This window comes from Galleria mellonella, unplaced genomic scaffold (genome assembly GCF_026898425.1).
Source record: "Galleria mellonella isolate WM207_F2 unplaced genomic scaffold, CSIRO_AGI_GalMel_v1 utg33, whole genome shotgun sequence".
NCBI classification, from domain to species: domain Eukaryota; kingdom Metazoa; phylum Arthropoda; class Insecta; order Lepidoptera; family Pyralidae; genus Galleria; species Galleria mellonella.
In genome coordinates this window covers 138,789-267,958 of record NW_026442079.1, presented here as the reverse complement: position 1 = coordinate 267,958, position 129,170 = coordinate 138,789, and the positions used below count along the sequence as shown (strand labels likewise).

The 129,170-nt window shown below is 30.8% G+C and overlaps 1 protein-coding gene across 2 annotated transcripts; it reads left to right on the top strand.

The window, feature by feature from the left end:
* Positions 1–12,780: 12,780 nt before the first annotated feature.
* LOC113521716 (UNC93-like protein) lies at positions 12,781–124,975 on the top strand. 2 transcript variants are annotated; one of them, XM_026907354.3, is made up of 8 exons: positions 12,781–13,019; positions 76,295–76,379; positions 106,664–107,354; positions 107,799–108,021; positions 110,831–110,996; positions 111,994–112,261; positions 119,806–120,002; positions 121,230–124,975. In XM_026907354.3, exons 3-8 carry the CDS (start codon positions 106,685–106,687, stop codon positions 121,350–121,352), a joined length of 1,647 nt encoding a protein of 548 aa, XP_026763155.1. In that variant the 5' UTR covers positions 12,781–13,019; positions 76,295–76,379; positions 106,664–106,684; the 3' UTR covers positions 121,353–124,975. The 2 variants fall into 2 exon arrangements, with proteins under 2 accessions (XP_026763155.1, XP_026763164.1); XM_026907363.3 differs by lacking the exon at positions 76,295–76,379.
* The last annotated feature ends 4,195 nt before the right edge of the window (positions 124,976–129,170 follow it).

Below are 129,170 nucleotides of genomic sequence, written 5' to 3'. Positions count from 1 at the left end.
GGCGTACCATATTGACGGCCCCATTACTAACTATATCTGTTTTCTTCGATACTTATTTAATCATAAGCTTCATAAAAATCAAAAGGTATATTTCTTTTTTCAACTCAAGTGACAATAATCTCATTAGAATAAAATTAAGTCGGTTAGTTATCACGGCGAATTTACTATGAATTAACCACTATGGTTTGAAATTAAATGACGCTTAGTTATGATTTTAGTTTCGTATATGGGCAAGATTATATAACTAACCAAAATGGAAACTAGCTACAAAACATTTAGTGACCTATAAAAATGATTATCTGTTTCACTAGGTGATCAAATTCCAAAAGACAATATTACCAGAAGAACAAAAATAAAAGTAGTTCGAGAGATAGTCTGGTATGCTGAAGTGACAATAGATGGGTCACATTTTTCCAATGGAAGTCTTTGTGCAAAAGGCGTCTGCATTCTGCTGGAGTACTTCATTATATCAGATAAATAAAATTATGAGTATAAAAGCGATCAATAACAATATCACAAATATAGATTAAGTATATTTATGATTACAAAGGGCTATTATATATATATATATATATAGATATATATTATTTGTAAGTAAAAATTCCGTCTGTTGACTTGCTGTATTATATATGTATATTTTGTTCTTTTTCAATTGTTTATAAATATTCTTTTTTATAAAAAACTACAATTGTCAATATATAAAAAGGTTAATTTTGAACATATTCCACCTAGGAAAAGGTGTAAGAGAATTTAACAAATCATAAAAATACTTAAAATAAATTATTATCTTCTACTAGAAATAAAAGTAAACAATAATATTGATATCGATTGCGTTGAACACGCATCATGTTAGGCTTAGGTCAATCCATCACGGAATTACCTAATTCCCATATCCTTGTAAATTCTGGTTTTTATCATACAGCGGTCAAGTTTCCGAAGCTGAATAAGTCGATATTTGATACGTCTTCTTAATATGAGAATGAGGCATCGTATTATTGGCATGAGTATAATCCTTGACAAAGCAATCATTATGCTTGATATAATTTCTCGTAATCGTATTGTAATTTAAAATTTTTAGACAGCGATTGACAGTTAGCATTTTATTTTCATATCGTTTCTCGAGTGTCATCCAAGCGACTTCATAATTATCCTCCTTAATTGGTAACGATGAAATTAAGCTCGCAGCTTCTCCCTTTAGATAAGGTTTCAAATAATATTTTTTTTCTATTTTTGACAAAATACTATTCTTGTCAGTCACGGAGAGGGACAAATGTTTGAAATTATTCCGCTCTCTTATGTCATTACTATAACTCAGGATGATGAGTTGTGGTATGGGTACTTGTTTTACTGGATTTATTGAAGGGATGTTGGGGTTCATGTTTGAAATATTATCTGTCGTGATATTTGAGAATTCTAAATACAAGGCTAATGTTTCGTAATATGTTCTTTTAAAATTATCTATTTCTGTTGAATCTGATTCCTCACCTTGTAAAGTTTCTATGTCTACTTGAACTTCCATATAATCATCTAATAGTTTTTCAAAATGTTTATATATTTCATACAGCTTTTGTTGGTTGTTTATATCGCTGATGAATGTATAATGGCGCGTGAGAATGCCTTTTAGTGCTGTGCGTTTATTAAGTAATTTCTTTAAATCGGCCATATTTTTTTAATAATTGGTTATTATCGTATTGTAAGTATATATAATGTAGGTTACTGACGATTGTGTGATCTATTGATCAGGGTTCGTTTTATTCTTCTGTTGATATATTTTTTTAATATTATTTATCCAGCTATCGAAGGACGATTAATTTATATGTTTGTAAAATATGCTGGTCCTTATTATTATAAGTTAAGTGAAAATGTCGTCTGTTGACTTGATATATTGTATATGTATATTTTGTTCTTTTTCAATTGTTTATAAATATTCTTTTTTATAAAAAACTACAATTATCAATATATAAAAAAGGTTAATTTTGAACATTTAAGTTGAGTTTTACAAGCTTATTAATATAGTTCGATACATTGGAAAAAACAGGTAATGTATGTTCTGAATTATTTTAAGTCACATTCCTTTTTATAGTTCAGAAATAATAGAGAATCTGAGAATATGTTTAATATTTTCATATTTTCCAAATGAACTATGTACGTATTCTTTCATCTACTGGAAAAAGGTTTTTCAGTCAAATAGGTACAATGTTAAAGTAACAATTTTGTAGTTAAATTGTATGAGATATATCTGAATTATGTTGTTTCATTTGTTACATACAGGTAGGTACTGTGATGTGTATTAGAAGCGCTTTGTCACTTCGCATTCGTTTGTGGTACTACAAATCGTTCGTGACAATCCAATGCTTGCTGATGTCCAGCGCACACCGTGTGAGCCTGTGTGCATCAATGCGGAACTTTCCCGTATTGTGCTAGTGCCAGCCACACTATAATTCGCTTCTTTTTGACATAGCTGCTATTTAAGCCTGGCAAATTAACCGTAGCTGCTACATTGTCTATATATTTATATATATGCATAACATTCCATGAATGAAGCACGTGCTCGTCACGTTTGCAACATACTAGTTAGACGTCATCTTTATTTACAAGTAAATTGGGTACAGCCTCCCATTTATTATCTGTAATATTTAAATTATAATCCTCATAGTTCTATTGTAGAACTGGAGGTAAAGTCACGTGTACCTAATGTAAATACTTTTGTTTCTTACCGCGTAAACCTTATGTTTGTCTATGGTTAAAAATGAGAATTGTCAGTAATGTCACTGTGACAAAGTACTAAAGTCTTTACATATCGGCGATACTATCTTAACCTATGGTTTACATCGTTTACGTACCGTCCGGTATATTTGAATCCTTGTTTTTAGATTAGAAGATTTCATTGATTGAATGTTATACGATTTCGTATTGTGCTGACCAATATTCCGATTAGAAAATGGAATAGACAAGTTCTATAATGATGTTCAACTATAGTGATATTTTTATTGTCTTTGGGATGGTAATATTTTTACAGGAAAGAGATGTTAATATGATAATTCTGCTGCCATTGGGTTTGGCTGTCACGGATCGACGAAAATGAAATCATATCAGTTTTCCCATTATAATGAATTCACCACCATTGTTTCTAGGATTACAAGATTTGACAGGATATGTAACCTATATTATTCCTATAATTATATTAAGGTTATACAAATTGAGTGAAGTTTCACAAAGACATATGCATCTGAGAATATCCCTGAGAATACCCCCCCCCCCCCTTAGAAAATAAACGTAAATACGCCAATACTCCCTCCCCTTAAAGCAGAGGCGGCATAAGGCGTGGGCGATGTGGGCCACCGCCCACGACCTTGCAGTCTAAGGAACCTCACACCCCGCAGTACTGTTTATTTTTTTTTTTAATAATTTTATACTTATATTTTATAAATCGCTTTGTTGTGTCACTAAAAGGTTTTGCGTAAATAGTGTATCTTGCTCGTTACTACCTCCGAAGAGATTTTAGATTTTTGAATGAATCTTTCGTCTTATTCGTTTAGTAAAACCTGCAAAATGTTCATTGGGCTTAAGCCTATGTAAATCTGCAGTTTACAGTTACATCTGTAAGTTACAAATATACATATAGATAACTAACGAAGCTGCATACAAAGCTTCAAATTTATGAAGTCCATTTCAACACTTAATGAACAAATAGGTCTTTGTTCATGGATTTCCTGGTACAAGCCACAAACTAGTATAATCAAACGCCTTTTTGATCTGTAAATAATACAACCTAATAATGATAGGAAAATCATCACTGTCCTTCAGCGATTTGATTAATGTTAATAACTAACATTGTGCACTTACATGGTCATGCCTACAGTTCGCATATGCGAATAATTCCCACATAAACATAAATTCTGTTACATACTATTGGCAATAAAACGGAAACTTGCGCATTACTGTTTATTTGCTCGAAATTGTTTTTCATAATGTTTACATTACAAAGTGTATAAAAGCTGTACTTTTATACAACCTTTAGTATAAAATAGGTATATTCTTATTTAAAATATAACCAAGTAGTGTTCCATTTTTTATTAATTACCATTATTATTTAGAAATGGATATGATTTTATATAATTTATTTATTTAATTCAACGGATAAAAACAAGAAAAACATATATCTCTCCTTTTAGTATTATTTTCTTATGTTCTTTTTTCATCCTTGTCCTTTAATTTCTCTTGTTGTATATATATATATATATATATATATATATATATATATATATATATATATATATATATATGTTTGTATTTATTATTTTTAATTGGTGCAATAAAATGTAAATATATAAATAAATAAGAAAAGACTTCAAAATTACATTCCTAGGAAATTATAAATATAAATTAATTCAAGCTTTCAATGACCAATCACTTTTTGTTATGTCACAAATTTTTGTTGGATATGCCCGCAGGTTTATTCGAGTTACCCGGATTAAATGTAGTCTGTAATGTTTTCCATCTTCAACAGTGATTAAATAGTAGTAATAGATCGATTAAAGAGCCGTGAGGTAGCAAACAAACAAACACAATTTTGCGTTTACTATATTAGTAAAGATTACATTTATTAATTGTGTGATGTAAAACGGAGAATCGCTTGATTTCTATAGTTCCGGATGTTAAAGTAATCACAGTATTTATGAATATATGTTATGACCAATTCCTACTAATAAAATTTATAAATAATTGCACTTTATACGAACTGTAAACATTTAAGAGATTTACATTAACTCAATTTCAATTAACCGCAAATTGATAAACATGAAAATTTTCCCAGTTTTTGGATGGAATCATTTAAATTAGTCATATAAATTCGTTTAATCTATACAGGCATATTTTTATAAAGAATCATAATAGTTTGGTAATATAACCTACGCTATCGGTATCCGCTGGCGGAATACCAGTGAGGGATGACAGGTCAGGCTGAAAACAGATCAGTTAATCCATCATGACCAATTCATTAACAATTAATCGCGATGATTAAGATGGTTTACGAGTACAATGGGAACTGCATGGAAGTCGACATGTTAGAGTAGTAATGGGTAGGTAGGTAGTAGTAATGGTAAATGGGCATAGTTCGTAATGGGGCCGTTAGTTCCCGTTGTTAATAGAGTCTTTACCCGCCACCCCCTACCATTATCAATTTAGGCATTAAAGCCATCCGATGTTAGTTTAGTATTCTCTTTTCTGCATAATTTGCAGTCAGTAAAGTATGTTTTATCTTTCTTTGATTTTATGGCACTTATGTTTGACCTCCATTTTTATGCTTATTATTATTGTAAACGAAAGGACTGGGAGCTGAATATTTATAGTACACGGATGTTACGAAGAAAATATTTGGGTCATTGGAAAATTCAGCGAAGGTTTTCCTGTCCTTGAGACAAAATCTTTTTTGCTGTATGCCTTTAAGACGCATTTAATTTGACATCACAAGGAGTAAATAATCTTTTAAGGAGGAAATAATCCTTTCTATGTTTTGTTTTTTCTTTTAAGTAACAAACTGGTTAAAAGCAGTCACGGAGTTATTTTATTTATAAAGGCAATCTATTTTAAACTCTACTTATATTTTATCTTTTTATTTACTGAACATTTTATTTACGTATGAATTATTATGAGGATTTTTTTTTAAATATTTGCAGATATTTTTAAAGTTATGTCTCATATACTGTAAGGAATTATAGCTTCACGATATTACTGCGTTGAATCAGAATATAAAAAATGAAAAAAGCAATTTGTATTCATGGTAACATCGGTTTGAGTTGCAGAATTAGAAAAGAAAATTCTTCATGAAGAGCGTAATAAACTTCGACTAATGGCAAAATGCACTGATGGCAAAATGCGTCGAAATGGCACATAAAACAAGTTGTCAGTCGAACATAATTTCGGTATCGGTCTTAGTTTCGGCCAATTTTCTGCCGAAACTAAACCTGCCGAAACTGGTTGAAACTGAAAATTCTGTCGGACACTAGTGATTAGCGTCTGGTCTTAACTGGGCACATTATCTATCATGACGCACGGTCCTTCGAGTTGTTGCCAGGATTGTAGCTAATGAACGCGTAACACATGAGCTATCATACATTTGCATAAGTTATATCTGGGATTTACCATTAAAATAGACGATTGGTAATAGCACAGTACAAGTAATAGTGTACTTGGAATATAATGAACATTTTCTGCACTTATGAGCTTACTCTTCCCCCGATACTTCAGATGGAACTGAAATATGACCGTTCAAAAAATTAACATACGGCACTTGATACATTGTAAAAACGTGATTAAGCAACAAACAAATAAACATTCTTACAAATATTCACATTTACATAAAATACGAGTATTAGTAGAATATAAATATATATAGTAGGATATAAACTTATTGTATTTGTAAAAGAGATATAAAGCGAAATGGTTATAGATTTTATTAGCAAGGATTGCCATATCTCTGAAATAGACGACCTTAGGGTCGTTGTAAGCGCATAGGTCGTCAACATTAAGTAATGTAAAGGTTTAATTACATTGTCAATGTTATAATTACCAGCGACAAGGCATCTTGGCAAACTGCATCAGTTCGGCGTTCGAAATCCCATCGGATCCAGGTGTTTTCCTTTTGGGAAGACGCTTCACGGCCCTTTGCAGCTCAGCGGGCGAAATAAACTCGTTGCCCGCCAATGGCGGAGACACACCCAAATTCAGCCCAGGAATTCTTCTACACGCCGCGTCGCTCGCTCGTATTGCTCGGTCACACTGGATTCTAAGGGGTCGGGGAGAGGCTTCATAGCAACGTCTGCCTGTTACATCGAACAACGGGCTGACATTCGTTTCAACAGCTGCCGGTTGAGTCTGTGAAGGCTGGTTAATTAAATTCTCCCAGGTGGTACCACACCAAACTCGCATCCCCTCCGACAGCTATTCCGCCATGCAGTTCAGGTCACGCTTGACTCGCGGACAGCGCGTGCGAGCCTAGAGTCAGCGGAAGTGATGTTTCCGCACGAGCATCATCTGTAAATGGGGTGGCAGCTCCATGCAGCGGTAAGACGCACCGGCCATCGTAGTGGTGATAGTAACAGTGGTAGCCGCTTCCTTCGCAGATCTAATAGCGTTGAAGATTGCGACGGAAGCTCTCTTCACCGATTCCGACGTAGTAAGCTCGCCGTCGCCGGCGAACCCGTTGAGCTCGTACTGAAACGTCGACTAATTTGTCCTCTATCTGGGTCGCGACGCGGGAACCAAAGTGGCCGCTATGTCAAGCGTGACTAGAACCGGGAGGTGCTGAGGTTGGACAGCACCTCCAGATTATTGAGCCAGGAGACATCCTTTACCAACATGATGTCCAAGACAACTGGCGCGTGCTGGGGATTAGATGGCATGTGGATTGGGGAAAATGGGCCTAAAACCTCGTACCCTCCCAACTCAGTATCAATGAATCAGGAAATCTCGCCTGAGAAGGTGCCTGGTGTGCAGATGAAGGTGGTGATAGTATTGACGTATCTGCAGGCGCTTTCCTGTGCTCTCTACCCACGGTCTGCCATTTGCCCGCCGTTGCGCCGTAGTGGAGCCATCGGTGCGATCTGAGCAATCTCTACGCTGGGCCTCTCTCTTTTATAGCGGGCAACGGTGGTCATTGGCCGTGTGAGTCTAAGTAGGCACAAGTTGGCGGCGCATTGCGTGGCCGTTTGTAGGCACTTGCCGCTTGCTCTCCCGAGCGATTAAATGTACCTGATGAGACGGGATTGATTTTTCGGAGTAAATCGTATTCTGGTGTCGAAGGGGCATACGTTTGACACGTGACCAAGTTGCTGCTCCTACAAATGTACCTGCCAATTGGGTAAGCACTCGGCCACGAAATGTGGGTATGACTTACCCGGTGGAGGTTGTGGTGGCTGGGTCGCTCCGTGAACCGACGCGACTCTTCAGTGTTTGGCGGAGGATGGGCGCCGAAGGTCACGTCGCCTTGCCTGTACGTGCGACATGATTCCTTTTGAGTTAGAACAGGTAGGGAGAAGGGAGAAGAGGGGAGCCTGCGGGATGGGGACGGAGTTCCTGATCGGATACTAAATTAGGACATAATGTTCATGTGAAATATCCCAACCGGGTTAGGTCGACCTAACAGGGAACATTGCTAACAATGGAAATGTTAGATGCCATTAAAACAATCCCTTTCCCCCACCTGATGGGGGTCTTTTTTTTAATGGGTAATAATAGAATGGTAACCTCGCCTGCGCTAACGGTATAAGCTGGTGGGGCACCATTGAGGGATGATAGATGACGATGAAAGCAGGTCAGTTAGCCTATCGTGACGAATTCCACTAGAACCAACCATGATGGTCGACCTAATAGGGTGTATTACTAGCATTGGGTGAGTTAGGCCCCATTACTAACAATTACTTTCTCCCCACCTGATGGGGGTCAGCAGGCGTTCCGGCGACGAAGGTGACAACGGAAAAGGTAAAGAACTTCCTAGTAGAGAGATGGGAGGCTTAGCTGGGGAGAGGAGTATCAATAATAGACATAACAGAGTATACTGTGTCGTTCATGGTACCCTGTAATTTCAGTATCATATCGGGCCCTTCAAACTGAAACACGGTTATGCAAATAACTACTTCACGGCAGAAACATAAATAGGACAAAGTTACCCAATCAGACGATTTTTGTACAAAGTCTCCCACTGATATTAAATTACATTGAATGTCAACCCTTTTTATGGTAGACACAACACACGTTAATGATACTCACAGAAACATCGTCATCGGTAACTGGGAACCCGATGTTATAGCGGTGTCCGGTGATAACGCCGAATATGTGCAACATGTGTGGATGCTTCGGTATCCGTAGCAATGCGGATACGGGGTTTGGATGCAGGGAAAAGGGGTGACAAGGTGCACGAAGGTGAGAGCGAAGGTGAGGGAAAAGTCTCAGTATACACCCTTTTGTCATCGTGCGAAACACTATCTTATGAGGACGACGACGACGTGGGTGGCACTGTCCGCTTGCTAGCGCTGCTGGGAAGGCGAGAGGACTGAGGGGAGTTCCTAGGCGCTATAAACATAGGTACCTGTCTCGAGTTCCTATTATGCGGCCATTCCGATAGGGTGTGAGCTTAAGCTCAGGATAGAAGGGGAGACAATTGAGGACTTAGAGGTATCTAATAGATCCTTCTTGACAATATATCGCGCGGAGACGTCACGGGCGTGTCCCCTTTGCGCCATGTCGCGAGCGTTGTGGGTCTCTGATGGAGTCAAGGGGATATTGAGTGGAGAAGTGAGAAGGGTGGACTTTTGAAGGATAAAGTATCACTACGGGAGGATAGAATGGCAAGAGACGAACAATTTGTTAAGAAATGGCCGCCCTTGCCGCTCGACTCGAGGCAGCTGCAGTCCCAGTCGGATAATTCACAGAGACGAAACGCGGGGCACGCGGAGTATGGATCACGATCCAATCAATAATGTAGAGCTCGTAACACAAACATGTTCAGTAAAGAGCTAGATAGCGCTGTAATGCATCTAGTTATAGTCATGTAATCTCGGCATAGAATAGATCACTCTTTCTTTTCTCATGGGTGTCATAAGAGGTGACTAAGGCGATCTAATTGTCGAGGGAAAGATAACAGCGTCTCTTTTAAAACATAAACACAATATAACTGTGGTTTCCAACCCGCCTGCCAAGTATGATAACTACTGGCAAACCCATCCATGGTTCTTCCATATGCTATGATCAACAGCGGACAGTTAACGGCTGATATTCATAAATACGTCCAGTGGTATTTAAAAATGCATTATCGCGTATATAGACTTATTTGTTCATTTGATGCAGAAGTCTCAGCCACCCATGTTTTGTTTTGCGGAATTTTAGTTAGTAGTGCTATAAGTTCCTAATTTAAAAAACAATTTTTTTATTATAGAATAGCAAATAAGCTGACATCCCATTTGATAGAAAATGTTAACTCTCATCCATACACATGAACAGCACGTTGTGATGCCCATACTACTCCTCATGTGTTGCTAATCTTGTAGACTGTGGTGTTATATCTCCAGATCCTGCCATATCCCATTCTTCAAACCGAAAAACTATTCCAGCCAAAAGACATACGGGAGGAACAGTAGTCTACTTCTGTATAATATCTGCCTTTGATGATTGATATATGTTTATGTCTTTTTATATATTTAATACTCACAGGAATTAATTAAATGTTGTGGTTATGTTTTTTACTGTCTCTACAGTTATAGATTTCGTATACTATCTTATTTGATACAATCCCAAGTGTCGACCTCGGATTGTTCCTGTAAATCGATGCGGAATACCGAAATTGCAGGTTGGATGAAATGATGACAGGTTAAGGTAAGTGTGTTATTCACGCATCCCCCGGAAAATTGACGTGAACATGTTTCTGTATTGGATCAGTGTGCAAGCTTAGATTGGTAACGAATGAAAAAAATTTTTTCATTAATATTAATAAAATATAACGTTACTGACTGGTATGGATACAATAATTTAGTATGAGTATACCAAAGAAAGTTTGAAAATGACGCCCGTAACAGGAAAATTACGAAATAACAATTTTTGTTGGTAGAGGCTCAGGAAAAATAAGAAAATAATTTTCACTTAATAGCTAAAAAAATAATTTTCTTTCAAAGCCATGATTACGAGAATCTTTTTAGGAAAGAGATTGCGTATGAATTTAGATGATAACAATCGTTATGGTGGATCTAAAAAGAAATAGATGTATGTATTATGCGAAAGATTATTTAAAAAAAATTACAATTAAGATGGATTGTACAACAATTACAATAACAGTTGAATAGAAAAAAAAAAGAAAACTACACTATAAGTCCCAAATTCTGTAATTATTTAATATTGTGAAAAAGTAGTGGTGATTGATGAGGATGATCTTTAAAAAAATATTACATACTTATTAATAAATTAATTATATATTTTGTATAATTTAAAAAAAAGGATATGTTTATTTTTTAGGGAGTACAATATATATTTATACTACGTAATGGACACATTTATGGGATGCCAATTGGGTAACTGATACAATAAAGTGTCATCTCATTTTTGTAAAAGTTATAGAGTAAAAAGATTATTAATAAAACTGAAGTGAATATTAGTCATCAATATTTTAATTGTTTTAAATATATAACAGCACTGCACACGTATGTTGATACCTAATTATGATTCACTGTAATATTATCTGTTTTGAACACACGACTCTGGGTCTTTTCCTATAAATTTTCATAACATCTCACGTCATTATAGATACTAAAAATTCAATTGATGATTAAATCACAGTTAAATATAGGTCAAGTATCATATTTTGAAATTTAATCTATATTTTTCAATGGTATGCTACAAAATAACGGGCAATGATACAGTTGCTTTTTCTAGATATGCCAATTGGAAGCTATTTCCCATGTTAATATAATTATATTTCAGTCTGAAGGGCTCTAAAAATATAATGTATGGAAACAGAATCGCATAGTCTTCATGAATATTAACGCGTGAGGGATACCAGTCGACGTCTCAGTATATTTTGTGTTGGCCAAGATGCTGTTCATGTCCATAGGCGACGGTTACCACTTTCCGTCAGGTAGATCGTCGAATTGTTTGTCATTATAAGTTGTACAAAAAATCTTATTAGGGTTGAAAGTGGTAAAAGCGCTATCCGCACACATCAGTATTTTATCATAGCAATACAAACAGATCATAATTATAGTGAAAAATTATAATTATAATTTTTATATTTACATGACGCAATTTTCATAAGTATGCTCGTAATTTTCACTACCACTGACGTTCACACTTCAGTGTTGTGTAAATTTCAAGCTGAATATATATATCTAATTGCTCATCTCTCTTTATTATTAGTGTAAGCGTATATAACATTATTAATACAGTGTATAAAAAAGTAATGATGAGCAATTGTTGAATTGTTATTTTTGATTAATTGTTCAACAAATGTCCGTTATAGAAATCTTTTAGTTCTTTAGTTAATTTTCGCCAAGCATTGATACGGAATCATACTGGTGGATGCAGATAGAATGTAATTAATTGGTGTGATATTAATCAACACATGTAGGCTTTGACAAGTGTGGATGGACCTTAAACAATTTTCTTACTGGTCTCTTCACAAACAGAATTCTTAAGCTCAGAGTTGTTTGTTAATTAATAATTAATTAAACATAATTATTTAGAAATGGAATCATTTATTGTTTATTTGGACTCTCTGTTTTTTATTCAAAGCAGAAACTCTTTTTAAAAATACGACTTACATTCTTTTCAACTAACGTATTTAACGTTTATATTTATTATTTTGTGTTTGTTTCACAACATCTTTTTTTATTTATTTTACTTTTTTATTCTTCCTTTTTAAGGATTAATCTCATACTAATTTAGTTAAGATTTTTTTTATGAAACAAAAGGTAAAATTACAGTTGGAGAATGTTTCAGTATATTTCAGAATAAAAATATATAACAGTAATCAAGTTATTAAATAAATATAATTCTAATTCCAGTTGGAATTGGTACTGAAATTTAACCAAACATGAATCTATAAATTAAAAACATTGAAAATCTTATTTTCATGCTTGTATATCTGTTTCCTGAAGTTACATTAATTGTTTCGAATCTTTCAGGAGTTTTCAGGACAGCCGCCGAGATGTGCTGCGCGGGCGCAGGCTGCGTCCGTCGGCGGCGCAGGCGTCGGCGGGGTGCGCTCGCGCTATCATAAAGTGGCCCCCGCGCCTCGCGGCCTTCAGTTCAAGCTGAGTCCCGCGAACGCCAACACGCTTTCGCGACGCCCACTCTTGCTAAGAACCGCCGAGGCACAACACGCGATAGTGTTCACTTGTGAGCGAGTTGCGCGTCCTTTCTCTCACGCAGTGTGATCGTGCTTCGGTACGTGAATGCAAAACCGGACTTCTCTCTTGACAAGAGACACCTACGAGGAATCCGCAGCGGCTTGGACCTCTGAAATATTTCAACAGGTGAGTACACCAGTTTATGTTTTGTAAACAGGCGTTGCGAATGTTGCTGCGTATGCGAGTTTGGGACGGTGGGGCCGCCGATAATCCGATTTCGATTTGACTTTCGAAAAGGTCCACACCTTGAGCGGCGGACGGTGGTCGTGGCGGTGGCGCCGGCGCAGTTTTCTGCAACCGCGTCCGCGCCGCTCATTCGCGGATACTTATGCGTTGGCGTATCTCAGACAGTCGCCGTTCCCCAACCACTTGGATTACCAATTACCTACGCTGCACTGAATGCACGATGTTGCGCTGTTAAGGTTAACAGCTCCGATGGTATTTGTAAATATTCAGATGCGGTGAAGTAATGTATACCGAGTCACGATACGGCAGTACTCGTCTCTTTTGCTAATATTTTATGTACGTTTAAATATTTCGTTCTTATTGATGTCACAGTGAAAACTGGCTCTCAATTCGACGCGTATGTTTGGTTCTTTTGTTACCGCATTATGACCGCGACTGGTGCGAGACATAAAAACCTATTTTAATAACACCTATACTATTCTGCAGAAATGTTAAAATATTCTGCACAATTAACGTGATATTGAACAATTACATATCAAATATGAGAGTTATTAAAACATAGTTTTATAGCCAATGTAATTAATTATCATTATCGGATAGTGTTCATAAAGAAGCGATTAGTATAAAACTATTTTTTTTTTCATACCCATTAAATAAGGTCTATATAATATCTTTCTGCCTTGTTTGAATAGAGTTAACGTTAACCCTATAGACTTTATATAGATGGTATATTTAAATAAATCTATTTTCAAATAGTATAAATATATATACACACAAAATGAGAAACATGCATCAATGTACCCATGTCTGTTGATAAATTAATATTCGTTGTCAAATCTATAGACTAGTTACCCAAAGTTAGTTGTTAGTTAAAAAGTTAAAAGTTAGTTGCACAAATAAATATTTTTCTTGTAAATAATTAACACTTATGCATTATCAGACGTGAAATATTTGAAACTAAAACACGGTTATCATTACTATTAAAGTTAATTTATAATACGGATTTATCATTTTGTGTGAAACTGGTTTTACGCGTTCACGCATTAATTGTTTGCGGTGAATTAAACTATCTCGTTTTCTCTATGTATTTTCGTAATAAAAACAAATTACATAATCAATGATAGTTAGTTGCACATAAGAGCAATATATTTGTCATATTTTATAAAGGTATTTTTAAATTAATATATTACTTAGTATTAAACAATATTTATTCCATTTATGAAGTAATTGTATTCATATAAAAGTATTTATTTATTGATAAAAACAAAAGAAATAAATAATATATTATATAAGTAAATATAAAAAAATATATACTTAATTGTGTTTAAAAACAAGACCGCAGATCCAAATTTGTTTTTGGAGGTATTGTGATAATTTCTCAAAAACATTACAAATAAAGATGTAGAAATGTCGTTTTATTCTTCTTGTAATATGATTTATTTAAATAAAAAGTAACAGATCATAAAAATAAATAAAAATCCGTTTTAAAATATAAAAATGAAGCCCTTTCATATGATAATTCACTTTGACTAACAGGTCGATTTTAAAATTTTGAGTACTCTGTTTGGTCTAAAAAAAAGCTAAAAGCTAGTTAGAAATAAAAATATTGTTTCAATTATACCATTCGATATACGCAAGCTAATGATGCGTAAAACTATTCCAAATATCAAATCGACAACATTAATATTTGCTGAGGTAGATAGATAGATATCATTTACTCTCCCTGTTTAACGTAACGATTGACTTATGTAGAATGCCATCAGGCATTAAGTCCGCCCTGTAGACATATTTTAATGTGTACAAAAGTATAAATAAATAAATATCTAGATACTTTTTACAGTTTACTTCATAAGATTACAATAATAAACTTACTATAAATACAAACGTGATATAGCGCTGTAACAGATGGACGGACGGTCAAGTCGCGCCATAAGAGTTCCTTTATACCTTTTCGCACGGAACCCTAAAAACTATAACTTTTAATTATAAATAATAGGCGTATAATTTTTAGTTGCAAAAATAATAATTATACCGTTTATTATCAACCATTTCAAAATTAATTTAGTACTGGATGAATGTAATAATTACTTATTATACCATTGTAATAATTACTTATATATAAAATTAAATATTAAAAAATAACATACAAGGATACGTATATTATATATACGTACGATTAAGATAGTGTATATTGCACTAAGAGCTATTAATAAATATAGAATAGGTAATATTATTACTAAATCACTGATTCTAGCAGCTTAATCTTTATAAATCTATAACTAGTACAACTACAATTTATTAAAATTTACAATCGAAAAGTCGTTTGTAAAATAAATAGACAATTTTTGGAAAAAGAATTTTTATTATTCATGTATTAAAAATTATTTTTCTTTTAGAAAAACAATCCTCAAATTTAATTCGAAATTGGCAAAGGCATCCGGTTAAATACAAATACAGAAGTATGTTCCAAGTTTCAAGGTCGGTTGAAAATTTTTCTAATCAAGTTATGTTCTTTGGTAAAAATTATTGAGTTTTAATTCTTCTAAAGTAAACACTTTGAAAGTAATAAAAAAAATGTTATACCTGGCATGTAATAAGAACGTTATAATCGTATATATTACAGATAACGTAGTAGTATAAATCCCCAGGTTTGCTCAGTTTAACAATAAGCTAGCTAATTCAGTGATGTGGATTTCGATCAGTCAATGAGTCCCATTTTTTCCTAAGTTTATATCGGTACGTCCAATTTTAAAAACTAGGCAGAGAGATATATCGTGGACCAGAATATTAATTTAACCGCTTTTCACTAGACTTTTCTATTTTTACACACTCCTATTTAAATTTATATTACTTTGAAAGTTTACATTCGTTTGTCAAATAAAGGCTTTAGTGATACTAGATGTAAGTGTAGCTATGGGTACAGCTCTTTAGCAGAAAATGCAGCTAAAATGGTTCAATAAAGCAACTACGAAAAGTCGTAAAAGTATATCAATGTATAAAATTTAATTGCCGGATCTATTGTGAATCAACTTGTTTAAAACTGTAGCACAAAGCAAATTACAGTAAATATAGTGTGTACCTCAAAACGAGAAAGGAAAATAAATTGAATATATAATAAATTTTATTTATCGAGGAAATTAAGAAATTATAATTATAGTATATATTATTATTATATATTTAATGATAGGTGTCACATATATTTAAAAATGTTTGTTACATTTATTTTGAAATAAACTTATTATATATATAATTTGCAACACCCTAACGGGATCCATGTAGAGGACGATTAATTAATATATTTACATAACAGTTTTATAACCTCATGATGTATTAATAAACAAATATGTAACTAAATACTAAATACAAGATACTGATTTTAGCATCATGAAACTACATCTCATATCAGTAGAGATATTTTTTATAAGATTAAAATAAAACGTATCCTTACTAATATTATAAACGTAAAAGTGAGTTTCTTTGTTGCATTTTGATACTTTAATAACTCAACTAATGTCATAAAATTTAGTAGGTATACACGTACTATTTGCGGTGGAGAAGGACACACACTACTTTATATCCCGGCTAATCAATTCATTCCGATCATACAGACAAAGTCACGAATAAAGTCTAGTGCGTTCAAATGTTATTTGATACCTCGTTTGCTTTGTACTTAAAGAGGTTGTCTCCGATTTTCGAAGGTTAGTTAATTAGCGATTAAGAGGTCTCAATTTATAAGAAACATGAAACGTTGCAATTACTTAGACGTATTTTCGTGTCGTACACAATTTCACAATGATGTGATTTATATTTTACTAGAAGCGAAATCTTATTTATTGTGGTAATAGTCTAGGGTACCGATTGACTAAGACTTATATATTTATACGTTGCACTGTTTATTGAACTACCAGCATACTGCGTCTTTGCCCGCGTGAATTAGTACATTTATCTACCTATGTGCTAAGTTAGGACATAACTTATTTATAAGTTATGTTTCTCGCTTATACCTATTAAAAATATTTATTAATTCTTATACTTACTTTAACATGTGTTAAATCGAACGTTTTAATTATAGAAAAGCTAGTTGTAAATATTTTAAAATGAACTTCTTTATATTTGATTCAGTGTTCTTTCGAATTTTTTGATATTTCAAATATACAAATAATCATTGTATCCCATTCGAAAAGGAGTCTTTATAGAAAACATGCAATATTTTATTCCCCCGTGATAATTCGGTTTAAACTGTAAAGTACTTTTGGTGCATATTAAAAATATAAACTAAGCTTTCAATAAACATTATGTTTGTGGTTATTTTAAATTCATAACTAGCAAACATATGATGAGCCAAGTCAAAATCTTTATCCGCAGTTGCGGAATCTTATTAATACCTGTTCGGAATGCCCTCGGTCGAGTTATTTATCTATACATTGATAAATATCATTAAATATTTTTAGTAACGGAGATTAATCGCAAAGTTGCTAGCAATAGTACCCACCCTATTATGTGAACTTCCTCTCCCTGGGGAATTAATGACGTAGAACCGACTGGCCTGACTTCGTATTCATTGGTGTCTTACCAGTGTAAATTAATAGCGCAGATGCAGTTACCATTCCATTTTCATGCCATTAAAAAAAAAACCAGTTGCTTACTAATGGCAAAGAGTGAGCAGAAAGATTCAATAAGCGTAGGAGGAATATTTTCTACTAATCTAACACGAAATACATTCCAAACGAGCCATCTGAGTGGCATTCCTTTTAAAATAATGTGGTCGTTATTAGAAATTAACTAGATAAATAACTACCGCTAACCAGCTTGCGGTTGCCATAAGTATGGAGAAACATGGGAGGCATTGCGTAACATAGCTGGGGAAGTTTGTGCGCGGTGTTCGCGAGATTTTCTATTCGTCGAAGGATGGTAGCGACAATTCGCTACAAATCTTAAATCTTATTCATATTCCGTGAACGTTTTCATTTGTTATGTTCACCATTAATATTCACCACTACACCATGTAAAGTATTCTTGTTTTATTGTCGTACACACCGTTAAGTTTTTACTTAGATGTGATTGATTGAACATACTGGCAGCTAGATATTCCACGATCAGAACTTGTAACTTTTTGATGTCACATATCTCTCTATATATCTCTTTGGGTAGTTACCCAAACGGCGATTTTTTCTTAAGATGACAAAGGCAGTTACTCTTAAACGACATTCAAAATGAAGAGGTTTTTAATTTACCTGTATTTTTTTGTGAGTCAACTATAATATTTGTTTTGATTTTTGTAGACAAATTATGATATACAATTTTGAAATTTCTTGAATAATTTGTCATTGCACTTTTTTATTTTTTTACTATTTATTTTCATATTGATTATGGAACCAATATTCATTCATTTTCACTAAACAAAAACCTTATTGCAAACTAAAACCGACTTGAAGATAACAAAATTCCGAATTCTAAATTCAAATATTTTCAATATAAGTAAAATATTGCATGAAACGCATGATAACGCATGTTCATCCATGCGTTTTATTCGCTTTAAAATAAGTTTAATGAAATTACTTAATAGTCAATATTAATTTTGTTATGAATGAAATCGTTATTTTAGAATATACTAGTTTGGAATTTTAAATCTTTGTTGTAAATAATTTACATTGGGCACATAAAAAAGATGTGATATAGAATTGCGGACTTAACCGAATTAGAAGCTAGAAGAAAACTATAAAGTGTTCAAGGGTAAAAACTGATTGTATTTTTTCCAAATTCAATGTAAAAATAAAACTATAAATGTCAAATTAAATTTTATTTAACAATAAACATATTTTTAGCATTTTATTTTTAATTATCCATATATCAATAAATTTGGAAGTATCACATCATATTATACTCTCTGTTATGTCCATGGTACTGTTCATGTCTATAGTCGACAAGTACAACTTTCTTTTAGGTAGGCCGTCAGTTTGTTTGATATTTTAAGTTTTATTTAAAAAAGGGTAATAATCTAGTTTTTTTTTTATATTTATATCGCTCTACAAACAATATAATGGCATTATAAATGTGTTTGTCTTGATCTATATAACAAGTTTAAATCAGTTTAAATAATAATTTAAAGAACTGTTAGTTTGACGTTCTAAATCTACATTATTTTTTAATTACTTCTCACATTGCATTACAATTGCATACAAACTAACCCCGATACTTATTTACTAATTATATTTTTATCTTTACTGTTTTATTCTAATTTTTAAAGTATTTAACCCAGCACTAAGTTCGACAATTAGTTATGGATACATTAGTATGTACAACGATGTAATGGTTTCTTTTCCTAATTAATCACAAATTAAATTGAATATTTCTTGACGGAAATTTAAACAAAATATTAAAATATATAAAGAATTGATGTATAAAAATTCAAGATACACATTCATAGACTAAAGAACGGTATTGTAAATAGAGCGCAGTTAACTAGACTACACTTTTTTCTAAGTTTTCTAGCCGACCAGTGACAACTGTTGTCAAATGTCGTACCACAAAGATTTTCAAAATGATGCGAAATTATTACGTGTACAAATTTTTTGTATACATTATTATAAATTAATAATTTCAATTAAGAGCACTTTAAGTGCAAGTTTTATACAAGATCATGTATTTTGAAGTTTTTTTATATCATTATAAAAAGAAAATGTGTAAATAATTTGACTGTTCAATATGTAATTACCGCCATATATCGATTGTAGACCAAACGGTGATGCTGTTTGCTTAAAACGACCCACATATGAAGCTCGCAACTCAATGCAAGTTCAAATAACTGGCGCGCACCACATAGGATCTCAGTTTTTATCCAGACAGTAACAGCCATTGCTTTCAGGTTATTTTGGTCTTAAACAGAAACCTATTGCGGGCAAAAACCGGTCCCGAAGTGGAATCTGAGATAACTGGTTTTGTTCAGCGACTCGTCGCATAGGGATTTGGCAATGTAGGCAAATGCACCGAGGCTTAATTTGTGTGACAAATGTAGGTAATTAAAAAATGTTGACCCATATTCATTTATTGAAAGTTTTAACTCGTATTAAAACACAAAAAACTTTAGACATTTATTTAATTATTTTTAAACGGTTTTAATACGGAGTTCCTGAATCGGTCTATACTTTTTATGGCTATGTTAGTCGGTGACATCGACAATTCTGAATTTATTTAATTTTTTTATTTAATAAAGTTCTGCTCGTTGTGAGCTACATAACTTCGTATTCGAATTTAAAAAATTTAAATCTAAAGTGACTATGAAGCGTTGCATTTCTCTTCGGAGTGTTTTTTATCACAGTAAAGGATCTGTTTTTTTTTTGGAGAAAAATTTACTTATATTAATAAAATGTAATTAAAATTTTCTTTAGAAAATATATAAAGTAGAATTTTTTTGTGGCTTTTCGGAAATAATTTATTTAAAGTCTCTAGAATGTGTGTAAGATAAAATTTCATGCACTAAAATTATGTTAAAGTTACTTTCAAGCATGATCATTTATTTTAAATAACTTTATTAATTGATTATTTTTGTAGTAAGTAAGTAAGTAAGTACACTTAGGAATTATTATTGTATAATCATATAAGATATTTGCTTGTTGTTAATTAAAGCAATATGAATATAATAATAAAAAATAATTGGAAACACTTTATTATGAAGATTTAAAAATTATCAATTCATAACAATATTTTTTTATTATTTATAAACAAACGCCCATTTTTATAAATAGTTAATTAAATAAATTAATAAAACTTTAATTAAAGCAAAATCTACTTGTATACCATGCGATTACGCATTTTAAATTCATAATTATTGCTTTAAAAATATTTGTGTTTACGAAACATAGGATATTTCAATGGTGCGTTTCATTACGGTTGAAGTATTTTTTTACAAATAAAATGTTATTGTTAGATATTTATATTAAATCATGTATTTAGACATCTATCAAATACTGTCCTATCAGTGTTTCGTACATGAATATAACATGGCTTAATCGTTTTATTACGTGTACTGTCTAAGCCTTGTTTGGTCCTATGCTAATACCTAACAATACTGTTTATGGCTTGGCTATTATCAAATCGGGTCGCAACCAGACATACCTTGTAGAAGGAGCCGCAAACGTTAACATCGGTGGTGGCATTGTTACAAACTGCAGCAGAATTGGAACACTTGTTGACAAAGTAGTTCGCAAACTAATGATTAATCATCAAACTATGATTTGTCCACTGTTGAACATAAATCTCATCTGTAGGGACGATTCATAGCCACCTGAAAGACCGTTTTGAATCCTCTTAAGACAATTCGTCTTATAGAGAGCTAGTGCTCTATATATATATATATATATATATATATATATATATATATATATATATATATATATATATATATATATTTGAGTTGTCACTGTATAAGTATAGTAGGTCAAGGTCATATTACATTGCATTCGTTTGTACGGGTTCACTACAGAATGGACTAGAAATGGCCAGCAGCATCTCTCTTAAAACATTATCAAAGATTAATTGCAATTTCCAACCCATCTGCCAAGCATGACAACTACTGGCAAATTTCCCCTTATGCGGAAGGCATATATCCAGTAGTGGGCAGTCAAGTTATTCTGATATAATACTAACTTATTACAGGAAAACTACTATAGAGAAAACCTTTTTTTCATATCGATTGTACAAAGATCTCCTACTAATATAATATTTCGTCTTCCTCTATAACTTTTGTTACGTGTTTTTGTGGAGGGAGGCGGGGAGGGAAAAGGGGATCGTCTCACACTGCTTTTGCCTGTATGGATCGCCAATCAAGAGCTTTTCTTCCTCCATCAGTTATTTAATTAAAATTACTTACATTTAAAACTTTCACGTTGTCAAACACCGTTCATCAACATCATTATACTAGCCATTAACTATCTTCTGCTGAACATAAGCCCTCCCCTTGGGAGATTTTGCCAGTAGTTGCCATGCTTGACAGGCGAATTAGCAACTGCAGTTAGGCTTCAGAGATGTTTTAAGAGGTACGCTGCTACCCATTCCTCGCCCTCTCTTAGTTGCCTCTTACGACACCCACGGGAAAGGGAGGGGTGGCCTATTCTATGCCTGGAGTAAAGGCATATAATGGACAGATAATAGCTGAGATGTAGACGTGTTCCTTGTAAGTTAAGGTACTTACTTTAGACTATATCTATAATTGTTATTGTTAAGTAATTTGTGGACATATTCATAGAGCAAGCTGTTAAATCAACAGTTGAATACTCAGGCATCGTTGAATTTCGAGACGCATTATAAATAAAAATAAAATTGGCCAAGTGCGAGTCGGAATTCCAAATTGAAGGTCCCATTCAATGTAAATAGTCTTTGTTTACTATATCATTCACATGAGTAGTTATGAGTGATTTTATTTAAATATAAATTCGAAATACTACTAACTAGATTTTGTTATTTAGTTCTTGGGATTAAATTTTAGCCTATAAATTTCATAGGGTCCCAATTTTTAATTTGAAATTTTAACTTCCTAATTCGGACCATTTTGCGAAAGAAAGTACCTTTTACTATCTAGTAGGTAATTAAAAATATATTTTCAATTTCACATCGATAGCAATACCTTTAGTATTAATCATACAAATAAATAAATGTGTACCACAACGTTTCTGTTTTTGATACAAACCTCTAAAAATAGCGTTTGAATAATGAATACACATCTCATCAAAAACGCACTTTCTTAAGAAGCTATATTATGACTGATAAACGAGGGAATAAGGGTCCAATATGCTAATGAATGCGATGAAAACAGGTCGTACTTATGGCAAGGCAACCACTAAAAATTAATGAATATCGTTATTTAGTAATATTAGGTGCGTTAAATTTATATGCAGTGATTTTTTGATTCCTTTTTATATATACCTTTCTATGTTACGCTTTTTTTTATTGTATTGATTTTAAAAAAAATAGTTAATATAGTGAAGTATTTATAAACATTAAATTTACTTTCAAATTTGTCTCTCATAATGTTCTAATTTAATATGATTAGCATTATTAATACATTCAACAAATGACAAAATTAATAAGGGACCGTCGTAAAAGTTCCTTTTTTCCTAGAACAAAACCTAGAATTATTATTAAAGAAATATTAAACAAAAAATATTTTTTGTTAAGATACAATTTATAATTTTTTTTTAATATCATTAGTATACAGTGAAATGATAATAATAAATATATTATACGAAATATTATTGACAATTATATATATATATATATAATATATATTATAAATTAATTTTATTAAAAATATTTAATAATCTTTGTGTTACGAAATGAGGAAAACAGAGAGCAAACTTTGAATTGAACACATGTCGCCTAACTACATATATACCGGTGAACCTAAGGTTACTATAGAATACAAAGTGATACCCGTTTCTGCATAAGGAAAATGTATTCACTTTCACAGTACCTACGTACTGTAAGTCATAAAATGTTGTTTACTGAAACTATATCGTAAAATACATCCATTTATATTCAGTTTAGAATATAAAATGTGACGTTTGTCCATTTTTTGTTTGCTTTTACTACTTTTATTTTATGTATTCTTCAATATTTAAATTATGTATTTATACTTTATTGGAACTTCTTTTTTGATATGATAATCTATTTGACCAGCAAACGTATATGTTGATATTATTTTTATTTTTCTTGTATTTTGATCTCTTTGAATTGTTTTCGATGTAAAGTTTACTTGGAAATATACAAATACATTATTGCCTCTGTAAATATTTATTTCGTTCTTCCCGTATCTCTACGTACTTGATATATTATTATTTTTATTCCATTGTTACTTTTTTATAGTCAATTGCTGCAGTATGTCCAACTGCTGGCCAAAGACCTCCTTTAGATATTTGTATACTATGTTTTATTTATATTTGATATTTCTTTATTAACCAATGTAACAGTTTTCGTCACACAAACCATTGTCAATATTAACATTATAATTTTTAAATTAATAAAATAAATAATAACAATGATAATAACAACATTTTAATAGGAAATAAGTTTATATTTCTTAAATAAAAATTTGCGACATAACGTAATAAAATGAATATGGGACCAACACATGAGTAAACCTTATGGATTGCAAAAATAATTGGCAAATCGTTTTATAATTGGCGGACATATTGCGTTGTTGTATATGTTACGCACAAAAATATACCGTCGATTTGAAAAATTGCTTTCTGTAGAGAAACATATAAAATTACAATTATGAAGGCGTAATTCTGTATACTCACATATATGCAGGTTTACCATTTATTTCTATTTTTGTTTTCCTTTCTTTATCAATTTCATTTAAGAGGAATGTTATCGTACTCATATTACATCTATACACATGCATCAACAATTAACAGTACACGTATCGATTTGTATTTAATTTGGAAGACTCATTAATATTCATTTTAGCTGAACTACTTCCATAAATTTTAATATATAAATAGTTCATTAAAAACACAGTATTTGATGAATATTTTACAGGATAAGGAATTATCAGAACACTGCTTTTCTTTTTAATAGCATTTCGAGTTCACAGAACAAATCGATAAGAATTCGTGATTTTTTTGTAATAAAACAACAACGAACGGCGACATGTTTTATTAGAATGAGAGTCACAATATTTGAATTTAGAATGCGGAATTTTATGTTAAGTAAGTTGTATTTGCAATATAATATACGTATTAGGGAACTCGTACGGAAATAATGCTTATCGATTGCCAACCCGACAAGGGGGACAAATACCGGCAAAACCTACATTTTGGGTCAGCCTATGTTCAACAATGGTCAGTAGACAACTGATATGATTTCTAAAATCGATTTAGAACTAGTGACGTGATTACGCAACACAAATGTATTAAACGTATAAAAAATATTTATCAAATTTTCATAATGTACCTAATAATGTACACATTTTTTTTTTGTTTTATTTTATTAATGTTTCCTGTTTGTGTCTGTTTGAATGCATATTAATTTACCGTACTTAGTAATAACATTGCAACTACTGTTATCAAATATATCAGTTACGTATTCACGTAAACAAAGTCTGCGTTTTATTATATTTAAAAATGGTTCTAGATGGATTTCTCTTTTATTTGATAATTGAAATTGAAGATTATTTTAATAGTAGTAATTATTTTTATCAATTACGAGCATTTATGAATTTTGCTTACCGAAGTGCGGCAACGTCGCAATTATTTGTCAAATTTCAAAAACAGTTGAATACGAGTATTTATGAATATTTCTGATTTATTATTTACATGGTCGTAGCTAGACCCAAGTTTAAGATAGGGCAAAAGAACTTTTTGGTAGGGCAAAAGTCATAATTAAGTGATATCGAAAAAGCGAATCTATCTAATTTTTTGGGACCTTTCATTTTAGGGCATTGGGCCTGTTAAGGTAGGGCATTGCCCCTCAATGTTTCTCTCCCTAGCTAGGGCTATGATTATTTAAAATGTGTTCTAGCTAACTAAAACGATACATCGTGTATAAATCTACCACTAAAAACATCTTATTCTATGATTAAAGTTTTAAGAGCATTTTGTAAACATTGAAAATTATCAAATTATTTTTTAAAATTGACAGATAACTGTGACATTGTCACACTTCGGTAAATGTACTTTGACGATATTAGATGTAAATAAAAGCTTGATGTTTCGAGGTATCGTTTTTCATGGGAGTGGGCATTAAATGTTATAAGACCCTAAGAAACTATATATTATAAATTTATTACTAGTAACTTAATAAAGTTAAACGTTATATTGAGAAATACTGAATGATTTACTCAAACGCCTAATACTCTCGAAACGTTCAATTATAAGACAAACGTGTTTGACGTTATTTCGATCATGCACGAGCTCTTCAATATTCAACAACCATGTCATTTTGGATATATGTTAATACATTCAAATATACATACATAATGTTAATAGACATTTGAGAAGATAACTAGCTGTTGAGTTTCTTATAGTTTCATCTAATCAGATAACTTCTCAAAATTACAGTAAAATCATAAAAAATTATGACTTAAAAGAGTTTTGGTATAAATCCTATTAAAATCTAATCTAATATTATAAAGAGGAAAGACTTGATTTGTTCATTTGTAATAAATAAACAAAAATTTATGCATAAACGATTTTAAAAATGGTTTTCCTCTAAAAGGCTTTATTTAAAAAAAGATATAGAGATCTGTATCTACTCGTACAAAACGGGGACAAATCTTTGTAAAGTATATATTTTGAATTTGAGTTTAAGTATCTAAGTGTAATTTTAGTTACAGAGCTGTATAGGAAAAATATCAATTAATGTAGTAAGTATAGGATTTATTAGACTCCTATACAGCTATATTATAGAATGGGGCTGGCCTGGCGCCTCGAAGTTCCGGCTGTCCTACGATCCCGCTAACCGTTGCTGTCTTAATCCGTCTGCGAGCTCCTTTAAAGGTTTTAAATTATTTACGTGTTTAACTATGTATTTGCAGCTATACTGTTTTTGATTTAGGAGTTCGGATTACTTTTCCGTGTTCCTATTTTTTAATTTATTTCGCTTCACATAACAGTCGAAGTCGAGATGCTAACATAAAACATTTTTAGTCATTTCCGATAAAATTTCAGTAGAATCTTTTAATTTATCAGTTTTCGTCAATTTTTTCAATCAATTTTGTCAATTCAATTTAATATTAATTCGCATAATTTTACTTGGAATAGAGGTCTGGTGATAACGGTCGAAAATTTTGACATCGCAATAAAAAAGGTTTTGAAGTTTAAATTATCTGTCTATCATTCCTCGGTCTCGCTCGTCCTTTTTTGTGATGTCAATAATTAATCTTTTGTCTTGCCGAATATTTTAATAAATAGCCAGTGGAAAAACAAGTCAGTCAATCCACTGCAGATGATCTTCCAATTAACTATGTATGTAATTCTAAATTAAAATTATATTAAGCAGAAAATAGCAACACTTTATGTTTTAAATTACTCTTTACATTTAGTTTTCATGAATGGTATGGAAAATCTTTCAAGTCTATCGCTTTTTTTTTAATTTTACTAATACTCTCGAATATAAGAGACATTGGACGTTTGGAGTGACGTAGAATGGCATCAATACAGTGGATTATTTACAATGGCAACACGGTTATGCCAAGTTATGTGCTATGGCCGGTAATTGTTCACGTTGACAGACACTCGGTCGTTATTTCCATCATCCATAGTTTCTATGTCAACAAGAGGCTGCCCAAACTTAGTCGAATGATAATAACTAAATTCATGCTTATATTATATAAGTACAAATTAGTATACATTATTGGATATTTATTTATTTTAATATTAGGACAGTCTCGGAACCTGTAGTGATTTTAAGTTCCCTCTTAATTGTCTTAAATAATTTATAAAAGGAAGCGCTTTATATGCTCAAAAAATAACTAAAAGAATCTTCCAAACATGGGGACAGTACATACTGAATTTTTAAACAAGGTTTAAATGTTCAAATTCTATTTGATTTTCCGCTTGATACACCTGATGATACTGGACCCTTGGGATGGAGTTGTATTTACCCTTGTCCCTTTATAAGCGACATACAAGAGAAAGAAATTTTCAATTCTTCTGGTTTATGTTTGTAGCTTTTTGGGTTAATATCTAAACCGATTTTGGTGATTATTTCTGTAATATACTCATTTCCTACCGCAAAAGTTATTCACATATTAATTAAGTCACATATAAGGTTGACGTGATTTTTTTTGCAAACTAAAAGACCTTGCGATGACGCTCCACATCTACATGTAGCGACATACACACGATTCTTCGTGTTAAATTAATATGGGTATATTCTTGTTCCAATGTATGAAGCATCTTGTCGTTCTCGGTTTGTTTTGTTACGTATCAAGTCGCTGTTATTTTTTTTTCGCACCAAATTGTATGTAATTTTTTTTTTGTAATGTTTATAATATAGTTTATAACACGTGCTAATATTTCCTTATAGAATCCTTTGCATATATTAAAATTCAAGTTCACCGCATTCGTCATAATTGGCCACTGATTAAATACAATTCCAATTAAAATATGCCCAATATTAATACATGTGTTACCAATAGCTGTCGTGTTACTGTGACGAACGCAATTTGTAGTAATTTATTTAACACAAAATAAAAAGTGTCAAATTAAAGGATTAAATTTGCAGATTTTAAGTCAAAGCAGATCTTCCCTTTTTGAATTGAAATGGGTTCTTTAATTTCGGATTTATCCTGTATATACGGAAACCGAAACAGACCAAACGAGTTCAAAATAACAGCTTAAATATTTGAGATGCGATGTTGCGAAAAAACGTATCTATAGTTGTTTAATCAAGGCAAACTAGATTGCCATTAAAATTAATATGCAATCTTGCAATCCGATAAATGAAATCAGACGGTTTTTAGACACTCTATGCTACTCGTGCTATCAAAAATTGCTGTTATATTCTATTCCCCCTTTTTCTTACACCTATAAAATAAATAAATTTATTTAATTATTACGTTGCATTATCTATACACTTATCGCATATAGAGAGTATATGGTTACAGACATTTTGATAATACTGCTGCCAAAAAATAACATTTCTAATTCATCACATTATTAAATGTGCATTGGGTCTTTATTTTGCATACTTGTAAACTTATTTTATATTTTTTGTCCTTCTTTAATACTATGTATATGTATGTTAACTTTCATAGCAACTGGTGGAGTCGTTAAGGTGCCAATAGAAGTAAACAAATAATATCACTTTCACAATAATATTATAATACTAATAAGTATTAGCAAAGACTTTTTATAATAGTGTATTTTTTTTATAAAATAATCGAGTTAAATTTTTGACAAAATTAATACATGATCATCCTAAAAGTGAACACTAAATAAATAATTAAATCGAACTAGAAAAATCAGGAAAAACGGTGCATTTGTATAATAAAAATATGCTTCCTGATAATTGAACTCCTTTTTTTAAATCGATTGAAATAGATGTACTCTATACGAATGCAATACTGTAGACTAATAATTTCTTGTAGTTAGCTTATCTAGATATCATTAAAGTCGTGAACCTATTTCTATCAACAAGCAATTGCCTAATTGCAAAAATTCCAACAAGATTTGATTTGGTACTAAAGCAATAATAAATCTACATCGTTACAGGACTAAATTTAGAAAAATTCCATTCATTCGACATGAAAATGCCTAATAAAATATTACTTATCTATTCACCAACACAAATATATCTTAATGACAGTTTTTATTAACATATATTTATAAGCGAGACATACTAGATGTCTCGTTGCTCTGTATTTTCTTTATTACAAATAAATAAGTTATTGCTTGAAATTTATTCTTACTATACAGTTACTATTAGAGTTACTTTAAAATTATTTACGAAAAATATGTCTAAAAACAACTTTTATCATGTTATTGAGAAATCTTTAGTATAGTAATATTATTCATTTTATTGCGTCCATTATTGAGGCCATTCTCAATAAATTCATGTGGCCCAATGTTAGAATTTATTTAAATAATAAGTGCTGTAGCATAATAAAGATGAAACGTATACTAATTGTTTGTTATTGTAGAAAAATTGTAAAGAAAAACAGCTACCGAAGTTATAATGGTACATCCAATATACTTATTGGAAAAACACGAACACTTAGAAAATTCTCGGAAGCCAATTCAGTGGACAAAAGAAAAAGTTTTAGCATTATTTGAAAAGGTGTCGCTTTGTTTTATGAATGCTCAGGTGCAGTTACAAAGCTTTGTCAGATGTTAGTTATGTTTTGTAAGATAAATTACAGTACATTTAGGTACTAATAGACATTAGTCACTGCATAGTTCTTTAGGTGCTTCGAGTGAATATTATACCCGCGATAGTCACGTCTTGCGTTTTGTTAACCTTCCTGATAATATTAAATAATAATAAATACATTTTGTGGCGATAAAAAAGGACTCCAAACGCGAATACCAACAATGATTAGCAAGATGATTCATAATAAGCACATATTTTTTATAATACTTTTAATGATTAACAGTCTGACGGCCCACCTGATGAAAAGTGGTAACTGTCACCGATAACATGAACAGTATTATGGACTTCGTGATTTCCATGGTACCTCTCAAGCGTTGCTATTCCTAAGATCAAAGCTTGATACTGAAAATAATTGGATTCTGAATACGGATAGAATTTAAGATAAAAAAAATCTGGCATATTTAATAAAAACAAAATTAATGTATGACCATAGACCCCTTGGGTTTTATTCTTGGGGATAAACCCTGTCGATGGCGAAAAAATTTTAATAATCTATTGCAAATTAGCCAGTATATCCTGTGACACTCACACAAAAACATTCAATGAATTGAGATACTCTACTTTGTGGAAGTAATTTAAAATGAATTAATAGAACGCGACTATTTATATTACAAACGTATTGCAAATACCCGAATCTTATCAGGACCGACAACTTACATAACATAGTTATTGCCAATAACTTTCTACGCACTTGCAATATAGTATGCAGTAACCAAGTTCTCTACTGCCAGTGTCATAATGTTTATTTTCACGTTTAACTATGTTTGTAGTGTTTAGTGATGAAGTATGAATACAATGTGTTGCCACTCTCTTTTATCCCAAAGAAACAAAGAAAAATGCACCAGTACTAGAGAGCAAAAAAAGTTATTCAGCGTGTTAGTAACAGACTATATTCTCCTTTTATAAAAGAAATATCAGAAGGAGATTTTGTACAAAAAGCCTCTGCATTGATACCTATTTTTATACCACTGCGGCAAACAAGCATAAGACCCACTTGATGGTAAGGGGTTACCTTAGCCTATGAACGCCTGCAATACCAGGGGTATTGCAAGCGTTCACCCTGAAGAAACTCCATCCCACGTGCATAAATTATATATATATATATATATATATATATATATATAGTATACTAGAGAGAAGTTGAATAAAATTGTCTGTGTAGGTAGTTACTAATTGAAATTTCTGCCATCAAGCAGCTCTGTTTGCATTGCTGTGTTTTGGTTTGAATGTTGAAATATGGCTGTGGAATTACTAAGGAGACAACATTCTCGACAATTGTTAGCAGTTGCAATATATGAGGGGTACCATAGGCATCGCAGTATAGAGTTACCATTTTCCATCAAGTAGACTATCGACATGGTTGCCATTCATTCGTATTAAAATATCCATATCCTCAGAAGCAGAACAGAAACTTGAGTAGTGACTTGTTATCGCTCGCGACTTCGTTCGTGTGGGGTTCGCTGTTCCTGTCCTGTAGATTTATGCTTACGTTTACCGTTTATCAACTGGTATAACGACTATTATAACTACCATTACAAATAGAACCAGACTTACAAGTAAATCTTAACGTAAGAGAGCTCAATATAAAACGTAGCATCTAGACTAGATAAATGATGCATTCATATGTTCACCTAGCTAGTAAAATTATAAAAACTCATAGTTTTTATACCTTTAGCATAGGTACACCTTTAGAAATGTATAAATGGCGTGAATTTACTGGGTACGGAGGAATAACACCTGAGTCCTCAGGAATGGCAACGCATGGGGGGGTATCATGGGCGAAACAGCTAAGTTAAGCTGCATAAAAAGAATATATAATTAGCCATCCATCATATTAATGCTGTCATTTTACTGTATATACTTTGTATAATAAACAGATACATATTGTACTGACTTCTATTTACATTCATGTTTCTATGTACAGTGGACACCAACTAGTTACAGTTTTATTACAATATATTGCAATTGATATTCTAACAGCCAACAATGTAGCTCAATGAATTGACATTACAAATATATTTATATACTGTTTCATTACAATATGCATGAATGAATTTATTTTAATATATATCTGACTGTAAGAGTATAGGTAATCTTTATTTTTACCAGGAATAGACTTTATTATTTACTTCTTTTATTCAAACTGGTGTATGTTTTTTTTTTATTATTTTCTTTGTCTCGTCTATTTTAGTTTGTATTCGTATATTTCGATTTTAAGGGGTACATAAAATTACTGTCATGAATATTTTAACATAGGGATTATAACGCGAGAGTCACATCCTCGGTGCTGCAGGAATGTAATCTGTTTGTTTCCTAGCTGATATTAATATTTATATTTTATATAATGTTTTAAACAAAGAAACATTCAGTTTAGTCGTTAATTGAAAAATAAAAAAGATATTATTTTATTCAGTGAAAAGATTCCGATTAGAAAATTCATTGTAATAACATTAATATATTAATTAATATAAAATAGTAGTGAACATTATTGTTTATCAAAAATAATTATTAAAATAGATTTGAAATTTACAAAGATATCGTGAACCGTGCACACAAAAAATATAATGTAAAGGGAGTACCTTCTTCTGTTTGAAGTCGAGTTACAAATTAATTGAGCATTCTGAGACGTTTTAATTATTCCATTAGTTCGTTACACAAATTTAGCTAATAAAAGTAGCTAATTAACCTTTAATTGAGATCAAAGAATTAGTTAATATCAATATAATTAGATTATGTTTAAGCAAGTTTTTTATTAATATATTATAAAAAGCTAAAACTACTAAAGCCTAAGCATAATTACGATAAAATTTATATATTTAATATTAAATTACAGTACTATAACCTTTATATGAAATTATATGCGCATGTAAATAGATCATTACTTAGTAATAATGTAATTTTTAATATTACCTCCTTTGCCTTCCGATCACAGGATTCTTTGAAGAAGTCACTTACTTCCTGATGCTTAATATATTCTGATTGCATATTATATGTACGGAAATGGCAATTAATAATACAATATGATAGGCTAATGGCGCATGAAGCTTCTTCGATAAAGGCTTTTTACATCTAAATTCTAATAATGTTGCAAATTTATGTTACTTCTTCGGTATAACTTGAATACTATACTTTATAAATAAAGTAATAACACGCGGCTGTATTTGATTGATTTAGAATAAAAAATCCTATATGCATATGATATACACCTATCTGTTAAAGATATATATCTATTTATGTACAAAATTTTACTAAAATTTGTTCCGCAAAAAAACATGAATAATAACATTTTCATAACTTTTGAAGACTTGAATTAATCGCGGTCCATATAAAAGTATTAAAATATATAGGCTCGATCCACAGTTTATAATTTATGCATTATTAATTTAAATGATGTGTATTATAACTGTAAATAAAACAGTAATGCATAAGCATTAAAATAAACACATAAAACATTTAAAGTGACTCACTTTAGGAAATCGCAACAGCCCTTTACAAGTTTTGTGGTCACTGAACTTCTATTCATATGTTATACCTATTCACAGTTGACACGGTGTTAAAGTTACATGACCAGTGAGACAGAAAACACTCCAAATGATAGACAGCTCGGCGAATGGTTGTCAACTGTTATAGAATAATAAGAACCACCGGTAACAGAACATAATGCGTTTGTACTAAATAATGATGGGTGAATATACCCCGTAAATAATATACCTATAGCTGAAAGTAAACTGTGTGCGGATCTTTTCGAAATGAACAAAGTAAATATCAAAGGAGCATGGAACCGTTAAGTTGGCATACATAATCTCGCCTGACATCGTTTAGAACGGGGCCTACTCTTAAGATGACGATGATACGTCTAGAGGTGACGGATACACCGGTGGCACACCATATTCAAATGTCACGGATTCCAACCGTTACATTCTTGGTATCTAATGTTGTGACAAATTAATCCAATCAAAAATAAATGTCACTTAGATTATATATAGTGGTAATATAAAGGAGAAAAATATAGTAACGTGCGTACTATGATGCGAGCGACATGTGAGACTGATAGACTGGTCACTTGCGTATACGCTATGGTGATGGAAAAAATCGTGGGAGTTATAAACGAATAAAATTGACATTATTTTAGTACAAATTTTAATTAGGTTTAAGTGAAAGTAGTTAAGGTACATCAAGTAAGAGCTAAGTTCACAATACTTAAACATAATGTAAATAAAAAATATCCCACAATATGTATATTTTACTAGTAAGCAAGTACGTAGGTTAAATGCAATATCATTTATTACAAATGTGTTGTGTAACAATTAGTATAAAAAAATTGCGCATTATATCTAACTAAACCTCAAAACGTCCACGAGTTGAAATTGATATAATAACAAATAAGTAAATATCTATTGTGTTTTCAAATTCAGTCCCTTGTCATTTCAGAACTGTCACATGCACACTAATGTAATTGGATTTTGGTTTCGTCTCAAATGTATTATGTATATTTGACCTTGGCCATTAAGAATAAGGATGACTTCAATTTAAGTAAACTTATAAGCATTTTTGAATAGTTATTTTTTTTATCAATCTACCACCTATTACAAACGTAATTTAGCAGAGAAAAATGGGCAAGAAATTCAACAGTTGCTTTTCTTTTAAATGTTTATATTATAATTATAAATTTGTCTCAATACAGATTGTCGAGTTCTTTATCAGATACTTCATCAGATTATCAGATAATGTAAGAGTTATATAAATTATAAGTTAAAGCAAGTTCATTATTAGAAATATTATATTGAATTATAATTGAATTATATTTAAAAATTGAATAATAGGCGTAACCATTTAGTGCGTGATAGGCCTTCTTCAATAAATATTTCTTAAAAAAATCTTTTAAGTTTGGTGAAAGATAAATTCAATACATTTTTCGGAATCTTATTATAAATTCTAATGCTCATTCCAAAAAAAATCCTATTTACATTATTGTATTTACATATTGTAAGCGATTCTTTTGCAATTTTACAATTTGTCAATTCATGAGCAAAATATACTACGCCTATAAAACGACATGTTGGAGAAGCAATTAACAGACCTAGCAATACAATTCAATTGTTTTAATTGAGCACCTAAACATCAAATAAGGAAAATTTACCTTTTAATGTGATTGACAATGACTAAGAATTTTCCTCATCCATGATTTGATAAATCAAGTTGACATTTTAATTTGCTCCAATCTGTAAATTACCGTTATTTGTATAATAATAAATGATACAAATTAACGTAGAAGCAAACTAGTTCGCATCAGATTTTTATAAATATAGTGGTTATTTTAATATCTTCTTGAACTAAGTGGAATTGTTAGTGTAATTAGAATAATAATAATATAATAAAAATAATAATCATATAAAATCTGGGACTTAAATCGATCTAAAAAAGCGACTTCAGTCGTAATTTAACTATTATTATTTTGAAATAAATAAAACACAGGATGGCCGACGAGATGATTTTTGCCATATAAGATTTAAAATAATTAAATTTATAACGCAGTATCATCTGTATACTAATAAGAATTTGTGCCGAAAAAGAAACGGTACTTTTAATTATTACAAAAATAATATAAGACTAATAAAAGTTAATTATCGATAACAAAAACAATTATCGAAATCGGTTCAGATTAGATATCGGATAACATAAAAATACCGAAAAAATTTAGACGGAAAGAAAATCATTCTATATTTAAATTTGGAATTCGTTTAAAAATGAGATAATCGTAATTGCTTCTTTCTAAACAAAAAAAAAAAAACACATACAACATTTTAATAATAGAATTAATACTTATTGTGTTAACCTCCATAAGTTTTTACTCTTGTTGCTAAGTAGAAAGAAATTGACATTAAATAATTATTTTTATTGTATCAATAAACATTTGTAATTTACATTTACTTTGTTATTTTAATGCCTTGTGTAATAACATATCTTCTGGTCATAAAATAAATGTGAAGGAACGATTATTCCCCTTATAATTACAAGACCATAAAACTGCAGAGTCACATTTCAATATTTTATAACAGGTTCTGATGGTAATCTAACTGCAAAGATCTATGTTTTTAATACAACATTATATTCTCAATATAATGCTATATAGCGCACAAATTAACATTTATTATATGCTGATAGATACTCGTATTAAATACGGAATAACGAAGGGTAAAACAATATACCGTTGGTTAGTACATAGAAAAGAGACGAAGATAGACTAGCAGAGCAATGTACTCAGCCTACGCCTTGAATGTTCACGAACATACTCTTAATTGTTACCCTTAGAGAAATATAAAATATGAAGAAAAATATATTAATAGAAGCGTAAAAAACTCACCTATTCGTCTTATATTATTTACAAATGACTTCCAAAACGCGTTTCTAAATTCCTTTGATTCATTTATGATTACTCTACGCAATTACGCCGCCAATCCGAATATAATTACCTCCACAATTCTTTTTGAAATCGATAGGGTTTACTTCCGTATTGGTTTCATATTAATTTGGTGACGAACGAAATTGCCATTATTGTTTACGAAGGAAAAAATAAATTGCCTACCCCTTTTCCACCCCATTCAATTTCAACCTTTGCGCAACTTTCTATTTATGTACCTAACAAAACAAAAAGTAATTTAAGTTTATTGAAACATATTATAATATATATTATTGTGTTGTTTAACATATACTTGTTTTAATTTTAAACTTTTTGTTTGTTTAAAAAATTTAAATTTAAGTAAATTATGTACATATCTACTGTACAGTACTCTGCTTCTATATCTATCTAGCTCGGAGCTCAAAGACTTTTACTAGCATTAATCGGTGCCGTAAGAGGCGACTAAGGGAACTTGATGCTCGAGGGACAGGCAGCAGCTTTAAATATCATTAAAGCCTAACAGTTGCCGACCCGCCTGACAATCGTGATAATTATTGACATACCCAGGGATTTACCTACTAGAGAATAGGGGCAGGTCTATGTTCAGCAGTGGATAGTTAAGGGCTAATTTAAAGATGGTGAAGATATTATAATAGTTAGAACCCAGTATAATATAAAATATTTTTCTGTTAAATAAATCATGATCATAACCACTTTAGTACCTACTCATACATTCAAATTCTAAATTGCTTAAAGTTTTTTCTTCTGAATTCTGAAGTGTGTGTATATACTAGTAAGGTTACCCGGATTCGATAGTTGATCCGTACACTTGTTCAACGCGACGGTCAAACTGCGCTACTGAATAAATAAGTAGTCACGTGTATTTTCACCTCAAGTGACTCACTGTAGTAAATCGGGTAAATTTGCACAGTAGGTGAATAATATCGAATGTTATTTAAATTGAATTTATTTTTTATTACTACAAATTAATATTTTTTATGTAATTTTTTTTTACTGAAGGAAAATATAATATCATATGTATTAAAACATACTGAAAATATCTTTTTGACTCTTAGTAATTTACGGGACATAGTCATGCGCACGTCAGATGCTGCGTTGACCACAATATCAGTAGTTATTAAAACCTGTGAACTATCCTTATCAAGAATTGCGACCTTGATCACATTAATCTATATAAATAAAAATTTATGGTATCACTTTAGAACGCTTACACCTATTTGGCAATTTTTTTTTTGTTATTTTTGTAATTGTCAGAACAAAGTTTGCATTGAGGAAAATATTTCAAAAAGTTAAAATGAAAAATTTGGGTTAAAATTCTGCCCCTTAAAAGAAGGAAAGATTTGATCTTATTTTCTTCATAACTACACACGTATGAAGCCAGGGCGGGCAGCTAGTTTAATTATAATCGTATACTTAATATAAACATTAATACAAACTCAAGTTATAATTAGTCTAAATAATTAGTAATGTACCATTCACAGGTATTGAATATTTATAAAAAACATTATCAAAACTTATAAAAAAGAAATAATAATCTCAAGTGCCATAATAACACTAAATGTCGAGTACAACTAAATCTTCCTTTATAAGAAATCGAATAATGTCTCTAACTCTACTACTCTACTCAAATCCATGAACATTGAAAAACCTTGTCTTTAAAAATGTACATATTTCAATAAATTTTAACTTTGTTGTCCTATCTATTAGAATTCTACGTGCTCTATAACCGTTTTTATTGTGGATTTTTTAAAAACAACACTCGTAATACGTGTCACGTGTTTGTACACATTACCAGACGCACTGCGCTGTGGGAAATTGCAGTTCAATTAGACACAGCAACTCGATTTATCGGTCCTGTACAATATTAGTTTCGTACCGTTTGTGGGCATTCATAATTTCTTCTCCTGTTTCATAAGACGTCAGTATAATTTTTAATATTAAAAGTATTATTTGGCATTATCAACATACATAAAAGGAAAAACAAATATTGAAAAGTTAATTAAATTTAAATAACATCATAACAACAACAAAAAAACAACACTGAAACAATTTTCGTCTTTGATGTTGTATGACCCAAATTAATCGGGGACAGTCCTTTTGGATATTGTAATCATGTAAGCGGCATCTAAATATAAAAAAAAAAATTATCCTCCTAATTTTTTATCGTAAATTGGCCTATGTTTCTTTTATGGGAAAGTGTTTAGTTTCGCTTGTAAAACTCTCCTTTAATTCATTAGCACTCTTGCTATTAATACCGATTTCACCCTTTATAAGAAACTCGTTTTTATAAGGTAAGCATAAAAACAGTGACATTTATTTATTTAGTACACTAGCTTTTACCAGTGACTTCGTCTGCGTCACCGGGACATGTTTACTGACCAGGACAAGAAGTAGTCAATATCCTTCTTCGTCCCATACAGTGCATGTTTCATAATGATCGGTAAGCTATTAAGGCGTTGTAAGGTTACAAACAAACAAAAAAAGATACTTTCATATTTATAATATTAGTAAGAAACTAATATGGACTATATTATTATTGTATGATCACATACATGTATAAAATACAAATACTTATAAACATAAATACTTGGATGAATTAGTACTTTTTAAGGTGATAATTGTTTATTGTTGTATTCAAATGACGCCAATCAGCCTGTTTCCGTCAACATTTGCGGTCTAAGATTCAAACGAGATTTGACAAAAATTATTATTAAAATTTTTTACAACGATATAGTCAATTATAATAAACGCTTCTTGTTGTCTTGATGTCTATATACATCTGCGGATTTTAGGTGTGCCAAACGTAGTAATAATTTAATGCAACACATCTCAATCAATTAGGCAGCGAAACTTTAACTTGCTTAGAGAATATAGAGACAATATTGTACGTGAATCTAAATAAGCGAAAAGAGTATGTTTTATAGTCAACAGCTGACCGCAATATGTTCCGGCTTATTAGCGCTTTTTCACGCTATGTTTTAAGGATGAAGATCACAACTTCACGGGAAAAGCAATTCCACAAAGTTTTAGTATAGTTCACATAGGCTTCGTAAAATTTCATATTTGTACGTGAATTTATACAGGGATGTACTCGCTGGTCCATTCTCTTGGTGCGACAGCAGAAAGGGGAAGGTAGAATAAGGGAATTATTTTCTTCTGAGCACTCCTAATGGAATGGGTGGTGGAAAACCTTGAGGCAGGTTCTCATGTTAACGTAATTGCAGAGGATCCCGAGATATCCTTACAGAAACTTTATCTCTTCGTTAATGTTTGCAAGGAGAGAAAGTGTGAAGCCTTAAAGGAAATTATAAAATATAAGGTTATCAAAAATTTCTCTGCAATATAATCGCGGCAATCGAGAAGTAGGTACTTCTATAATGTATTTTCGACAGACTTTATGTGGATTCCTTTGGCGTAGACTTAATTGCTAATACAATTATTTATAATTTATTTATTGCTTTATTGACGTAAATAAATACAAATTGAAATGAATATATATTATAAGAAGAGAGATTATTAATAATTACCTATTATAATATAAATTTGGAAATTGTCAACAGATCTATTAGAACTTATGTATCTATTCGGAGACACAACTCACTTTCTAATTAGACTGGCTTGAATTCTCTGTATAAATATATTATGAGTGTTAGAGCTAATATGAAACTATACACTGAAATTTCAACCATAAATCGATTTGTTACGATTTATTTTTAAATGGAGACATCGAGTAATACCATTATTATAGTAAAATATCGTCCACTTAGCAGGTCATTCAAATCGATATGATAACTATTATCGACAAACATTTACCAGTTCATTAGATCATACATACTAATCAACTATATCATCACAGAACTTATTGGATGTATGTTACGTTTTATTATTAAATTGTTCTTGATGCAACTCTAGTACACACACACAGTAAATTTTTTACGATACGTAAAATGACAAACAAGCTGACGGCCTACCTGATGGAAAGTGGCAACCGTCACCTATAGACGTGAGCAGTACCATGGACTTAACAGAGTATACTGTTTCGTCCATGATACCCCCCACGCGTTGCTATTCCTGAGGACTCATCCTGTAAATTTACTGCCATATCCCACCCTTTAAACTGAAACACAGCCATGCAAACACAACTGTTTCACGGCAGAAACACAAATGGGACAGAGGTGCCCAAGCAAACGACTTTTGTACAGTCTCCCTCTGGTAAATTTATATTTTTTTTTCTATTTGTATAATTATCTACATCATAATTATAATAAACGTATTTCCATTACAAACTGTAAGAATTGTAAATATTGTTTTGTTAAAGATTACCATTCAATAATTGCTAAACATTGGTGTATTTTTTTTTTTATAATATAACATTATAATTTCGTAGTGTAATATAACTATGTAATATATATATATTCTCACTAAGAATACTGTGAAAAATAGGTATTTTCTATTATCGACTTTTAAATATAACGGCAAAGCTGTAACATAAAAACAAATTAATATAATTGAACATGGCCGTCATAAAAGAAATTGACAGGATAATACAAAGTCGAGTCGTGTAAATCGGCGCATGACCTAATTCCTCTGTATTGAAAGATTAAATGTCGCCGCTGATCTCTCAATATACAGTTTAATCTATCTACTTGTTTTGTTTTAGTTTTATCAATTTTTGTAAAGTTTCAAGACAAAACTTGAAAAATATAGAAGAAAGAGAAGAGATGCTATTCTTAATCTATAAAAAATATGATAACTTGGTGTTTTGTTAAGTTCCGTTAGTAACTTACATATCTAGTAAAAATATATCTTTTTTCGCAATTAACGACATCAATCATGACATAAATACCAGTGTATGATGTATTTCATAAAAGTATTACATTGAAAATATTTGAAATTAGAATGCGAAGCACAAATTAAATGCAGTTTCTACAATTATACTCCTGAAGGCCTAATTTAAAAACTATATATGACTAATATAATATTATAAATGTAACTAGGCGATATTTTTACATATAATATATGAGTAAATAATTTTTATCTATCTATTTATTATGCGGTGTCTTAATAAGAACAATAGAAATCGAAGCAATAATTTTTAAAATTGTCGTTTCTCTATTTGCGTGTTTTATTATTCTATTTCTTCATCACACAAAATCTATTACAGCATATTGATAGATAGATACTCTTTATTGTTTTCTCCAAAAAATTACAATAGTAAAGTTATTATAGATATAAACAATTACAAAAAATTGATAAGATAATACAAAATCGAATTATACCATATTGTATGTGATTTTCACATTTGTACTTCTGAAAGTGTAAATAAAATATAATATAGGTTTAATTTGATATGACATCTAAAAGTGGTCACCATTATTATCTTATTTCTTAATAAAGTAATTAATTTATTACAATGTTTATATATAAGAGATGTTTAGGAAAAATGAATGTTAGAGGTCTTTATAAGTGCAATAAAAAGTAATTAATGCTAAAACAATATTTTTAGAATGTTTCTTTGGTTGACTATTACAAACTGACTCAGCAAAATTTATTTACAAGATAAAAGCTGTCCTACCACGTAAGTAAGGATAAACCAAACACATTTACAAAATCCCATTAAAATCGGATTAGTGGTCCCGGAAATTAACTTGAACGGGTGACATAATACGAGACTTTTGTATATAGAGATATACATATGAAACTGAATTTGTTTGTTTGATGCCTCTTGGCGAGTAATCGTCACGTTTGGCATACACACAGTAATTAGGATTGGTGAAGGATATGGGCTGCTTTTATCTCGGTCAGTCAATCAGGTCACATGGACGAAATCATAGGTATAAACTAGTATACACTAGTTTTTATAAAGATAGAATATAAAGATAGTTTATAAAGATAGAAGTGAATTTGTTAGTTTCCTGTCTTTTAGTACCTTAACCGCTCAACTATCATGAAATTTACTATACATACACTTGAAATGGAGTAGCATATAGTCTACTTTTTATCCCAACTAGTCGATGTATCTCAGGAACATAAATGAAGATGCATGTATGAATTAAAAACGTGTATTGCCATCGTTTCGCAGCCGATAAGAAACTTTTGTTGATTCCAGTCAAACAGTATTGTTATGCACTTATTATGTGACTTGGCACGTATGAAAAAAAACTTTGTTGATACGAATAATTGAACGTTAACGTGCATAGTGACGGTACGTGCTGGCGATAATATCTTCTAATAGCAATATGTTCACGCGATAGAATATTATGTTATTAAAAATAATTATTGGATGTATCTGTACTTTGAACGTCACAACATGCTGTGGATGATGCTTCACTTAAACTGCAGAAAAAAAAACGAAACAAATTCAACAAAATATTCCATCACGGAAAAATCATCTATTATGATTATTATTATTAATAATAATAATAATACATTAAATTAATAATATTCTGTAATAAAGAATGTAATATCGGTGACAGTTCAGTTGAAAATAACCCTTAACTACGCTTTAAAAGTTTTAGAATCGCGTCTCAATCTAAATTTTTTAGTTTTCAAGTTCATATTTGAATCATTTAAAAATGATTGTCACATAATTATTGCTTCGAAGGGGATGTAAAACTGTTCTCCACACGTTATTACCGACGATTTCTTATGTAGATTTTACGATATTTAGGAAGTTGTAGAAAAGTCACCAGGATTCCGCGAAAGTATTTACTTAAACTGTTAAATAATACCACAGTTACGTACAAATATTGTTTTGAAATAACGCAAAATATAAGATGAGAAGAACTAATTACTGTTATTTAAATATTTAGGTAGATATTAGAATGCTAGTATTTCTAATAAAAGGTTTTGGTTTTATTTGCATTACATTGTCTTTAATGTGTAATTATTTTATATAGGGTTCCATAAAATAAAAGATATTTGATGGGTGGTCTGTTATCTTAATTTTTTAGGAAAAGCTTAATATTTATGTGACCTGGGAATGCCAGTCATATACTAGTAGTAATAGTACACAGAATAGCAAAACAGTCAAAACATCAGTTGCTACAAACAATATATACAAATGTAATTTGTTTCAATACCTGTTGCACAACATTGTACCAGCTAGTTCCTAGTCCCAATGGTACATACGATGTAGTTTGATTTGATACAAACATTAATATTCATAGAGACATCAGAGTGTATATTTATATCCAGTGCAATAATGCAGATCATACACATAAAATAAAGATATACAATAGATAACTGAGTTGTAAAGTAAATATTACAAAAGGTGACCTCATTCTAAACTGTCCCTTTCAGACAATCTTTGTAGCCATTTGACATTGGATTTATCATTTGACAGTTTTAGTTGCAAACCGCGTAACTCAGCCTATTTAACTGAAATTTCAATAGTACTTACCTAATCGCATACTTATTGTAATTGAAATTATTAGAAAATATATATATTTAATATCTAATATATTATGTATTGAGCGTTTTCAGAGGAGTTTCGTTCCATGGACGCTCAGACAATAAAATAAATTCCCTATCATGGTATTCCCAGGAGCTTACAGCGTGATTAAAGAGCGACAATGTTTTTTCATGATTAGAAACATGCGTGCAAGGGCGCTTTTCGCTTGTATTCATAGATTGGGTTTTATCGTCAGATACCCAGAATGTTTTAGGTAGGCCACTATTGTGATATAAATAAAAAACACAAACTTGGCCTATTAATGTCTTGTATACATTGTAACTATAATATAATGGTTACATGAATACTTTGTAATTAATGTAATTCTTACAAACAATATAATATTATAATAGAAACGACAGCGCTACATGCCCGTTCTACCAGTTGGAGCAATGGAAGATCATAAAATAAAGTAATTGATTGAAACAATCTGGATCTTGTTGGTAACACGCAGTTCTATCATTGACAGTACCTAACAATATAGTACATTAGTAATTTTGTTTACAGCTAGAATCATAATCTGAATAATTGTCTATTTCCGACCGCAACCGGTGGAACGACCTGGAATTTTGGAAGCACCATTATGGCTCGGTATCGTATCATGTCATTTAAAGTAATCATTTATAAAACGTAATTTGAGGATCTTGCGTTAACTGCCTTTGACGTGACAATGGATCCATATTCATTGTTAATAATAGCAAAAACGAAAACATACAATTCGATAGCTACACCTAAACAACAATATATTACGTAATTGTAACTAGTTTAACCATTATAATATCTTACCAATTAATTCAAATTAACGATTAATGTATTATTTTTATTATAGTTATGTTGAACAAAGTACACTAAGTTAAAATCCAATGTTCATTAACCTGAATAATTTTCTCTAAAAACAAAAATTTTAATATTTTGTTTATTCTTTTAATTTATCTAGTTAAATCAAGTCTTAACTTTGGGATTGTCCATTTAGTTCTGGACTCGATAGTATCTAATCGGGCAATCCCGAAGTCAATACACAAGTAAAGGCGATATAAATAATTATAATATTATGATTCACAGTACTCATTATCAATATGAGACTTAATTCTATAGATTGTTAAAAAATTGTTGAAATATGTCTATAAATAATAAAGATATCACGTAAGATACGCACAAAAAACATAGACAAATTGTGAATCTCTGCCATTTGAAATCAGCTTAAAAATATATTCATATATCAATATTAATTCAGTTTGTTATCCTTCGCCTTGAATTTACATAATTATTATAATATTTTATTTATTTCTCCTCACAGACAGCCAAACGGTTGTAAATATTTCACAAACACAGGATTTCTGTTATTACAAACCTAAGTTCCTGACCCTGTGTTTGTTATAATATTAATAAATTATATGTATAATATATATATAGATATTTAATAGTAATAAATGCCTCTAAAATAAATATTATGGATACCGTATTTTAAACAAATAAAGTTCTTAACTCAAGCAAACTACGTCACATGTTCAGGGTTGTATTATTGGACCATAAAGTGTCATCAGACGAGTTTGTTCTTGTGTAGAACATTTTCACATGGTCATGAGTAAACGGCATCAATAATAGCTCGATAACATCAATCAAACAGAGCGATGGTCGACCGCACGCTTAGGGTCAAACGGAATCGGAATAAAATTAAATACATTAAATTAAATACAATACAATATCACGAAGGCTCTGTTTTCTGATAACGCTCTTTATGTATTGTAATTAGTTAAATCTTAGTTGACAGTTGATATTTAGAATTCAAGGACATACATATTAATAAGGATAAATTTTTAGTGAATGTAAAAAAAATTCTATTATATATATTTTTATTACATTTTGTAAAGTACGTCTTGAAAATTTAGTCTATTTTTCTAGTTAGCAAACAAAAATAGTTGCCGTCATATAAATTAAATTATTGTAAATAATAAATACTGTATTTATATAGTATGTTAAGTACATTTTTGATACATTTTTAACTATTTCTATAAAGGGTAAATACAAATATATTTTAATTCCAAAAAAGAACAACTACAATTGTGACAAAACATTCCTTTCAGCTTCTCAAAGGTAGACTGTAAAAGATCCCTCTGTGGGATAAGTCTACCATTGTATGTTAAATCTTTTTCATGTGTCCAATGTAAAGTATGTATAATAAAGACTTACAACAACAACAGCAGAGCGATGAACGACTTTATGTTTTGTAGTCACCAGGATAAGGAAATATATTTGAATAAAAATGCGGAATTGTGTATCTACGTACAAAACGTAGAATTTTGATCTGTAAAGAGAAAATACGACTTCTATCGTCATAACATTGTTTTGGGTTAACACGGAATTAAACCTTATCGGTTGCAAAAAGAATTAGTTCCAGTTGCAATATTATAAAACTTATTCATCAATTAGCTGACCGGTAAACATTACTTTACTCCTCCCGCCGCCTACCGGGTTTCTTTCTAATTATCAGGATTACAACTGTCCTGTCTCTCAATGTGGAACCAACATTGCACAATTAAAAATTTTTAAGAGGTTCCAAAAAATAGTGTAGCTGAAAATTGTAGCATGGGATTTTTATATCATACATCTTGTTGAAGAGCGACATTATGGCTTGTGAACGAACTAAGGCCTTTCGGCTTTCTAAATTTGACGGGCATAGGGCCATAACGGGCTGAAGGGCACACGTGTACTAGTGTGTACTCAGGGGGCACTAGCACTGCACAAAATTTAAATGTAGGAGCCGTACGCGCACAGCCTCATTATTGTTGTCGGGTTAAACCAAAGAGCCTTGCAACAAGGTTGTTTCGGAACGATCGTACGACGCGTGCGGAATCCATAATAGCCTTGCGGAATATATACCTCAAAAGTATTGATAGGTATTTGTGTCCAAATTATTTTAAGCTAGCTATGTCCCGTGGCTTTGCCTGTGTGATTTAGTATGTATAATATTCTATATGTAAGTTAGGACATAGCCAACCCGTATACCAAAAATTTCATTCAATCGCGATCGAGTAACAAATGTCTTTAAAAACTTTCACATTTATAATAAACTAGAAGAATAGGAATATTTTGAAGCCAAATTAAAGGAGAAGGAACTTCTTAATTTGAATATACTTGTTGTGCCTAATCATGTTTGGCGATGTCTTCGTCAACACTGAACCGACTTTGAATATTTTAATAGCAATAATTTTAAAATTATTTTATTTTGTTAAATTTTAATTTCATGATGATTACTGAGCAAAATATTAAATATTAGAAGATAAATATTTTTGATTGCCTTATTTGATTTTATTTTCGTAGCACAATTTTTTAATATAATTTTATTTATATTAACTAGTAAAAAAATTTTGCTTATAAAAAATAATTACAATACGACGTAATGAAATTATTATTCTACGGATTGCGTATATTCATTCAAAATCAAATGTAAGTACCTCTGGTGTGATGTCACGATCGTGCATACGTTTTTTATTTGAAGAAACAATTTATTATAATAATTATTCATAATATAGTGTAGCCATAAATCTGAACCTTATCATGAAATTAATAAAATTGCAACTGCACGAGTTTCGAATTGTGAATACGTATACAGTCAAGGTAATATAAACTTATTTTCATATTTTTCGGTATGAACACAACAAGTACTTATATCTTTTTATTTGCTTGCTTGAATATTTCTGCGGCCGTTTTGTAAATGCATCAAACACAAACGAATAGTAAATATAATAAACAATATTATTTCCTTGTTCTCAAATCTGAGAATAAATACAAACAAACGAACGCAAAAGTTTGGGCAAGAACCTTATTGATGCTTTCAGCGAAACAATTTATAAGATTCAAAAGAATTGAATTCATTAGAATATTTATGAAACTAAATGAGGATAAATTATCAATTTAATCTAAGACCTTTAATATTTCATCACTTAGTCATCTTTATAGGATTTTAGTCATTATAATGTTTTCCTTTTATCCCTCAACAAAGGTACTAGACTCATAGAAAGGACTTTCATTTATGATGCTTCTTGTAGCAAATTCCAAATCATTCCAGACGAGATTGGTTGAAGCCTTTTTTTAACAATCTGTCGCTTATGCATGTGGTAATAAGGCAATAGTTCTTTTTTACCACATATATTCAAACTCTTTATAATAAATAGAAAGATTTAGTGGCATAGAGAGTATTAATTTTTTATGCAACTTTTATATATACTGGTATATATATAAATTACAAATAAATATACTGATTGATGGCTCACCTGAAAATGATATAGCTTATAATATTAGCCTATATTGTGGTGAAATTAAAAGATCCCTTATCTTTTACTTGAAAATGAATTAGAGCCACGGAAGCACAACTGCTTGAGGGCAAAAAGGCGAATGATAAAGGTGTACTTATGCATAAGACTTTGTACAAAGGCTCCCTCTAACATAAACATGGTAAACGTACTTCTTATATGAATATTGGAAACATTTACTTTCTTTTGTAAATCTTTTTTCATGAAATCTTTTTTTTTTATACATAGTGAATGTTGCTCTGGTAAAATTATAATTTCTGTATGGAGAGTGTAAAAATAGAAATCTCAGATATACAAATATTTTTTTAAATACTTTTTACATTATTTTAATCTCTAATAAAAGTGTTAATTCTCGCTCTACTAAATCTAGTTTTGCTATTATCTAGAGTGAAGAAAAGAAATTCAAGTACATTCTTTGGAAATTTCTTTTTTTATTTCGAGTACGATGATGCCAGTAATAAACACTAAATAGGCAATAATATAACAAGAAACAAGAACGCACGCAGCTGTTCTTCTTAAGTTCTTATTAATTTTTTCAACCTAAAAAAAGTCTTCAGTCCTCTTCAGTCCAATAAAATCTTTATTGACTTCTAAATGATGACATATTTTTTCTCTCTCTTGAGACTAGGTGCTACGATATATAGATATAGCGATGTAGTATCAGACTGACCGCTAAAAGACTTTTCTTATATGTCTATTTTGTAACCATATATTGTTTTATATTTTATTTTACCATTCCTAATATCAACTTAGTCCGGTCTAACTCAGACTCTATATTTTATATTAATATTACATTCTATACATGCCTACATATCTTCTTGATTTCACCTTCCAATCCAACACTCTATATATCATATTTCGAATCATTGAAGGTGTTATATCCTAAAGAAATGAAATGTTCTTTAATACACAATCGAATGGCATCACAATAATAAATTTTGTTTGTCCTACAACTTATAATCTGTGGAAAACCATGCATAATCATGAGGTCGCATCGAATAACAAGGTTTAATATAAGATTTAAACCAAAATTTTATCATTTCAATATTTCAAGAGAAAATTAAGTATTATTTGAACGCAGACGATTAATTGTTCAATAGAGCAATCGATTTAGCATCGCAATTACAATTTCGTGACGCGGTATAATTATTATTAGAATTGCAGCACTAGCGATATCCGAATGCAATGGGGCCAAAGGCAGAGGTTGTTTAAGGTAGGGTTATGTAATACTTATTCACGTTTAAGAATAGGTAACAGTATGTAATGTGGTTCATTATAATAGCGTTGGAAAATCAGTACCCTCCGACTACACCATCTGGAATTGTTGGCGTGATGCGTATTCGTATGGCATAATCTAGCATTTTTTGCGTGTGAATTAATTTCGTTTCCCTGTTCTTTTCTCGACTAAAAACTGAAAAATCACCTACAGAAGTGTCTCTACTGTGACAATATTTACCAAAAAAAATCATAACTGTTATATAATTTAAGATTTTGTTTCATATAAAAAGCAATTTCAATCGATTCAAATATGTAATATGGGAGAATACTCTTGATTAAAAAATAGTTGTAGTATCAATAAATATAATTATATATCTAAACATTATTGAAAATAAATATATTTTAATTATTAATTTAAATTACAATTACACTGTTGTTAAATTATTGACATAATTTCGTGATCTTTTTTCCTTCTTCTTACTTGCCATATATCCCAGTCAATAAAAAGGGGTCATTCCTCCTAGATATTCTTTGTCACTTCGAATGCTCAAATATTAATCATACATCAGATATTGAATGTGTATATAATTTATATAAAATCACAGATGAATTGAGTGATTTCTGTGGTTAAATTGAACAACTGAGTTGCTACGATATCGTTGCGGTTTTCTTTGTGAGAATCGGGCTGCAGATAGCGATTTAGCGCGTGCGGTGTTACAGCAAAATACTCGCTGTTCGATCGTTTGTGTGCGTGGCCGCACACACGAATATTTTCACTCGGCGCCGGGTTGGCAGCATTGCCAGATTTCGTATGGTTTTCACTGTTTACGTTTTTACGCTCGAAAAAAATAGCTCCTGGAGGAATTAAATACCTAGTTAAAAAAAGCGAGGATTACCATGGACAGTTTTGAGTAATTTTTTATGCTACTGGAAATGACAATTCGGCAACCCACCTTGGATATCACAGAGTGCATACAATGTTTATAGTATACCTCTTGTATTGCTATCCATACCATTCTTATATCACATAAATGTAGGTCTGGTTACATTAAGGCTTTTTCTTCATCCATTTTTGCTTGTTCGCTATAAATAAAAAAAGATGATTTTAAATTTGAGGAGAAATAAAGTATCGCATTTGGCAACCCTGAGTGGCGGGTAGCGGCGCCGGCAACCGGTCGGCCCGCTGCGGATTCACGTGTTACGATGGTCGTCTGCGCCGGCGCCTTCACTTCACACATACAAATCTCCTCGCCACATACATAAAGGCATTAACTTTATAAAATGGGCACAATAAATTAAATGTTACTCCAAATAAACTTTTATTGCAAATAACAACAAGTTCTTTAGATAACAAGCTATTTAATTAATGTTAAGTGACCTACTAAGTTTATAAGAAGTTTCTTCATAGAAATTATTTTTATTTACTTATATAATTAGGCAACATTTTCTTAATTGATGTCTAAATTATAATATGAAGAAAAAATAAAAAAATTTTTACGTACATATTAGGGCTTATTAATATCTTTTTTACATCTAATAAATTAATATTTATCTTTAGGAAATTAATAAATGAATTATCAAATAAGGCAAGGCAAATATATTAAAGCAAATAAATAAATAAAATAAAAATATAAAGTAGATATTATTCATCTATATGTTGTAGTAATATTGTTTCTATGCAAAACAGAGTTTTATTTTAGTTGTTTAAGTAGAGAGATAATGCATATAATCCATCCAAATTAGGTAGAGTTCATCCGTACAACAGCTGTTTTCCTTAAAAGTTTTAATACCACGTATTGAAAACTAGTTAAATGCACATGTCAGACTAATAAGGAAGTTACATACTTCGTCTTTTTTTTATTACATTACGTATATTTATATTGAGATTTAAAAAATATACTGTGAATGTATTAAGAAAAAATTAAGCTGATTTTGATAAATTTTTGTTTCAATCTCTGGTCAATATTTAGGGTACATTTAACTCCAAGAGAATGTAAAGGATTATTGATTAAGAGAGAAAGTTGCAAGCATAGTAGTTGAAATTGCAAATAAAAACGTCCGTTTACCTTTTCTCTAAATCGTATACTGTTATTTTATTATTGTGAAAAGATATTATGTTGATTTGTTTGTCAAATAATAGTGATATCCTGCGACTTTACTTATTTATGTTATTCTAAATGTTAAAAAGACTATCTGCTATACGTCAAATTTCATACAAATCCCTTCAGCCATTAAGTCTAAACATATTTTTTTAAATTATATAGATAGTATCTCCATAGAACTGCTTCAAGAAAAGCGGGCATTACTCGCATATTATTACGCATATCTAATATACTATTTATAAAATAGTATATTAGATATGCGTAAGTATATATAAAACTGATAAAAGAAACGAGTCAGCTTATTTAATGATTAGCTGACAAAAAGTTGTCCCGCTTTTGAGACTTGATGCTCTATTTATATAATCTAAGCTCTAAGGACCCATGTCCTGTATAACTTTAGTAATGACCGTTTTTATTTACTGAAAAATAAGTATCTACTTGTTGCTAAGCAACATTTACTACATTTTTATTGTGTATACATACAATACCGCGGTCTAAATTATTATTTTAGATATATATCTAAGAAGCATCACATTGTAATTTGTATGTATCGTCGCATTAAACTTGTTATTACAATGCACTTTTAAATCTTTATATACCTACTAACTGAACCAGCAGAAAAATATTGCTATATTTTTTCCCTACCACCATCTTCCCGATATATTTTTTCTCATCTGGACAAAACTATTATATGCATCAATTTGGTGTGAACAATACATATTTACATAATTTCATTTATAACAGTTGAGCGAATACAGATGTTAGCGTAAACGGACAGCGTCAGACCGGATTTTTATACGTTAAGATAGATTGTATTAAATACTAATCTTTAAATTTCCAATAAATAATTTTGTCCTTTTTAAAAGTTATTTAAATAAGTTGTGATACAACTATTCTCTGAATAAACAATTCCCTTAATTGTATATGCATTTTAATAATGTGGATAGCTTTATCTCCAAGTCAGGTAAATAGCAACTAACTGCTTATCATTTGTCGTATTAACATTGATTATAAACAAATTGTCCGAATAAATATTATAATACTGATTCGAATACATGTGTTACAGTAACTATTTACATAACGCGATATACAATTTAGGACAACAGCGTGTCACCGTATTATACCGTTTTTGTCAATGTAAATTTCGCTTTAAGGATCACTGTTAGTTTGGTTTGAGATATATATATATATATATATATATATATATGTGTGTGTGTTGCATAAAGATCTTTACGAAGATTTTATGTTTCTAGTTGCAGCAATAAAGGGTATGTATTTTGGGACAGTTTAGTCCTTCTTTCACATAAACCCTATGAGAAAGTCCTTGCATAAAAAAATCTATGCAACAAAATCACATACTTATGGTTTCGGAATATGTGAAAAAAGATTGGCCATTATTCTTAGAGGATTAATGCACTATTCCTTTACAGGATCATTTGTTTTTAGTCTTAAATACAGGGCCAAAAAGTAAACTACACTTCAATGCGTAAGTCAGCGTAACACAACCCTAACATAATACGATAAGAGTTTTTTAGTGATTTTTTATGATGTTATAAGTGGTGACCCTACCTCAGTAGTCGCTGGCAAATCCGTTGCTTTCAGACACTGACACAACACAACAGATACACTCGCTGTGTTACTACATGTACACGCACATTAATATACGAAAGGTGTAGTAAACGAGTTTGCGACTCTGTGAAATAAATGATTAAGAATACTGCATCTTGCATACCCACTTTCCAGTGTTGCTATTTATATCACTGAACAAATAGGGCCTTTAGTATTTCTATTGATTATAACGAAATATTATAATTTAAAATTTGTCTCATGTTCTATAGATAATAATATAGAAATACATAAATTTAAGTACGATAATTTTTTAATAATTATATAGCTGTGATTAACTTTAAGCAAATTACTTTTAAATTTTAATCATATAATAAATATAACAAAGTTTCAATATAAAGGAATAAATATAATTGATGACTCTGTACAGATTTGCTTGTCAATCTCTAATATTTGATTAATGCTTAGCAAAGCTGCCTTTTGTATAAACAAGTACCTAAACGATACTCGTTTAGGTACTTGTTTGAACGACAAAAAATATAAAGGTAGCGACTGACCTAAAATTTTGTCATCCTAATTGAATATTCGCAGACAACCTGCACGTTATGGTGTCTGTTTTAGAAGACACTTTTTGACTCGACTCGCTATGCGTGATTGTGCGTATTGCGTTGAAATAACATAAGTCAGTCGCCAGCTTTAGAAAAAAACTTATATTTTGTTGACACATGATGAACGCCATTGAAGATGTATTATTCATTCATTTCTATCATTCGACCTCCACAGTATATACGTTGCTTCATACTTCGTTTTGGATGTACCATATTTCATACCGAAGAGTACGCTGATATTTTTTTTTACGACACTTAAAATAGCAAAAAGCTAACGGTCTTTATTCATGAATATGAGCTACAAATGAAACTCATTAAAAAAAATATAAGAAAATAAAAAGAGACGGTGCAGCATGACGCATCCTGTCGCATTGCTTACAGCATGTAGCATTCAAGTAAGTATGAGAAGAATCTTTAGAGATTTTTCGACAAATGTTTCTCAAGGCAAAACGTTCATTTTTATTAATAAAATATATCTTTAAAAGATGCTAAGAATATCAGGCTCGGAATTACTGATTTTTGTGTATCTTGTCAGTAGAATAGTAATTCTACTCTAGCCCGTAGAGCACCAGAGTAGATTATTTAATCTAGATAAATGTATAATGGTCGTGGAGGCATGGCATCGACTCGATGGACTGACTCAATCAGATCTACACCAAATTGAATATTCAATCAGCGATCCAATATATAAGCCTGGAAAGTATTAGTTGGGACGAACACTTCTGGTGGTTCACCTTAGCCTTAAGGACTAAGAAGATAAAAATTCAACTACTCTATAAATAAAAAAATTACCTGTCCCTTAAACTGCCTCACACCAGCAGGGACGGATTTAGGTTTTAGCACATATATGTTTAGACCTAAATCCACCCCTGTTACAAATTAGAATTCCATGGACTATAAGAAACCAGACAACGCGCATCTAGAAGCTCAAACCAGTACTAGAAGCATAATCTGGAACCTGTTTTAAAAAGTTAGTTCATTATAGTCGATCTGCTTATATACGTTATGAGAATATTGATTTTTTTTAAGAAGAACATATATGTTTGTATTAAACTCTGATAATAATAATTTTACCATATTATTTCTCTAATATAAATCTCATAAAACATTAATAGGCTGCATTTTTGCTGTTAGGGTGTATAATCTTGTATATTTCTACTTGTTTTTTAATGAAGTGACATTCTGCTGCTATTAGAACTTTGTTAAGACAAAATGATTTTGCAATGACCAGTAACTTTAATATTTGGAAACAAAGAAAATTGAAGGAATACCTTATAACCTACATCTAATATCTTTTCAGTAATCTATTCTCCTGACGTCAATTGCAAATAAAAAAAACATGTTTTACGATTTTTACTGACGTACATTGAAAAAACAATAAAACATAAATATTGAACTTATTAGTTTAAGGCAAAGGTGTCTGTCTACGCATTTTTCTTCTTGTGAAAAAAGAAAAAAATTATTTAAAAAATATAATAGGGTATTGTCAAAATAAATTATTTAAAATAAATAAATAAAAATTGATTATAAAATTCAAATAGTTAAATAATTCAAACATTTAAACAATACATAATAATTTATATAATTATGTAATATACTTAAATAAATATTTTTTATTAATAATGCAAACAATATTCTTTAAAAAATGACTTTTAAAAGTAATCTTTACTATTATTATTTATTGAAATACGAATAAAATCTATTGAGAAATATATTATTTTATTTTCTTTAAAAATGTTATTTAAAAGGCAAATACATTTCGTTATCAGCACTTGTACAGCTATGGTATGTGAAAAATCCAACTATTGGTTATCACTTCTTGAAACGTGAGCATTTTTTAAAAGTTATAAGTCGGATTTTCCCGTTATCGGTACCATTAATACATCATAAACAGACACAAGGAGTAACTGACACGTTCACTCAATTAATAGTAGCTAACTCTTAGTTAATAGTTTCATTTCTATTTAGTATTTTATGTAGGTACTTGTTATACATATTTGCCAAAAACAGAACGCAGATAAATTATTATCACCACAGATTATAATAAAGTATTTAATGGGTAGCGGTTTAATACAGCACCTCATCTGCCGGCGGTTCCGGATTATATGCTCAGAATATTAAATTCGAAGTATCTATGTATAATACGTATATACCTTAAGGTATAAGTTTTCTTAGATAACATTGTACAATATTTTCAGAGTTATTTGGTATAAGTATCTATATATTTATTTAATGTATGAAAATGGAATGGTAACATGGTAAGTGAGAGATGATAGGTGAAGATGAAGCAGGTGAGTTGGCCCATTGTGATGAATTCATCAAAAAATATTAAATTTCCAGGGGAAACCATATGGAGGTCGACCTGTTAGGGTATATTGCTAGTAATAGGTCTGTTGGATCTCATTATTAACAATCCCTGTCCCCCCAAGTATGTATATTTGTGTTAATATCAGTGTTTTCTATGCGTAATGAGCGTATTATTTGCACAAGACCTGATCAGTTTGGTACTAGACAGTGAGACTTAAATAGTTACAATTTAACTGTTTTATGGAATGTTTCAGTCAAAGTATAATTTAGATAATTGAACACGGAAAGGTACAAGTTAAATAAAGGAAACAATTAATGAATCATCAAAAAGCATGCTTACTATATACCTACCATATAATTATACATTGCATTAGTAAATATTGAATACTGCAGTTGCCAACAAAACTTGCATACATTACTCATTTTGCACACATGGCGAAATATCCCGTTAAATATTTTCGTTTAAATCAGTGTTTTCTAAACATTTTCATAACGCAACCCGCTTAGTACGTTAAAATATTTTGCGACCCCCTACCTACCTGCGGTTCAAAACCTTTATGTATTTTGTTATATTACAAATATCAAATCCATATTAATATATTTTATAGGTATCGATTAAATACAATAAATAAAAAATACACAATGAAATACCTAAATCAGATATAGATTACGTTGCGAATTCGTTTTTTTTTACGGCTTCGCGACCTTCTGCGGTAAAGGATTGGGGACCCACTAGGGGTTCGCGACCCACACTTTGAAAAACACTGATTTAGATAATACAATTCTGAAGATTTAAGCAATTATCTCTTGTTAATGATTAAAAGTATTTAAAATTCTAGTAATTTCCCCCCTAACGTAAACCGGTGTTCACATTTATTTATTTCATTAAATTCAATAGTTTTCAAACGTGATAAGGAACCTAAAAAATACATGCATATTTACTAAAATTTTTTTGATACATTCTTTCCTCAGAGGAACAAGCTAAGGTCAGAGACCATGCTACCAAGTCTTAAATGTAAAAAGTTTGTCTAGAATTTTACATATTTACTGACATTATAAATGTCAAAATGAGTTTTTTGTTTGTTATTCTTGCCGTCCTAACGCATAGTGTTTGGAATGAAGAAGGTCACAAACTTTTTTATTTTGTTCGCGAACTATTATTAAGTCCCTCTTTTGTACCATATTTTCTTTTCATCTATATAATTATTTAAATATATACATAAATAAATTACTACATTCCTTCTGAACTCGTGCATTAAAAAAAAATGAATGGTTGCACCTGTTCTTGATTTTTTACATGTTCGCCTTGATTTTGTTTTTAAATTGCAGATGAAATCGCGTTATAGATATGTAACTAAATACAACAGCTGAAACTAATGATTTAGATTATTAAGCGAGTTTCAAAGAAGGAAATTCTCAAGTCATTCGTATTCTTTTATGTCATTGTGGCTCCAATGCGGACCGAGTTTAATATTTTTTGTTTGCAATCAATATCATCTAATCCCACGTGAATAACGATCGAAGGCAATTTCTTTCTTTGCAAAGCAAAATTCATTCATAGACATACAATACAGCGTTCGAAATTCAAAACATTTTTAGTATAATATATCTACGAAACATCTAATCGTTCATCCGTTTATATTCACAAGACGCTGTTTTTTTACAAAAAAAAAATGTACTTATTTATATTTTTTGTTTGTCCAACCTCTGTCCTCGACGACGTCCTTGTCATAATGGCAAATATTCCACTCTTGAGATTCGTTCAAAAAGATTTCACATCTTGCTTTCACCAGCGTTTGATGTTTTATTTGACGTAATAAGTATATATACGGAACTTGTGAGCGTCTTTTACAAAATCACATTGGATCGTTTAAATATTTAGAAATGCCGTTGAAGGCCGAAGATGCTCGAGTGACGACCTTGCGTTCGGATAAAACAATTTTGTTCGTTATTAAAAAAACAAACTTAGTTTATTAGCATAATTATGTTTCGTTTGGGGACAAGCAGAAGTTCATTTTCGAGTAATTAAAAGGAGATGGAAGTAATTAATTCCGTCTTTTTTTGAGTTTGTATATTACACAATAATTGCGTCTTTTATGCGCAAATTCTGATGTTTCTTTTTAATAAAATATTCCAAAAACGCCGGAGCTGATTTCGTATAAATTTTATTAAAATAAAAATCAGCTTTGTAAATAAAAACGATTAAATAATAATCATAGTTTTTTTTGCAATATATTTGACAAAAAATTATTTGTGTATTTATTTATTGTTTTTTATTCTCAATTTCAAGCATGTCATTTTATTAATTAACCAGAATATGTATAGAGGTATTAATTAACTAGAATATGTAGTAGCATTATGCCCTTCTCAATTCTAAATACTACGTGATATCAAATTCTATGATAATAAATTTAATTCATAAAGTAACAAACTTTGATATTTATAACATTTCATTAAAATGGAAATCTTTAAAAATGTTATAAATATTACACCCGTGAGTGCCATGGAGACCATTAAAATGGATCCGGTGGGTTTGATTCTTGGTCGCATTAATTTACGAAACGAACTTTACTAAATTAACTCGAATTGGGATAATCTGGGGTGCGCTCCCTTCTCTGTATTGCTTGATATCTCATAATACAAAGATTCCTAGCTAGAGGACCGGGCAATTGTTGTAATTATGTGATACTTATTAGTATTATAATTTATATTCATCGTATCATCATATCAGGCCTTAATCATCTATTGTTGAACATAAGCCTGCCCCATGGAGGGTTTTGCCAGTAGTTGCTATCCTCGGCAGGCGGATTGGCAACTGTAATTAGGCTCTAGTGATGTTTTAAGAGGCACGCTGATGCCCATCCCTTGCCATCACTTAGTCGCCTCTCACGATACCCACAGGAAAGGAAAGGGTGGCCTATTCTATGCCGAGACCCCATGAACAATAATTTATGTTAGTTATAATTAATATTAATAAAGGTAGTAAAATAGTGATAACAAGAATACGACCTGTTCGATAATAAACGGTTACCGCAAACACCTCACACCTGGAGCGCCACGCGCCCATTACCGACACTGAAAACACGTTATTATCAATTTGTTTGAAAAACAATCCACATGCGGTTAGCAGTTAACATATAAAACGGATTTGTGGTCAACCCAGTATGACACGATGACCTGACCACATGATTTCTATCAGTAACAATAGTCTGTAACTCACAGCGCTTCAGTGTTTATTTAATAAAAACTTAACGTTATACAAAATATGTACAGAGTGGAACAAATTACGAATAAGTATGATTGAAATACAATCAATATTTATGTGCAACTTTTCAATTCGCCTGGCTTTACTGATCCAATTTTAATACATTTAACTTTAGATTGTGTTGCTTCTATATTAAGTTTATGATGTTTTCTTTATGAGGCAAAAAACTAAAGCAAATCAAAACCGAATTATAAAAAAGGAATACCATATTCTATCTGTGTGAATGTGTATGTGTGTGTGTGTATGTTGATGATTGAGTTCATAAATTTTTTTTGCGTAGCATCATGTTTAAAGGTTGGCTGGCATAACATACTTATAGAATTAAGTTCACCTTAAAATGTAGTCATCACATTAGCTGATTAAATTTAAATAAATAAATAATAAGTAATCCATGTTCTATACAACATTTTATTAAGTTTAACTAAATAAATATATTTCTAACAACAAATAAACGACACGTCTTGCAACAAAACCATTCACGTTTACGTTATCACGTCGAGTTGCCTTGTTAGACTGTAGGCAGTCGTAATTTTGCCTTGTTGTCGTGAACATTAATAATCAAGACACTCTTCTGAGGTAATTACGCTTAACGATGCTATCTCAGCCTGTTCAATAGACTCCTTCATGAACTTAATGACTTATAGTACTTTATCTATATTTTTATACTGTTCCTAACACACGTTTTATTATTGCACGCTTGTGACTTTGACAAGTTATTGTTTATCATTAACTATATTATTCAGTAAACTCTAAAACCGTAACAAACCTATTTCCACAATTGTTGTTTTATCACTTTCTGTAATGAATTTTATTTGAAAAATGTCAAGAATAATACTTTTAATAAATAAAATAGGTTAAGATATCGATTTAATCGATAACATAACTGGTTATTATATATATTTAATTATTTATTTATTTTATGCAACTGAGAATAGCATATAAACGGACGGCTTACCTGTTGGAAAATCGTAACCGTAGTCTATAGACATGAACAGTATCAAGAATCATGATGTAGACCAGAGGGATGTTTACCAGAGGGAGACTTTGTACAAAAGTCGATTGCTTGGGTACCTCTGTCCCATTCGTGTTTCAACCGTGAAGCAGTTGTGTTTGCATGGCTGTGTTTCGGTTTGAAGGGTGGGATATGGCGTGAATTTACTGGGTACAGAGGAATAACACCTGAGTCCTCAGGAATGGCAACGCATGGGGGGTATCATGGGCGAAACAGTATACTCTGTTATGTCCATAGTACTGCTCATGTCTATAGGCGACGGTTACCACTTTCCATCAGGTGGGCCGTCAGCTTGTTTGCCATTCTAAGTTTTATAAAAAAAAAAAAAAGATATTTGAACATTTTATAATTGTTATTTGAAAATAATCTTTATATACATAATTTAAAAATTTGCTTCGCAATAAATATTACAAATTGAATAGCGGAATAACATAGGAATGAATCGCATTGATGGTAAAAAGAATTGTTATAATCGGCTCAGATTACAGACGAATTGAGAATCTCCTCCGTTTGGATGTATTATTAAAATATAAAAATAAAATATCCTAATCACCACTTGTTATAGGTACAGATATAACGTAAACACCCGTTGATGTCTTTTTATTGGATCCTTTTAATCAATAATTCATAACAAAATCTTGTTTTATAAATAACGTATTAAACTTTTATAAAACAATTCGATCCTCAGAAAATACTAGAAATTTATATTTGAACTAGCTTTTTGCCCGCTATTTCGTACGCGCCGATTTCAGAAGTAGGAAAACTAATGAAAGAGACCACTACTGTATGGTGTATTAGAATAAAACAAACGAATACACCAGTTTTTAAATAAGACCTTCAGGAATACAATTGTGAGTCTCATTATATATAATAAGAAAAATTAATATGAAGGAGCACTAAAAGCCAAAATAGTAATTTTCTGTTTATCTGTGCGTTTGTTCCGGTATCACGCAAAAACTACTACACTAAATTGAATGCGTTTTACACAGTTATATTTCTTAAGGTCTGACGTAAAATTTGCTGCATGCTTTATATAGAAATAGGTTATTATTCTTATATCAACCCTTGATTGACCACTGCTGAACATAAGCATTCCCCATAAGCAAAGTTTTGCCAGTAGTTGCGAATAAGGCTTTTAGTGATGTTTTAAGAGGGAAGCTACTGCTCATATCGATACCATTAAGATCCCTTAATCTTCTCTTACGACACATACGGGAAGGGACGGAGCGGCTTATTCAATACCGTAACCATACGGTCAGAAGTATTTACCAATTTCTAAAATACTGCGTGGATTACGAAGTCTCAGGCAAAACCCAGTATATAATATATTTTTCTATAATGAACATTTTTGAGATTACCGTTGTGGTCGTGTAGTCCCGATATGGAATAGGCAACCCCTTCCTACCTCATAGATGTCGTAAGAGCCGACTAAGGGATAGGCAGCAGCTTCCCTGTTAAAACATTTCTAAAGTCAGACTGCAGTTGCCAATCCGCCTGCCAAACATGGCAACTAATGGCAGAACCCCCCAAGGGAGAGGCTTATGTTCAACAGTGGATGTTTAAAGGCAGATATGATGATGTTGATGAGGTTACCGTCAAATCAACTCGTGCTCGTTATCACTTTGAGTTACGTTGCGTCATGTTGCAATTATTTTTATTATCGTTTTTACCGTTGTGTTTTTTACAGGTGTGTGAGGTTGTTAGTATATATATATTTTTTTACTTGGCATATTTGGTAAACAATCATGGTATGTCTTATCGAGATTAGTCGTTTAAAACTGTGAGAGACAAAAACATTACAATACAATAATAATACGTAATCAAAGCGACTTCTTTATTTTATGAACTGCTATTTCCACAAAAGATTATACCTACCTGGATTTTTTTCCAATGCACGAAGATGGAATAGATTACCGGCCTATACAATGGCGAAGTGCTCGCGGAGGACGGATTGATGAGGATAAACTTAGGTCACGTGATTCATTGTGACGAATTCATTAAAAATTAACCGCGATAGTTATTAGGGGGATTCCAAAGGCAAAGTCAGACTATTTGTTTTTCAATTAAAATAAAATATACATAATATAGACTTGTTTTATCTTTGCTTAATAAACTACTTAAAAGAGAACAGAAGGAATTTTCGAAAATAAAATGTAACCTATATCACTTATAAAATGCTATATTATAATCGTTGATAATGTAGCATTTTGTAAGTGATTTTTTTTAAACCGATTAAGTAGTTTTCCATTTTATCCATTACAAACAAATCTTTATTACATATAATATTAGTTTAAAAGTAAAGATATGGGTGGTTTCTTTGTTTACCACGTCAAGAAAGCTCACTTAAAATCGCATGTCAATTGTTTTTTTTTTTGCACCGACATATTCTACAGTCGAGCCCAAACACGGGTTTGTTTAAAGCCTCACTATTCGTCGAAATAAATGTTATTTGGGTTATTGACCTCAAAAATTTCAATACGTCGTAACATGTTTTTAGTGATTGACATTCGCTGTAAGGTTTCGAGGCGATTGATTACTTTGTTGTTACATGTTATTGTGGTAAAATAATTTAAAAAATACAGCTGCCCGAGTAGATGTTTATAAACATAACTTTACATGCATGTGAAATTCGTTTTTGTTAAAAATCGCAAAAATTATTTATGGCGGTTGACTGGTAGAGAACGTCTTTAGGTATTATATTCACCTTGTATACCTGTGTTATGTATATGAATTTAATAAAAAAAAAACTAGCGATTCGGCCCGTTTTCACATGGGTAGATAGAATTTTATATTTTATTTCTCGCTGATAATATAGCCTTTTATAGATGAAAAAATACTTAAAATCGGTTGAGTAGTTGTTAAATTTATCCATTACAAACAAACGATCAAAGGTTTTCTCTTTACAACAACATCATCATCATATTTATTTATTTATTAGAAACCAACGGCGTTACAGTTAAGATTTACATACTAGTATTTAAAATATTAAGGCTAATAACAGGTTTCTTATTATTATAAATGTACAAAATTGGTTTGCGCAAAAAAAGGAAAAGTATAATGCAGACATGCAATCACAAGATATATTTATAAGCATATATTCATCATCATTATAATCATATATTGATAATAAATATTATTAGTAAAGATTTTTCAAAATCCCACGGAAACATTTATTAAATTAAATTAACAGAATCAAAATATAAAGAAACAAATATAATGTTATAACTACATCAATGTATGTAGGTAGTAATATGTAATTTTTAAACGAATCTAACACTGAGAATTATATCAGATAAGTGTTTAATGAAAATATCACCCCGATTATGGCTAACTCAGTGACACACACTTAGAAGGCGAGCCCCATAAAATTCTCCACCATCAGTTGAATTAATGGTGATCAATAGATCTAGTAAAAATTTAATAAAATTATGATTATTAAATATACAGTCAAGTATATTAAGTTAACTTATAGCTTCTTACTTATTAAAAACTTATGTTTATTAATGTAATAAAATCAAATGAGTTTATGTTTTATACTCGTAAACTGACACTTAAATACTGCTCAAATAATTATTTGGAATTAAAGGCATAATTTATTTGTTTATAGTTTATTATAATCCAAATATCAACTAGGAAACATAAAAATAGAAAACCTACTTAACTATGTTTAGACATATAAAACATTCCAATTCACACAGATTTTTTACTGTTTTAATAATAATTATGTGGCATTTTATAAAGGTGTTAATTCATATCAACCGTTAACTGAACATAAACCTCCTTCTATGAGAGGGTTTTGCCTGTAGATGCTACGCTTGACAGACGGGTTGACAACCGCAGTTAGGCTTTGGTGATGATTTAAAAGGGACGTTGCTGCCCACCTCTCGACTTTCAAGCTCTCTTAGTCCCCTCTTACAACACCCATGTGAAAGAAAGAGGTAGCCCATTCTATACTGGGATCACACGGCGTCAAAGAGGTGTTTACATTTTCTTAATTAGCTTTTATCCTGCGCCTTCGTTCGTGTAACCAGTGGGCCTCCCATGAAATGTTTTCAGAAATTTTGAAACAGACCAAAATAAAAATTTTATGTTAAAAGTACACAATGCAAACCGTTTAAAAATGTGCAAAATGTTACAAATATCGTTCCTTTGTACCTTTATGGTAGAATTTATGATAAACGATATGTTAAGCTCCATCTGCTGGACCGATTTTTAGTGTGAACAATAACACAAAAACACTAAATTGCGTCCGAAAATTCGGAATTTCATTTCATGCTGGACCACCTGGATATGTTCACAGACCTGGATAAAAAATAACCTATGGCCTTCTATTTTCCATGAAGTATATATTTACCGATACAATTACAATTAAAACTAATTACATAAAGATTAGTTAGATTAGTCGTGAAAATACCAAAAAAATAACAAGCGGACAATTAAATAAATATATTTTCATATTTGTAATATTAGTGAAGATTATAACGATATATCATGAGTACAGTTATAAACTGTACACGTACTAAAACTTAACAAGGAAAGGAAGAAGTTGGTAACAACTGTTTCTCAAATTATTTCAATCAAAATCTTAGCTCTTGCGCACATGATCGATGATCGTCAGAATGGCAATTAATTCTCATTTTACAGTGAAAGTCCAAAAGCCGGAATTCTTTACTTTTTTTTTATTGAAACATCAGCAATATTTATTTCTTTTGAACAACGGCAAATCGGGTTTTAACTCGAAATCTTGAACCTGTTCTTTTAAAAGTTTATAAATTTTTTGCACTACAGCGTTATTACTCAAATGAGACTACTTTTAAGAGTTTTAACCATTGCTATTTCAGAAAATTTTATCTTAACGGGATGTGTGACTCAAAAATTAAGGACCGTAATTAAACAAATAAAAATATAAACAAAAAACAAAAATGTGAAATACAATATTATATATATATATATATATATATATATATATATATATATATATATATATATATATATATATATATATATAATTTTATTAATTAAAAAAAGTCCTTATATACTGCTCTGTCTCTTAAAGCTTATTATTGAATTAAAAACAAATCAACAAAATACATCGAAATAAATAATATTATCAATTATCAAGAAATACCTTTAATTGCATTTTTGGGAAGCGTATGGTAGTTAGTATATGGGGAAGGTTCGTATTTGAAACGCACATAAGCTACGACAACCATATAATTATAATGATGTTCTCTATTTTTTTTTAGTATAAAAAGAATCTACGTATACAATACTACGCATATTCATACATATTACTGAATACACGTACCTTATTTTACTGCACTAGCACAAAAAGATCATTCAAAACAAGTCCAACTCGAACCGTCACGTTTTTTTTTTCATATTCCAAGAATTCTTCATACAACTCTGGCGGATCTGTTAAACGACCGAATCAATTAATGAATCCCAACAATTTATAATTATGGCGTCATCGTAACAACTGCGGATTATAAAGGAACGCTTATACTGACGCGACAGTAAGTCTGTGCAGAGTCACAACACTGTTATGTCACCGCGTGACTACGCGATCATAATTTGGCATAATATTACCACATAGGATAATAAAATTATTACCAAATAAATATATTGCTAGAGTCGTCTGCCTGCTAAGTGTGGCAACTACTGGCAAAACTCCACTTTTGTGGAAGTCCTACGTTCAGCAGTGGATAATTAAGGCTGATATGATAATAAAAAATATAATAGAGTCATCTGCATGGGTTTCTCTGTTTCACTCGTATTTATGCTACCAAATAGCTTCGCTTGCATGGGTGTGTTTCGGTTTGAACTCTGGTATATGGAAATTAAATTACTATGATAAACTTAAAATTAATTCGAAGGCATGATACAAGACGTGAAATAAGTAAAGTACCTATTTATATCATAGGAATATAAATAATACTATATTGAAGTATTTCAAGTCACAATTAATAAATCATATCGGTAAGTAAACCACGTTCACTTAGACGCTGAGTTTTTTGCTCTAGATTTTGCGGAATATGAATGTTCATTACACCTGTTTAATAATGCACAATGTAGACATAGGTCGATGGTTCGACGACACACAACATGACGTATGTAAGTCTTAATATATTGCGTATTATTGTGTTTATAATGACGTATTTAATATCAAATAATATCCATTTACACAAACAGGCTTTACATCACATAATATATTTTATAAGAATAGAATGTGATAAACTTTTAATCTTTATTATTGGACTTAAACAATAGTATATTACGTGGAGAACTTTCAAATTATTGTAAGTAAATATGATCAATCATTAATTTCTCAATTTTTACTTCGGTTTTATCGCCATAATGTATTTGTGCAATTAGATTTATTGTTAGTTTTGTAAATATATAGACAGATATTAAAATTCTGATTCCCTACTCTTACAGATGATCTTGTGATGATGATATAAAGTTTTATTTATTAAATAAATCCATTTTAACTTTATCTTTATTTACACTAAACAGTCTATCAAATGATGCTATTCAATGTAGACAATTAGACTATCTAAGTTAATTAACCGTTCTATTCTATTAGCAATTAACTGTTTCTATGTATTGTTGTTAATATCAAACATTAATTCTGTTTATTATTTTTTCACATTTGATTTACAAATATACATTTATAATAGCAATTTTACATTTAATATAATATACGAGAACTAAGCTCAATAACCTGCGGACGTTAGTATGAAAAGACCCTAAGTGGGTTTAGCAAAAAATTACGATCTGGAAGTTGCTTTATCTCTAGTAATGTAACAAGTGATCACTTAAAAAATTGCGCTCTAGATTAGCCTTATGATTGTCGATGACGGATGTTTTTCTTTACCATCATCATCATCATATTCTTCCTATTTTTTTTCGTGTCTACATTAGTTCCGCGTATTATGTTTTATCAACTTATTACTATTTATCTATTATAAAATTAGTTCATATTGGTTCTTACAATAAATATTTCGTTATGATATTAAATAGAAATATTAATTTAAAAGAAAAGTTTAAAAGAAATGGCGTCTCAGAGTCAGTCCACTATTTACTTTAGCATAATCGAATTTTTTTTTTCAGATCTGTATTACAGGATAAACTAGGTACTTAATGAAGAAAAAAGTAAGAACAACACGTATGTCCATTGTACATCTATTTGGAAATTATTTATTTAGATAGATTACATCTTTTTTCGTGTAACAGCTGATTGACGATAGAAATATAAGTGGGACAGATACCCAAGCGTCTTCTGTATAAAATGTACAGTTATTGTTAAAAAAAAATCCGTTTTAAGAAAAATAATTATTGAGTGATACTTTTAAATATACATATATTAAAAAAAAAGAAAAGATAAAAAGATTTTTTCATCTTTAACTATTTAAATATATTCCATTGTAAGCGTTCCATTTTTAAATCTGTAAATATATTAAAAAACTAAATTTATATTATAAATATCAAAATGAATTTACTTCTTTACTACATATTAGCGTTTTAACTTTTTTGTCATTATAAAATTAGGCAAACAGGTAATAATAAAATGGATATTTTTAATGTCACGTGAACGATGTCGTGTGCTCAACTAGTACCATATAGCTACCAATACACTGCTTATTTATGAGAGCACATTAGTACCAAGAGTCCAATACATACTACGTATACACGTGTTTGCGAAATTATCTGAATGGAGTAAATTATGTTTACTTGTACTGTTTACACAGCCTATTATTTGTCACAATGAGCAACTAAATGAACGGGTATATGTATATTTTTGTTGTATGTATGTATATATATGTTAGTACACAGTAGTATTGTTCAGTCGGCGATATCTCCATTAACGCTATGGAAATCTTATGGTGACGACCTTCAATTATATTGTTAAGTACTATGATGTTTTATATTTTCTGTTTAATGTCTGTTTATGTTAATATAATGCATTCAATGCAGACAGTTGTCGGTTGTAATTTCACTTATTTTTGCTAATATAATAAATTTGAATGTGAGTTTGTTTGTTTATCAACACTTAGTTCTTTAATTGTTCAAGCAATCGTCTTAAAATTTTGTATATACATAGCGTTAGAGACGATCAAGCAGACGAAGTCGTTGATAAAAACTAGTATATTTATATTGTGTAAAATTTAAATATCATGGTATTGAAGTAATATACTACACAACTAAGATAAAATTGAAAACAGTTTTGTATTTGTCTAAGACCTACGTACATAAATTGAAACAATGAACAATAACAAGTGAATACAATTCTAGAAGCGGTAATGAAATCATAACATAATTCCGTAATCAATGGGAAAATATTATATATTTACTTATTTTTTTTTAAATGTAACTATGAACTAGAGATAAATAATATATAGCAATATCTATATAAGTACAATATCTGTATATTGGCCGAATAACGGATGTATTAAATATCAGTTATCTAAAACATCAAAACGAAAAAACTGACTGCAATATCTGGCTGGTATGGGCGATATCAAATTGGGTGATTTGAATGATCTTTGAAATTACTTTTTTCACTATCAATGCCCTGGGGATATCAGAGCGGTATCTAAGAGTATTCTCATTGTCAAAAATAAAGACTGTATTCTTGATAAACTTTAAACAAATTCAATGAGAAAAGAAGAGGATGAAAAAGTAAAAGTGAGGGAAAAAAGAAGGGGTGTTCAATTCGACTATATTTACCTTTTTCTTTTTTATACAACTTAGAACGGCAAACAAGCTGACGGTCCACTGATGGAAAGTGGTAACCGTCGCCTATAGATATGAGCAATACCATAGACATAACAGAGTATACTGTTTCGCCCATGATACCCCACATACGTTGCCATTCCTGAGGACTCAGGTGTTATTCCTCTGTACCCAGTAAATTTATGCCATATCCCACCCTTCAAGCCGAAACACAGCCATGCAAACACAACTGCTTCACGGTTGAAACACGAATGGGACAGAGGTACCCAAGCAATCGACTTTTGTACAAAGTAGAGTATAAATTCAATTATATACATAAAAAGTACAAACTTATATCTTATAGTTAGAACAATGTCTTACGAATAACCTTTGGTTAATGAGAACAGATAGAAGTGTGTAAATGACGCAAGAGCTTTTTTGTTCTATTAAATGCATAAAACTATTGCATATAAACTAAAATCAGTCCAAAAGGAGTTAATTTTCAATTACTCTATAAAGCAATTTCTATATCGATCCAGCAACGGATAGAAAGTATATGGAGCTTAAATCCCTTTAAATAAATAGCAACGAATCTATCAGTACACAGTTCTCTTGATGCACCGGATCTCTATCACAGGTACACGATAATGATAACATCTTTATTCAGATTCATTTCTTTACTTGTCTAGGCGGATAGTTTCCTTAGACACGTGACAAATAAATATATCAATAGATTCGTTTCGTCTAACGTTCAAATGAGAAATAAAAACGCCGCTAGATATCGCTATCTCATTCTCTCTCTAAAACTCTATTGACTATCGTAGGCCAGAAGTTTAGCGACGCCTTCCTTCTACTCCTCAGCAATCTACTGATCTTCTACTGCCACCCCCCCTTTAATAATAAGTGTATGTAAATTCAAAAATATACTGTTAAACAGTATATTATTCTCTTGCGATTTTTAAGTGTGGAACTTACATTTTTTTTTATTTGCATATGTCTTTAGCCTAAGTGCAATAATCTACATATACATATCCTCTATTCAATATATATTATAATTCATATAGTATCTATTGTGATAAATTCTTAGACAGTATATGAAATAACTATTTTTTTTATTTAATGTTTGTTACCTTGGAGGTTTTTTTTTTAATTCTTTGGATATATCTTATGATGTCTATGGGAAGATAATGTTTACTTCTGGCAATAAAGTACTCGATTCTGTAATGTAAGACTACTTATAAGGCAATTTACCTCGACACCTTTCGTGTGACCAACAAAAAACACAACAATGGGAGACTCGAATCAACACACTGTTTGATATTTATAGTGGCTACAAAAAACAGAAGTCATCGTTGAGAATCTGCTGGAACTTGCTAATGTACATATTTACTAAAAAACAACTATGTAAATAGTACTTAGAAACACTGCAAGAAGTAGATTTTTAAACGACTTCAAGAAATATGAGGTGGACTATATATTTTCTGTTAATTACACGATTATGATTATTTTTAAGGTAACATTTCAAGATGTGAATGAATGTGTAACACATTCAGTGATTCAATGTCAAGGATTTTTTTATAGTGCTTATGAGCCTGAATTTAATGCTGGATATTATGAGTATTATCTCATTCTATTACATGCACATAGCATCAATATATTTATTGATAGATCTAGATTTTTTTTATACAACTTAGAATGGCAAACAAGCTAACGGCGCACCTGATGGAAAGTGGTAACTGTCGCCTATATACATGAGCAGTACCATGGACTTAACAGAGCATACTGTTTTGCCCATGATAACCCCCATGCGTTGCCATTCCTGAGGACTCAGGTGTTATTCCTCTGTACCCAGTAAGTTCACGCCACATCCCACCCTTTAAATCGAAACACAGCCATGCAAACACAACTGCTTCACGGTTGAAACACGAACGGTACAGAGGTACCCAAGCAATTGACTTTTGTACGAAATCTCCCTCTGGTAGATAAAGTCCCTTATACCTAGTACAGATTCGAGCAACGTAACATGAAATGTAACATGAATTAAAAGAATTTGACATGTACATTGTTGCAATATATCATGGAAGATTTTATATAACAAGACTGTAATATATTCAAACAGTCTGGATACTTTGCATACTTTTAAACTGAGCATCTTACGTGCATGCTACGAACATTACAAGTTAGGATCAGTTTTTGGACAAATACGAATACAAGAGGTGCACAGTATGCGCGACGCAGTAGTGTGGATGGTCGAGTCGAAGATGCGATGAACATAACATGGAATAACTTGAGGATACGTAGACTGAAAACCAAGGATGGCGACATGTTGCATACGCTCGTAGTACATTAGCAAGAACAGAGGGCCTACCATAAAACGATTTTCGAAATTTCGGCGCAAACGCAACAATACTTTGATGTTAAAGTTACATAATACATACCGTTAAAAAATGATAAAATATAGTTGAACCTTTGAACTTTTATGGTGGGACTTTGATGACGAACGAAATATTAAGCTCCATTTGACCGATTTCGGTATGAAGGCAAATACGAAATTGAGTCCAAAAATTCGGAATTTCATATCACGGTAGTTCGGGCGTACGATGCGCCCAACATTGTACTGAATATGCAATGAAACGCAAAATGATACAGTTTATGTCACATTGCACCAGTTTCTACCCATTAATAGACAAGATACTCTATTTGGATGTTTATAAATAATGATAGATAATAATTGTTTTATATTTAAAGATATTGTACAAATATTTCTTTCTACATTAATGCTCTTTGATAGCAAGTAACAAACTCATAATATAATGCTCATATCAGGCAGCATAATTGTGGTTATGCAGTAATGAAGTTGTAAAAACCTATTTAAATTACATGTTTTGTTGTTTTTGTATAGAAATTAATAAGATGATTATGTTTTCTTTAAAATATCTTTGTTATGGCAGTTTACAACAATATTTAGTACAGCTTAGAGGTTTTCAAATGGTATAATAAAGTTTTTAAGAGTCGTCAATAATGGCATATTTAAGATTATTTTCCAGGAGAGATCTGGCCTCTTAAATAAGGTGCTGCAATGATGATAGTGATAAAACTAAAATGATGGTAACGTTAACAGGGAAACTTGCTTTTAAATTTATAATAAGAATAAGTACAATATAAAGCTATTATATCGATGTGTTTTGTACAACTATGTTCATTTTATTGACCACTACATAATCGCTATATTTCAAGACTTTATTTATATTAAACACAACTGTGGTAATACAGGTACGTATGCCCTTTTCTGTGCAATTATAGCTGACTACCATCTTTTATAAAATCATGATATATATTTACTTATTTCAAGGAAACAGATGGATGACAACTTAAGTTATACTAATCGTAACTTAAAGTTTAAATATTTTTTTTTTATTTTTATTAATTTCCAATGTACCTAAAACGGTATACTTTGATAACAGTTGTTCTTGATTAATAATAAACTGTAATGAACTAAAATTATGAATTTATAGCTTAGAAACTAACAAATAGTGCATGTACTGAAACTAAAACTGAAATTCGTAATTGAAATGTAATTAATATCATAAGAAAAAAGTAATAATTGCTCAAATGAAAATACTGTATCAAGAAGATTATGATTATGATGAACACTCTAAAATAAGCGTCGTCAATCATGACACGTTATGGGACCTTAATGGAAGTAAACTGTATCGATTGGAAAAAAATATTAAAATTAGCGAATACATCACATGATATTATAGTCTCTCCAAATAAAACGTGAAGCTTAGCAATAAAAAAATGGATATAAAAAAAACTCAAAGAGTACTTTTATATTGGGCTAGTAGTTCTAAGTAAGTCTCACTTAAGGTTGTGGTATCGTCGTCTAGGTTGACTATAAATAGAACTAAAGATATGCAACTGCCTGCATAGTAAATACAGTAAAATCTTGAAATAATACTGGTATACGAGATAGTGATTTTAAATCCTTTTATGCGCATATAAAGGTGAGTAAGAGCGATAAACGATTTGATTAGATGTTACGTCCTTAAAGAATAAAAACATTGAAATACGTGACTCCATTTCGTGTTATCATGTTTATAAAATATGTTAGACTTACATTCTCAAACTCGTGGATTCGAATCCTGATGAAGAATATTTTTGGTTTATTTAATTATGTTTTAGATTTTGTTTATAAAGTTATCCACGGAAGAATAAAAAATAGTAATAAATCAAATCAAAAAAATATAATTTATATGTACCGATACAGATACATATAATTTATTTATAATTTACGTAGGTTGTTACAAATTTATCATATTCTATTCATTTTAAATTCGAGAACATAGCAAATATTCTATATAATAATATACAATATTAATAAAAACAATTTAAAAGTAATGTTAATTTATAACAATAATACGTTACTTCAAAATGTTATTTCGTTAATAAATTTCAGAGTTAGATATTATTTATATTTTATGAATAATTCAACTGTATGGAAGACCATCTACGCAAAATAAAATTATCTTATTCAGACGTATCACATGATAAAAATAATTATACAATTATTATTGCAATGCCGCTGGCATTTATTCTAACAAAGGTTAAGACTAGCACGATTTAGTAATTAGTAGGAGCTTTTTACTTGTTAAAAATGAATTTTGAGCTGAATTATGAACACAAGCAGTCATGAAGTCATGTCCCGATAGCATCCGAGGTGCACTAAACATTGACAGTAATGGCCATGTGAAACTGAAAATTTCCGCAAACCACCATCTGATGTTGCAGACGATTAATTAATAAGTCCCGGCTTGTACTTGACTTTATTGTATACCAAGGTTTTCGTTTTATTATGACTACGAACGTCTCGAACATCACTGCTTGCATAGGTGTAAATTCAATAGATTGCGTCTTTATTATTTCATTTACATTGCCTTAAATAATTTTAATTTTGTAGCTGTTACGTTTAACAGCTACTAAAATGAAGTTATAGTGTTGAAGATGAACATGGATGTATACAAAGATAGAGGGCGATCGATAAAAATGTATATACGTTTTACTGTCTAGTAATAAATAGAAAAGAAAAATATATCTATTGCTCCAAAATACATAGGTCTGTTTTTTTTTTCTTTCATTAATATTAATAATAATAGTAATCCTACCTGCGTTGTTGATATATCCTAGTATTGGCGTAGGATATTAATGGGTTGTTATGGTATATCGATGCTTTAATGAAGTTTAAAATTTTCCCATCGTCTTTTGTTTGTAAATAGCAAAGCGAATTCTGTTCTGTTAACAATATGTTAATATTAATAATAGAAACTGTATAAATGAATAATTATCACTTTTTTGTATTCATCCCAATATTTATCTATTTATTTATATATTTACGTTTATTTCACCAAATTTTGAGATTATTTTTAGAGATTAATCAGGCTTCCAAAGTTTCTTTACATTTTACTAACTAAGTATGCGGGAACAAACTTAGCAAATTCAAAAACAAAAATTAAAGTAAAGATTTAACAGATGTAAAAAATGCTTTATAACTTTAATGCTTTATCAATATAACTTTTTGTTTAAAAACTTAATCTTAATATTTTATAATACATAGAATATAAATTTATGAAAATAAAAGAAATTAACTTCACAAAATCATAACAGGAAAATAAAAATGACAGTGTATCTATCATATTTTTTCATATACCTGTGGTGTTTAATTTTTTTTATTATTTCCATTTAATTACAATATGTGCAGACTAGTAGGTAGGTCCCTGACACTGTATTATTATCAAGGTTATTATTTATTGTAGGTTCCTTTAAGTTTGGGAAACAAAACCGGCTCCAAATTGTTTTGTTGCATTTTTTTGATCCAGGTTACATCATCCATTCAGAAAACACTTGCACGCGTACCATGTAGGTTCATTCGCTTAGTGTGTATGATTAATAAAAAAACATTTACTTATGGTTATTTTAAATTTGTATATTTTTTTCCTTGTTTACAGAACATCTTCTTGATAATTTGAAAAACTTCACTCGGTTTTTAATTTGAATATAATTGACACACATTTTCGTATGCAATAGTTGAGAAACCACCTAATACAGCATTAGTCAATAGGAGGCCTTAGATATTAGATCGTTCGTAGTTTAAATTTTAAGAGCGTCTATTAGGTATTATTATACTAATAATACCATTAGCATTAAATAAAATCATCAACAGAATGATTATCAATATTATAACCGACATTATTCTTAGTGTATCTTACTTTATTATGCATGATGCTAGTATATTATAATATATAATAATTTCCAGTAAGTGTGAATTAGCTAACTTGTTTTTAGTTGCTCGCTTGGTGAACTACCAAATATTTGAATGAGCGCTTGGAATAAATTAAGTACATATATATATATATACTAGATATTTTCCTACTTTTGAGTTATTATTTATGTTATATTCAAGGATGTGCATAATGTAATAAAAAGTTACGATTAATATTTGTTTATCCGTAATTTTTTCCTATTAAATCATCAAGGGAATAGTTAATAATTTGTTACCTTATTATTATAATATGAAAGTCTAATATTATAACCTCTTGTATGTTTTATATTCTCATATAGGTAGAATAATCTCGTCTCGTATTTGTTTTTTATCAATGGTTCAGGTCACAGTATATGCTGACATTTTATTTCAAAACGTCCTCAAAAAGTAGTTTTATAATTAATAAAATTGAAATTAATAAACCTGTTTTTCTTAATAATTTTCCTTATAACTCAATAAATTTGCATTAAAAACAAAATTGTAAACTAGGTAATTCCCTGTGCAATCGCAAATAACAAAAATTGTAACTCCCGTATGAACTTGCTTCGAAAACAGTTTAAAATGTAGTAATATTATTATTTTTGACATTATCATTGGCGGTCTTCCATATCTGATTAAATAATTGACAAAACAGGTAAACATTGATCTATTAATTCCAAGAATTAAAGAGATAATATTTCTCAAAGTTATATGTCCAAAGTTGTGTTGTAAATGCTCTAATTTTTTTTTTCTAAACATCTGATAACCTTTAACAGTCTCATTGCTAGCAATAAACTCAGTTAGATCAACCTTTACGCAAATCCCTGGAAACCTTCGTGGTCAATTCCTGTTGAATTTATCACAATGGATCAACTGACCTGATTTCATCTTCCATCGTTCCCTACTAACTAGCACTCCACCAACGTAAACCAGTAGCGCAGCTGTCTGCGCTATTGGTTCCTGTGGTTCGCATTCCTTTTTCATAAACGATGTAATTGCAAAGCGAGTTGCTACGCGATGTCTGGATTTTGAACCACCTCTCACCAGTTCGATCTGGTTTTATAGTTCCCGAGGGCTGGCCTGCCATTCGCCCGGACCCCGCCAATCGCCCGCGGGGCTGCTTTGCTGTCACCGCAACGATAACAACGTAGTACGTATTTCTTCCATATTAGGCCTACGCAGACTAGGGATAATCCTCGGCGGAGTTCTTTATTTTTCTTTTAGAGAAAATTATTATAATTTCAGGTTTTGTTCTCTAAATATTTACAGTCGTTAATAAGAAAGCAACAAGGGAGTAACCCTATCATCGAAAAATTATTTTTTAAAGCTAAATAAAGATATTTAAGAATCTCTTACGGGTGAATTAAGATTCACCCGTATTTTTACAGAAAAATACATTGGATTGAAAGTATCCTCCTTCATGAAGTCAATGAGAAATAAAACATAGGATTACATCGAGCATGTTGAATAAAAACCCAAGAAAAGTTTCTAACGAATACTACAAAATAAAACAGCCCTAATAATAAGAGTCCCACGTCTGTGCAGGTATTTATATACTTAGTTGTATATAAATAAATATTTTATTTATACTATTTACAACATACAAATAGCAAATACAGACATAAATTAAAAAGGGGAAAAATTTATTAAAAAAAAAGACAATAACATCTGTTTTTCATGTGTGTACTACAGTAACACATAATGATCACGATTCAGTTAAGTTATAGTCGAGAATATAACAATAAAAATATAAAAAATTAAAGAGACGTACATAAAAGTCATAATATAATAACTACTGAATTATCTGCGCATAGATATAAATAATATTAACAGTCACCAAAACACTAGGTTTACTAAAACGGAATTTTATATTATCTTTTCTTTCTATTTTATAGAAATACCCATACTGCCAAATTATAAAACTTACAATAATTATTGCCAAAAATTTTTCTTAAAGTTAACAATAGAACAACTAAAATATTATTTAGCTTCCTATACTAGTACGCCGCGTCTATCAAATTACTGTGAATACTTTGTTATGGTTTTTCAGTCACAATTTTTTTCAGGAAAATCAAACATTTTTGTCAAAAAATTCTAATGATTTATATTTAACCTGAATAAATCTTTTATCAAATCTCTGAGTGTACAAAAGTCATGCATATATATAATTTATAGGTAGATATACTTGCATGGCTGTATTTTGGTTTTAAGGGCGAAGTAAATAACAATAATTCACTGGATACGGAAACATAACACCTTAATTCTTAGAAATTGTTGTTCCTACGCATTGCTGCGTATGACGGTATCCTGAGATTCATAATATACTCTGTAACATTCATGCTACTTTCCAACTGGTGGAACGAGAACTTGTTTGCTATTTAGAGTTATTTAAAATAATATATATGTACCCATTTTTAAACATTAATATCAAATTATCTAAAATTTAACCCGTTTCCTGTGATAAATGACATACATGTATATATTTAACGGTAAATAAACAATAGTTAATATGGCGGAGTATTGAGAGCATAGATTGAAAACTGTTACTTACTAACTTGAATCTAGCACAAATGGTCACTAATACCAATGTTCGCTTATCCGTGACGCGTCTGCAACACTGTTTGTCCAATAAGATGTTAGTATTGATAAAAATCTCTCCGTTACTTTAAAAATCTATTCCAGTTCGTTTGTAGACGTTTCTTTACATGCTTTCAACAACAGAGCGAGGTCAACTATCGCCGATGACAGCGACCTTCAGACGGTACTTTGCACGAATGTTACTAATTCATCCATAGAATAAAGAGAAAACAAATTGAAATTTGATAGTTATTTATTATATTGTCCTTAAAAAATATATAGTGATTAAACGGTAAATAAAATCATCTAAAACTGTGTTTGGTGTAAGAAGTTAGGCCCGTGATGACCCAAAAGGCTTTCCTAGACACTGGCAGAATTTCCTCGCTAAATATTACCAGTTCTGGGCTTACGAATGCAGAAGATCAAGGAGCTTAGAGTTCTTTTACGAAATTTCAAGTACCGGGACTTCAAAATTTCGAAATCTGTTAAGCGGATGTAGTGAAATGATTGAGCACAGGATACTTTTTGAAACATATTTATAAGGGATTTTAGAGACGAAATTGCATGATAAAATGGGGTTTTAAAGTCAGAAAGAATAGAGCACAACCCATACACTATTCCAAAATGAATAAGTCATCCATAAAGATTCGCAACAGAAAAAAGATATAACTAGACATTCAAGAGGGAGACTGCACAAGCTTTATCTGCTTGAGTCCCCTTGTCTGACCTGTATTTCTGTTGTTTAACAGCAGTGCTTACGTGGCTGTGTTTTAGTTCAGTTTGAATGATGGGATATGGCCAGATATGGCCGTATAACACTACAGTTCTCAAAACTGGCAACGCATGAATGATGCCATGAGTATCACAGAGTATTCCGAGACATTCATGGTGCTATTTACATTTATGCGACGGTTACCTTATTCCAACTGGTAGGCCGCCAATTTGTCTGCCATACTACGAGTAAGTCATATAAAAAATGCGTCTATGTGACGCTTGTGTACTACAAGTTTTGATATAAGTTTACATTGTGGTTTATGCTATTCATAGATTAATTTCAAACAAGAATATTATATGTTGTAAAATAGCCTCAGGAAGTTTAGCAAATTTAGGGCAGATTCATTAAACATTTAAAGGCGCCATTAGTTATGTCTATGCAGCCTCTTTGAATTCTCACCACAGTAATACTGGTAACTGGTTGAAACCGGTCAGTGTACAATAAAAAACGTTATATCGCGATACATGTACAAGTGTTTTTTATCTACATTTTTAAATACGAATGTCCTGATTGATTTAACAACGCACAGCAAAAAGTACTTGGTCTAGAAACTTGAAATTTTGCACATCGGTTCCTTAATTAATCTTGGTGTCTACTAGAAAAGGTTTTTTTGTATATATATATATATATATATATATATATATATATATATATATATCTCACCGTGATGGCCAAACCTTACCTGAATTAATATAACCATTGGTGGTTTGGTTATTTTTCAGGAAAAGGGGAGAGAGGAGTTGAATTCTAGACTCTTAAAAAAGACGGAGACATACTCTTAAGCATATCGTTGCTCATAGCTGAAAGCTCTGCTCGTGATCATGGGGTGGCATTAGATAATTCTGTAGCGGACATGGCTCGAACGGCCCCTCCTCCTTTTAAATGCGCTTATTAATTCATCCTCTAAATGAAGACTATGTTTAAATAAAGTGTCAAGAATATTAAGACTTCCTTTTTGTTTATTATCACAATTTTGATATTCAAATAATTATAAAATAAGACATTTTATTTGTATTTATGAATTATAATATAACGAGAAAATATTTCGTCGCGCCTTAGTATACAAGTGTGACATTTCCTGATAATTTCCCTATATTGATTGTTTTTATGACACACTATGGTGTATTTGTATAGAAAAAGGTAGGACAGGAAGAGATACAGACTTGTTATCCTCGACAAAAAAATGTGATAAAAAAATTGTACGGAGTGTATTCCGGTTACGTTGTATTATCAAGCAATAGTCATACATCATGTTGTTCTAATATAGTCCGTATTGCCAATATTTAAAGCGCACTCTATGTCAATTATCTCAATAATATGGATTAGTCGAACCGTCACGGCCGTGGCTGTAAAAATTTCGATATGGTAACAGCAACGGTCATATGTTTCGGACTGTGTTTTGTTTCTATCTAGTAAACACAAGTTCTTCCATCTAATATTTTCACGGTTGTGCCTCTATTTATAGGCGTCGTAACGTTCGATTCCATTGTACAATACGTGTTTACATATATTACAAAGTCTCTTTAAAATTTCTAATTAACCTTTTGAAATTTTCAATCGATTCAAACGCTACTCTTACAATCCATATCTGATTATAATGATTCCTATACATGGTTACTTGGAGCGTTCAAAATGGCGGAGTAATATTTTTTTGCACAGTCAAGTGACCTTTTTACTCGACTTTATGTCCACAAATGAGTATGTATGGCTTCGTAGCACAAAAAGCGTACGCTGAAAGTTTATATTTAGTTGTTGCGTGTGTATACGTTGACAACGATGTGACTTCGCTCGGAAATTACTGTAATTAAAAAAACAATAGCTTGATCATAGGGCCGGCACTTGTCTTTGTACATGCAAAACATACTCTTTAGGGTTACTATCATTTATTAAAGAAACTAATAATAATGTAATGAAACATTAAACTATATTAAGAAAATAAAAAGACAATAAATTTCTTTGACATATCTGGAACTACCATTGAGATTTGAAAAATCGTTTTTGTTATAATTAATTGATTTCTTAAGGTTAGTTAGGTTCTTCAATATCAAGATATGATCACAGTTATAGTTGCGGAATACACACAGCTAGTAATAAATCAATCGAAAATAAGTTTCCCATAGTTTCCAAAAATTAAATTATTGGAAATTCAATCATTTTGACAAATCGTATTAATACAATAAATTATACATAGTATATGCATTAAATATATTCAATTTAGATATTATTAAGTAGTAATGAAGACTTAAAACAATTTTCAATGTAATTTAGAATTATTGCGACAACCCGTACCAAGGATATAATTTTCTTCTTCAAAAATAATAATAAAGACAGTAAATTGTTTTATCAATTCAATTACATACGTACAGAAATACTTTTGTATGACGGTCAAACGATTTATGGAAGTATTAATTCAATATAATTGCGCTTGCGCATCTTTAAAAAAAAATATTAAGCGAAATATTAATTGCAAAAATGTAGATAATTATTATACTGCACAGTATTTAGTATAATTTAAATTTGGAATGCAGGTTATAAAAATACAGGTTTAAAAAAAAACAAACGTTATTATTCTAAACATGACAATCACTTCATATAAATATAAAATGATTATTAATTGCTTACATTCTAAATGTAAAACCAAACAATTTATCAATAATAGTAATCGTTCTCATACATAATTGATGTATTTAATTAAAAATTCTTTTTCCTATAAATACTTATTTATTTTAATTGTAACAGAATAACTGATTGATATGATTTGAAATTCATTTGATTATTGATTAACATAGCAACTGGTTATAACTGATGGCATTTGCAAAATGATTATATTATCAAGTATAGTTCAAAAGAAATAATATGTACCAATAACGGACACATTATTATTATTATCTACACTAATATTATAAACAAGAAAGTTTTTTTTTATTTGTTCGTAATGGATAAATTCAAAAACGAACCAACTAATTTTAAGATTTTTTTTGCATAAAGAATACTACATTATCAGTAAGTAATATAGGGTATATATTAGAGGAAGTCTTTGTACAAAAGTCGATTGCTTGGGTACCTCTGTCCCATTCGTGTTTCAACCGTGAAGCAGTTGTGTTTGCATGGCTGTGTTTCGGTTTGATGGGTGAGATATGGCGTGAATTTACTGGGCACAGAGGAATAACACCTAAGTCCTCAGGAATGGCAACGTATGTGGGGTATCATGGGCGAAACAGTATACTCTGTTATGTCCATGGTACTGCTCATGTCTATAGGCGACGGTTACCACTTTCCATCAGGTGGGCCGTAAGCTGCTTGCCATTCTAAGTTGTATAAAAAAAAATGTTTTTTACGGAAATTCTATCTGCCCATGCAAAGCCGGGCCAAATTGCTAGTTATTATTACAGAGACTTTTTCTTCAATGATCAGCAGTTCGATACGAGCGATCGACATTGACAAAGTTACGTGATTTGAATATTGATTTCTAAATAAGTAATGTCTTTTAACATTGGTCAAGTTTATACAGTACGCCATTCTCAACCTTAACGTATATTAATTAAGGATAATCATTGACCTTCCCATAATTACACCAGGGCCCATGACTATGATATGAATATGTATGTTGATCTCCGAAACGTCACGATGACGTCAGATATGTTGTAATTAAAAAGGTAAAGTCAAAATTAAATTGAAATTAGGATCTTTCTTAATCATCAATATTAAATTAAAAAGAAAGGGACTTTAATCATAACATGATAATATGGAATCAGCATGGAACAAATCGTGTCTAATGCAAAAAGAATGAACAAAATTGGTTTGAAATTGACGAAAATACCATCTGGAAGTGGGTTAAAAAAGTAAAATCTATAAAACCTGCCATAAATTTAAAACATACGAAGTTGTGGGTAAGAAAGTACTAAAATACTTATATTATTAAACTTAGCAGTTCGCAAATATTAGTAGCTACATAATCATAATCAATAATCACAAATAAGGTACTCTAAAATTAGATGGAAAGAAGATTAAATTCATTTACACGCAGACGGTATGCGTACAGTTCAAAATATTCGCTAAGTAATCACTATATTTGACACATTACTGCAAATTACCAAAAGGTCATGAAAACTATGTCACCATTCGCATATTTCGAAAGCGGTGATATGTCAATATGACTGTGATATGACCCTTAGATACATAACACTATTCAGTCATTTACTCGTAACAAAAATATGACCATAGAACTGATATGGCACACGTTCTATTATATTATGTCGACTTATTAAAAAAGCTATATCGGTCTGACTACGTAGACTTGAATCGTAAATATAAAACAAAGAAAACACTACAGGTACTATCTTAAGTTATGGTATATATAATACTAAAACAAAAACTATACTAAATTATATGGAAGCTAAACTAGAGTAAATGGTCAAAAACGTTTTAGAAACCGATCAGCTATTTAATTTTTCATATTGACTTATCAAATGTTGAATCTCTTACAAAGAGGTGTATAGAAATCTAAAAATATAATATTGATAATATAATAAATATGTAATTAAATAAAAATTATATCACCAAATACAAGATTAATACAATAATAATACACTCCATTTTAATAATATTATCTAGGCAGTTTTTGTCTAATAACTTGTAGTAACTTAACATTTTATTTATATATCATTTAATATATCGATAAAGTGTAAGAAAAATACATATAATGTGTAGAATGGAATAAGAAAGGTCTTTTAAAGAAACATAGTAAAAACTCTTACACCTTCCTAGACTATGCCTAATTTATATGAAGTCGTTTTATTTATATTTATTGGGAAGTAGAGAGGAAAAATCTTTTGAAGGTGCCTATTAGAAAATAGGATCACGTTTGTCAAATCCGTATTCGTGATCGCAAAGCAATGCTATGTATATGTATTTGAACATTAACGCTAGATTTTCCACTTGACTTGGGCATCGAACCCTTAAACTCAAGGCTGATATACAACTCATATCATTAGATCAATGGAACGTATTTTAACTTAAAAATAAATTGTAAGTAAGCAAAGATATGTATTACTTATTTAATTCTAACCATTGCTAATATTTATAAATGTGACAGTGAGGTTGGTTTTTTTTATTAATATTTGACCATTTAATGACTTAACTAAATGCTATCAAATTTAACATACAACGTAGTATTGAAAATGGAGAAGGACCTAATCTACTTTTTATCCCGGTCACGCAGATAAAGTCGCGAGCACAACTAGTAAGATTATAAATGTGAAAGTTTGAAAAAAATCTGATATTATGGAAGTTAATTATTCATCATCATCATCAGGTTACTCCAGTCTACTGCTGAATATAAGTATTAGTTTTTGTAATTAAAAAGTCGTGCTTAATTCAATGAACGATTAAAATTAGTAGACCAACCATCATCTAAATCAACACATACTTTTTATTCTATTTTACGTGGAAAAAGTCACTCATATTTACATATATATATATACAAGTATGTTCATATTTTACAAAGATAATTCAGTATAACATATTATTTTAAATGCTAATAAATGAATCAACTGTTGGTCCGCAGAGACATGTCGCGGTATCCTAATTAAATCGCTTACGGAAAAAGCTACAACTACCTATTGTTTGTTTATGTCTTCGAACATACTAAGGACTCCCCATTGTGTTACTAGATCTTAGCAGTTCTCAATCGTTCGAGCCGGCATTATAATCAGTTAGTGTCAGATCAAATACATTTTGACCAGTTTTTATACGCGGTTTTTTAAAATGAAGTATTTTCATTACATTCCTATCCTATGATCAATCGCCAATAGTTTCCTTAAAATGTCTACATAATAATATATTATCGGTCGGTTAAGGCTTTCGTAAACTGAGGCGGTCGCCGCACCTCGGTCACTTTCACTAAATCGTTGCTGGCGTAACAAACAGTTTTTCTGTGCTGCTTTTCTTTGCGAATCATCTTGGCGTTCAAGCGTGTTTCTATGCATCACAGGTACATGCATAATTAAGTGTGCACATAAACCTATTTTCAATACGTACTAGAAATCGTATCTGCCCGTAATTATAGTAAGCACATATATAAATAAGCATAGGATCAAGGCGTCTCAGCTCGCTACTGGCGAGTCGATCCTATCTCAAAACGAACTAGAAAAACTAGCTCACGGATCGCTGGCTACGAACTAAAACAACACCCAAGAAAGTACTAACGCTATAAATATACCAATTCGTTACGATAGGCATTTGCAATTGCTATTTCTTGAGACTCCGTGGCTAGAGACCAAGAAATTAATATTTATACAGACTGTAAAATGTAGGAGGAATTGAGGTAAATTGTAGCAAGGTAAAATTTAAAAATAAAAAATATGCACCAGAAAAAGTTATTATTTAATGACATATAAAGGATATATTACATTTTTTTTAACTAATACTTATCAAATTATGCAATAAACCATATAAAATGAAACATTAATCATTCCTAAATTTATGGCGTCATTTATGAGTAAAACACTTTCATTCAAGGGTCAGTATACTTACGTGATGTGCCAATAATATATATACATGGTTTCTCTAGATATGATATACACGTATAGACTAGAAACTTTAAATATACTTAATGATTGAATCCTTATCTCAAAGGTACTATATCGATATACAATTATGTACAGTATATTTTCTCTGACCAGCTTTCCAATCTAAAACCCTTCTCACCCAACAATTTTGATTCATTCTTATAATATAGCCTGCCCATATCTACTTTTAACTCTATATCTCCATTTCTACCGTAATATAAAGCAATGCATGCATTGTTATCTTACGTTCTACAATGTTATGATATTCACTGCATTACAAATCACAACCGGTCAGTTCTTAGAATTGACGACGCAGAAGCAAATTAGTATATGCCATAAATAAAAATAATTCGCGGATTTACCTATACAACTTAAGATAAAATGTTATGTCTAGTGTGAATATTGTGTCGCAGTTTAAGCATGTTTGAATAATAAAAATAAAAACTTTCACATTTATAAAATTAATAGAAAAAAATACATGTGGATTTATGTCAACGGGACGACACAGTATACTCTGTTATATCAATAGTACTGTTCATGTGTATAGACGACGGTTACCACTTTCCATCAGGTGGGCCATCACATTGTTTGCCATTCTAAGTTACATGAAATAAATAAATATTCTAAAAGTATTGAAAAAATGTTAACATGTGTATTAGGATTCAACACATTAAAAAAATTCTAGTCATTGTAAATGAAAAATACTCATAACGTGTACTCGCATATACTATTGATATTTTCAACTGACTTTAAAATGAAGGAAGTTCTCAATTTGATAAATATTTTTCTTTATTTTTTTTTTACTTCGTAACTCTGTTAGTAATGAACCGATTTGAAAAAATATTTTTTTATTTAAACGTGTATACTTACACATTGGTTCCACAGAAATCTTATCAAAATCGGCTCAGTAGTTTAGTTTTCAAATCAGAATAACTGGTTTTGCCACAATTGATGTCAGCTTTTTTGTGGAACACTATATTTTTTGTATTTGTAGTTGTCTCGTTCAAAACCTGTATATGTGTTATAGTATAATCTCGTCTTGGGTCGTTAGGCAAAGATATATTTCGCATTCGGTTTTATACATTTTTTTTTTTATTATAATACAATAATCAGATCGAGAAATACATAAAAAACTTGTACACACTCCCACTGTTTATTGTTCTCAATTACGGTGTGATTTTTTAAAAATAATATGTTATTAAGACCATATGTTGTTGTTGTACAATAATTATTAATGATAATTAAACAAGGAATATAAATTAGAACTGAGTAGATAAGTAGACATTGAATAGACAGAAAAACACAAAGTTATAAGATGTATTGTATTTTTTTTTTATGTAAACATCTTATTACACTACTAAAGATACATATATACATTTTAGAATAATAACAGTATACAAACGAAATGTAATCTCATATTCTTAAATTTACACTATTCATATCAAAAGTGTGTTAATTACTTATTAATTTAATCTATTATTTGTTAATAATTATATTATAATTATACACAGATAGAGTATCTTGTCTTTAAATAAATATACGAAATTTATTCCAATTTTATTTATGTAATATCATTTAGTAGTATAAGTATTTGTCAACCATAAAACTTACTTGATATAAAGGCATTTATTTTTTATTTTTATCCAAGATTTTAAATCATCAACACCATTATATCAACCGTTAAGTGTCCACTGTTGAACAAAGGCCTCCCCCAAAAGGGGTTTTGCTAGTAGCTGCTGCTCTCGACAGACGTGTTGGCAATCTCAGTTAACCTTTGGTGATATTTTAAGAGGAACTTTGTTATCCATCCCTTGATATTAGGTTCCCTTAGTTGCCTCTTATGACGCCAATGGAAAAGGAAAGAGTGGCCCATTATAAGCAGGGACCACACGATATTAAAGATATAAAATATTGCTAATCAAATATAATAGAAATCAATATGACGATCTACTTAGATTTAGTATTGTCATATGCTAATAGACCATTTCGATGTCTATGAGAAGTATAAATTGAAGTATGACTGGCCAACATAATCGGTAGATACAATTTATGTCACACAAACATACCAAAACTAAAATTCAATAAAATAACATCTAGCTAGCTTACGATCGTAAGAAAAATACGCCATGAAATACTAACGCACACGTTATTTTTTTTTATTTACTGACAAAGCAAATATAATATTAAATCTGCCTATTATATATAATTAGATGTGTTTTAAATTTATTTTGACGGAAGCAGTTGTTTGATATATATATATATATATATATATATATATACACTTTGAATTGGAACCCTCGAATTTATTTTTTGCGTGTTCTCTTGTAAGATTCCTTATTATTATATTACTATTACTAGACTTCTACGTATCATTAGTCGAAATATTTTAAATAACTTATGTTTTAGTGACGTAGAACGATTTTTGTTTTTCTATATTCTGTATATTATGTTCATTAATTTAATAAACAAAATAATTATTATTTATCACAATAGAAGCTTAGGAATAAACTCTCTTTGCAAATTGTAGACAGACAAATAGGTCAAAATAATCACCTATATCCTACATCATTCCTAAATAATTATTTTAAAACATGTAATCTTCTACATATAGATTGAGACTTGTAATAACAACAACAATTATACAAATGCAATAGAAACAAAATATTCTCAATCGTTATAATATATTTGACTTATGTCTAAATTTTTGATACATAAATACAAATAACTGCAGATGTCTCGTAGTACACATACATACATATACACTGACATACAACAAACTATTGACATTTATACAAAAACCAAATTAAAGGTATGTAAAATTCCAAAGCTGTGACTGTTTAATAATATTCAAATGTCATTCGTACAGTTATAACATAACTGGTTATTCACTTACAAATTGTAAATAAAGAATTTTGTTAAGAAACGAAATGTTTCTTAGTTGTTTAGCGATGTAAACGGACTTTTTTTATATACACTGAAAATATTTTTTTTAATAAATCTAAATATAGCATTAATGGAAAAATTATGTTCTGTTTTTAGGTAAGTCCATACTACTCGTAATTATCATTACTAATACCATTAAACTCGTTAAATATATGTTTAATGCTACAACTAATGCATTAACCATTACAGCATCAAATTGAATAGTACAAAGGGGGAAGGGATTGTTATTGAAATAGGATCTAATTGTTACATTGCTAGCAATATACTCTATCAGGCCAATCTCGAAGCGGTTCCCTTGGAAAAAATCATGATTAATTATTGTTATTATTAAAAAAAAAACATTAAAAATACTTCTTAATTAATTGTTATAAAAGATTCGTTACCAGTTGCACCACTGACTGAACTGCTTTATTCTTACCTATCATCCCTCACTGGTGCCCCGCCAGTATATATTAATAGAGCAAGCTGGGTCACTATTTCATTTTCACGCGTTAAAAAACTAGAATAAAAAAATAGTTAAAAAGTAGCTATGACATACGCTCAGTCATTTAAAAGCTATATATATTTAATCATAAAATAATAAGCTATTTTATTACGTGTCCTTTCATCATTCGCATCTATAACATTTTGGTATCACCTCTTTATTTATTTATATTTTTTTGGCATGCTTACATATTAAAATAATGTCTTCCTATAAAATCAGTATAATTTTCTTAATTATCGACTTCACAGTCACTTTAATTACTGTTATAGTTAATTAAAAAGCAGAAGTCAAATCTGTGATCAAGTGAAGAGTCTAGTGCATATCTGAATGTACTAACCTGCTCCTCTAAACAAGTGAAAAATGTATCTATCCGTAGCATGTACGTATTATTAATAATCGCTTGTATATGCGTGAGATAGACCGATGCAACAACATCTGGTTGGGAAGGTGGGGGGATGTTAATGATGCTGAGGACTAGCTGCCCAATTCCACGCGATTCCTCCCGGAAATTATTGTGGTTATTTTTTTATGAACCATCACAACGGTGAACTGACCTGACACGGTCCTTTTTAAGGAACAACATCATCGGAATTAAAGTTTATTAAAAGTTATGATACCGTGTCACGCGAACAGATAACGATCCTGATAGATTGACAAACAAACAGACAGATACTAATGACACTTCACAATACCGCTTCACAGCTGTGTATAGTACATATACATGCTTCTATTTGACGTGACGAATCTACTTTAAATAACATCCTGGTTTTTAAATCACTAACTAAAATGATTAAACTTGTATTAGTGTGTTTAATCCAGTATTTTATTTTCTACAAACAACAATATTAATATCCCATTAGATTCATTTACTTTTGAACAAAATAACATCAGTCAATTCAACAGTAAAATAAATTCTTAAAAACTGCATTACACGCGCCTTTTACCTTGTAAATTACCAATATCAAGGCATACTGTATTTACAGTAACAAAAATTTTATTACCTATATTACTTTAAATACCAGCGCCTATATAGGTAGTGCAATTTTATTTTATGGCATCTCCGCCCCCTTAATATGCATTTTCGTTAGATTATGACCTTAATAAATTACTTCTTTATAAACACAGATAATAAATACTTTGTCTCGTTAGAGGTTAATTTATGTGTGTGGTATGCACCATTCAATCACCAAGGCGGACTGGCGAGTATGAATTTTCCGCGTCACCGCCATCTTTTGTGTCGCCTTTTGTCTTTTGTCACATGCACCATAGACCTTGTATTTAAGCTATACAAGTACATGGGCATAGACAAAAGTTTTGCTAATAAATACAACGTATTTTTTATTTTCATAAATAAGTATACCAATTTTGACGCATGTAATATAATTTTAATAATGAAAGTGGATTATGAGTGGATTAGGTATTGTGCAGAGTGGAGAGGTGGAGAGTAGGTATTGTAAGTAGTAGACTGTACTACTGTGGGTAGTAAATATCGAAATATCTATATATTGAGTTCCTCTGGACATGGATAGCGAAAGACTATCATCCTATTCAATATCGCCTATACACGCCTTAATTTTGATAGGATTCTTTATTGTGATATTATATACTAATTTTTGTCTGATACTTCGTACGCTTGGATTTTACAAGTAGAAAATCCATTAAAATACTCGTAGACTACTGCATTAAGATACATATATATCAGATTTAAATTAAACCTTTAGGAATATAACTATAATACACCGCATCTAATTTGGTGCAGGATTTTGTAATCACGCAAAAACTATTGCGTGTTTCCAAAAAACAGATACAGCCAGACAAACAACATTTCTTAATATTATTGTTATTATAAATTGACTAAAGATTTTATGAATACTCCTCATTTTATTTTTTCTTAAATATCTTCTATATGCATATATTGTATGAATACATTTTTATTATATTAGCTAGATTGAAACTACAATATAAATACATAGATATCTAATATATAAAATTCTCGTGTCGCGGTATTTGTTACCAAACTCCTCTGAAACGGCTTTACCGATTTTTATTAAATTTTGTGTGCATATCGGGTAGGTCTGAGAATCGGCCAACATCTATTCTTCATACTCCTCAATGATTAAGGTGACCCACCCCGAAGATTTTTTTTTTATTTTATTGACAATTTTTTTTTTGGTTTTTATTTTATTATGATTTAGCATTAAAAATACATACAAATTAAAATTTTCACCCTTTTACGATCAACCCCTGTTTTGTAATCACGATTTTTATATGTCGCAATGGGCTTGCAAGATGGCATTCGAATATAATAATTGTAATACGACAAATTTTCATGTACAGTTCTCTAAATAATATATGGTAAAACTACGTTTGCCGAGTCAGCTAGTTATTATATACTACCCACCTCTAGTAGTGGTGGTAACATGAGATGAGAGAAACAACTGAACTCAAATAGTACTAGTAGTAGTCTGATAAATAATTTAATTTATATAATAGATATAAGCGTAGAAATAAGCTTCTTAAAAAAAATGCAAAATCGTCTTAATGTTGCCCATGTATGTGAAAATTGCATGTAATTATGTCAGGACACTAATTGAGTTTAATTAAAATTTACTTCATAGGTAGACTATTGAATTGAATTTTATATTAATATATAAATTGAGAATGAGAAATGAAATTTTTGTATTACTTTTTGTTGTTTACGGCTTATTGTCATTAGTAATTTTATATATAAATTAACAAGACAACCGTAGAAATTCTATTTTATACTGTATTTTAGTTTACATATACATATCACATATTTTAATGGATCTAATGTTAATTTTCGTTTGTAATGAAGTCTCGTTAAAAATAATAAGTCTATTCTCATTACATGAATGTAGAATTAATTAAGAATTGCAAGTAAATTAATACCATATAAAATTAAACGAATGCTAATCCTTGAATTTTCACAAACGTAAAATCCAGCTCCGCAAAAACTTTAGAAACATCTCGATTTCATTTTACTTGGAAAAACACGTATTGTCGATTTGTTACATAGTTGATTGGATAATCACTTTTTGGTTAGTTTTTAGAACTGTCAAGTAACCGTCGTTGTTGTAACAAAAACAATATACCTAATATCTAAAAGAGTTAAACGTAAATAAAAAAAAAATAAAAAAGATAATTAATCTAAATATAGTAAGCTTAGCTAAATGTATGTAGCACTGACAATTTTAGTATTAAAAATTTTCCAACTTACAAGAAAATAAATACTTAAACATGAAAGTGATAAAAATTGGATTTTAAAACAATTAGAAATGACAACTAACAGGCCCTATAATGGAAAGTGGTAACCATCTCCTATGAATATGGACATTACCGTTGCCTTCACAGAATATGGTATACTACTATAACCGTGATACTCCTCTCTTGAATTGTGCTTCCATATCCTGTAATTGCCGTGTGATCCCAGCATAAAATGAGCAACCCCTTCTTTGCTCATGTGTCGTAAGAGGAAACTTAAAGATCGAGGTGTAAGTCACACGATCTCTCTTAAATATCACCATAGCATAACTATGGTTACCAACCCACCTGTCATGATGCGTGACAATTACTGGAAAAGCCTCCCTTTTGAGGGAGTTAACGGTTGATATCAGCCTTTAAATTTCCACTGTTAAACAAACCTCCCCTTGGTGGGGAGGGGTTTCACCAGTACCTGCCACGCTTGGCAGGCGGATTGGCAGCCATAAAGAGGCTTTGTAGATGTTTTAAGAGGAGCGCTGCCCATCCCTCGCCCTCCTTTAGTCGCCTCTTACGACACCCACGGGAAAGGAAGGAGTGGCCTATCCTATGCTGGGACTACACAGCAAATGTTAAAGGCAAGATATTAATAAACTAAATCCAGTAATTCAAACTAAAATACAGCCATTCAAATACAGTTACTTGGCTTCAGAATCACGCATGGGATTTCTATCCTACGGATTATCTGTAAAAAAAACGGAATATCAAAGTATATCCTGTGTGGTTCAATTTGGAATAGCTTTACAATTTGTTTACCATTCCAAGAAAGCCTAGTATTATCTGATGGAAGATAGCAACTTTCATTTACAGACATGTGCTGTTCATGTCTATAAGGGAAAGTTAATACCTTCCATCAGATAGACTGTCAGATTATTTGATTTCAACTTACAAAAAAATTGTCTATGTCCCCACATGTTACAAAAACCTATCCCTTTATAAAATCCTAGATTTTTATACCTACATTTTAACGTCCATCCACAAGGAAAATAGTACAATTAATCTCATTTAATGATGGATGAGATATTAAAAAATGTTAATTCAGGTTATTTCAACGTGTTCACCTCTGGAAACTATGATTAGTTCTTGTAACCTACGTCACAATGGGTTTACTTCATCCTCACATATACACATTGATACCTCTCCAGTATTTACCGATAGCGCAGGTGAGGTTACCATTCCATTTTCGCGTACTAAAATAATCTATCATCCCAAACTAGTACCTTGCTAGTATATGCTGACAGTGCAGGCGAGGTGGGAGGAAAGGGATGGTTAGCAATGTTTGACAGCCCCATTGCTATCAATATGCCCTATTAGGTCGACCTCCACATAGTTCCCCCTGGAAACCATCGTGAACAATTTTTGTTGAATTCGTCACGATGGGCTAACAGACCTGCTTCATCCTCACCTATCATCCTTCACTGGTGCCCCGCCGATGTATACCGATAGCGTGGATGGGGTTACCATTTCATTCCATTATCACCCATTAAAAAAAAAGTGCAGGCGAGGTAACCATTTCATTTTCGTACATTAAAATAACCTATCATACAAGACTAATACCTTGCCGGCGTATACTAATAGTGCAGGCGGGGTTACTATTCCATTTCAATTCATTAAACATTACCCTTTGTTCTCGAGCAGTGACCAATGTTGATGTAGATGTTCAGAGATCAACGACTGAGATCTCTAAACGGTGTGTGCCGTTTTGCTTTGGTTTTATTCGGTTATAACCAGTCTCAGCTGGAGGATTAATTGCCGGAAAGGATAGCGTGATCTCGTGTTCGATAAACTTATTTTAGTTCGCAACATTTGCGCGACTTGCGACTCGTACGTACTTACTCTATATCGTCTCAAATGAGGTTCTATTATCCGTCATATTTTTTCATGTTAAAAATTTATACTATGTTTCTATTACTTATTTCATTTTAGAAAATGTTTAGGAACTTAATAATACTAATGCTAAATTTTGTTTGTTTGCCTTTATTTCGCGATTAGGCAAAGCATCGTAAGTTAGGTTTTTGACGCATATTTAATGTATATTTAAAATATAATTATAAAGCTGATAGCGAAATTCATTAACGACATTGAAATATACAAAAATAGAGGAAATGGAGATGTGAATGTTCAATTACCACCCTATTTTATGAAAATAAAAATAATTACTATATGTTTTAATTAATATTTCTTCTTTTTTTGAACTGATTTCCTTAATTAGTAAAGTCGACTCTATAGTGGTCATATTGACAATACGAATAATTTATATTTTTTGATAACGCCTTGCTAAAGCAGTGGCACATTATTATTATCGATATACAAATTATACAAAATATTTACATTTATACAAAGTCAATACTTGTATAATATTTTATTTATGTTATACATATATTTATAATTTACTGAAAGGATTGCTAAATAAAACTATTATAAAAGATATATTTTATTTATTAATATATAAGTGAATGCCTATCGCATATATATATATATATATATATATATATATATATATATATATATATATATATATATATATATATATATATATATATATCACGAAGGTGGTAAACAAGCATACAGCCCGTCTGATACATAATTACACCTGTTGCGAATAAATTACTGAAAATATAATAAATAATATCATAATACGTAATTTAAGTACAAACTAATTATATAAATACTATAATAAATAATTTATACACAAACTAAATACATAAATATCATAATACATAATTTAAATAAAAATTTCCAGAGATCCAGTTCTTGCAATCGGCAAATTAACGGACATTCAACGGACCTTAACCGGTTTTCGCACGTTCATGATATTTCCTCATTCATAACTAGACAAATATAGTAATAACTCTGGCCCTTTATTAGTGCGACAGCATAAATTAAATTGGTTTATTCAGTTGAAATACTTACGTAAATTACTTTAACAATAATACCTGCTTATAAGCGTTCTACGGCTAGGTACAGGTCCGTTCTGAAGGACATTGTTTTTGTATTCAGATGCTTGCTAGATGGCTTGGTAAAGGATTTTAAGATTTTCTTCTCTTGCAACAATGTATTATACTTTACTCCAGAATTGACGTGAATATTGCATAATATTAACACCCAATAAAATGCAATTAAAAACAAAGACATTGTAAAAAAGTAAACCACGAAATATATCGTACAATAGTGTATATTCAATAATACAAAGTATTATAAACATTTAATATATTGTAATATAAAAAATTTTTAGTCACAAAATCACAAAAGTCATAAAAATAAATTGTGGACAAAACGACTGCAATCTTTCAATTTTTTTTACTTTTCATATTTATCGATTAAGCAATACGTAATTTATAGAGAGATTACAAAAATATTTTCATATTTTGATATAACTCTATTGTAACAATTATTTATTTTATTATTTATTTATTCTTTATTTTACAATAAACTTGGTACAATGGCGAGCTTAAAGCTGTATGGTATTTATATTGTATTTTTACGATCTCTATATACTTTATGTAAGACGTTATTTATAAATACGCAATTAAAAATAATTTAGCGGAAACTGCTTACTACTGGCATGTACCGGTACCGAGATAAACGTTAGCCAAGTTTTTTCTCCATACAAAAGACTACATGCATCGTGACGAGTATTATACATTAGAAAGAATTTATTATAAATAAACTTAATTTTACAAATTCTGTCACCTGATATTCTGTCACCAAAAGCTACAAATACATTATGTACAACTAAATAGTGTACACAATAACAAATCTTTAATATACATACTTCTAGTAAGATATAGTCCTGATTCTAAAACGCTATTCTCTATATATCTCTAGAACTAAAATGTTTCAGTTAATAAATAATAATTATTTACGACATAATAATTTCATTACGAGTTATAACTAGTTAAAACCAAATTTACAATTCATTCAAGTCAAAAGTTACTTTAAGTCATTTTAGCTCTTTATAGTCCGTAACATAATACTTTTGCAAAACCGATTAAAGAAAAAGTTTAGGGTTTGGGCATTTAATATTAATGTTATTATTAGTGGGAAATATCACTTTCAAATTTTGTTCGTCTTCAGAGCGAGATTTCATTTTAGTGTTTTATTTTTCTTATGGTTATATTGACCTATTAACCACACCATATTGTAACGAGCAAAATATAAGTATAGGGCTGACCCTGTAGAGTTGTCAACAAAGTTTCGTGTGAAAACAAATTATATTGTCATTACTATTATACAATATTTTACTTCATTCGAATGTAATAAGATAAAGAATAGCGTGACAGTATTAATTGTCATAGAGGAACATAGAGCTTCTCCATTAATCTTACCAGATCTCGTGTCTTAATGGTCATTACCTTAAATTATCAGCAGTCCATGGCCTAAATGCGAAATGTTGTAGCCACAACACGGCATAGCCATAATGTACTGACATTTAATAATTAGTCAAGTTTAGTTTAAAATTAGTAATGTAATTTTTTAGGTATTCAATAAGCCATGCTTTTTTTTACTCAATTACCTATATTACGGACATATAACAATTTTTAGCTACAATTACGTCTTAATATTTTCTATTATTCTAATATTTACTAACGACTCAAGTTTATAATATAAATGTGGCAGTTTATGTGAAATGACTGAAAAGATTTAATAGAAATTTGGTACCCTGTTGTACTATATTTTGGATTAACTTGTAAGATAGCATTAATTATTACTAAATAATATTTAAAAGCAGTTTAAAACAAGTTTTAAAAATGCATTTTTTAATTTAGCAATGACACAAAAACCTCAGGCAGTCAGTTCGCGAATTGCGCAAATACTGTAGATAGATATATAAATATAATTATATATTCACGTTTATTTGTATATAATGAAATACCAAAATAATAATACAAGTCTTAGGTCTGATGTTAGACCTATTTCATAACTTTAGACGTCCTTATCGTATACCTGGCGACCTCTGCATTGCACTTTATCCGCAATTTGTAAACGTGTTTCTAATAAATATCTTTATACATCGAAGATTACATCGCATAGTTGGATCATTGAGGTTGAAGGTTATGGCGCTTTGCTGTACTTAAAACGGTGTAAATGTCACTTGCTCACACGAGCACAAAGGTATATGTCGGTAATGATGAGGTCTCTCTAGTTGAAAAATTTGTTTGAGAAGACAAAAATAATAGACATGAGATCAACACGAAAGTAAACTTTAATAATTAATGAAAAAAGTTTACTAGAGTACCGTGTTGTAGAGAGAAGTCAAGAAAATGATTTGGGACAGAACTAATTAAAGACCGATGTATTAGTTAGTCATCTAAAAGAAAGGAAACCTACAAATTAAGAATATACTTCTTTTTGCAGTGAAAAAGTACTACTTAGTCTTACGCCTTGCTTTTAAATTCGGTGAAACCTTAAAAATTCTATGCTACAACGCAAAGTTAGGCAAGTACAAAGCTTACATAGATTTTCTTCGAGGACAAACTATCCAACATTTGTACAGATTTTTACTAATATGATAACAAAAAAAGCAATTATTTAATGAAAATTTTCACTTAACATTATTCCTGACCAACCACGAACTAGTTGAGACCAATTGTTTTTTTTTTTTTTCAATCACACACGGCATTACTGTTGCGTATGTGTACAATTGTTGTGCCGTCGACGCCGTCGCTGCCCATTGTGTGACGACCTTGGACATCAATTAATATCGCAGTATACCTAGTACATGATAATAACCCTTTATTTCCGGGATATATAATGAAATTTGTACCGACACTATATTCCCATGATCTTCTTTAATGGCTGCGGACGTTGCTTGATTATTGTTTGTACAGATAACGACCACGCTTTTTATATATATAATTAGATATATCCAGGTGAATATAGATTTATATTGTAAATTAAATATTTATGTATGAATGCTTTTAATATATACTCAATCTGCAATACTTAATAATATCAAATATATTAATTATTCAATGTAACCTTCTTGAATTGTAACGCTATAAAATTTAAAAGTGAAAAATTAAAATTTTAAAAAATTTATTAATATATTTAATTTAATTATTATTATAAAATACTTATTTTCTGTAAAATTGTAGAGGAATTTGATATATAAAATACACGTGCATTTAAGGTTTCATGTTTGAATTACAATTATACATCGAAGGAAGAAAATAAATTAACTCTTAAAATTTCGATAATTATGAAATACATTAGGAACTTTGTAGCTATTGTTACATTTTTATTGAATAATTTTATACTCTACTCAGATTATTATCTATACTTATAAAATCATTTGTACTTACTGACTATCACTTATAAAGTCTAGAAAGTTGAAATTTGTAACATCAATTTATTTTATAACGTAAGCATTCGCTAAGAAAGGATTTTTGAAAATTTTTGTATAAAGTGAACACGAGCCCACATGTGCCTAGTCGTAGAAAACAGCAAATTAATCTATATATTTTTGTGTGTGCATATTAATTGCGTTACCTATTTTCGTGGACCATAATTTTAAATTTACAATTACTATTTTATTAATAAAAGATTAAAAATATCAAATTTACCCTATAATAATATATGCATATATTAATGTTAATTGTAATAGCTTAATTATTTCCATTAATTGTTTAATATAGATTTACATTCTATACACATATTTATAAACAGCGTTCTATTTTTAACAATTCATAAATTACACATTTACCTACTATTATTATGATGGGATGACTCGGCCATTTAAAGTAAGTGACACATGAATGGACTCAATAAAGTACTACTATTATTAAAAAACGGACTTCATCATCGTGTATTAATCTTCTTAATATATTTTTCGCGTATTATCATACCAATTATGTAATACCTAAAAAACATAAAGGCATTGTTTAAGGAATTTAATTTGTGGGAACGCTGCCTTTGACATGTAATTTCAACTTCAGTTTCTAACTTGTAATTGGGATGCATTGGGCCTTTTTTAACTTGAAAAATACATTACGAAGAATCACTCATCATTTTGGGAATATGTATATAATACTGCCGGACTTTTAACTGCCTGAAATCCTCTTGTGTTCTGTTTTTTCTTTATATTGGAATCACGGGTTTCCTTTCATATTTTAAGGGTTCAGAGCATTACAATTATATTTTCTTAGCACAAAAAAAATATTACACTTTCTTTACACAATATTTCCAAAATGTTTTTTAATGAAAACAACAAATACTGTGAAAAAAAATTCACAAAACACAAAACCATTCCGAATCCAAAATGATAAAGGATTAATCTTTTGCTTTTTCATAATTTATCAATGATCTTCATAAAATTTATGATTGAATATTCAAAATAAACATTATCTTAAATATAATTTTACATAAGTTATAACCATGTCACGAGCTACGATGCTCTTATGGTAAGTCTGAAGAATTAATATTTTAAAAACCAAGTTTAATATTCATTTTTTAACTATACGCGACCTCTAAATACACATGAACAATAATGCGCTGACTTGCAAAGACCTTACACAATAAAACAACATATAATGAAACAATTATGCCGAAGTCTTTATGTTCATAATTCAGCTCTTTGTCATTGGTCATCATTGCAAACAAAAGATGGAGGATGCTATTTCGATCATTTGAATAATTTAGTATTCAAAATGGTCCGAGTAACCGTTTATTAAACAATAGACTCATGCCACAAAGAAGTATAAAACATCAATTACTGATTTATAAGGATTATGATGTATTTATTGAGAAATTAACAATATAAAATTTTTCTCTATATACCTGTATATGATGAAACTAATTACATATGATTATCCCAGACAATGATAGCTCTATAAATTAAAAGTACACGTACAATAATAATACATCGATTAATGGTTATTTTCAAGGTTTCCATCAGCATTTCCTCTATCGATTGATTTCACTCTAATCTGTAAATAAAAATACATAATCTAAGTTCATGGACTGTCTTCGACGTAACAAGTTAATAGAAACAACAGGAAAATTTTCAAGGTATCGGATGTTGCAAAATCAAGGAAACTATTCAGGATCACTCGCTACGGTTTCATTCATAGACGTTTAGTACTTATTCTTACTAACATATTTTTAGCTTCCCTATCAACTTACTCAATTTACTACATTTATTTTAAATTAATTAGAGTTTATTTTCTATTTTATGAATATGGGTAATAATGGATAAATTAAATTTCGTACAAATTTTTGAATTTTTTTTAATTGATATGAATCCTTTCCGTTTTCGGTCCATGATTGAAGTTGGCTTTCTTTGCAGAGAGAATGCAGAGCACAAATTAGTTTTCAGTCCCCGGATCCTCTCCTCTATCCAAGGTTTAACGAGATAAAGCGTTTAAAATTGGTTTTTTATAAACCCCGCTGATTGATTTTCTAAAATCTTGACCTTAAATTTTTGATTGATATCCGCTGCCTACAACGAAAACCTTAATTTGGAATCTTGACAAATAATAGCTGCAAATTCCTTAGATTGATATCCGATTAAGATTTATATGGGTGATTTCCAGCAAGTGCGACCTCTGTCCAATTTACATGTACCTTTCCACGGTCCCCGAAATATGAAAGGAAATATTTTATAAAATATTTTCTAAGGACATCAAATTTCTTTAAAACTCTAGATTAAAAAAGTTCATCGTAATTAAACAAAAATCGCACTTGTTGAAAAACATCCATACGTATACAGCGCCCCAAGCGGTCAACATCAGAACTAAATGTGACTTCTATTAAAATCTATCGAAAATTCTAGGCTTTCACCGTATCGCTTTCAACAAAAACATTCACCTCACAATTGCACACATAGCCTAGCAATTGAACTGTTCACGATGACAGGGTTGAAATAACAGGAAGTACAAGCTCAATCAATGCTATATATAATACCGTGGGAATTTTTTTTTTTACATGACACATCTATGTTATTGGTTATTTAACTTTATTATTGGCGAGTTGATAAAATTATAAACCATTCATCTAGCAAGGTTTTTATGGACTAATTATTAACTTATGAACTTATTAAAGTAAAAATTTTCAGTAATACTGAATATATTAGTTCCGTTTTTCTAACACATTGACAGCATCTGGAATAAATTATCAACGAAAATTTATAAAATGTTTACTGATAAAAAAAAATTAGTTATGTAGGCGTAGGCGTAGGTAAAAAAAAATAGTTCTTAGTTAAACTCGTAGGCGCAATAACTTTGTAACAGATTTTTTTTGTACAAATGTCCATTTCAATAGAATGTCTATGGTGCTTGTAGCAATATACAATAAATTGATATTTTAGTAAAATCATTTCCATAGAACATGAATTCGTATGTGACCCCATTATGTCGCAATATAATTCGCTCTATGTATAGTTAACGGCAAATGTTTGACAATCATTAGGACATATTCACAAGGAATAGTCGCTACAATTTATATTTATTTATATAATTGTGCATTTTTTGGCTTAAATAAGTGCCACAAAATCACACCAATAGCGTGATCGTCAAACAAGGATATCCTGTGTTATGAGAAACCAAGAAAGAAACATCTGGGGCATAACCCATAACTCCTAGGCAGGTGTCAATTCAGAAAAGTTCTTTTCCTTAATGGACTCGACCGAATGAATATAAATCCTATGCAAATGTTCTATTAGTGAACTGAAGATTTTCCTAAAGTAATATGCCTTACAGACTTGACAACTAAACGCCGCTGTATTAGTATGGATGTCTTAATTTTTTTATCATATTTAATATCAAGATACGTAATATAAAAACAAATATAAATTACAATTAATGTATAGTTGGAATATTTTTATAAGACAATAGTTCCATTACAAACAAAATGTACGTAGGCAGAATGTTTATATCTTTATTTTACTTATTTGGAAAAACAAGACAAATAAGTTACATAATAAAATGGGATATAAAAATTAAAACAAACAATCGAAAATAATTAATTAATTCCGTGTGGTCTCGGCATAAAATGAACCACCTTTTCCTTTCCCATGGGTCTCGTAAGAGGCGACAAAGGGAACTTAATTGTTGAGGAATAGGCAGAAGCCTCCCTTTAAACACTACCAAAGCCTAACTGCGATTACCAAGCCACTTGTCAAGTATTACAACTATTAGCAAAACTCCCTTTGTGGGCCTATATTCACATTGAACGGTGAACCGTTATATAATATAATAAAAACAACTAATGACAAAAATCCTTTGGTCGATAATGTGTACACGTGTAACCATACCTTAAGTTGCACAATGGGACATTCGGTGACTACTGTTGAATTGGATGCGCACACGCTCAGAATACGACCATGTTATTTCGACACTATTGGTGGCCTATGGCTTCAGTCTTGTTTTAATTATATCCTGCCCATTCTTGCATACTGCCTCGTTTAAGCACGTACAAGCATTAATCACGTGTTACCTATTCATTCTAGTATATTCCAGTAAAAAAAAAAGATAAGAAAACTTACTCATTTCCTTTCAATGCAATATATTGATGTTGGGTTTAATTGTGTTTCATAAAAAACGGACTTGTACTGCAGCATAACCAGTTATTTGGATTCCAAAACTAAGCTACTGGACTGTTTTTTTTTTTTAATTTCTACAAAACCAATCTGTAAGTATATCCTTACAGAAAAAAAAAGAATTTGCGAATTTCGATTTATAACTGAGGGAGTTATGAAAACACAACCGAATAAAGAACCTCCTTCTTTTTAAAGTCGTTTGTAAAGATTCATATTTTTTTATGAATATTTACTTATTCCTTTGCAAGATTTTTAATTACGTTTTTTTATCTAATTTAGAAAATAAAATAAGTAACATCAAAAAGAAGAAAGGAAATGAAGAAAGACTGCTGTTTTATTTGTAAAGGACTAGCTTTTATCTCTGACCTTGTCCTCGTGACCGGGATATGTTGATTGGCCGGAATAAATAGTAGTCCTTCCGAATCCTAATAGTACGTGTTTACCAAGTTTCATGAGGATTGGTCGAGCCATTGAATAAACAAAGAAACTCATTTCCTCATTTATTTGGTAAGGATATCCGAAACCCACCAAATCGTGGCCGTGACATATCTCTCACTAGATATAACAAAATCTAATGTTTACATGTTCAAGCGTATAGAGCCTTAATGAAATACTGTCTGTCCATTATCACTTTTCCACACTCTGTTGTCTTTACCGATCTGACCAATTTTCAAAATGTGTATATTTATATATTTTATTTTCATTTGGTATCTCTGTGTAACATTGATGTATCTGTTAACTCTTTCTACATATTTTTCATACGACATTTATTAATTATTCACGCATGACAAAAACATTGTCTGATAATAACACGAATGTGTCTACAGCTATATTGTTCAAATTGAGTCATAAAGTAAACCATTACAATCCATTCATGAAAATGTTCAATATCATGAGCGAATATTAAGACTATCAAAAGTCATAGTATATGTAGTACATATTTTTTTTTTGTTTTGCATAAATAACTGAAATTTGTAGTATATCTATTTTAATATGAGATACCTACATTATAATCTCGATTATACGAACATCGATTATCCGGATATTCAATTATCCAGAGTTATCCTTCACGGCTCTAATTGCCGATTTAGTAATGGTATTATGTATTAATTGGCTAAATAGGTATTATGTAATCCATTATCTTTATAGCTCGTTTTTTATATCGTATCTAAATGATGTACCTTTACTTAATAAAAAATATTAAAATTTAATTATGTATTTTTTAATTTGGTTTTGAAATCGATTATCCGGATTTTCGGTTATACGAAATACTCCTGGATTTATTTGATTTAAATAATCGGGTTCTCCTGTATATTCCATTTTAGTAATAATTATCTGTTTAACCGATGGTCATAAAATTTTGTATACTCGTAACGTTTGACGTATCTTTTACATGGACTAATTTCATCTTATTTATGCGGATTATGTCTATGGTTTTGAAAAACAGATTTAATCTAACGTATAAGCACAGTATAAAGGATAACCTACTTTGGAATTAATTCTACCCAACTAATAGACAAATTGGTAGTAAATATGTATCCTACTTACCTATTCACTATAACTTTAAGTTCAGCATTTCTATAGAAAAATAAAAACAAGGAAAAATCAGTATTAATATTAGTAAATATAAATATAATTTGTACTTTTTATATAACGTGTTATGTAAAAATCTCTGACGGGTCACGTAGAAAAAAGTTAAACTTCGTCTACAGACATAACAACTCCATGGACATTATAAATAAATTCTTTACTACTTTGTTTTCTTTTCTAAAATGAAGATATTATGCTTTTTTCTCGGTATTTTCAAAGCCATATCTTACTTTTCAAACCAAAACACTATCATACAAGCTCAGCTGCTTGGTAGCAGATATTCACGCGCACACGACATTCATGAAACCCTCGAAAATCTTTGATAAACTTTATAACTGCAAACTAGCTTTTCTAGCAATACATTTCCAAGAGACAAACATACTTTCGTATTAATAAGCATTATCTGGTTTATTATGAATTAGTCTCAGTTTTAAACACCTATTCTTTGCTGAATGAATGATGTTGTGATGTTTGTCTTTAATGTGTCATTATAATGGAAAAACAGGCGTCAAGTATCGCGACCTCGGCTTTGGTATCTACACAATTGTACACAGCGTCTGTTACACACTTCATATAAATACATGACAGAAAAGAAAAACTTTCCGGAAAAAAAATTTTCACCCTCAATAATTAGCTATTTTAGTGAACTAAATTAAGTAGACCGAAAAACGATTAGTGATGTTTTATTAGAGCTAATATAAAATACTAATTTATCTATCCATGTGAAGCCGGGGCGGATCGCTAATTGATTATAAAGTAATTATTAAAATTAAAATAACGAAGTATATATAAACATAACCACAAAAAATTCAACCTTCTTCTTTTGAAATCGCGTAATTACCAAAACATATTTTCATAACTCGAAAATCTACATTTTTACAACTGTCCACGAATTCTTGCAAGTATTTTTTACGATACTCTAATCTTAGTGATTATATTTTTTTTATAATCTTAATTAACAATGTCTGTTGAATAATTACCCGACATAGTCTTCGCAAATTTTTTAAAATATCTTTTCATAAATATTCATAATTATCTGAAATATAGTAAAACGTAGCTTATATCTACTCAGCAATGGCAACTTTGTCTATCTTATATTATATTGCAAAAAATAACAAACCAAGAATCTTAATAGTAATATCATAATATTATTTGAAACTATAAAATACGAAGAACTTATGAAGCGTCACTCGCAGAACTAACAGCTGCCGCCAGTGATGTTAATATTTTTAACTATTTTGTACATTAACGTCAACATGATGATTATATTGTGGTGAAACGTGGCTTCTGGCACCGTGGTGCTGAACAATAGCTATAATAAGTACTCAGTCGATGACAACCATTGTGACTTACAATGCGAATCAAATTGTATATCACATAACTTCCTCGGTATTGATAACAGTCGTGTGTTACCCATCTAATCCTATTACCCATGTGAACGTATTAAAAGTACTATACTTATAGCAACAACTTTAATGCTAGTGTATTAAATGTATTCCAATAATATTTAAATAAGAACGAAGAGCTTGCTAGTAAGGAGAGAACTATCCAATTGTAAACAATACACTTTATAGGCGGGGATACTCTAGAAGTGAATTCCAATAGATCGATATTGGAATTGAAACGTCTCGTACTCTTGAATTACAATACTAGCGACATAATTGTTCCATAACGTTCTGATGGATGCGTTTTAAAGTAACTTGTTAGTGCAAACTATTTTAAACAAAATATTAGTATTTTATGAGTGCGATACAAAATTGTCATTGGCAATAGATTGGTTTCATATCGATAGCAGACCTTTAGGTCACACCTCCACCCTGTCTATTTAATTCCCATGGAATTTAAAGAATATTTCTTGAAGTACATTAAAAACCTGTGACTCTACAAAGTTTCTACTGAAAGTGTTATTGAAGCAAATTGCTTTGTATCGGTTTCTTGGAATAAATACCAATCTAGCTAGTGGTGGCTAAAATTATTTTCCATTAAACTTTGTTTTTTAACTAAATGCTAAATCCAAATTATGCATACACGTGACAGTTATGCTAATTAGTTATAATAGAAACTATTGCGAGTATGTTACATCATTGAATGTCAGCATAGACGCGAGTGATGGTTTGTGTTCCACCTTCAATCTTAATAAGAAAAGGCATAAGTTTAAAACCGAAAAAAAAAACAATTATAAATACCAGCAATTCGGCACGGTTCCGCATGAGTAGATAGAATTTTCGAAAATAATATATAGCCATTATCAGCGAATTATATATACTGGCTGATAATATACCTATGTTGCTATAAATGAAAAAAAAATCGGCTAAATAGATTTTGAGTTTATCCATTATAAACAAACAATCACATCTTTCCTTTTTATTAACAACTGAAAGTATAAATGAAGAAATCAGTTATAAAAGTATTGTATTTAGCAAAATAGGTATATATTTATTATAGATAGTTATCAAAGATATCTAACATACCAACGTAAAATATTCAAGCGAAAAAATATTCACTGCAAATCAGAAAACTATATAATCAAACATGCAATACGACCGGCATACTAATTTTGTAGGTATTCAAGTAAGAAGTACCTAAAATGAATTTAAACGGGCTTTTCTTCAGTCATTGACCTTTATTTTTAAAGGCACTGTTTAGTAACTGTAATATCTAATTTGTATTTCTCTTCCAGGACAAAAGGAGGTAACACGGCATGACTGCTACGCACGGTGGCGGACGAGAAGATGATCGTCCGGACAAAGACTCTGTATACACAATTAAGACAGGATTCAAGAACGATGCGTACCAACACGACCGGGACTCGAATGATGATATTGTCAAACCACCACCACTACCCACAGAGGAGGACAATTACCCCACAGGCAAAGTAAAGCTATCGAGAAACGAGAAATGGAGAATATTAAAGAACGTGGCCGCGGTGAGTGCAGCCTTCATGGTGCAATTCACCGCGTTCCAGGGGACAGCCAATCTTCAGTCTTCGATAAACGCAGCCGACGGCCTCGGTACTGTCTCGCTTAGTTCGATTTACGCGGCACTTGTTCTTTCTTGTATGTTCGTCCCTACATTCCTCATTAAAAGGTTGACAGTCAAATGGACACTATGTCTATCTATGATGTGCTACGCGCCATACATAGCTGCACAATTTTATCCAGCGTTTTATACGCTCGTACCCGCTGGAGTAGTGGTTGGTCTCGGGGCGGCGCCTATGTGGACCTCGAAGGCGACGTATCTAACGCAAGCTGGAAGTGTATACGCTAAGTTAACTGATCAAGCCGTGGATGGCATCATTGTGCGATTCTTCGGATTCTTCTTCCTTGCTTGGCAGACTGCTGAGCTTTGGGGAAACTTAATCTCTAGTTTAGGTGAGTTGATTTTTATTATTAATTTTTTAGGGAATTTTAAAATCTATTAAAGATGTATAGGGTGGTTGTGATCACGTAATTCAAAATGTATCGTCTTTTTTCAATACTAACTTTTTACAGTGAGTAAATGGAAAAATAATAGCATCTTTAATTGGCATTAATTAAGACTAAAATCTTCAGTTAATGTATGTAAAAAATTAAATTACGCAAAGTCTTGTTGTTGGAATTCTTGCTACTCATTGTAATTTTACGTCTTATAACTAAACTATTCTTTTGTTTTCAAATGTCCAACGTAATGTTTTTCAATAGTCTACTTTTATTATTAACCACCTGTTTCTCAGTACGTAATTTAATACGAATATTTTGTATACTAGGGGATAATAGACTTACTCCAGGATCCCCTTTCTTTAGGCATCAACTAACACGTGATATATATTTCAATAGTGTTCTCCTCGGGAGTGCACAGCGGGAACACGTCTACAGACAACACAAGTCACGCTCTGCTCAAATGTGGAGCCAACTTCTGCGTGATCGGTGGTGGACACCACGACAACCAGAACCTACACAGGCCTCCAGATAGTGAGATATACGAGATCAGTGCCATATATCTCGCATGCGTTGTAGTTGCCGTGCTTATGGTCGCTCTACTAGTGGATCCCCTATCAAGGTATGTGAACTGTATTTATTTTGTATTGTTATATTAATTAATGGATCTTTAAAGATAGATTAGATAATAGGGTTCTACCCTAAAAAAGGAGTTAAATGTTTCTTAAAGGGTGGCAACGCGCGCGTAATACCTCTGGTATTGCAGGCGTTCATAGGCTACGGTGACCACTTATCGTCAAGTAGACCGTATGCTTGTTTGCCAACTGTTTTGTATAAAAAAAGTCTTTTGGAATATTGTATCACATGTCTGAATAGGTGACATTGTCACATACAGCATACACTCATTACATTTATATTTTTCTGAAGGTTGGCAAGTAAAGGTATACAATATACAAGTTGCAGAAATCGAAACTATTTTCACGCTTTTAATACAGTGTCTTACCAATTTATGCAACTTTTGTAACTTGGAATGGCTAACAAACTGACGGTCACGGCCTACCTAATGGAAAGTGGTAACTGTCGCCTATAGATATGAACAGTAACTATGAACATAACAGACTATATCTTGGCACTCATGATACCCTACATGCATTGCCATTTCTGAGGACATAGTTATTAATTTAAAATATAATTGAAATCAATATACTTTTTCTAAGAAACTTATGTCCAAAAATGTTAGCATTAAAGTACAAAGAAGTGGACTCCTTCTGTTCTGCTATCAAATTAGTATTGATACAGAATACTTTAGGTTATTTGTCATATTTGAAATTAAATTTAGGAAAAATATTCAATATTAATAGTAGAACACTTTCTTAAAAAGATGGTGATAATTCCGTCTTTTGTAAAAAGTGTCAATAAAGTTGTACATAGTAAAGTAAAAAAAGAGGCCAGTATATACGAGAGACGTAATCATTAGAAATCACAATAGGTGCTATGAATGTAATCAGTAGTTACTGGATTAGTGTTATCTTGTTTAGTTACCATTCCTACCATTAGTATGCTGCAACCTCTAACTCTGTACAGAGTATACGTACAATTAATATCATAAAATTAAGAACTTCTTACCTTATATATTAACCTCAACAATATGATGCATGAGAAAGGGCGTTAAAATGTATTTACGCGAAGGTAGTATAATATGGTGAATTTATGTTATGAAATCAACGATTGTCGCTTTTCTTCAGGTAGTCCATTACCTGCTCCTTTATGTAAAATAAAATAGTAAACAAGTTTGCAACATACCTGATGTAAATCCTAACCATTACCTATAAGCATGTACAACACTATGGAGTACAACAATATAGAGTATACCTACTGTGATGCCTATGGTACCCTCATTGGTCGTCATTCCTAAGAACTAAGGTATTATGCCTCCATACTCTATAATTGCATTGTTTGCCATTATCGGTAGTGAAAAAAAATCCCCCGTTAACGTCAAAATAACAGTATGGAAAATACACATGAATGTAATTGATGTCCTCACTAAATTACCGTCATGCGCCGGTACCCAAATCCAATTTAGACGCGAGTATCTTCCAGTTTTTGCTTTGTATATGCCATTTGTTAGTTTGATTGATATTTTGCCAGGCTTTGAAGCCGATGCCGTTTTTTGTCGGAACTCGTGAATCCCAGTCGATGTCATGTCATTGCCTTTTTAAGTTACATCGGTGGTTCCGGTTGAATGGTTTACCACCTAACAGACTGAGCTGTCGGACCCAGAACTTGTGCAAAAACATGCTCGCGATTGTTATCACAGATGTCTCAGTTGCCGGCGAATTTATCATAATTATTTATGAAAAAAAAAACATTACGTCATATACTTACCATACAATACCATACCATAATCACTGATCCGTGATATGAATCTCCTATTACCACGCTGATCAAGCGGTTTGCTGTAGGGTTTATTTCAAGGTTTATTCCTCTTGCACAGTTGTATGATATAGCGTTTTTGCACTTACAACCTAAAACCAAGTGTGACATATCTTGATGAATTTGACTTCGATGGACTATTCAAAAGGCAAATGAGTATTTAAATGTTTATTCCTGTCTAATGCATTAGCAATGTTATAAATACAACAAGCAACACAATATGTGAATTATGCATTCCATCTATTCTATTTCGAAATCTTTGTTTACAAGATCCTTGGGATGAAAAGCCAGAGTATCACTTATTGGATTCTTACTCTATGATCACACAGAGGAAGATTTAACATCTGTCACATAAAATTTGTAATATATTCAGAAAACATGGGAAAGTCACATTTAGCAATCACCATAATTACATTATTCGACAGGGTGATAAATAAAAGAATTAATTCTTTATAATTATTAATAATGTTAATTGATTACACGATTAATTTTGAACTGTTTACGAACCGAAATTGGTATTATAGAATTGATCCAGCCTTTTTTTTACGTCAGGAAAAATGCATCATGCAGACCCACACAGTTTAGGGCCCGTGTGGGTACTGCCGGACTCCTACCGGCTAAACGACCTGACGATATACCTCCCAGATCACAACGACAATGCCGAGGCATCCAAGAATTGATCCAGCCAACTTATCACTATTCATGCATTCATACAAATAAAATATTAACTATCCATTGCTAAACATAGTCCTCCATAAGGAGGGTTTCGCCAGTAGTTGCTATACTCGGTAGACAGGTTGACAACCGCGATTATGCTATAGTTATGTTTTAAAAGGGGCGTTGCTGTCCATCCCTTGATTAATAACTTCCCGTAATCATCGTAAGAGATGACATCTACGGTAAAGAAAGGAGTGGCCCATTCTGTGTCAGGACCTAGACTATAACTGGAATTAGTTAAATATTAAATATATAGCTATATGTTTTTTTTTCTAATACAGGTATGGTGAAAAACAGAGGAAGGCAGATCCATCAAAAGAAGTAACCGGTATTCAACTACTTTCTGCCACAGCTTATCAGCTAAAGAAACCTAACCAGCAACTTCTTATCCCCATTACTCTTTGGATTGGCATGGAACAAGCCTTCATCGGAGCAGACTATACACAGGTAAATAAAAAATAATCATGACCTGATTATAAATCGTAGAAATAATAAAGGAAAAAAAAATATTATAGTGGTCAACGCATTTATTATATGTAACGACTAATTAATAACTTCGCTCTACGAGTAAAAACCACCTTAGGAAAACCCACACAAAATGGTATTGGTGGTTACATGACACATCAAACACAGTCATTCTTTTTGAACAATTGTTTCAATATTGAAGACGGTCTCTCAATAATGCGCGAGGAACCATAAAAACAGTGATAGTTGATAAAAAAAAATCAATCTTTCTTAAATGATCTAGTACCGCTACAACATACATAGCTAAATGAAGCTATTGTTATGAAACGGTTATATCAGCTTGTAGCAAACTATTTTCTTCTCAAGACGATTACGATCCGAACGATACATTTCAGTCCCGCTTACCACAATGATCAGGATGTGATGATGTGATCGGGATGCCAATAATCTTACAAAAAATACAAACCCCATGATTTTCGTATCTCCTTCACCAATTAAATACTCTATCTTTTTGCTTGCTATTCTTTTTACATACTTTTGTAAATGTATTTTGAGAGCCTCAATTACTATAACCATTTATTATTCTTCTTTACTGGACGATAAAAATACCTGTAGGTGTGAAAATACATCAAATTTGGAGGGAGGCATTTTTTAAGCTTACCTAATTTGATACTTCCCTATATTGAGTTTATCATAGATATTTACAAACTGTGATGGATTTACTATTGAACTAACATTCACGTACAATCCTAAATCTGTAAAATTCAATACATAATTATTTGCATTGCGTAATTAACGTTTGTCACATTTGAAAACACTTCTTCAACCTTCCGAATGCAAGAGTGAAATAAAAAAATCAATAAATGTGTTTCAAAAATATTTAAAATTCAATCGTCTTACTTAATGATTAATTTTCAAGACTGTCCCAACAAAAAGTTTTAATACTTTCTTCAATTCTTATCTCATCATTTTGTTTCAGGCGTATGTTTCGTGCGCGTTGGGCATCAGATCCATCGGATATGTAATGATTTGCTTCGGAGTAGTGAATGCTGTGTGCTCTCTAGTATTTGGATCTGCGATGAAGTACATCGGCAGATTCCCTATACTAGTAATGGGAGCAGCTCTACACTTGGGACTGATCGTTTGGCTCTTGATTTGGATGCCGAACCCTAATTCACCAACTGTATTCTTCGTGATCTCAGGCCTGTGGGGTGTAGGAGATGCTGTGTGGCAAACGCAAATTAACGGTAAGTATTATTTTTAATACCTAATTCTTTATACCTTTTTCCACAGGAACTGTAATGTTCGAGTTCTCTATGGTCCTAAGGGATTCAGTAAGATGCCATAAACCCAGTTTTTAATATCAATTTATTAATAATTTGTGGGTATGTAGGAAAATATTTCTACATATAATATTCCTATAATAATAGAAGAAAAAATCGATATATCGAACTACACAATTATTGAGAAAATGTAAAATTCCTTTAGCAACTTTGATTTTTGAACACTACCCAAACTATGGAAATGATAATCGTAACAACAACAATAACTATTATATTAAATGTATATTTTCTTTAAAAAACAAAATAAACTCATTTTTGCACAAAGATTATAATTTTATGAGATTTTTCTTCGTTTGCTGATCTAATTTTTATGTATATGTAATTCAAATCTGTTTCCGTTTGAAGGATACAAAAATCAGTTAAAAGTATATTTTATCCAGCCGGCCCAAGTTCCAATTAACTTTATTAAATTTATTACAAGCGACGAACACGATATTGTCAATTTTTTTTATATTTATTTATTTATTTGAACAATACCATAATAATATAGAATCATATATTAAGATAAATAGCACTAATGTATTGTAACATTAGTTAATAATAGACTGTTACTTGCACGCTAATGTACCGTTTAGATTAAATGTAAATTTAATTGTCAATCTTAATTTCTTTTAATTCTAATTCATTAATAATAGGCACTCAAATGATACAATTTGAGAATAAAGTTATAGTACACACAATACTATGTAAGGCCTAAATAAATATTAGAATTCAATGCAATGAAAGATACTCTCTTATTTAATATGTTGGGAACTAGTGTCGTCATAAATATTGTCCTTCTACTAGCAGATTAGTACAAATTTAAGTTTAGTTATTAGTCTGGATATTTTGAAAACCTTTGATCGAATGTGACCAGCTTAAAATCGTATAAAGCTCTAGTCAGGCCACATACGGAATATTGTTCTAACCGGACAGGAGCGCCGCAGTACCAGCTCCTTCCGTTGGACCGCATTCGAAGTCGGGCGTCTCGAATCATTGATGATCAGCGCCTTAATATCCAACTCGACCCACTCAGTAAAGTAAATCTTAATAAATAAAAATTAGAGCTTATATCTAAAATTTCACGTATCTAACATCTAAACTGACAAATGTCCATACAAACTTTCAATCCTTTGTTATTATTATATATCCCTCATTAGGAATTAAATTTCAAAATTCCTTTCACACTATATAAAGAACCTATTTGCAAAATTTCTAGATTCTAAATTCAGTAGTTTCGAGTAGTTTGTGCATTGATATAATTATATATCAGTCAGTCAATCAATTACCGTCCTCTTTTATATATATGACCCTTGATAAATATTAATAAAATATATAAAATAAAATAAAAAAGCCTTTTATTTTCCATTATAAAGAAAAGAAAAAATATTATATGCAATTTCATTCAGTAACAATTATTTTCTTAATATATGTAAATGATAATGATAAATATTACGATTATATATATTATATGTTGTATGTTATAATTAATTAATAGTTAATAATTAACGTGTGATATAAATTTTCACTTTTTCCTTTCTCTAAAAGCAAAATATGCCTTCTCTATTTCAAACATTTGTTTTTAATTCCACCGTACCAATAAAAGACATAAAAATTTATATTTAATAAATAGATACATAGATAAAATCTACATACTTTAGCTTTAGTTACCTTGATCGAAATAGATAACTATTAATCTAGGTAACTCAATTATCAATAAGGGTGGGGTTATTAAACTCAACATTGAATGTAGTTTTTGTACATCATATTATATTTTTATGTGAAAACATCGTAAGATATTATTTATTAATTTTTAAAAATATTTTTAAAAAGCACGTAATACAGGTGCTAAAACAATTTGAAACTTCAGAATTCACAAAGTTATATATTGTTATACTCATAAATACATATGTCATAATAATTCATAAATTATATATAAATGTTTAGTAACACATTAGTTTTGCATTTAGTATTTCATTTTACCATAAACAGTACGTAGTCGGATTGGCAGTTTGACGTTGTGATGACAGGTTTTTTATATTGTTATGAGTTAAAAGGTTACAAATATTACTCTTTATTTAACTTGTCATTTCACAACATATGGTTAAATAATTTAATCAAGTTTAACCTAAAAGTTTAAATTTAATAGTAGGTAATAGGCACAATTTAAATAATATTATTGTTGTATCCCTTGCGCACACTCGGTGCCTTTTTCTCTCTACACAGGTAGAATAAAGTCAGGTCAGGAATTAACCACGATTGTTTCCAAGATAAACTGTGTGGAGGATGACCTGAAAAGTACCTATATCCCTATATGTCAAATTATCCTAGTAATGAGGTTTCTGGCACACATTATGAATCCTATCACAATTATCTCCATTTTAAATTAAGTTTCTACCAATTCATAAATAGAGCAGGGGCACTGTTACAAAAAGGTTATTTCTAAATCTTAATTTATATGTAGAGTGTCTTCATACAAATGATGTATGTCTACATACACTGAAAAATTACAAACGTACTTTTCAATGTGTCAACAATTGACAATTGACAAACGTACAGACAAATAGACATGCTGTATCAAAAGTAGGTCACCTTTTTTACTCATTGTGAATGTTCTGATTTGGGTTACTAGATTAAAAATTATTATTTTAAATTTAGGTAAGTGGGTAAAGGTTATAATATCATGTTTGTTATTTATCTAATTCTCTATAATGTTTATTTATATATTTAAATATTATTATTTTATTATTATATTCTAAAGAATGCAGCAAATAGAAATTATGTACAGAGAACACTCTTTTTGAATTCGCTTAAAAATAGAGGCCGTTTTATAAATATTTCAAATAATTGTGCAAATTTAATATTAATATTAAACAGTCTGTATTTTAGATAATAACTGCAATACGAACATACCTATATAAATATTACATTCATAAGGAAAAATAGCATTGATAGAATATGTTAAATAAATGTATTGAAAATAATACAATAATGAATATAGATAAGACAAGATTATCATATAAGGCGTTCACTGCTCAACATAGCGTCCCCAGTTGTCATGCTTGGTTGGCGGTTTTTTTTTTAATGGATGAAAATGGATTGGTAACCCCGTCCGCACTATTGGTATACACCGACGAGGCACCAGTGGAAGATGATAGGTGAGAATGAATGCAGGTTAGTTAGCCCACCATGATGAATTTGACAAGAATTAAACATGATGGTTTCCAGAGGGAACCGCGTGGAGGTCAACCTGAGAGGGTATATTGCCAGTAATGAGGCTATTAGAGCCCATTACTAACAATCCCTTTCCCTCCTCTGGTAGACAGGTTGACAACCGCAGTTAGACTTTAGTGATGTTTATAAAGGAACCATACTGGTAAAAAAATCAAAATTAGGGATAATTTCGATTGCATTATAAGAATTTTTTCCAAATACTTATGAAACTAAATAATGGCATTAAATCTTCATTGTATAGAACACTATTGAAAAAGCAAGTCAGTTCATTTGACAGCTAATTAAATGTCGACCTGTTTTTGACACTCAACACTCCATCTGTATAGCCTAAGTTCTAAATCTATGAATTATATTAATCACTACAGCACTTAAAATGTCATTTACTGTAGTGTTTTACAACACAACGACATTGGATTCAGCACAGTAACTAATTACCAAGTTGAGAGTTATGTACTGATAAAATTCCTTGTTTATCGGTGCAAGAGTTATGTGCCTTTTTGTGATTGACCACTGATCTATAAAACTAAAATTATATCATTATTGTCCAAATACTAGTATTTGTATCTTGAAAGTAATTACCGAATAATACATACTTCATCCCTCTTTACCCTTACCTTCCAATCTATAGTAACAGTTAAATAACTATACGCAGCGACATCTAGTAAGGTTGTACTATGAATACTAAAAGACTGGGAGGAAAGGGATTGTTAGTAATGGAGACTGAGAATCCTATTGCTAGCAATATACCCAACCAGATCGACCTCCTCGCTGTTCTCCCTAGAAACTATCATGGTTAATTCCTGAAGAATTCATCATGATGGGCTAATTGGCCTGTTTTCATTCTCAACTATCGCCCTTCACTGGTGCTCCGCCAGCGTATACCGTTAGCGCAGGCAGGGTTACCATACCATTTTCACCCATCAAAAAAAAATACTAAAAGACTCATGAACATAAATATTAAATATATATTTATAAATATACACATTATGACACTAAATTAAGTATACGCTATTATCTTTCATTATTTTAGTCACTACTGTCCACTGCTAAACATAAGCCTTTCCCATAAGGGACTTTAGCTAGTAGTTGTCACGCTTAGCAGACGGGTTAGCAAACGTAGTTAAGCTTTTAGAGATATTTTAAGAGGACGCTGCTGCCGGTACAACAGTACCGGCAGCAGCGTCCTCTTAAAATGGACTAAGGGAACTTAACAAAGTTCCCTTAGTCGCCTCTTACAACACCCACGAGAAAGGAAGGGTTGGCCTATTCTATGCGAGGACCGCACGGCAGTACGTATTAAGTATATGCTATATACTAAAAGAATACAAAGAAAGCGCCTATACAAAGAAACATGCTTATGAAAACATAAATATTGATAAAATCAAACCGACAATTATCATGAAATCATCAACATTTTTTATATTCTTTGTAGTTGTTTATTTAGTCTTATTTTATACTCTTGAATATAGTCAAGAATGCTGAGCTGATGCCATTTCAGACGAAAACATTGTTACATATAATAAAATATTAAAAGATAAACAATACTCTATGAACAATGGTAATATAGTGATATGATGATATAGCCGCGGGGTTCCAGCATATAATGGATCGCCTCTTCCTTTCCCGTAGATGTCGTAAGAGGCAACTAAAGAGACGAAGATCGAGAAATGGGCGGCAGTTTCCCACTTAAAACATCACCATACTCATACTTCTTGTTAACCCGCTTGCCAAACGTGCTAACTACAGGCAAAACTATGCTTATGAGGAAGGACTATGTTCAGCAATTAACGGCTGATATAATATGATCTATGACATGTTCACGCCCTGCGATTCCTTAAAACTAAGGTACAATGTGATTAGTATTAGATATGACGCCCTCTTCAAAGACCATTCGATTTTTGTTGCTAAGCAGTTCTGTTTACATAAAAGTATTTTATTTCAATAAATATAACAGTCAAAATTCTATATTCAGAAGCATAACGTCCTAATCCTCAGGAATAGTAATACATCATGTCTACTACTTACTACTTACATTAGTAAGGACGTCAGCTCTTTGTCCTTTAAAGATCCTATAAGAATCAGTAATAAAAAAATTGAATAGATAAAGCATTATTGAATGAAAATCATTATGACAAAGATCACGTGTCAGGAGGACATACGTTTCCATTGCTTCCTACCATCTAGATTTATAAATAATTGGTATTAGTAATCGTGCAATCCACTCCATTACATGTAACAAGCAGTATTATCATCATAGTTCGTGTTTATCAAAGCGAAGAAATCGCGAGAACGAATTAATTACAATCCCACCGCCAGTATTGCTACGCGTTTATTGCATTTGTATAAGTGTTTGTATATTGGCCTATAGACAAAGTAATGTTTTAATAGCAACACCCTTAACGGCAAAATGTAAAGCTTTCATGGAGTAAAACAAGTTCTCTGTACGGCATGATGTTAATAAAGATTGAAGATAGTAATTGCGGGTATAAGTAATAGCCGGTACTAATTTACAATAGTACCAGTTCAGCCCGCCAGACCCAAAAATAGTGACACGCAGGCAGCCTGCGTAGTCGATTCCCGGGCAAAGAACATCTGCTCGAAGCCCGCACCTGCATCCCCGTAAGGGGATGAAGAAGACCTTGAAGAGAGAATATAAATAAGCATATGGTCACAGGCCAAGTAACTATATGTCAATCCTATTTTATGTCAGTACCTATACTCCTACACTTATATCTATTTCATTTTTCCCCTATTGGGTCAATGAAACTGTTGTACGCCACGAGTCTTATACCATCGTTCTAACTCTTGTAGAACTATCTACATCAATCTTGATACCGTGTTTGAGAATTATTCATTGAATATTAATAATAGCAACAGTAATCTAACAAATCAATAATAGTTTTTTCCTCCTTTTTATTTATTTATCAATTTAACTTAAATAATGCAACAGCAATAGATGTCTCTATCTAAGCATATTACGTCATAGATAAAGAGGGAATCTATTCTAAATCCAAATGTTCCGCGCTTTTCAGCTTTCTCAATATCGTGTTATTATTTTACGTGCAATTATCGCGCGATATTTACTTCGAATTTTGTAACATTATGAAAATTGATGAAACTAACGCGTGCACTCGCGGAATATAACTGCGTGAAAATAGTTCCGCATACTTACGCGATTAATCCGCGTAGGTATGAAACCGTGTAAAAAATAACCGCGAAGTGAATATTCCTAGTGCGACTTACGCATATATCTATAGAATTATTATTATAAGAGGTTACCGTTACTTTGCCTATCTATATATGTCTATTGTATTGTATTACTCGTGCTCGTGGCATCTCATTACGAACGTGACTTTAATATATCTGTACTGATATTACAAACAAGAAATATTTGATTTTTTATACGTTTGTTTATTAGGTTGTAATGGATAAACTCAAAAACAACTTAACTGGTTTTTAAAAATTCTTTCATATATAGAAAGCCACATTATGCTATGCTATATATATGCATTGTGCTATCCCATAGGCTATATACTATATATGTATGTATATATATATATATATTACAAAAAATTTATCCATTTTTGAGTCTCGATGCTCTATCTATATCATCTAAATTGCAATCAATTCATAACTTATTATTTTGAAAAGGCAATATTATACCTCGCTTAAATTACTGCTCGTGCAAGATCAGCCCCTTCTGGTGTCAAGTGAATTTAGTTATTCGTCTTCCTTAGATATGGTGGTCTCCGTTGAAACCATAGACAAAGTCACGTATAACAAAAAATATAAGGCAGCGGCAACAAAATTTACCTTAATAACCCATGTTCTACTTCTGAGCATGAATTTCTTTCCGTAAAACAAATATAGTCTTGCTCTCCAAGCAGCATAATATACGGTTTTAATGAGTTATCCTCTTTTTACATTGATGTTAATTTGTTTATTTATTATACTTTATTATACAGTATATCTTAAATTATATGATACAGAGTTCTTATGAAACGAATCAGTACAATAGACTTATCCTATAAAAGAAATTCCTGACAATCAATCTTTGAATGTCCGATAGAAATTATAAATTGATGGGGACAAATAATAATAGCTATTTCAAAATATATATTTATGCCCTTAGTTTTCTTTTTCAACATCCTTGGGATAAAAAACATTGGTTTGTGCTAATACCAAAGAGCCATAAAGCTCTCATTTTATACAACATACTCTTTTTTATTTTCCAGGCTTGTACGGAGTTCTGTTCAGGCGCAACAAAGAGGCCGCCTTTTCCAACTACAGACTTTGGGAGAGTGCCGGCTTCGTGGTCGCGTATGCTTATTCTACCCACTTGTGTGCCAGGATGAAACTGTACGTCATGATGGTGGTACTTCTAGTTGGATTCCTCGGATACATTATTGTGGAAATATTGCACAAGAGAAAGGTTAGTGTTTCATCTTCATTACTTTATTATTCGAACACTTATAAAACTATTTAACTTCTCTAAGGGTATTCGAGTGATGAACTTACGTAAACAAACAGCGTAGGTTGTAGCTACCCTCATTATACAGAGCGACGGCTGGAGTATGTTACAGGGCATCAATGGATGCATATGACTCGAAGTTATTCCTTGTATTAGTCTATAAGGTTAGTCTATGTTCAACAGTGGACAATTAACAGTTGAAATGATGTATACATGCTACATAACACAGTTATTTCATTGTGATGCATAAGAATACAAAACGCCTTTTGTTTTATTGAGAGCAAAAATGTGGAATTATAATTAGCAGTTTCAATTCTTCGTTTGTAAATTTATAAATTTGCCATGTTTGAAAAAAAATAACTATATTAATTTTTAAATACATTAACTTTTTGATGGATTCTTTGTGATGTAATGATGAGATGGAATTTATTTGGAATATTTCAAATTAGTAGTTTTGATGGTTCTAGATATTTCTATTGATTAGTCAGTATTTCGGCTTTATTTATTTTATTATTTCAACTTTATTGATAAATACAGATAATCTGAAAATCGCAGATCTTTATCAGCTAATGTACAGATATTGGAGTTAATCCTTAATATTGCATCGTAAGTTCCTATGTAAACATACCTACCAGAATAGAATAGAATAGAATACTATGCTGCATTTAGGATAAAGAAGAAGCGGAGGATTTTCCTCCTAAGGATTGATAACATCTTGATTAGTCAATAAATATGAATAGATAATCATTTTATAATATCATTATCCATTTTATTAAAAAAAAAAAACAACAAATCCCATTCTTAGCAACTAATTTCTTTCCGAATTGCAAAAACTATATACATAAGCACACAACGTACATAAGACTCTAAAATAAATGTATTTCGACTTTTTTTAAATAAATGCTAACATTTTCTTTATGTATTTATAGGTATATTTTTTCGTAATTATATATTTTTTATGCAACTTAGAATGACAAACAAGCTGACGGCCCACCTGATGGAAAGTGATAACCGTCGCCTATAAATATGAATAGTCCCATAATATGAACATAACAGGGTATACTGTGTCCTCTATGATACCCCTCATGCGTTGCCATTCCTGTGGACTAAGTCATTCCTCTATATACTGCAATTTCTTTAAGGAGAACAATAAAGATATTTTCTTCATTCGCTTATCTCATTAATCAGGCTCACCGGCTCAAAGCCATCGCTGAGGATCCAGCCATTGCAGCGGAAGCCGCTAAACAACCGCCCGAAGAAGATGACGAAAAAGACGAAATTGACGACGAAATTGTTATAACGCACTTGTAAAAATCATACGCGGTAGGTTAGAGCATCCATAAAAGCAGGCTCGATCACCACCTACAGCCGCGTCATCTGTCGCACTCCCGTGACAGTGTAACTTCGCCCCACGATTCGTCAATAGCGTGACGGTGTAGCGCCTAGTGGCGCTTCAAACAATTTGCCATATATCTATTATAATACCACATTCTCGTAGGTACAAAACATTGATGTGAACAGGAATTTAATGTGTAATCTCGAATTTAATTAGGACTATTTATGTATTCAATAGTTAAGTAATTAACGTCGATTTGGGCGAACTTTGCAAGTACAAATATTGCACAACAGTTTGTCGTGTCCCTATTTCGTATTTGATCTAATGAACAAGTTTTCATTCATACTTCTGTCAAATGTAGACTTTTGTTGGGATATCCTTATGAAAATACTTAGATAAAGTGTCTAATATTTTATTTAAATTCCGATAAATAAAGTCAGTACGTTTTAGCTTTGCACCCGACGTACTTGATGAAGGATGGATAGAAAGACTTAATGAAAATAATACAAATATGTGTCATTTTCATTATATTCACTTATTTTTCACTAATTTATTCATGTTAGATGTCAAACCTAACTATTGCCAATGAATCAGTCAACCAGTTGAAACAATTGTAGATCTTATTAAAACACCTGTGTTTATTACTGTTCTATTCATAATTAAGCACCTTTGTGTTATATTTGATCCGGTATTGATCACTTCTTTGTTTAGTATTGTACAAAATAATTGATAGATATATATATTTAACAACTTGGAACATATACAGGAAATAAAAATAATCCCCATAATTTAATTAAATTAAAGTAAAATATGACTATCACATATACATTCAGAAATAGAACGCACGACAATAAAATAGTTAACGTTTCAAGATTCGGAAATTGTCTTTTTGTCAGATATTCTGTAAAGCACATCTGACATGGCAAGAGAATTCACCAATGGAATCGACATTGCTAGCGATTCCGTGGGATAGAATAAGATAGCAACGTTAGACGTGTCATTTAAACTCATTGAGTCGCTAGCGATATCGATTCCATCGATAACTTCGCTTGTCACTTGTATAAATTCACTAATTTAGACAAGTGACAAGCGAATTCATCGATGGAATCGTCACTACTACAATAAACAAAGACTTTAATTTGTAGTCGACTGCAAATTATACGCACATTCATTTTTCAAATGTTTCTTTTGAGTTTTTCAGAGTTTGATGAGTAGGTGTAGAGTTTATTATAAATTATTACGACATTATAAGTATTAATAGAATATGTTTTTTAATTGTATTATATATAGTGTTCGTATAATTTCGCAGTTCACTAATATCCGGATCTTATTTACACTATACACTAACAAAAAACAAAAAAAAATAGTGTTACTATATACTAAAAAATCTCAAGTGTATAAAACAAATGTATTTGAAATAAATCGTCTTTCCGTTTCTGTTCCACGTATATTAGCACAATTTATTTATTATATTGTATTGAATATATCAAAATTATAAATATTGTAAATTAATATATAACATGTTGTAATTATAAATAACCGTTTAAAATTATATATTATGTAGAAACATGGAAAAGGCTGCTCAATATTAAATTATAAAATTAAATTTGAGTGAAATATTAACAGGTATAAAATATTCCAATAGATCATGTTAATTTGAACATAATATTGTACGTGATATTATTTTGTTTACTTTATATTAACAAGTGAATCACATTTATATTTTAAAAATGTATAATCTCTTTTTATTTTCTATTTTTACCAGAGAATATTACATATATTATGCTATAAAGTTGTGTATCTGTAGTTTGTCTGTATTTTAAGTTATTTAAATATAATTATTATTAACAAATTTATTTAAAAAAAAAAAGACAATTCATTATCGATGCTTATTTAGAGATGAATTCTATCGTTGTAAGGTAATGTGTATAACAATAATTAGATACACAATCTCGGTAGCAAATTCATGCTTATTGTAGGTACTTAGATCAAATAATATAATTATTGTAGTTAATAATATCAAGCTTTCGAATACGTAGGCGCTTAAGTATGTTTATATTCATGTGTATGTTTTATTGGAAATAAACTTAGGAAATAGTTGTCGTACTATTACACCAACACATGTACTTTCATACAATAGTTATAATTGTTTAGTGTGAAAAGAAAAAAAAACTTATATATATATTATAATCGCTTAAAGACATAAATCTTATAAGTTCCATTTTATGTCTAAGTTTATCGTACGAATAACAAAGAACGACACAGCAGGTGAGGAGACATTTTTTTCTGAATACGTGCATTAGTCTTAACAGCATTATTATAGAATCACAAGTAATGCAGTTAGCAATCGTTGCCCTACAGTTACAGTTATGACATGCGATTTATGTGCACTAAATGTTGTTAGTAATTTAATATTGTACTAGATATAATGCGTTATGTAATCTGAAATAAATATTAAAATTGAGAAGGAATTTAATTTTAAATATTCTCCGCCCGAATTCTGCTGTGTGGTAGATCTGAAAATCGAAATGTATTGTGATGTTTCTACAAACTACACCTTATGTAAGGTATAATTTGTCAAATTTCATTCGAATCTAATGTTGCACGTATCAAAGTTGAGATATTATTGTTAAGTGTCAAACATATATATATCTATAACATATCGACAAAAGCTACGATAGTTGATATACCAAACAGGATTGAATGTATAAGGAACAAACCAAGTGTATTAAATTTAACGCATTAATTAATTAAATACAAAAAAAATACTATGGTTTATCGTAATACACTGAATAACATTGCGCGCTGAGTATAGAGAGGTATATTTTATATAGTATACCAAGTTGAGGATATCAAATTTCTCCAACTAAAGTAGCAATTTTTTGGTCTGACAAAATTTGTGTTAACAATTAATTAATCAATATAAAACATACACTTGTCGTGCGTGTTACTACAATAATAAAAAAATAATATAACAAATCGAGAATTATAATTTAAATTCTAGATTACCTACAAACGTAGGTTAATACTTGAATTTTTTTTTTGCGATAGTATAAAACCTAAATTTCTGCTTTCTTAATAAGTCCTACATATTAACAAATAATTACCTACATTTAAAGTGTAAATCCTAAATAAAAACATACGTGTTTAGTGTTCATCGCATACATAGTATCGGGGCGTGATCTAAAGATGTCTATAGAGAACGCCATTTGTGACATGATTGCTAAAATGGATCAGTAGGACTTGTATAATTAGCATGTCAAATTCTGTTGGCTTTTCAACTCTATATGAAGAGAATATATCTGCCGATCGTTACTCAAATTGTAATGTTCTAAATAACTATCAGCTACCTTGCCCTACAAATAAACTGTTGGATAATGCATTGTCTGTACCTACCTAGTTACGTTTGAATAATATCATCTTTGACCTTTCGAATCTTCATCACCAAACTTGAATACATATTCGAGACAGATACAAATTATGCACAATTTCACAACGGAGGTATAGAAATCAACGTGCTACATGATTTTACGTTGATTTATGTTCCATTTACATACATAAATATATATAATATGTACAAGGTGTATGAAAACCAAACGTTACTATACCCGGCAAAAATTCGTTACCTAACTTTTTGTGGAAATTTTCATGTTTATTATATTAGAAATTTCCACAATTCTATGGAACCATCTAAAAAAATTATGCTTCCTACATTAATCTATTTTTAATCTATATTGATATTTTTGATTTTGTAAATTATACCGCATATTATTAATTTTAGGTGCATCAATATATTTTTGGTAGGAAGATAGAATTATTTTTAATTAGCAGTCGTTTTCTAAAAACTACTAATATATAATTACCTACCTAATTATTCAGATATTTAAAAATATTGAACGATAATTTACTGTAGCACGTCATGATATCATACGATTTTATCGTCATAGTATTTAAGGCAAGCGAGATATATACAATTGTTTGGAGATGTGTAATTTGCTGCGCTACGATAATTTATAAAAGCGATCATTAAGTAATTGTGGCGATACTTATATGAAGTACTGTATTTTTCGTTGAAAATATCTAATATTTTTGATGTTTATACCTTTTATGTTTTAATTTTTATGATAATTATTTTATAATATTGAATAATGGTCATAATTGTGCAATCGCATTGCATCTCGCGGATCAGATATGACAGCAGGGCTGGTATATTATAATGTAATAAATATTATGTGATTCTACAGTTAATTGGACGCGCATGTCTTTTAAAATGTAAGCGTATTTTTGTTTTGATATTAATGCAACTGAGACAGTACCATATATGCAGGCTTTAGGGTGAATCGTTGTTGTCCTCTAAAGTGATGGTTTTGACACTCTAAAAATATTTTTGAATATAGTAATATATATACTATGATTGTATATGGTATATGAATATATATAATACTGTTAAAAACTTGACTTTTTAAAAAATGACTGCAACAATATTTTTTTTATCTATACTGCCAGTGAATAAACCACAGATAGCTCACAGCCAAACGTATGCTCTACGTTACATCAAATTTCACTTTTATTATTTTAAATATATATATATATATATATATATATATATATATATATATATATATATATAATATGTGAAGAAATTTTCATATTATATTCTTGTCTCTGCCTATACTATAGAGGATTATAGTTCCCTAAAACTCTGTAAATATTAAATAAAATAAGCGGTAACATTATACATAGTATAATTATATTGTTACTAAACATTATTTGGGCACGTTAATATTATATATTAAGAAATATAAATAATGTGAAAAAAAATATATTTTAATTTTTCGAAACTAATATTGATAATGTCAAATAATTTTATTTATTTGCCATATTGCAAAAAATGTGGTCCATTTTCAAATATTTATATATTTCAAATATTAATTTCACAGTGACATTTTTAAAAACTAATTAATCTTAATAATTATATTAATGTAAATTAAATTTCAAATAGATATAATATTATATAGATAAGTACATTTAAGGCTATAAATTGCTTATGTAACCAATAACATTGAGTTACTATACAATTAATGTTATATTATGAATATGAGTTTGTGATGAAAATAGAAATACAAATTGTTTGGTCTTTTCATTGTATATTTTAGTAATTAACCCACCTAACAATTTTACTAAAACCCAACAGATTATATGCCAATAGGTTACTGGTACATAGAGCAAAAAATTTTTTATTAACGAATAAATGTAGATTTGATCGTCAAATCGGCGTTTATCTATTTATATTTTTTTTATAGTTTACTTTTTTAAATAAGCATCTAAATTGCACTGTGTACTCATGAAACAGTGTGATTTTGATTGTTTTTTTTTTCTACTGTAGTATACCTCAAAACTATTCTATCCCTAACCCATTCTTTTCCGTAAGGTGTCATAAAAGGCGACTAAGGAAGGACAGCAGCGTCCTTCTTAAAGCATTTCTAAAGCCTAACTGCGGTTGCCAATCCACCTGCTAAACGTGGCATCTACTGGCAAAACCCTGAGAGGCCATTCATCCACACAACCGTCCTTACAAACTTACGCATCTATAACAATTGTAGAATATGTTTAAAGTCTAATAATTTAATGCTTATGATTTAATTTCTGTCTATATCATAGACATCTTAGCAAAGTACGTGCTTCATCGACCTATAAATATACTTTGTGTTAGAATCATGATACTTACACTATTTGTGTAAACATAAGAAAACAAAGTCACCATGAATATACCTTGCGATCAAAACATATTAAAGGACGAACACCCACCTCTACACTTAACCCCCCCCCCTCCACAACTACCACAAACCCTTCTCTCAAATGAACGAAAACCTCGAATATGTTACACAGCAGACAGCTAGATAATTTAACGGCTAAAAGAAGATTACGATACCAAACACAAACATACAACTTTTTAAGTACAATTAAATACTATACATAATATTTGCCATAATATTTCGTTTCAGATCTAAAGTAACAAATATTTATATACCTCATTTAAATGGAAAATGTCATAATTAATTATAAAATTAAAAATTATAAGAAACATGAGATTACCGTGAATGATCCATTAGTCTAATAGTGATAATATCGACATATTTTCAAATAATAATCGTTGTTATCTGTAGAGTCCACAACATGCTGAAGTACAGTATTATCTTTGATACCTAAAGAGAATATAATCTACATCATTCAGATAATGACTTGACAATGTATATTTTGTAAAGATTAATTAATTTTATACCGGAAACACAGTCTAAAAATTCCTTAGACGGAAGCAACATAGTTAATTAAAATTATATCAGCTTTGAACATTCCGATAAAAAAAAAAACTACATCCTCTTATTAATCGATGAAAGAACATCGTAAATACTGTCTTATTATTATCTTTGTTCAAATAAAACATTAATAAAAATTTGTGTCCTAATTTTTTATCTTAACTACATAGATTATTGTAATATTATGAAATGCAAAATGAAATATGGCTACTCCTTGTAAACCAACCAGGATCTACTTTTAACCCTCTTCCCTTATTCTTAATGACTGCAAATATGATGCAATAATTCGGTAAATGTAGATCCCCATAACAATGATATACATTGATAGATAGTATATAATTACTGGATGGAAGGGATTTTTAGTAATGGGGATTAGCAACCCGATTGCTAGAAATAAACCCTATCAGGTTGAGCTCTTCGCGGTTCCCCCTGGAAACCATCGCGATTGGTTTATTGTTGAATTTGTCACGATGGGCTAACTAACCTGCTTCATCCTCATCTACAATCCCATACTGATGGCCCGTGTATACTAATAGCGCAGGCGGGGCTATTGGTATACACTGCTATTATTTCATTATCACCCATTAAAAAAAGTATATAAATTATAATCTACAATCTAATTGTATTGAATTGTAATGATAAATAAATGATGATGTAAAAAAATATATCGATAATGCAAGTGAAGTTATCATTCCATTTTCATCCCATTAAAAATAGCAACTGCTTTTAAACAGCAAATAGTAAACAAAGTGACTCAATAAATATAGGAACAATATTCGAACACTACGCTATATTGCAGCAATAATTTTTGATTTTTATAATAATACAATCAAATATTGCAATAACGATTACGTCATTATTGATTTATTAAATGACGTGCGTAATACAACATAATCCATTTTTGATAATGCCAATATTAATAAAAGAAGAGTGCTTGAAAATTTTATGATGTTGTTTGGAGTTTCTTTTAATAGGCATCTGTAATTTAATATTTCCGAGATACATGAGCACTGGGCCGTCCTTGGCCTACTTGGTACCCTGGGCAAATTTTTGACACAGCTCCTTGACAACGGTGAAAAGGTCGCCGGAGGGAGGATCGGGAGTGCCAATCTTTCTTGACGGCGCAATCACGTTGTTCAGTCAAAAGTACTAATGTCGAATTTGTTCCGACCTTTTACCGATGTGCGACCTCTATGGTTACCCCTTGTATATCCTGCACCTCATCTTAGACCTTGAAACCCCTAGGAATCGCCTTATTGCGTCGTTTCTACATAAGTACATACCTATTTATTTTTATTCGGTTAAACTGATCGAATGAAATGTTTATAAAATATTATCAAATTGTTATTATAGATTGTTATGATTATATTTATTAGGGGCGAGACACGAAGTGATTAATTAGTTTTATTACTTTGTCGTTAGTATTGAGGTTAAGCTGTTACCTACCTAAGTGAGTACATATAAAGAAGCACTAAT

What these genes read in the sequence shown, in the direction of transcription:
- LOC113521716 (XM_026907363.3), top strand. Translation starts at nt 106,685, where the DNA reads ATGACTGCTACGCACGGTGGCGGACGAGAAGATGATCGTCCGGACAAA. An exon ending in AAACTTAATCTCTAGTTTAG is followed by an intron (nt 107,355 to 107,798) that starts GTGAGTTGATTT and finishes ATATTTCAATAG; the next exon opens with TGTTCTCCTCGGGAGTGCAC. An exon ending in CTAGTGGATCCCCTATCAAG is followed by an intron (nt 108,022 to 110,830) that starts GTATGTGAACTG and finishes TTTCTAATACAG; the next exon opens with GTATGGTGAAAAACAGAGGA.